The sequence below is a fragment of the Pisolithus orientalis genome, assembly GCF_024613125.1.
Source record: "Pisolithus orientalis strain OTSU chromosome Unknown F5J12scaffold_31, whole genome shotgun sequence".
Lineage (NCBI taxonomy): Eukaryota > Fungi > Basidiomycota > Agaricomycetes > Boletales > Pisolithaceae > Pisolithus > Pisolithus orientalis.
The window spans coordinates 246,353-382,249 of record NW_026260812.1 but is presented as its reverse complement, the minus strand read 5'-3'; the positions used below and the strand labels follow the sequence as shown (position 1 = coordinate 382,249).

Here is a 135,897-nt window from a genome sequence, read left to right as displayed (position 1 = left end):
TCACAATGTATACTAACCATTATTATTTATTAATATTTTGATGATCCATTGTTATTTCATTTTGCCTTGGTACACTCATGACAATGGTTAAAATTCCATTCAGAAATCACTACTTATTGATGTATAGACAAGTGGTAGTAATAATTGGAGAGTTCTACCTAATAATGCCAGTGGTGTGAGTGGACATGCAAAGCAGACAATGAGTGACTAAGAGCAGTAAGGGGAGGAAAGGACAGCAGCTCAACATAAGTATGGGGGTCATTGTGATGATGACACAAGGACAAAAGCAAATGCATACACTGTCAGCAACCATCAGATCATAGCTTACAGTGTAATTAAAATACTTATGAGATTAGTGAACCAGTGGGAGCAGTGATATGGGGCAATGGGATGAGGAAGATAGAATAAGTGTTGCATGAGAGGCATTCATAGTGTCAAGCAATAGGACAATGGAGCTGGCATCAACACACAACACTGTCACAAGTTGTCTGGAACCTTGAAAAAAGTCAACATCAGAAGTAATAATAGTGTCATGGGGGAAACATACCTTGAACCTTGAACCCACTCCCCAGGTGACAGACAATGATGAATGAGCATGACAGGGTGGATAACAGTGACAACACCATATGACAATGCAATGAACCAGGATAACAATGTGGGAGACAACAAGGTGTGAGAAGAGGGGTGAGTCATTTATAATATAGCCAGTGGAGTTTGAATGACTTAGAAGAAATCAGATCAGGTAATTCCAGAGGACAACAGCAATGATGTATGAATGCAGCAAATGAACATATTACAAGTAGATCTACATGACCTTGAAACATGAATTGCATCTAATATAATGGGATGCAGGCTAAATCAAAGACCATAGAACATATAGAAACCTGGCACATAAGTGACACCTGGTACTGCTATTAATTCAAACCTTTGTCTTCTTTGGTTTCGAGGACCTTGTAGCAGTAGCATGGTGACCACAGCAGGTGGGTTCCAGACCTGGTTCAGTAGCATGAATATCAGTTGTAAGACCCTTGGGAACCACCTCAGGAATGGCTGGAATCTCCTTTTGAGTGGCTGAGCTGTGCCAGTGACTCATGACTGGAATTGCTCATCAGGATCAAGATGTTTCAGCCTCAGCTGGGCCAGACATGTTCATCTGACCAACAGCAATGGTCACCACTGACACCTCAACACCACTGTTTGAAATTGGCTTCCCAATTGAGATAGAAGGGGACAATCAACAAGAAGCACCAGAAATAGTTTGAGCACCAAGATCAGCTTGTGGAGCAGTGACACTAGCTGGATGAGAGTGAAGGGGATTGAAATGAGTGACCAAGCTGGCAACAGGTGATGGAGCACAAGAGACCAATGACAAATTGGAGTCATGTAGATCTGAATCATGGCTGCCAGGGGCATTGAGGTCATGCAATGTGGAAATGGTGTCACACACCAAAGGTGTTTGGTGAGGTGGACATTGATGTAGCTGATGAATGGAGGTGAAGACCATAGCCCTCATGCGAAGAAGGACAGCCAGCAATGTCGGCAGTCATCCCTCGCACAAGAACAGGTTGTCAGTGCCAAAGAAAAAGGAGGAGGTGAGTTAAGCGCCCGTGTACGGCATTCCGGTTTTCAACGTATCTCCACCAATTCTGCAGACACTGAAACCATTCCCACACTCACTTGTAGTGCTCAGCCACATGATCCTACCTTCCAAGATTGGAAAGGATTTGTGCACTCCACACGTTTCTACAGCACTCCCTCCAAAAGATGCTCATTTTGCTAATTCTTCTGATATGGCTGCCTCCACATCAGTCATTTCGCTTGTCCCCTTTGCTAGGGACCATGGCTACATATATCTACCAGGAGTTCCTACCAGCTTCTGTCCTGAAGCGTCCTGGTACATCCCACCCTCATCTGCCCCCTCTCAGCCCATCCAGCTTGGACAGCATGTTCTTTTTGTCAGTATGACCTCCAGGAGGACATTCTTTGGTCGCCTCAGGTCTGTCATTCGCTTGGAAAGGTCTTATGTGGTCGTTTCAGTCTCTCCAGTCCAAGAAGCATATGGATCCTTCCTCCCTGCCCCCTGCAACATCTTCATACCGGTCTTGTCCGTCATTCTTCCAAAATTGCGACAGCTACAGTATAATCTACTGTTCTCCACTCTCCCTGATCGCATCCATGATGAGTATGATGCACATCTTGCCTCCTTGTTGCAAGATACAGCAGAAGACGCTCCCCCTTCATCCTCTCTTCCAACAGAGCCTCATTCATGAAGTTTTTATTTGCTTCACTGAGAGGATGGTTTGGGGGGGAAAGTTGCAATCCCCTATGCTCCTGTCACCCCACAGACCCCCAAAGCTTGACCCCTGTTGACATCTGACTCACCCTGTCCACTTTTGGGATGTACTATATTGGCATCAGATCAGTGCTGCCTCTCTGTCATCCCACTTTGGCCTAGAAGCGATCCCTTCAAGATGTGACATGCACAGCCTCCCCCTAATGCGATTCCAGTGCACTTTCCCAGTTCCTGACATTGCTTGACTCATACTTTGACATTCTGACTGTCTTTGACTCACCTATTGCAAATACTTACCAATCTTTTGACTTTGCTTACTGATTCTTCGCTTTTTGGCTTACTTATCCTTACCAATGCTTACCAATGCTTTCCAAGACGATTACCCATCGCTTACATTCCTTACTCATCAGTTACCAATCGCTTACCAAGTGTTTACACCTTGTTTTCCATAGGCAATGCCCCTGTACTGTATATAAGTCACTGTACTTAGGTAGCAAAAAAAAAAAGACATCAGAGAGCCCCTCTTGCTCGCAATTTATCATCTCTCAGTAAATCATTCATCAGCTTTGATAGTTGAGACTTTATTAAGGGTCTAGCTATCATCTACTTCGCTTGTCATCATCTATCATCCATATACTTTGCTCCAAGCCCTCCCTGAGCTCAGTACAGCTTAGGACATCAAATTAAGTCACCATCCATCCTTCTGTAGGCTGACAGCAGTCTACCCTATCACTTTCCATTCTTGCTCCCTCTTTGTCAGGAGCACCCCCAACCCTCAGCACTCATCTTCAAGTGTTGTAGCTCACAAAAAACCTCCCAAAGAACAGGTTCTACCATCTAGGTACCACATAGGCACACCACCACTCACTTTCATTGTCTTTTGTGTTGGTTTTGGTTGGTTTTCACCACTGAACCTCACTTTGACTCACAATGGGTGGGGTGTGACTCTCAGCAGGGTCAATGTTGTTGAGTTTGTCTAAAAATTCATCTTCCCAAGTATGTGGCTGCTCCACATCAGCAAATACCTCAGATTCAACATTTTCCAATTAAGACCCCTTCCCAAAGACTTCCTGGTTGAAGAAATTCATCATGCTGACAGCCCAAGGAGATGCTTTGGAAAGCTTCTCAAGGTAGAAATCATATTCTGATCAGCAGTTGACCTGCATTTCTGCACCAGTAGCACTTAATTCAGGATCATGTGACAATAGGAATTGAACCTTGGTATGATATTGACATCAGCATGTACTAGCACAGTGACCACAGACACCCTCACCAAGATGCAGGCACCAGCAATCAGGCCCTCAGTAACACTCAGCACACCCATCTTCTGACCCCTGGCTGGGGGCCATCCACATTTGTTTTCTGTGAGGATCAATTTTCCAAACATCAGGACATGGATAACCTATGGGCTGAAATCAATTTTCAAATAAGAGTGGCATTGAACCATGCATACCTTAACTAGGATGGGACTCTTCAAGAAGCCTCCAGTAACCATCTGCTTAGGATCTGCAACAAGAATGGGTGCAAAACAGGTGTATTCTCCAACTCCATCCTTCTTCAAGAGTGCCAGGCATGCCTTGTTGTCCTTCTTACAAGCAGGCTTTCCAGTAAAGAGATCTGGTGAAATGTTATATGGAGCAAATAATGTGCCAGCACAGTCCTTGATGACTTTGAGGACATTGGATCTCTCCTGACCATGTGCTTGTATGAACTTAAAACAAATTAATATGTTAGTGGTCACCAAGGTTGGAATTACACATACCACAGAGCCAAATTGCTTGTAGGTTACCATTGACTCATGTAAATCTGCAGGAATCATCTCATAAAGCTCAGTCAGAGCACCCTTGAGCTTCCCATCCTGTGATTTCCACTGTGCTGGATCATGTCGATCAGTATTGGGATTCAGAGCTGCTGGGAAAAGGCTTTGAATGATGAAAAAATGATACAGTAGGAGGTATTTCTTTGTGTCTTGCTCAATATGAGTCATGAGGCTGTTTGACTTGCTAGATGGGTTCCTGGACCACTTGGAATGCTGGCTATTGGCTTCAAAGAGAGCCTTCCTTGTCTGGTGCAGTTCCTTGCAGCATTCAGTGTATGCTCATTGCACAACACTGAGAGCCTAGCATTGTGTCAGCACTAATGCCTGGTGACTCATCATGAACAAGTATGTATAAATACATACCACTTGCAGCTCAGCAACATCAGCTTGAGGTCTGGGAACATGAGTAAGTCACCTGTGCTGTTCAGCATTGCTGTCCAGGTCTTCCAAGTCAGTATTGTCCATCCCTTCATCAAGGTTGAAGTCTTCAGGACCTCCATCCTCAGCATCAGAGTTGAAGGTGTCATAAGCAGTGCTGGGTGCCACATCAGTGAAGGAAATCAATGTCAAGGATCAGAGGAAATGGTAAGGCCACACATGGATGGATGCAAACCTTTGCAAGCCTCCCTTTATTCTCCTTATTAAGGGCCACAGATGTCACAAATCCTGATGGAGGTCAACACCTGTGAGTTGGGTGCTCTTAGATGAATACAGAAATTTTGAATAGTACAAAAAAAGCAATACATACATAGTAGTAGCCTCAGGGAATCCACATGGCAGATCATCAGCAGGTTGGATTTCAGCAGTTGGACATAACCAGCTATTGAGCTGGTCTGAGGACATAATAAAGCAAGATTTGACAATGCCATCAGCAGTAGGTGACTATGGTACAAAAATTGCTCACCTTAGTCCCTTTTGATATGTAATCAACCATACGTTCCAGGGATTGATGTTGATGTGGTACAAATTGCAAGTGAATAACTTATATGTGATGACACAAGGTTGTGGCATTGTCATGTGAATTGACTTGATGTTAACTTGAATCTGAAACCAACCTTTTGGTAGCTTTTTCTTTCTGTCTTTCTGGTTATAATATTACAGCTGTTTTATTCTGTTCATGTAATGTTACAGATTCTAGTGTAGACAACACCAGTGATGAACCCAGCCACAGAATATGTGAGAAAAACTAGCAGAAGAGAGAGCAGAATGCTTTGGCATTGTAAGTGGTTTGAGATGAGTTAGGGATAGGAGTGATAATGGGGAACTGCAAACTCACTGGGAGAAATACAAATCCTTCATGGGCAGCAGCAGCTGCATGATGAACAGCTGCAGAACCCTGTGGCAACTCTGCTTTATACTGGAAAATAGACAGGAAAGATGTAACCATGCTCAGAATGGAACATGAAATGGCAACCAGACCTCCAATGTGTGTGATACCATCCAGTCCCAGGAACAAGATAAGTGTGACAGAGGCACTAGGATAATGCAGACTGTGCAAGCAGAAAGCAGGGAAGGAAAAGAAGTTAGGAATGAGTATGACTATCATCATAACGATTAACCCTCACCATGAGACAGGTACAAGCACTGATGACAAACAGTGGCACATGACTCTGTGTGCTTGCATTCCCCTCCACATCAAAATGGCCACTATATCTTGCTTGATCCATGAACAAGAATGGAATGCCAAGGCACAGTATACCAATCAATATCTTGACCACCATGCATAGCATCGGGGTCTGCCTTGATGTGTGTGTGGCAATGATGTCTTGTGGGAGTGGTTTGTGTGGCCTGAAATTGACCTGACACCAATGAGCTGATGAAGAATGTTAGCCTGTAAGAACATAACACCAGCAAGGGGTATGGTGCAAAAACTCACTGGTGTGTAGAAGAACATGAGGGACCATGCATGTGGACAAAAGAGTGGATTGCTGACTCAGATCTGTCAAAAAATAAATCAGACAAGTGGAACTGAATGGAAATGTCCCAGCCTCACCATTGAGTAGTCTCAATGGTTCCTGACACTCCTCCTGACTAAAAGGCAGCTGAATTGGTTGGGGATGGGTGAGCAGCCAATCTGTGTAGGACCAATGTAGTATGTCCACAGCCTCCTGCCAGGACCCTTGGGAGAGAACCACATGGGCAGGATGGGTTTCAACATAAGACCAGTACCTGTACTCATCATCTAGGCCTGCCAATGCACCAGATCAGCATGCAAAACTAGAGGAGAACAAGTACAACTCACAATCATCCTCTCCCAAAACTCCCCCATCATCAGTGGGTGCATTGTTCAGAATCCACCTACACCTATGATCCACCCAAAATATGATCAAGTCTCCCATAGCTACACCCTTCTTTCTACTTCATGCCAACACCTTGTGACTCCTCCAAATCCACATCTCACACCCATCTGGAACTTGTCAGTTGGCCATGTTCTCCATGGCACTCTCCATAACCTCTCCACCTCCTCTAACCTTGCATGACTCCTCAGATCCAAATCTGTCATAGCACAATTTTCAGGGTTGCTGAAATACTGAATCCCATGAGGCAACACATTCAAACCACCTGCTATCCACATAAGGTCATCTCACAGAATAGTGGCATTCAAAATAAATCTGAGTCAAACAAATTTGGCCCAGGAATCAGTGTGAGCATGGCAAGCAGGTCCAGTGCATGTGGTTTAATTCAAGCTCTGCTTGAAAATGCCTCCCCATTGTCCATGCACAAGACGCTCTGCACGCCTGCAAGCGAGACAGATGACTATGATGGCATCGACTCCCCCTCAGATTCCAGCCAGAAATGCAGGTTCTAATCCTCCTTTCCCTTCTCAAGTTATATCCCCGCCCCAAAATATGATCTCTACGTCCCAGAGAGGGAAGCCAAAGACCAGGGGATCCAAGTCCCAGGCTACTGGCTCTTGCAAGCAAATGATGACTACCCTGGGAGGTCCTCTGCAGGAATCAAGGGAAACCATTTTCTGGGAATGATATCCCCACCTCACTAGCACACTCCTGAGCTGGCTCTTGCAACATCCTGCTGATCGTGCCATCCTATTCAGCAGCACTAAGCAGCGAAGTGCACAAGAAGGCTCTGCTTCCCTCGGAAAGCCCCATGGGTGAATGAAGAAAGAAATTCATGCTGTCAGTTGCAAAGGTGCTTTTTGCGAATGATCCAGAATATTGCAGTGGGTATGAGATGCAGCCAGAGAAGTTCAATACAAGTGTCTATGCATGCCTTGCAACATATGTCTTTATCTAATGATGGGAGATGGCATAACTCAATGGTCAACGCAGGTTAAAGAAGAGATATTGAGAGCAACTTGATCGTTTCAAGTCCACTGGTGGTGGGATCATTCCTGGTGATGTGAGGTATCCAAACCTGCTGGGTGAGTCTGTTAGATCATGTTCCCATTTGGTCCCACTGATGATCTGGTTTCAGTTGATGCCATTGCACATTTCCCTTGGTTCAAGGAATGTGATCAAATGTGGAGGGGAATTCCATCAATCGACACCCAACCACAAAACTCTACTCCTGGCCTCAATCGTGCTGGCAATTTTCTTGCAATTATTCAACCCGATTCCCCCTCTGTACCCCCCCCCCTCCCTCTGGTACTTCCCAGTCTGTGCCAGATTTGTTTGGAGAGTGTGATGACGATGAGACCATGGTCCAGCAGATGGAACATCCAGGTTTTCCTGGTGTCATCACTGATGATGACCACATGTGTATGGAAGAGGAGGAAGAGGAGGCTGGTGGTGATGAAACAAGAGGGCATGATATCGACGAAGAAGAATGTGACGATGACTGGATGCATGATTCTTCCCTCCCAACAGCAGGCCCAAGCCAATCAAATACTGTTTCACCGGTGGTCCCATCTTTTGCTAAGGCAAGTTACCGATATCTCCTAAGTGGTTGCACTGTACAAAAACTAACATGAACAATCTAGTCTTTCAGTGGCCCAAGTGACTTTCATAATTGGCAACCTAATCCTCCTGCTATGAAGCACAAGACACCATCCTGGGAAAATCACAGTACATTCCACTCTTCCCCATACCCCAAGCACGTCCCATCATTGACTTCAACAGTCACATCAACATTGTCGCCACTGTCTATTGTCACTAAGAGTCATGGCCATGGTCCTGGTTCTGTGGCATCAGGGGGAAGCTCAGGAAATGCAAGATCTGTCTCCAAGCTTGAGGTCATGCTAGCAGAGAAGTTGCAAGGACTTTCAGGAGATACTTCTGACTGAGAATACCAGATCACTCTTCTCAAGAATGAACGTCACATCGCAAAATATAACATGCACATGCATATGAAGGAGATTGAGCATGATGAGCGCGAGTGTCAGTGTGAACGTAGTGAAGCTGACAAGATCCACCATCGCATACTGGAGATGCGGAACCATGACATCCAGCTCCGCAAGCTGGATGCAGAGGCGTTTTCTAGGGAATCTGAGGTCCTCAAGCTCAAGCTCAAACTTGCAGAGATCGAGGCTCAGAAGGCCCTTGCTGCTGGTGGCCAAGCATCATCCTCTGCTACTCCTACGTCATCGATAATTACTCCTGCAGATCTTCCTCCATCCCTTACCTGATGTTGCTTGTAGGACGAACAAGTATGTTTTATCCATTTGTCCAAGTTGTCACTGTCGCCCTTTGTTTTTTTTACAAAATGCAAAATGTATTCAGATTCGTATCCCTCTCTCCACAATCAACCTCTCCATTAAGTGCGCATGGAATTGTTGTCCTACTGATCCTGGTTCTAGGGCCAGCAGCATATTGTTGTCATTCCCTTCATCAGGCTCCCCTTCCCTCATCACCCAATCCATTGTCCCTCACCCCAACTCTTCACAGCAGCCTTTCTTCAAATTGCACAACCATATTGTGCAGGATAAAGCAACATGTTATCCAGTACACAGCCAGATCCATATTCCCCAGTTTGTTACCAATTTTGATATGGAGTTCTCTCAGTGACTGAAACCAGCCTTTCAAGGCCACAAATGCATGCTCTACCCTGACTCAAATCTTCTGAATTGTCAAGGATGTGCCATGGAACACTTGGTAAGTACATACCTTTGAAACATAACGATTATATGTGTTCTGATGCTTTGTCAAGTTCCCCCCTTGTGGCTTTTTAAATGGCACAACACACCACTTCTCCGAGGGATATGCTGTATCAGCCCAAGTCCAGTGTCTGTGTGGCATAACACCGATTGGATCCTTGAAGATCTGCATTCCCTGAAATGCATATGCATCATGGACACTCCCCGGATTCCCCAGCGCATAATCAACAATGGCCAAGTTGTGTGGCATTATTACAACCTGCATGCCTGTAAGTTGTCTGTTTCTGCATGACATCATACTCACCTACCTGACAGTTTAGTGAGAAATTTGATTTGTGGTCGTAGTAGCTGTCAGCAAATGACTTCAGTCATGCATAAAGGTTAACAGTCATTCCATCCGCAGCAAAAACTCTGTTTCTCCAAGACCAGCAAGTTTGTGACTCCACAAATTCTCATGCACACCTCAGTTCTGGGGATCGCACATCTGGCACATAAATGAAGTTGTCGTGCTTGTCCAGCAGCGCTGCCATTACCCAGTGAGTACAATTGATGACTGTTCTGACACTAACACCTGCCCACTGGGCAGCATCCTCAGGTGAAGATGCATTACCATAGTGCCCCACACAGAAAAGGAAAATTGCGAGTTGAATGGCCACAGGTAATTGTTTGTTGTTCAACTTGTTCAAAAATATGTAGTGGTCACTAATTTGGTCTAAAATGTCATCAAATATCACAGGATTGACATGCAATTTTTTCTGGAACAAGAGTGGTCAGTGGATAGCAAAATGATCAAGGAGTGGCAGTTGAGATGCATGCATCATTGGTATGCCTGGTCATTCGAAGACTTGTGCCATGTGGACCTCATCATAGAGTGCCCAAATGGTCTGCAGCGCTGCTGTATATGGAGCAGTTATCCTCTTCACAGAATGGAGTGAGCTGAGGGACAAGGATGATGAGGCAGACATGGATGAAATTGGAGATAAGATCATCAGGGACAAGGGTTTGGACAAGACATCTGTCCAGTCGCCATCTGACATGCTAGAATTGGAGTCATTGTCATCAGCCTCCATGTAAGTCCCTAGCTGCTGCAACTGCATTTTGGTGACTCTGACTGCTGCATTGCCCAGGATCTCTAGGGTCTCTTGACGAGCAGACTTATGGACCATTGTGGCAGAAGGAGGACAGTGTTATCTACTCATATCTAATACCATATCTGAGCTGCCCCCTACAAATATTGCTTGCAAGTGAATGTTCGAACTTAGATGTTGAATATAAAAAGACATGATATCATGCTGTGTAGCACAGCACTCCAAAAATGCAAAGTGAGTGGAGGTTTAAAAAATCAGAACTTGAAATTTGTCAAAGTCGTGGCTGAAGTTTCTGCTAGGGTTTAGTGCTGAACTCAGCCAACTCAGCTAGGGTTTAGTGCCAAAATCACTCCAACTCAGTTTATTTTGAGCACCACTAATCATAGTGATTTGGAGTTGAGCTGTTGACATCTAATCAAGCTGGTCATGCCCATTGAGGTGTGGGCTGTGCATCTGCTGGTGGGTGTGCAGTCCCAGAGGCATGGCATGATTGCATGACCAAGTCAGATGCTGTGTGCCCCAGGAAAGTGGTGATAATTGGGGGCATCTATGGGCATGAATTAAGAAGAGGGCGACATTCACTGTAAGGAAATGCTTTAGTCAGAAGACAAGACAGAACTGAGAGATGTATGAAGAAGTAGAAGGCAGCCTTACTCCTGATTTCTTCTAAAGTAATCCATGGAATTGCTTCTGGCTGCACTGAGATTATATCCAGAAGGTTGACAAGAAGGTCTGGTCGACATCAACACCACACATACTTCCAAGAAGCAGGTACTCACTACGAGGATATGACTTCATGCATGAGTGGAAGGCTAGGCAGGTTCCCCTCAGCAAATGAAGATTGAACAGTCTTGCACATTCAATGTGTTGGAAATGGTTTAGGTTGTACCACTTACTCTGGCATGTGGATGGTCTTAGTGGGAGATACAGCAGCAATGGCTTGTGCTACCTTCACAGACACCCACACCATGCTACTCGACATGATGGAACAGGGATGCAGTGTGAAAAAGCATGTATAGTGGGTCAAACCATGGGCAAGATGGAAAGTTGCAAAGAGGGACCAGTCGAGTACACAAAGACTTCATCTTGCTCACAACATGTATTGTGAGTTTTGTATATGTGCATGCACACATGAAAAAAAATGAGACCAGATACTGCATTCTGTACAAAGATCTGATGTCGTCAAGGAAAAAAGTCAGTGGGTAAGTGCATGATGAATTGGATACAAAGGTGAAAGGGTATGCTCAACTTCCCAATACTTGTCTGACTTGAATGCATTCCATTGCAACCTTGACTTGCCAGCAATGCATCCATTGTATCCACAGGTGTGAAGTGTCGCCAACACTCATTCTGTTTCCTGACACCTTACCATATGCCTGTAAATTCATGTCAGTAGTGTATCCACCTCGAGTATCTTCAGTGCTCTTGCATCCTCATGGTCTCCATTCACCCAGTATCTGTTTAAATTAGTAGCTTCTGTTCTCATGTCATATGAAATTCACTTTGTGCCTCATTTGTGAATTCCCCTTGCTGACAGTTGACTGTTGGTTTCTTGCAAGGCATGACTTTTGATTCCCCCTCCATGCTTGGTGACTTCAACTTCAAAATCTCCTCTTCCACACTCAGCGACTTCAAATCTGCCCCTTCCCTGCCCCACCCATGTCCCCCAATGCATTCGAAATTCCCAACAGTGCTTTGACACTCATTGATGTGCCTGAGACTGCTGAGGCAGTGACAGATGTGTTCAGCGATTTGTATAGCTTGGTGGTATGTCTTTCATTCCACTTGTGTACTAGTCCATCAATATTGACTCACCACTAGAATTTTTCTCCCAACAGTTCACCCCCCCAAATGGGCCACTCCTAGTGCCATTGCTATGCCCTCCACCATAGACCCTGCTTTACTCTCCCTCAATGCTTATCCCCCTGCTTCCTGCAACTCACCTTGTGCTGCTTGAAACCAGTTTTCTGAAATTTCCTGTTACAGTGAGGGCATTGATGGAGAACAGCATGATTCCATTCAGCATTTTGACAGGTTGAAGCCAAACAGGTGGTATGGGAGGGAGCCATGAGAGAAGAGAAGATGCTGACTGAGTTATCAGGCACACTGCATGTGCTGTGTTCAGCTGATGTCAGACAATGTCATGCCATATCAGTCATTATCAGATCATTATCACTCAGTAACTTGGGTAACTCCCATCCAATGAAATTTCTTCCCTTGGCACTGCCCCCAAGCCATTGACATGTCATTACCAGACCATTTTAATGACCCTAATAAGGAAATATGTGAGCATTGTCAGCTGGCAGCATTATTATGTGCCTTGAAAATTTGTGACATTGAAAATTGTCGAAGTCCCACCATACTGTACATGGACAGGTTGCAATGCCATCGACAATGACGGCCATGACAGGTGAGCACCCTCTGTTGTACAGACTCAGCTAACACTCTCACCCTCAGTGCTGTTGACATGATGTCCACTCCCATCCCCAGCATCCATGCCAGCAAGTTTTTTTTTGTCTGCAGTGTCCTGACAACAACAGTAAGTAAGTTTTTTCTTTCTTTCTTTCTTTCTTTCTTTACCCCCACAACATTCTGACAACGACAGCAGAAGTCACTGTCAGTGGAGAACACCATCTTGATTTCTGTGGCAAGGTCCACCCTCGAAGTCTGGTGATTGTATCTCATGCATTTCCCCACCACTTCTCTCGCTTTTTGGATGGCTTGCTCTGCCAACTAGTCCTGTCTCGATTGATGCCTCGTTCATCCAATTTGTCCAGTGGTTGTCAGGATATCTCGATTTCTGTGGTAAGGTTCACCCTCGAAGTCCTGTGATCATATCTCGTGCGTTTCCCCACCGCTTCTCTCGCTTTTTGGATGGATTGCTCTCCTGACTAGTCCAGTCTCGAGGGATGCCTCATTCATCTAATTCCGTCCAGCAGTTGTCAAGATATCTCGATTTCTGTGGAAAGGTCCATCCTCGAAGTCCTGTAATTGTATCTCATGTGTCTCATCACCGTTTCTCTCACTCTTTGGGTGGATTGCTCTCCTGACTAATCTGTCTCTAGGGATGCCTTGTTCATCCAACTCCGTCCAGTGGTTGTTGAGATATTCCCAAGTTTTGTAGCTGCTCTTTCTCAACTTGTCAATAGGGCTACTCTCATTTTAATTGATTTTGTGCTGCACTTTATCCTGAATACATTGATTTCTATTCCTTAACTTTGAGCTGAACAAATGATGTTGGTGAGAAGTTGGATAGTAAAAATAGTGGGAAAAATAGCATAGATAGTTGAAAGATAGTCAAAAGATAGTACAAAGAATAGTGTGGATAGTAAATGAACCTACTAAAATGACTATTCTGTCTTTTATTACTATTTTAGTGCAAATAGTACGAATAAGATATAAATAGTATGAGAATAGTACGAAAATAGTAATGTATGAATTTCCTGATGTAAATGGGAGAGGGTAGGACGAAATCCGTACACCAGGTTCAAATAAAGGATGCAAAACATGCTCTCAGACAACAAATGCTAGGTGCGATAATGCTCTCCCGACCATCCGTGATGCCAAAAGCATTGATCTGCATTCAACTCAACCGCACAGCAAACCTTTGTAGATTTAGGAAAAGAAATTCCACACCAGGTGGACTGCAAAGAAGTGATAGAGATCTCGAATCGTATCCACCTTGAATTGAACCAGGAAATAATAGAGCCAGAGGCTCCAGTATAAAACTTCCACACTCGTTGGGTGGTCTGCTGAACAACGGACTGTACTCAGTAAGCAAGCGATGAATTATTAACAGGTATGTCATTGGTCCTACCGATCAGCAGCAGTGAAATGTGTTCATTCAATCAACTTTCGGTATATTCCATGTACGACAGCCTTGGAATAAAGCCAGAGGATACTTGCCAAATGGGCCGTCCATCGCTGGTCTGAGACGTCTGCTTAGTGTACGGAGGGTTCGTCTATTGGCGAGACCGAAGACTCGAAGAATGTCGTAGACTTGAAGACAGTGATGCTGCATGGTACGTGAGCATGACAGGCGAAGCTGCTGGCACCCTATCCCGAAAAACGAACATGTGCCTGTCCCTGCAAAATGCTTCATTTCACAGGTGTGCTAATAAAAACCGCCCACCCGGCCGATACAAAAGTCGATACCCATTAGAATGAAAACCGGAAATGAAAGGTATAAAGAATCTCCACAGCCAAGGGGTTCTGTCGTATTCCACCGTACCGACATATTCAAAGTACTCCGGATAAAGCCAGCCCACTCACAATCACAAAGCCACACAGTGTTCTCTTCCCGGACGATGATGTTTCGCATATGGATATCCTAACGAGTAAATACCAGGGACAGGCAGGAATGGTCGAATGGAAACTTGTTAGGGTCGGGTCCAATGAATTTGAATCGTTTGGAAACGGCGGACCTGCTGTTGAACCACTCCGTCAAGTCGGAGTAAGTAAGATGTGAAAGGGCCAGCGCCCCGCTCCGTGAACTATCGCCCCTTGCAGCGAAGCGGGACTTCACCCACAGGTCCTGAAATTTCAACAAGCCTTCTGGGAATTTTCCACAGTTATCATATGTATCCGCGGGGGGCCCATGTAATGTGAAGCTTTCGCCATAAGCTCAGGGTTGCTTTCGGAAGAAGTGGGTTTAAGTGGAGGAAGGTGGGATACAATGGATATACTAGGTCAAAACAAAGGACAGGGAGACGCGCTCTCATACGGCGAATAAGAGGTATGTTGATGCTCTCCTTGCTATCTGTGATGCTACAAGTACCTGTGCATGACGCTCGGAAAACGCCTGTAAATTCAGAAATTCTAGAAGTCCCAAGTTATGTCTAGTTAGATTAAGAGGACAAGATGTAGTTTAAAATTTATGCGACAGTCAGGTCGTTTCCTGAACAACGGACCGCCGAGTGATGAATTGCTAGAGATGACGGCAGTCCTACCATCAGGGAGCAGCAAGATGCGTTGATTCAATCGACTATTGGCATATTTCGCACAAGGCAACTTCGCCTCAACGAGGGACATAACGCCAGAAAGTGCCTGCCAAATGCTGTCCGTCGTTCGTTCGTGAAGCGCGCTATACGACCTGACCAGTGTACGCACGGTTCATTGTTTGGGCAGATCGAAGACTTGGAGGGTGTCGCTGGCTCGAAGGGATGCAATTGTTCAACTACTAATTAAACTATCCCGCAATCTGTTATGACAGTTAGCAATCACGACTCTCATCAGCAAATTCACACATTACCATTGCAGACTATTATTCATACTATTTATGTCCTATTCACACCAAAATAGTTAGAAAAGACATAATAGTCTTTTTAGTAGGTTCATTTACTATCCACACTATTTTTCGTACTATTTTTCGATTATTTATGTTATTTTCCCACTATTACTACTATCTGACTTGTCATTGACTGCAACTTTCTTAGCACTTATTCTCACTATTTTCACTTTTGTTCAGCTCACATAAAATGTGATGCATTCATGACAAAGCAGTGCAGTGCTGAAACATTAAATGAGCATAGGCCTACAACAATCCAAAGCAAGGGTGACTCAAGGAAGCACAAAAAAAGACACAATTAATTCAATAGTGGTGCTCAAGGTGGCTTTGGAAGTGCTCTGGAAGTGCTCTGGAAGTGGCAAATTTGAGAGAAATGCCATGATGGAGTTTGAAAATTATGCCTCCCTATCAATGACACCCTTGACAGTCTGCTTGCCTGCAGTCACTCTTATCAAAACCCATGGCTTCATTGAGTGGACAAGCTTGTCGAGGATGGCCTTCTGTACTGCAACTACTGGTGGTGGATCATCCTCACAAGTACCTGGGAGTGGGAGTAAAGGGAAGGGCCCAGCATCCAACAAGCAGCTGGCAGCTGACTCCTTGATGGAAAGTACCCAGCCAAAAAACATCAATTTGGATACTCCTTGTACCAAAATACTTGTCCAGTGGCTTCCTAGCCATCCTGCTAACTGCAGGATTCTTTTCAGTGACAAAAACTCAGGCAACTTACCCCCATCATTATCATCTACTTCAACTGAGAGACTGGTGGGCCACAACAAGAAGGAGGTCCAAGCAATGATTGCCCAAACCATTTTTGAGGATGACAGTGTCTACAAGGACATGTACACAGTGAGTGCTGCCAAGTTTCAAGTCAGTGTGGGCAACCATCTCAATACATGAGTCTCCAACCATCTGATAAACCCAGGATTCACTAATGATCATCTAGGCTGAAAGCAAGCTATCAAAAGTGCCATGTGTGATTCAAACAGTCAGGGGAAGGCATCATACCTGGCCATCCAAAATTCACCAACCTTCATGGTATGTTACATGACCGATGTACAAGGATGCAGAGGCTTATGTGTACATACAGATGTTGTTATCAACAGTTTTCCTTGGTATGATGACTTACATTCCATTTGGCAGGGGAACCAATTGTTTGATCCTGAGCCAAACAAAAACCATGCAGAGGGCTTCTTAGCAGTTATCCAAAACAAGACACTTGGTATGAAGAATGTTTTGGGTTCTGGGGCTGAGATTGCAGGTGATTGCATGGGTGTGGGGGGGACAGCAGTGTAGGGAGCCATATACTCCCTGAGGCTGGAACAGGAATCTGTCACCAAATTCTGCAGGCCTCTATGACAAACCCATTTTGGAATTTTTCCCACTCATGTCCTCATGTTTCCTCCTGACCCCTGTTGCCTTTGGAGTTTCTACCAACCTTCAGCATGTCGCTCAGTCATCAAAATGCTGATCTGGAAATTCCACATTTGCACAGAGTCACCTGGAATTCAACAGCCATGCCACTGCTCAGCCATATCACCAGTCATCTGTGCCACTTACCTCTAAAAAAACTCCAGTTTCCCCTGTCACCTTAAATTCTGCAAGCTGGACTTTGTGCCAGTATGCTACACTCTGCCCTCCTGTACCACTCAGCTCCACCTCCCACTGGTATGCATACTCTTGTTCTGTTGGAAGATACCCCTTACTGTTGTCCCATTCTTACTCTCATCTACTACCCACTGGACTATTTCATGTGCATCTGTATTTCACTGATGTCTGATGTCCATTCCTTTATTTTCCAGTCTTTTAGTTTTTCTGCCCCACCTTACTCCAACTCATACCTGCTCCCCTTGTACTATATAATTCTGCCAGGATGTCAGAAATAGACCACCCATCTTTTGGAGTCACTATCTGAGTCATTCATGTGTCTAGGTGTTCAAAGTGTCTGCTGCATATTCTGTGTCTACTGTGTCTTCTGCATTTCTGTGCCTCACCTCCATGTCTCATGAGTCTCAGAAATACTTCTTTGTGCCAAGGTCATCACTCAGAATTTTGTAAACAAGTCTACTCATACCCAATTCACCTACATCTCTGCAGAATTAAATTCCATGCCCCACATTTGACTCCTTGATCAACTCTACCATTGTATTCTACATCTCCTTCCTACTCAGCACCCCTTGGGTGAGCCTAGGGATTACCCTGCAGCTTCCCCCCCCCTAATTGCATGCGACCCAGAGGTAGTGTCCCACAGTGGGGGAACTCAAGGAAGCTGAGGAGGACATGCCATCTCAAGTTGGTGGTGAAGTCACTAATGAGGGTGAAGAAGATGGTGGAGCTGGGTTTGAAGAGGCAATGCTGGGGTTTGGGGATGAGCAGACTGGTGGTGATGAGTACCCCAACATCAACATGGACTCATTCAGAGCAATGTTAATGAAATTTTACTGATAAGTTATTGCTAGTTACAATGGCCTTCAATGCCAAGTGACACTCATTTCCCCTCTGGGTTCTCCCTCCTGCGAAGGGGTCATATGCCCTCATCAGATAGCTGAATTGTCTTCTCTTGGTCTTTGCTGTATCTTTGCCCTCCTCCTTCATCTGCAAGTATTGCCTCTATGACAACATCTGACTCCTCCAGTAGCTCTTCCTGAAAACCTAGCCAGTCCCTCTGGGACTCATCATCAAAGACAAGTTTGATGAAGCCAAGTTCAATGCTAACTAAACATGGCAAGTCTCAGCTTCAAGACCAGGTCATTGACTTGAGTCATGAAGTTGAGTCACTAGCAGCTTCTTCTTCTTCTGGGAAGACTCAACACTATATGATCAAGATGGAGTATCTTTGTAGGAAGGAGGAATTGATGAAAGAGCAGGCAGAAATGGCAACTAAGATGGAATTGGAGTTGGAGGAAAAGAAACTCAACATCCAGCTGATGAAGGCCCAGGGGATCACCTTCAACAGCAAGGCAGAGATGCTTTGCCTCAAAATCGAGCTTGTGAAACTCATGAAGGCCAATTTGGATACAACCCCTCCTGCTGCATAGGTTTATCTTGTCATGGTTAAGTTTTTACTCACACTTCCCCATTGTATCCATCTCTGGCACATTCCCACTATGTACTTGCATCATATTCATGTTTCCACTATTCTCTTGCAAGATGTACATATGGTGAATGTATTTTTTTCATCTTGCTAATACTACCATCTCCCACAACTGCCATTAATAGGTTTGTTCCCATCTGAGATGTTGAAACAACTGATCCAATAGCTTTGCTCAAAATTGCTGACCAATAGTCTCCACAGCCTCCACCACAGCAATTCCATCCCCATCATCAAGGTCACTTCCTTCATTGACCACCCAGTCAGTTTAATGCTCAATCATATCATCCATTTCCTCCTCAAACCGGATGATCATGTTGTGTAGGATGATGCAACAAAGCACCCAGTAAATCATGACTTTCATATCTTTCTCCATCCAGATTTTCAGGTGCACTTCACAGAGGCTTTGAAAGCACCCTATCAAGGTAGCAAATGCGTGTTCAACTTGTACACAGATCTTCTAAAGCTGTCAGCCCATGTACTGCAGCAAAACTAGGTGTGTACCTTTGAAAGGTACTTGTTATACACATTCTGATCTTGAGATAATCTCCCACCTTTAGGTTTTTTGAAGGGGACAACACACCATGTCTCCAATGGTATGCACTGTCTGCCCACATCCAATGATCACATGGAATCAACTGCATAGGGTTTGAAGCGATGTGAGTCCCCTGGAAGGCCCACACATCATGGACACTTCCTGGATGTCCAAGTCTGTAGTCCATGACAAGAAGATTGTGCAGCAAAACAATAAGCTATCTCAGTAAGTTTCTTCTGCTGTTCACACTCAGCATTTGAGTACACACCTGGCAGTTCAACAAGTACTTAGATTTCTATCATAGAATGTTTCCCTGATGATATGTGGTTTCTCAAAGAGGGGAATACTCAAACCATCAGTGGCAAACATGCCATTCCTCCAGGCTGAACAGGTGCATGACTCAGTGAAAACCCACACTCTTTCCATCTCCAGTGAGTCTTCAGATGGAATATTGATGAATCTGTCATGCTCATCCAGTATAGCTACCATCACATGGTTCATACAATTGAAAACTGAGCCAATGCTAACACCAGCCCACTGTGCTACATCCTCAGGTGACACCACATTTCCATAATGCCCTGCATGGAAAAGGAAGATCACCAGCTGGACTGTGACTGCCAGCTGACAGTTTTTGGAATTTCTTTGGAATATCACTTGTCCACTAATCTGATCCAGAATGCAGTCAAAAATTGGTGGGTCTACATGCAAGTGCTTTCAAAACAGGTGGGGCCAATGATCCACAAAATGTTCAAGGAGGCACAGCTGAGATGCCCACATCATTGGCATCTCAGGTCTCTCAAGGATATGCACATGCTCTACTTCATCTCTGAGAGCTGTGATTGCATTTAGCAGCTGAGTGTAATGCCCATCATGCTCAGCTGTGGAGTCTGTGTCATTGGAGGCACTGGATTTGAAATCTGACAGGATCAGAGTGACTGGCAATGGCAGAGTGATGAAGAAGAGAGTTGTGGGGGAGCTGGAGCCTGAACTCAGTGACATTGACATAGATTCCGAGCTGCTACTGTCAACTCCACATCGTGCATTTTCAAGCCTTGCTATCGCAACATGAAGGCTAGTCTCATCCAGCTGTTTGAGCAGATCTTGGTGGACAGATTTCCAGGGCATCTGGTAGCTCTTGGATGATGGGTAGATGTTGATTGATCATGTACAATGCATTAATACAAGTTTGATATGTTATTTGCCATGTATCTTCCAGGATAAGTAACTACCATGTATTGCTAGTCAAGCAGTGCTACAGGGCCTGGCATGTTGGGGTCAAATTTTATAGCAGCAGTGGTGTGATTCCAGAGCACTTCCAAAGCACTTCCAAAGCCACCTTGAGCACCACTAATGATTGTACTTGGCAACAAGCAACTCAGGGCAGAAGGGGGGAGAGAATGAGAGCACATCCAAATCGCAGGATCCTTTCAATGACTTGTTAGTAGTGTGCATAAATGACAATGTGACTTACAAAGAGTGGCAATTAAATCATTGACATTGTCCTCCCCACATTGAAAGCTCCCTCCCTCTGACATGCAATCCATACTGTATGGAATGAGCATAGTTGCTCCCATAATGATGTTATGGAGCACAGTGTTGTCACATTTAGTGATGGCTATATCATATTGCCTGGTGCAGGGGCCACAATTCTGCTTGGAGAATGCTGAAACAGCTGACAACTCCTTCCCAGTTGCCTTGTTCACCTTGGGTGAGATCTTAATAGCTACCTTTCTGAGGGATGTGTGCTTAGCATCAATTTGCAGTTCACCAGTTTTGAACAGGGAAAGAGCATGGTGCAACTAAAGAGAATAAGTTAGCTGACTGTCTAGGGCTAAAATGCAAGACATTACTGCAGCACAGGTAAGGGCTAGCGCACCTTTGATGCCAGTATTTTTCAGTTCCCTGATCTTCAGTTTTGGGACATCAGGAGAATCATCACAGGGCTGCAGATGTGCATGGCCAAGGAGGTATAATACAAAGTATGACTGGAAAATGTTCTCCAGTTTGTGAGAATCTTGGTCTGAATATAAAAATGCGAAGCCTTCCAACAGATTAGAACAGAGTTCCTGGGCCTGAGTAAGAGACAGCACACCAATTTCTGGATCCAAGACAAGGAAGTGAGCAATAAGAGTGATTGCAGTGGATCCAAAGTTGCTGCACCACTGGCAGAGTCGTTGACATGCCTGTCCAAGGAAGCATGAGTCAAGTAGCAAGGTAAATAATACTAACAATACAATATTAAAGACCACTGTCCCAGGACAAATGTCATTCAGGTCCTCGAAGTCTGGAGCAATGGTCAGGATAATGATTCACAGTGACTGTATGAGTTCTTCATCTGAGATTTTCCAAGGGTCAGCTATGCTTCCAGCCCACACAAGGAGAGCAGGCATAATTTCTTTTGCCCACATCTTGCCTGCTGTCAGCACAGAAGGCAGATCTTGGCTTCAGTAATGAGAGCATTTGCTGGCCTTTCCTGTGGTCCTTGTTGAAGGCACTTGACCTGCTGTAGTGCTCCTCTGTCCTGATTCTTGGTCTGCATCCCTGTTGACCATTGATTTCTTTGGTTTGTCTGCTCCATTATTGGTCTGTGATTCCAAAAGAGTTAATGTACAGTTCAAATAGATAAAAAAATGTCCCATCATGACACACAATTCCTTAGCAGGCAACATACGAGAGTTCAAATTGTGATCCTCAATGTCAAAGTATTCATCATCAAAGTCCTCAACCTCAGATGAGGTAACATAGTTGGCATTGTCATGATCTGAATACTTGCACTTCAAGCCAGTCTGTGCCTCCTCAAAAATGAGCTGATTGAATTCATTGTTGCTCTCTATATCATTAGCTGTGCTCATGACCACCTAAAAAGCAATGTAACACAATGGTCGAGTTGCATCAAGAGACATACCTTGAATTTGTCATGACCTACAACCTTGACAGAGAAAGCTGGTTGGTCTTCTAATTCCTCTTTGTCCATGCAGTGGGTTGGTGCAGGCATCTTTCCATGATTGAAGATGTTGAAGATGACTGATCCTACTTGATAATGTAGCACATACCTGGTATGCTAGGCTTGTATTGGAGTTGACAGCAGTAGTAGCTCCACTTGTCAAAGAAGGGATGGAAGTTGGTAGTCTGTTGGATCATGGCATCAGCCCAGTTGGGACATCCTTGACCCAATGATGGATCTGGCAGTCCAAGTTGGTGTTTGGGTCATCTCAGGTACTGAGAGCATTTCAGGTGAGGTTCAGCCAAAACAAAGTTGACTCAGTAAGTAGCAGCATCTGGCATCAAACAGTTGAAAATAAGAATGTATGTCTGCTGGGAGGTTTTGTTGGATCCACATGTTGACACCACATTTGCCAGCAGATCAAGGTCAGTGACTGCACCTTGCCTTCTCAGCATGTGGCTAGTTGTTCTCCCACTCTGTGGCTTGTTACTTGTATAGTCCACAATAGCAGGAGCAGTTACCTGGTGAGTGTCAACTTCCATATCAGCAACTTCAACTGATATGTTATCAGTGTCTGCAATTGGATGACATAACCGAAATGTCCTCTCACCTTCACCACAAGGTTGGACAACTATATTTCCAGGTTTTCCTTGAAGGCTGACAGGCCCCCATCTTGGTCTGACTGACTTTGCTTTAGCAGCAACTTGGATTGCCTGTCTGGTCTCCATCACAACAGGAGGGCTGATTTTCTGGCCAGGATCTCTACTGGCAGGCACCTGTCTCAGTCTGACTGGCTTTGCTTTGGCAGTCTCCATCTCCCTGACTCAGGCATGAGCCTGCTGGATAGCAGCCACCTGAGCATCGATAGCTTCTTGCACATGCAAGTCATCAGCCTTCTTCTCGGCTGGGGTATGCTGTTGAGTCTGTGCTTCAAGAATGATCTTCCCTGGATGTAGGTTGGCCTTTTCTCATCATGGACAAATATTAGAAGAAGCTGACATAATACTTGTCATGTGTGGGGGGAGATGAAGACAGCACAAGGTGAGCTTGAACCTGTCATTTTTTATGCAAGAAATTTTCCTTGCAAACAAATGCACTACAGAGTCTCTTTCCTCACAAACAAATATGCAAAGTTCTGCCTAACTTAGGTTTCTGACCATTTACTGATCACACAGGGGTCCCCAAACATGTTTGTTTAGCATTGAAATGTTGCCATGCAGAGGCAGTGCCTGAAGCTCTCAATGGTCAAAATTCAGTGCTCTCTATCTTCCTTGTGATGTGCCAGGCTGCAACCATTGGTTCAAAAACCAGTCAGGGCTTACTCAGCACAAGTGCAGCCATCTGCACCTTGGCTGCTTTTGAGGGTCTCAGGGTTACTTTGAACAGGAGCATGGTTTAAATGCCATACCCCCAGTAGCTGAACATGTTCTAGATTATGATGATGGTCCACATGACTTCAACTGTGGCACAACATTGGATCAGAAACTGGATGGAATGATTGCAAAACTCATTGGTCCTGGCAACAAGGTTTACCACAATTATCATGCAGGTCTTAACAGTAAGCCTACACACACATTATCCTACCTCTACTCATACAATTTATTACAGCACGAAGGTGTGACTCCCAGGGCCATTTTCTCCCAGATGATGCTCTGCCACTGCTTTGTATACAGGGATTGCTGGATGATTGGGCTCCATACCACAATCAATTAGAATTTGAACTTGCTGAGTTTCTTTTCAAATGTGCAGAAATGCTGGCAAACAAAATTGACATGTTGCTTGGAATCTGGGCTGCCTCATTGCTCGAGTTAGGTGGCAATCCACTATTTGCCAACCACATGGATCTCTATCATGTGATAAACAGCATGACTGTTGGCACAGTCAAGTGGGAAAACTTCAAAATCACTTACAAGCACAAGTGGGACATACAGGACAAACCAGATGAACAGGATGAAGTGATCAAACTGGGTGGTCAGGATGGTCAGGATGGCCAAGATGGCCAAGATGAAGCCAAGACCCCTTGGATGTTCAACATCTATGATACATGGTATTGAGACCCCCATCAAGTTATCCACAACCTCCTCAGTTGCACTGACTTTAAGGATCAAATGGACTTCATGCCATACCAGGAGTTTGATGCCACAAGTGATCAGAGGCATTGGGAGGATTTTATGTTGGGTGACTGGGCCTGGGATGAAGTGGTATGTACTGGGTTTGTCTCAATGTAGGTCCTACAAATCTCATACTTCTAGGACAAGATTATCAGTGATAACCCATTGGCAGCTGGAGCAATGGATATGAGGTACTGGCAGGGGTCAATGGCATTGGGCAGCATATGTGGGAATGGGGTAGCAGTATGTATATGAGGTACTGGCAGGGGGCAGAAGTTGACAGCACCAAGCGGCATAGATGGTGTTGAGCAGCAGCTTAGTCAGGAAAGGGCCAGTGGCATGGATGTGAGGTGCCAGCAGGGTCAGGTGTTGATGGCGTCAGGGGGCATACATGGGAATGGTAGCAGCAGGGGTCAGGTGTCACCAGCATTGAGTGGCATAGACAGGAATGGGCAAAGTCAAGCACTATTCACTCACAGCATCAGCATTCAGTGGCATAGGCCACAATTGCATGGCCACAACCTGGGTCAGCAGGTTAAACCCTTGCAATTGTGCAGAACATATGTGGCAAGCACCATGCATGATTTGAGGGTGCTGCTAGTGTGCACTAGCTTAGTGGTACCAGTGGATTTATAAATTGCAAGGCCAGTCACCTGGCCAGACTCAAATGGGATGGCACACACCAGAGAGACCATATCTGCACCATGTAAAGCAAAAGCAGGTGGGGATGATCATTCTCAGGAATAGCAACAATGAAATGGTAATAGTACATTCTATGGACATGTTAATCTACATCCATCCAATTAGCAGCATCCTCATCATCAGCATCATCCCCACCAGCACAGTCGGCAACTGCCCCCAAAGAGACATAGATAGGGGGCCAGGCTTCTCCTACACCAGGGGTGGATGAGTATGCAAAATGGTGGGGGGGTGGCAGGAGAGTAGAAGGGGTGAAAAGCATATCACCCAGGAGGTTCTGGTGGATGCTGGTATCAATCGCAACCTCCTGGACCATCATAGTGGGTGCAAGGTCAAGTATCCTTGCACCATCAGTGGGAATGACTGCTTGATGACTTGTAATTGCAAAGCCAATGGGGGAGGGGCAGGAGGGTCCAGGTGCATCAGGTGAGGAGTGTGGCAACGGGTACAGATGCTGGTGTAAGGCCTTGACAACATCGCAAAGCATCTGCAACTTGGTCTGGGTATCTGCAAGGGCCTGCTGGGTATCAGCAAGCTCATGGTGGGTTTCCAGCAGATTGTGTGCCATCTCCATATTCTGCTGCTGGAATGCTGTGATCTCCTCTTCCATACACTCCATTGGGGTGGCATTGGGGGTCACTGGGCAGGATGGGGTAGTGAGATGGCTTTGGGATGTTGCCACCCCCCAGGATGCCAGGCTTGATGTCTGCCAACCTGACTGCTGCCAGGATGGAGTGATGATGACCACTGCATTGAAAACTATGTTAGGCTCAAATAAGAATAGTGGAATGAAAGAAATGGAGGACTTACTTTGCCTGCAGGAGCTTGGAGCAGCCAAGGTGGCTGTCTTGCCAGCAGCAGGTGTCATACTTCTAGTGGATGCCCACCACTTCTGGGTCTGCCATGTGGGAGTGGTGGGTTCTGAGGATATTGTGGCTGATGGCCCTGGTGAAGGGCTTTGAGGACAGCATTGGCTGGGGTTACTGGTGGCTGCAATGGTTTGGGGACAGTCCACTGTTCCATCAGGCACCTCAGTTACAGCACGACTGCAGGGTCGCCTTGACTGTGACTGCATGGCCTTCACTCCAGTGAGGATACTACACCTGTACTTCTGGCAGCTACACTGCCAACACACAGAACCTGGCTTTACCATGCATGGCAGATTTTTCTCCATGCACCTATCCCTATCGCATTGGTCATCTTCAGCAACAGGCATATAGCCAGTGGCAGGGGTTGCAAGAGTGGCAACCAAGTGGCCACAACCAGTGGATGCTCCAGCAGTTGCTGTCAAAACATCAGCATCACTTGCTGCCACTGACCTTGTATGCTTCTGTGGCCTTCGACTTCTAGGATGAGTGCCAGTAGGAGCAGCCTGACTAGTTGATTGGCTGCAGGGTTCTTCCAAAGTCTTGGTGGTGGCAGCAGCATTGTCACTTGTTTGAAGTGGGTCTAATGGAACTGCACACCCTTTACCCTTATCAACAGGCCTTCCAATCTGGTACCACAGATGGTCTGTGACATTGGCATCCATTGTGTCTCTGATCTTGTCAAAGTTCAGCCACTCCTTCAATGCCATAAGCACCACCAGATCTCTCATAATCATTTTGGCAGCAATGATGTGGGTAGGGATGGTGAATTTTGAGGGCAGTTCCTCAACCAAAGGGTGCACATGGGTCTGGAATGTTGTAAATATTGCAGGATAAATAGATTGGCATGCCACAAACCAACTGTTCCCAAATGACATGCATAGCTCTTTTCCAGTATTGCTTGTTCCTGTAGTCATGGAGTGTCAGAAGCTCTGCCATGACTATGTCTGCAGCATTAGTGACTATTTCACATGGGAGAGCAATGGAGGGGGTGGTGGTTTGAGATGCTTCAGCATGTTGGGACATGTTTGTGGAAGTGGGGTACTGGTGCAGGAGCAGTGCAGTCAAGTGATAGTTGACAATTGCATCAGCAGCACAGCCACATTTTATATTTTCATGAACCATTGTGCTGGCATCAACACTGGCCAGTAGACAAGCCCAAATAGCCAAATCCAACATTGCAATCAACTTATCAACATTTTACAGATTGCTGAATATTATGGAGCAAAAGTCAGTAAGGTGGAGGCCATGCAGTCCGGACACTCAATGTAAGTAGTTGTTATAAGATACAACTATCAATAACCTTCACCAGTCATCTCCCCATGTAATAAACCATGGGTATTGCGAGGTGCTGACAATACAGATATGGTCATAGATGAACCAGAATTTCTACCATTCAGCACAGCCTTGAATTCCACAGCTTTGGGCCATCAGTTAGGATCACCATCATCCTCCATGCTGCCAAATGCCAGCCCTTCCCTGCCATCACTCAGCATGCACCATCTTGGGACTCACCACCACTTTCACTGGAGTCATGGCCATCTGCTGCTGATCAACAATGGGAGGTGCAGCAAGCAAGTCATTCCATGCCATCCTTGGCCACCATTGCACCTAGCTTGGATTTTCCAACATCTTCCCTGGCAGTCTCACCCCCACCTAGATCATTGCTGGCATCTGCACAAATTCCACAAACTGTGCCATCTCCCATGGTTCATGCATATATGGATGAGCAGTTAGATGGTGTGGCAGCCTCCAAGCCACAGCCCATCCTGGCTATATCATGGCAACCATCCTCCCAGCCTATGGCCACCAATGCCGCTGCTGGTGAGTGCCATGTCATCTCTTGTTGCTGCCAGTATTAAGTGTATTAGCTCACTTTTCAGCACTGCAATGTTTCTCCAGCAACTTGGGTATACAAGGACTTCATGACAAAGGGCCAATTACAACATGTAAGTTGTTTTATGATATCCCTCACATATATATCAATCATCCAGCAGTGGGAAAAGCATGGTGGCTTGCAGTTCTTCTTGTGGGACTGACTGATGAGCACCCACCCTGTCTTAACACCACTACTGATGGGCCAATCATTGTGGCCTACAACCACTACAGCAATATATTGGTGGAATCAAGCATCCAGTTTCGCCTGTTGCTTGCAAGGAGAGCACAGCTGGAAAGGACTCAGCAATATATACAAGATTTGATGACCAGTGATTGGGATGGTGAGGATGAATTGGAACTGGATGAGGATTTGTTGTAATGTAGCCATTGGTTGTCAAAATGTAGTATCACATTCCATGGCCATGTAAAATACAAATGCTAACATCACCTACATTTCTTGGAAGGACTAGGAGTAGGAACATCATCATCAGGCCACTTTGGTGCCTTCCACACCTGTTTTGATTGCCACATACCCCTCGCATTGTCTATGCTGGTCTGGTGTGTGGGTACTAGGATTGAGAGATAAATTGAATCCACAATTCAGTGACTGTGGCACAAGTACTGACTCATTGATGGAATGGGCAACTTGCACTTTGAATCTTCCTGTTTATGGTCTCTCCTGATAGTTGTTGGCACTGCCAAAGGATCTGCCAGGTGGACTGAATCAGGTGAATCAATGTGGTGGGCATCAGGCACAGGTTGCACAGGGCTTGTGATACTGCCCTCAACCTGCTGCAAGGCATTTGATGGTTCCTTGCCAATGGCTGAAATATGTCAGCCATTGATGTTAACAATATTCAGCTGTTGTGGCTTACCAATTGGCTGGCAGGTGTTACCCTCAGCCACTTGGCATCCAGCAATCCACTGCTGGGAATCCAGCAATGGTACTGCCTCTGTGGCATCTTCATCCACCATGCATGTGCCTGTACCATCATTTCTGTTTGATGGCAATGCTGGTGGAATTTGACAGAGATTGGATTCATTGTCAGAATCAGACCCTACAACTGTGTTCCCCATTAGATAATATTGCTGCACATTTAAGTTCCAGTTGCATTCCTTCATACCTGTTTGCCATCACAGCTTCCTCCTACCCCACATCATTTTATCCATCATCCTTTTGCCTGCCAAGTGTTCTGGTCTCCCATCCAAATCCTGCTTCACACACATCCTTGCTCCACTGCTGTTGGCATCTGCCACCAGCATTCAGAGGGACCCTCCAGCATCTCTCTACTTCTTGAAGCTGAATATATTGTTGGGATTCCACTCTTTTCTTGCTTGCCACCATTCTAAGATCACTGTCAACTTGTCCTGGGTAAGTCAACTTGGCTCTTTGAAGGGAACCTCAGGTGGCAGAAACTGTGGTGCAATATAAAATGCAGTGTTGGTCATTATCACACTCCATGGAACAGTTTCCTGTGAATTCCCACAGGCCTTCCCTGTAATGCATTTCAATGAACAGTATTTCCCCTATTGTTATACATATGATAGTGAAATGTCACAAACATCTGCATGATATCCTTCAACTGTGGTGCCCACATGTCCAATATGTTTGGGATGTATGGTGTGCCATTTTCACTGACCAGCAGGATGGTTTTAGGTTTCCCATTGCTCTTCCTCTGCCTTGACTGTGGAGCAGCATCTTTGTCTGGTGACTCAGCATCGGTGCCACCATTCCCAAATGCCATTTGTGCATACTTTACAAATTTATCCTGGCACTTGTCCAACTCCTCAAATAATTTTCCATTACCCAATTCATCATTGAAATCATATCTGGACAAGTTGGTCAATATCTGGCAGTACTCATCTGCACAAAGAACAAATTCCTCATGCTCCAACTATCACCTCTCCATTGGCATCTTCCCATGCTGCCATCACTACCACCCTGGCACCACACTGCTTCCACATTTCCTTAGCAAATTCCTCAGCATATTTACAGCCTTTCTTCTCTGTGGTTCTGTTTCTTGTGAGTGATGGGCAGCATTGCCAAATGGTACATACTCTGACTGAACATCCCAAGGTGGCTGCCGCTCATTCCATTCTTTTGCCAATGCCTTGGCCTCCTGTATCTCCTTGGCAGTAAGGGACTTCATGATGGTGTTGACAGCCTTCTGATAAGACTTGATCATTTCTGTGGATCCCTGCTTGATATTGGCTTCTTCCAACACTTTGTTGATTGATTTCTTGTGATGGTGCATGACCACCTTCCTCAGTGTCCAACTGCCACCATATTTGATCAGAGCCCATCGACTACAGCTCTGGCTGTGGTTGTACAACCAAGTCTGAATTGCCTGGAAATGGTAAGGACATGCCAGGTAATCAATGGCAGGTGTTGCACACCTTCTTCTTCCGAACCCATTCATGCATTTTCAGTGTCACATTTGCATCAAGGTTCTTTATCTTGTTTCTGAGGGTTAACATGATGGAGCTCCTCTTGTTTCAGTCAGCATTTTTCCATGACTCTAGCTCAGCCTCAAGAATCTCAATTTTGGCTAGCTGAATACTGGTTCCCTTTTGTAGCAGAGGTTTAGAATGATGGCTACATGCCAATGCCTATATATCCATGCTGGATGGCATGTGGATCTGCCCTGGCATTGGGTTGTGGCATGTTCATGGCCACCACACAGAATGCTTTGCACAACATGCTCCCAATTTCATTGTGGGTGCTGGCTGGGTGGATGGGGAGATCATGGTCACCTTGTGGTCCTCCCTGAATATCATTCCCCCATCTGCTAGAGGCATGGCTACTCCCCATCAGCATATCAGGAAGCAAAAAAATGGTTTAAACCTGTTTAAACCCATCACTGACTGGTCATGACTGCAATTCTGTCATTCCCCATTTCTCGGATGCAGGAGGTACTTGATTTCCAAATGAATGATAGCAATTTCCTGAAAATGGTCAGAATGCATCAGTCTAGTGCTTGTATCAGACATGGTTGCATGGCTAACAGGCTACAGCAATGAGACTCAAGCAGAAACCCAAGGTTGCTGAGGAATCTTATTTAGTGGTTGAAGGCAGGTTTTCTGATTTGAATGGTAATGTCCCACCAGCAATCAGCCAATCATGGGGGGAAGAAGCAGAAGTGGCATTGGAAAACCAGCTGTCAAGGCCACAGGCCATGGATATATATGAGGTCAGGCTGCAGAAAGGTAGGTAATGAAGGTTAACCTGGACAGGATTTGCACTGAGTGGTATTGAAGCTCCCTCTGCAAAGGCAATCAAGATAGATTTACTGGCCATCCCCCAGCCAGGGCATTCACAGGGTATGGTGACCTGGATTGCGAAGGCATTGAAGATAGAGGAAGCACAAATCCAGCTTACAGTGGCATGCTGGCACATCACCTCAAGAGCAACAGAAGCTCAAAATCTCACCATTGCACATCACCATGATTGTCTCCAGTCCCATATACACAGCATTTTCAACACTGCCAAAAAACTATTTGGGGACAGATTTGAGGATGCCAAGCTGTTCTGGTCATCTAACCCACATGATCCAGAAACCATTGCATTGCTGCTGCCATCCAATGTTGGCAAATATCATTTTGAAAGATCTGGCCTGGGGTATGTGACAATAATGGAGCTGCAACTGTGGCAAGGACAGGCCAATGATTGTCTTCATGAACTGTGGCTTGTGCTTGCAGAGAAGGCAGTCATCTTTCGAACTGACATTCACCATGGAAGTAATTACCACATGGCCACATACACCTGGGGAAGGGTGGCCAATGCTGAAGCAGCAGTGCAATGTCATGCCACTGTGTACTGCTGGTGCCACATTCAAATGGGCAGGTTAGGGGCCAGGCTGGATATCGTGGAGTGATACAAAGAGTTGAATGACTCTGACCTAACTATCAGCATGGCAGTATCTGACCCAAATGCCAGAGGTCACAGAGACAATACCCTACCTTGGATCTGGACAATGGATGTACCAAGGGATATGGCTGCTAATGATTGGATGTCAGAATGTGAGAGGAGCAATCACATGGCAGCAGCATCTGAGATTTACTTATCATTGTCTCTAGTCTACAGGGCCAATTGGCTCTGGATGAGGGCACTGTGGGACAGATGGAAGGAGGAGGTTCAGCTGTTGAAATGCAAGCAGGATTGGACTAAAAACTTCTTTGAAAACAAGGTAAGATTTTGGATTGGCAGACAGGCTGCCACATTGGCAAAGGGACAGGCTGGGCTGGCATGCTATGCTGCATGGCAATGCCAGATGTATGGCAGATTAGCATGTCTTCTGTGAACCATTTCCATCTAGAGACCACAAGCTATCTGCAATGACATCATTTTTGAGATCTCCCAAATGATGCCAGGGTTATGGATTGCATATTGGTTGGTGTAGTTGAATGTGAGCTGAGCATTTGCTGATGAGTGCTGCCTTAATGGCAGACACATGCCACCACACAAAGCTATGGGAAAGTTGGCCAATGCTTATATAGTATGACATCTCATCTTTCATGCTGGTAAGTCATGTCATCAAGGTTCACTGTGGCTGAACTCTCCATGGCCATACAGTACTTGGGAATAAGGTTTCATCACCTTGTCACTGCCATGAAGAAGCCAGATTGGTCTGAATACCAGCACACTAGTTGGTATCAACATTTCCTGGCAGAAGTGGTAAGCCACTGTTCCTGTGGTGGTGCAATGGTTGATAGTGGTACAGGGTACAATGGAGTGTCTGATGGGCATGGCATCTCGCCATCCCATTACCCTGATCATGCCACTCCCAGCTGACAGGCTGTTAATGTACCTGAACAATGGCAATTGGAGCCCCCATGACATTTTAGCTTTTATCAGAAGCTTGAATCCCCACCTGACTAGGATTAAGGAGTGCTGTGTCAAACTGGCCACTACCATGTCCCATGCATTGTGGCAGAATGACAGCAGCAAAGGGGAATTGGGATATGAGAGGAGACCTCTGCAGAACATAATTACAGAAGCCACGGAATTTTTTGCAGGAGTATTGGTAAGTGGCAGCACACCTTTGCTCACTTCCAACTCACCCATTGTATCAGAATTGCAGCATCTCACTACCACTGCTTATTAATTCACATCCATCACCCACTGCTGAATGTGCTGCACTACACACAATGTGCACAGAAGGCTTGAAGGATATTGATCAAGAGTTATTGTATCTTTCCAAGTTAATCTTACATTCACAGGAGTGGATGTCATCACTGGAAGCTGTTACCTGATCTAAACTTGCTTTACAGGTTGCATGGGTGGAGTTGGTGTCAAATGTGTGGGAATGAATATACAGCCTCTGTACATATTATCAACCATCTATAATGAGTTTACTTTGGGGATGGTAGCTTTACCTTATCAGAATCTATGCTGGTAAATGAATAGGGGCATTCCCTTGATCAATGGGTCTTTTGTGTACTCTTCTTCCTGCAGCCCCAATCATGTCAATGTCATTCTTGGGCTGGCAGTCTATAAAGCTATCCACCAGGTTCACAGTCAGAGATCCATGATGTGCCAGCACCATTGAATGATCTCTGGTATGGTGCTTGAAAACTGCCCATTCAAAGATGCCACTAGTGAAACCAGCTGGTCATCTGGACCTTGATTCATGTTGCTGGCAGTATTGGAAATGTGCAACCCCCATTTGGAATGTGTGGAAGGGGCTAATATCTTCTGTAATGTATACTGCAGCAGCATTCATGGTTGTTGAAGGTTGTGTTCTGGCTGGGCTGCATTCCAAAATGCCGATGAGGCTGTGTTCTCATTGCTGCAGAGAGCTTCTATGCTGCATTTAGTTCAATGTTACCACATTAGTCACTACCATTGCTGGCAACATTGGCCACACAATTGCCATGGCCAGAGGGATCTGTGCTGTCTGTATTCCTCCCATCTCTAGATGATATCCTCCTTGTTGCTGGTGGATTCCCTTAACTTCCCCAACCTGATCACATTAGAAATGTCTGGTACCAGCACATTCCCATGCAACTATCTACTTTCTGACCAGCTTGTAGAGTACATGTGCCACCAAGTTCTCCATGAGATGCATCCTTGCACTGCTGCTGTCCCACCACAACCTCTTGAACTCAAGATTCAGACATGTATTGTGCTCAATCAAATGGTGGCAACACTGGCCCAGGCCTATTGTAATCCCTGTATTCCATTTTAAGAGAGCTGCCACATGTCCTGCTAACATTTATTGCAGTTCCCTCTGGCATTGAATTAATCAGGCTGTTGGAAAGCTTATCACCTCAAGAAACAGGTTTCAATTTGAACCAGGAGGCCCACATCCTTTCCACTCACCTGCCATATCTGAGTGGGTATTTGGATGTTCCTGCAATCATTCTGGGTGAAGGGGATGCAATTGCTGTGTGGTATCTACCCAGTGCAATGTCACAATCAATGCAGGTAGGCATTGTGATGTATCCTGCTGTCCTCAGTTCACAACCCTATCAAGGACCAGATGATGGGAGCTATTCCCCCACTTGCCAATATGTTGACTCGAAGCATATCTGATGGTTCCTGGTGAACATCACCTGATTACTTTCCAGTGGATCACTGTTTGCTGGCAGGCTGCTTAGAGCTTTTGCTGGCCTGGCATCAACTTGGTCATGCCAGAGGGTTATCCTTGTGCTTCATCTCAAAATACTCATTGCTAATGTTGTAGACACTGGCATGCCAGCCTTCTGTATCTGCCAACCTTGCAGTTCTGGCCACTCAGCAATGGATCCATGCTGTCTAAATGCCATTGGCAATTCTCTCTGCTACACTTTCAATTATGCACCCTCCTTTGTACAATGCTGGTTGCCAAGCCAAGTGGCAGCTGACTGAGTTGTCTGCCATGAATGATCCTGAAATGTCAGCAGTCCTCTGACACTGGCCAATGGTTTACACCAACATCTCCATGATTGCTAACCAGTCAGCTCCCCTCCATCATGACCTGCAATCCCATGCTGACTGGTATGACATGCTCATTAGTGTCAGCAATTATTCTGAATGTGTTCTTGACATTCCCTCTCTTGGTCTTCAATTTGATTACTGGCCTGGCACTGTTGTAGCCTTTTCTGGCTGGCTTTTGCAGCATGGTGTGAATGATGTGAGTGGCAACCATTGCTCACTAGCATTTTACATGCAGGACAATATTCAAAAATGGCTTGGAGTCCCTCAAAGTGATTGGATGCATGTTCCATTGGTGTGGCAGGCTCTCACAGGCATGTAATGCACCCATGGCACCCTGTATTGTATTGTATTGGTCCTTATTTAATGCCCCAGGCATCCAGTATTTGATCAGCACAATCCCAGTTTGAATGAAATCTATGAAATCAATGCAATATTACTAGCCACTGTTCTGTGATCATGTCTTATACTGGTGGTAAGATATGCAGTATACTGACAATTCATGCTATGCTTCATGTCCATATCTATAGCACCCTAGCTGTGTGCTGCCATATACAGAACTATCTGTGCTGGATGCCATGTGCTGACACGAATCCTACTCAATCTGGATGTGTGCTGTGGTATGTTGGGTCAATGCCATCAGCTGTTGAGCACTGCTGGTTTATTCTTCTGCATCTAACCGTGTGCTGCTGTATGCAGAACCATCCATGCCACACATCAAACCTTGATGTGGATCCTAAGGCAGTCAGGTGTTTACCACTGTTTTCGATGCCCATGCTGCCAGCTGCTGCCTCTGAAGATTCCTATGCTAGCCCACAAGCTTTGGGTAGAGTATAATATCCCCATTTCCCCAGCTCCTTTCCATGAAACTGTTAACATCATTAAATAAAAGATTTCTGCAGGGATTTATGAACTATCTACTTTGTCCTATCACTGTCAAGAAGCACAGAACATCTCTGTGCCTTATCCATGACCTTCAACCTCTAAATACTGTGTGTTATGCTTAAAGCGAAGCAGAGGAGTGCAGGAGACTCCCCAGGGTGGATAGAAAAGGGTCTAGTTTGACCCAGAGGGGCTCTGAGCTTGGATCAGTGAAAAGAGGTGAAGGAGTGGATTTAAGTTGGGCAGAATGAATGGAGCAGTGAAGGGAGTGAGTAATGACATCTGGAGGTCATCTGGGAGTGCCTCAATGAGGGCTTGTCACAGTCTTTCATTTTCAGTCTTCAATTATCACTGTCTCACCATCTCACAGTCTGGGTACCTCCTCATGCAAGAGGGGGAAGATGGAAAATGCTACCTGCTAGGTTCAGATCAATAACCCTCAATGATCACAAACACCACTACAGCCAAGCAAAGCTCAAGCTAATTGGACTTTTCCATGCTTTGCACAATCTCAGACTTCATATCTTCAGCATGTGGAATTTAGTTGCTGAAGTGGATGTATGGTACATCAAAGGGATGATTAATGATCCCAACTTACAGCCTAACATGAGCATAAACTGTTGGATCACTGGAATTCTTCTGTTTGATTTCAAGCTTGTACACATTCCAGCACCACTTTTAGAGTCACTATCTGTGTGTGTTTTGTGAGTTCAAGAGTTCCCAGTGTCTAAGAGTGTCTATTGAGTCTACAGCATCTACAGTGTCCCCAGTGATCTTCATGTCTCCTGCATCCCCCAGTCCATTGCACCTTATCCCATGTCTCCTTCACCTCAGATACTCTCTTCTCATTGCATAATTGCTTCTTGAAATTTCATGCACCCACCTTGCTGTCTCTTGTGTGTCCATAACCCTTCAGAATTAGATTCCGCAACCCTTGCATGTATACCTCTCCCTTTCTAGTTTTATCCTCAACTTCTCCTTCCACTCAGCACCCCTTGGGGCAATCCTTGGGAATTCTCCCTACAGTCTTCCTCTAGCCACATGCTTCCCAGAAGTCATGTCCCACACCACAGTGGAAATTTTGGCAGTGGCTGTAGGCAAAAGGGTGGCAGACCTCAAAGGTATAAGGGTGGGTCATAAACATAAAGAGAGCACAGAGAGACAGTAGTCCTGGTCTCCTTGCAAATCACATAAGTCCTCAACCAATACTAAAAACCCTGTTCAGGTTGAGTCATGTGGCAATTCATTTTTTTTTGCATGAAAAAGTCTTCCTCATCTTTGGAATTTATGAATCATGGAAGGGGTTGTAGTCTATTGTGAGGATATGTCAGAATTAACACTTGTTTCCCGGAATTAGGGTTACAGATTTCTAGAGACTGTTCCCCATCTGGGAATCACAGAGGATGCTGATGAGTATGCAGAAGAGTTGACCAAGCAGTAAGTCAAAGGGTGCACAATCAATGACTTAGATTTGGAGATGAGCCTCAACATTCACTATGTGCAGGGAGGCATTCTGTAGGGCCCCAAGGGTGCTTTCTTTGGATTGGTTAGTGGCTTCAAGTGTCATGGTCATATCAGTTTGAAGAGGGCTCTCTAAGGCTTCCCACAATTCCCATCATAAGGCCACTACTTAGCATCTGCTATCCAGGATATATTTGATGTGAGGTTTGTCCATCAGGATACCATTGACAGCACACAATGGAGTTGTAGTGAGGCCCACACACTTCCCATCAGTGTCCCTGACCCAGTACTGATCATAGGATGCCCAGGCAGCTGAGGAAGTCACATCTGATGCCATTTCTAAACTCCCAATATTATCTTCTTTGTTGTGGCCAGCTCTCTGACTTACTTGCAAATCTCCAGGCTGACAGCTAGAAGATCTTTAGTGGTGGTTTCCACCTTCATGTCTAAGACCTGGTTTATGATCTGCTTGGTTGCTGCCACTTTGTCAAAGCTGCTTTGGCAATGGAATTGAGGTGTGGAATTTGGAGTGGGCTTATATTTTCAGAGATCTGTCAGGTTAGGGGAAACTGGAGTTTTTCTGACTGTTGGAGCTTCCAAAGAAGAAGCAGGATTGGCTGGAACAGAATTACCCACTGGGTTAGAGGCAGCTGGCACATTGGACAATGCAGGGACTGCTACTGGAGATCTTTGGCAATGATCCAGGATTTCTATGCCATTGAGACAAGCTGTCTTCTTCTTCTTGATGGTGTTCTTCAACTCTTCTACCTGCACATAGGCTCTTGCTAAGATGCATCAGTCCTCTTCATCAAGATTCTCCTCTGGATCTTTGTCAACTAGGTAGGAGGAATGGTGTAAGTCTACTTGAAATTCCAAGGCCTCTTTGTTACTGAAAAAATTGTGATGATGAGATGAGGAGGGGTATTGTGTCCACAAGATGAGGTTGATGGCTGGCTGGGATGCTGGACAGAGACAATGTTTGCTGAAGCAATGATTGAGTTGTGCATGGTGAGGAACTTGTCAATCTTGTCTTTAAAATTCCAACCTGCAGCTGTCCTAGGAATGTCAGAGCCATCTAGCATACAAACTTTTCCCCCAATCAGGGAGCATTTCCTGGCTTGGACATATCTGTGACACAGTGCACACTCTGCAGTAGGGTGGCCATCTGTTCTCCCACAGAAGCAACACTGCAGTTCAAAAGAATGGTGGAATTGACCTTCTTGACCTTGTTGAGGGAGTGAGGCAGAGACCAGCTGTTGAGCAACCTGGACATACTCCTGTTTCAAGATAGTCAGGACAGTCAACAAGGAAGGTGGTGCAGAATTCTGGAGAAACAGTGCTGAAGAGTCTGGCTGAGGGAGGTTCTGTTTGGCTCCACTGAGGAGATAGTTAGCATATTTGTAGACTGTATTGAATTCCCATGGTTCATTGATGTCATCTGGAACTGTGGGGGAAACCCCTCCAGGAATGTCTTGTTGATATAGTCCTCAGGGAGTTTCTTCTTCTGAATGAGGCCAAGGATGTGTCAGAATTCCTGGACATATGTCCCCAGATCTTCCAGTGACTCCATAGGCTTCTGAACCTGATGGCAGAGTAGGGTCTTGAGCTTGGCTTTGGTATAGCAACAATCTTTCACTGAGGCACCTGGGTAGTAGTTCAGGAGCTCTTTAGTGAACATGTCCCAGTTGTTGAAACCATCAGTCACAGCATCTAAGGTGGACCAAAATTCCACCTCATTGTGATCTGTGTAGCAAATGATCCAGTGGGTTTTTTCTTTTCCAGTAGTGAGGCCAGCCTTGAGGCAGAGTTGTTCTACATATGTCTTTGAGGTAACAAGTGATATCTTCAGTATGTCCAGAAAACCTCAGGGCTTTGTTGGAACCCCTGAGTGGCATATCTTTTGCTCCAGACATTACACAGAGTGGTATGGGGATCTGGTTCAGAATTTGGGGGATGGAAGGCACAGAATTTGAGAGAGATGAGGCAGGGGTATTCTCTATGGGTATTTGAGTGGGCAGGGTGATAACAGAATTTATGATTAAGAAGTGAGAAGGAAGGAGTAGCTGTTCAGTGGCCAGTTCTGAATCACTGGATGGTGAGGATGACAAAGAAGTTAGTTCTGAGAGAGGCAAAAGTTCTTGACACTCAGCAGGAGGATTGAAGGGTTCATCAAAATTGAAACCTCCTGGAAATGCTGGGTAAAATGCTGGGGACTCTGGGCTCTGAAAGATCTTGTCTAAACCAAGATCTGAGTCTGATGAGTGTGGCTCTGAAATGTCTCTGGGATCAGCTACCAGGATTAAGATCTCTGATGAAGAAATGGATAGTCTGCAGAAGGGTTCTAGGAGCTCTTTGAGTTTGGTTCTTTGACAAGTGGGTCATAAGGATCTCCTTCCCAGGTCTATAGACCCCTCATGGTAGGCCCCAAAATGATGTGAGACACAACTTCTAGAAAGTATGTGACTAGAGGAAGACTGTAGGGAGAATTCCCTAGGATTGTCCCAAGGGGTGCTGAATGGAAGGAGAAGTCAAGGATAATACTAGATGGGGTGGGGTATATGTGCAAGGATTGCAGAATTTAATTCCTGAGGGTTTCTGACACACAAGGAACAGTGAGAGGGGTATACAGAATTCTGGGAGGCAGTTATGCAATGCACAGAGTGTATCTGAGGTAGGGAGACACAAGTTAAGGTGTGATGGATTGGAGGATGCAGGTGACACTGTAGACACTGTAGACTCAATAGATGCTTTTAGACTCTTGGAATCCTTGAACTCACAAAACACACACAGATAGTGACTCCAAAAGTGGGTGGTATTTTTCCAACACTATGATGGAATTATATAGTACATGGGGTGTAGGTATGTATGAGTTGGAGTAAAATGGAGTGGAAAACCAAAAGACCAGAAAATAAAGGAAAGGATGTCAGACATTAGCAAAGTACAGATGCATGTGAAATAGTCTGGCAAGTGGTAAATGAGAGTAAAAGGAACAAAGGCAACAGGGGGTATCTTCCAACAGAACAAGGGTACATGTCAGATGAGAGGTGGAGCTGGTGGGAAGGCAGAACCACAGAAGGGAGGAACCTACAGGCATGAAGGATGACTTGCAGAATTTGGGGCAACAGGGGGAACTGGAGTTTTTCTAGAGATGACTGGCATGGATGACTGGTGATGTGGCTGGGCAATGGCTCAGTTGCAGAATACTGGATCAGCCTATTGATGACTTTGGGGCAAATGGAGAATTTTTCAGATCAGCTTATTGATGACTGGGCAACATGTTGGAGGTCTGGAGAAATCCCAGAGCTGAAAGGGGGTAGGACAAAACATGAAGCAATGAGCAGGGAGAATTCTGAAGGCATAGAGCAGTAGGGTCTTGTTGCAGAGGCAGCAGAATTTACTGACAGATTGCAGGTTCAGCCTCAGGGAGTATATGGTGCCCTACAGCAGTGCAGGCTCAGGTTGCATTCACTGCTAGCTCAAACATCATCACCAAGTAGGAGAACTCAGTGCTGGAGAAGAATTGTGCTGCTATGTTGAAACAGAGATCATGAAAAAACTTCCAAGAGATGAGGACCATCAACATGAGATTTCCCTTTCATCACCATTCCTTCACTACTGTCTAACCATGGTCCTCCCTCAAACTAGGCCTGCATGCTATGCCTGGGGCAGAAGAAATCATCATAGTGGGGTCTTTGGACCTGGCAGCAGTAGAAGGGGAGATAGTCATGTAACCTGACATGGTGGGATGATGGGGGAAGCAATGTTAACTTCCCTACACCACCTATGCTTGCCATTTGCATATTCTCATGGATACAATTATGTTACATTGCTCAATATCCATGCCAGTTTCATATTTGAATTTATTGGTCCAATCTGTTTCTTCCACCATAGGGATAACCTGATGTATTCCCCCCTGCATATTGTGGCATGAGCTGTTGTCATCTTGTGGAGCCTCATTTACTGAATGGTAGCATGAATGAATCTTGAGATTGGCAAGCCAACTACAAGTCAAAGTATCAATCACAGATGTTATCAATGTAATCTGCTAGCATTTACATATACAAGGTGTCCTCCTCACACTTGATGGCCTCATCATTGCTGTTTGAATCTTCAACCAGCTGAGATAATCTTGCACCACTGGCTTGATTCTCCAGAGCATGACTGCTCAAATTCTCAACCACCTGGGGTGAACTTTTCCCAGGCCTAGTGCTGAATCTTGCACTGCCTTGCATTGTACTCCAACCCCTTGAATACCTGAAAAGTCAGGGTGCTTTTTGATGCAGTCAAGGCAGCTGATATGAACAGCATTGACTGCTGTGCACAAGTGATATTGACATTGAAGCTCTTGTGTGAGCTGTCACAACCATGCATTTATCCTAGGTCCTCACTCACTCTGCATCCTCCTCTGCCAGTCATTCACTCATTCCACACCAATTCTGCTTGTCCTCTGTCAGTTACAAACCTTCTCCACTCCAACTGCTGTCAGACTTGCATTGGTCTACCACTGGACTGAGCAGACCATTCTCTAAGCAGTCATGTGACCTCCCTTTGGACTTCTCCTTGACAGTGTGCACACCACATGGTCCAGTGCCTGGACTGTTTCCTTTTTGAGTTGTTCAATGTTACCCATCATATGTTCTCTATCATCCCTTCATTTGTTGTCTTGAAAGTTTTTACTTGAAAATTTACAAGTCTCTGTATGTCAGTTCTGATTCTAGTTAGTGTACTGCTGTAGCAGTATAAAAGCATGTATTGTACCCCACTGTTCTTCAGTATGAATATCAATTTAGTTCCTACTCCCTCTGCCTCTGTCTTCTGCCTGTCAGCATTACCTCTGACTATCCATCTGTTTTCTCCCTCTGAAATATGAGGGCTGAGATCATGCAAGGGAGTAGCACATGAGCTAAACCCAACACCCTCACTCCACTCTGCCTCTGTCTTGGCAGACTTTGTCCCTGCTGACCCTCTGCCAGTCAGAGTTCTGTTCCTCTGTGTCAGACTAACTTCTGAATGCTCCCCAGACTCTGTCTAGTGTCAGAGTCAGTCAGAGTAGGCCCAAACCTGACATGAGCATTGGGTTTGACTGTTGAAGTTCATCAATGACCTTGGCCATGGAGATTGCTTTGTCATGCATTACAGTATGGAGTCAACAAACTTTGATGTTAAGATGGATGATCTCTTCTTCAGTGCAACACAGTTTGAGGTACTTGTGTGTTGCTTCCAAGTGAGTCAGTTTGGCCCAGTCACACTCAGAAATATTAAGGTGAGAGTTGTGGAGAAGATCAAGCTCATCAAGAAATGAGTACTCCACAATTTCCTTCCAGGTGATTGTAGGGTGATTAATCAGTGTGGCCTGTGCATTATATTGGGTGATTGCACTTCTGATGGCCTCGGAACATCTGTAAACCATTGCTAATCTGTTGGCAAAGTTTATATCCTATTTTCAACAGTAAGATTAAATCAATGATCACAGAAATTACACATACCTGTCCCAGACATGGAAAGTTTTGAAAGTTCAAATAAACAGTGTACAACAAGACACTCCAGGTCATCAAGGGCAGTGTGGTACTTTATGATCATAGCCTCCTCCTTGTATTGGTTGTAGCCCTCACCACCAACTTCACAACAGGGACATATTCCAATCTGCCCCTCAAAGTGAGAGGCAAGTGCTTCTGTGTTCTGCAGCTGTTTGTGTGCTGAGTCGAGTCTGACCTGCATTTTGGTGACAATGGTGTTAAGTTGGCCTAAGTTCCCCATGGGGACATCATTCAGCACACCATTTGCAGCCTCTCAAGCAGAAAGCCATGCCACTCTGATATCAAGTCAGCTTAATGTCATGGAAAAATGTTTGGACTTACTTTCAAGCCTCCAGCTCATCTAACACATCAACATACTTGATGCACAATTGATCCCAGATAGGCAGTTGTTTGGACAGTTCCAAGTAAGCATGTTCCTCAGTGTGAAATCATTGAAAGTCATCATTGGCAAGATTAAGGTGAGATTACAAAATTGTGAATTCCTCCTTTAGAATCTTTACAGCAACTGCTGCTTCTTGGTAGTGGTTGTAGATATATTGGCCTAGCATCCCAAGTCAATCAAGCAATGGTCAAAAGTGATGAAAGCTTACTCAATGTGGCATACTTGTCTTCATCCCAAAAGGTAAAATACTGTTTGATTGCTTGATGACAGTGGAACTCTGTGCTGTGGCAAGTACCTCAAGCAAGCTCATTGCTCATGGAAAATACATTTTCATAGCCCTCACCTTCAGTCAGTCCTTCTCCCTTGACATAAGTTGGATGCCAACCCAACTGACATTTACAGTTGTATTCATGCCCATGAAATGAACCAACCATGAAACAAAGATTCAGTGCTCTCACACAGACATTTAGGCTACTGTTCTCCAATGTCTTGGAAAATGCACAGCCAATGTCATACACACACACCTGACATTTGTGCCATACACAAGGTGCAAATTCCAATAATGTTTACCATATTTCATGACATTATAGTAAACATTAGTTTGAGTAACTTGAAAATAATGTGTATGACATAATAACAGAAATATCTTAAATCAAATCTGTGTAATGTTCACATCTTGTGTTGTGCAATATGCTTATGGAATCAAAATTTTCAGTCAAAGTATCTCCTGCATATGTGTCATTATTGGTTTAATATAATCACATAATTATGGGAGCAACATTATTTGAAAACTAGCCTTGCAATATTTGAACAGCAATTAGTCATATTGTTCAAATAATGTTTCCTGTATGTGATCACCACATACAGGAATTGGCATCTTGGATATTTCTGTTATTATGTCATACACATTATTTTCAAGTTATTCAAACTAATGTAGGGATCATCTAGGCTCTATCTCATACCAAGATGGGCTGCTGACCACAAAGAGAAAAAATATATACTAACCAATATTGTATTCCCCTCATGCTGAAACTTGTTGGCAGTGTCAATGTCAATCCAATAATCTGATCATGGACATCAGGTATCCAACCATGGGGTTGTGCCATAAACCATCAGATTCCATCGCTTCAAGCTGTTGTTGCCATCAATGGATACCAGCTACTCAAAGTCAAGTGGAGGCTCATCTTTCAGTTGGTAGCAACACACAGGGCATGCATTCAACAACCACCAATTGGCAGTGTCTTGGCCCATCACCTTCTTGAGCTGGCTGTCAATGGAGTGAAGAATCTCCAGGTAGACATCATACACAACACTCAGTTGCTTGGTAAGATAGGCATGTAAGATACCTAAAATACAGTGAGCCATAGTAAAAATGCACTATATACTGTAGGTACCTGATGTATATGACACAACATCTTGCAGAATGATTGAATACAGTACTGAGGGCAGGCATGATGTGCTTGATGGAAGAAAGCAAGGGCACAAATTGAGATGGCAACAGTAGGGTATAGAGGTGCATTACCCAGGTAGCCATGAAATATGAGAACTTCATTTGGGTATCAATGATGTGGCTTTGGATATGCTGTGCATTGCTGTTGAGCTATCTCTTATAAATATTGAGTGTACAGTCCATTGGGTTGACTCACTAAACATGCCTATGAGCTCAATATTGCATAACAAGAGGCCTGGCATGGGCATGGGCACAGGTGCAGGCATTATGTTAGGAGGCTCCTCAGAAGGTAAACCATCACCCAGGTCTTGTGAGCAGTATTGAAGATATGTGGCAACAAGTGCAGACATCTGAGCAGCCCATCTTGTGGTCTCAAGCTCAATATGATCATGGCGGTCCCAACTACAATCTATATAACTGGACATAGACCATCATTATGAACCTTCACAGCTTTGGAAAGGCCACAGATTTTGACAGCATGATTGCAGGACATGTGGCAGAACATGAGGGAAACACTGTGGCAAAGAATTTGCAACCAGGTTAGACAAACAGCAACAAGAGAATGAAAAACCTGCATTTCATGCTGTGAATGAGGGCAGACAGTTTGAGTGAGGAGCCAGTAGGTAAATGGACAGGCTATATGTCAACATCCATAGATAGATGGGTTTAGAACATGGCAGCAGAGGCAGACAAATGGAAAAAAACTTATGCTCAGTGCCATGCAAGTGAGCTAGAGGCTGGCCATGCTGCAGCTCATAAACAGAGAAACACAAGGGAAATGCACAGCAGCAGAGCTTGAACTTGGAATATCACAATGAACAAAGGAAATGGATAGATGGAAACCTACATTCAGAGTCATGGAACAGGATGGGCAGTCCATGAGAGGAGCTGGCAGATAAGCAGAGGAGCTAGTGGTCATCCACAGGGAGTAGGTCCTGAAGGCTATTTGTGTGGCTGAAAGGGATGGAAGGACTTGGCTTTGATGTCTGTAAAAGAAATAGTATATTGTGTTGGACTGGGAGGGAAGAAATTGGGTAGAATGCTAGCACTGGGCTTAAATCACCTGACCTAATTAGGCTCTTCTATCAGGAACTATAGGTAGGCACCACCATGGTCATGTGACCTCAGCACCACAATCCATAGTCATATGACAACCTATTGCATTGTCTCTGGAAGCTCAGTCATGTGACTAATGTCACAATTTTCTCTTTCCCTTTGCCCTCATACCATTTGGGAACTCTTGTTGATGATAGCCTGATGGAAACCCATCTGAATGCAATGTGACAGAAGGCACTCATACTGAGCTCACTTGGACAGACTCTTGATGAGTTGATGCTACAGGAGTCGAGATGCTCGTAGATAGACTGGCCGATCCCGAGCCAGCGGTCTTGCATTGGATGGTCGCAGACGGGGCGGACCTCTCGCGGAATGCGCCACGCTTGAGGACCCGTGCGCACAGGCCAGAGAGCGCCGGTTTTGAAGATGCAGCGAGGGTTGCTGGGCAGGCCGTAGAAGTCGGTGAATGCCCCAGGGTAGGGGTCGGAGAGAAGGGGCCGAGGGACGGCACCGTCCTGGGTGGGAATGTGAATATCGGGCGGCTGGCCGCATGCTCTCTGAGCAGCGATATCTATGCAAGAGGCGAAGAAGTTGTTGGCATCGGTGTTGGACCCTGCCACTGGAACAAGAGAGCAAAAACGAGTGGTAAGTACGTGTACGAGGAGATAGGGAAATCCCAAGGGACGCACTTGGGGGCAGAGCAGAGTTGACCGTGGGTCTTTTCATATGGAAAGCCAGAAACTCGCGCCACATAATTTTTGAACTTAGCATCGTACGCCCAAGCACTTGCTCTTAGTCCGGATACGTATCCAGCCTGTCTGACGGCTTGATTAGCAACTTGAGTGGCAAGCTGTCGATAGACAGTCGAGTAAATCGGCGTTTAGGCTGCGCGCCGGGCGGCGTCAAGTCACATAATGGCTCATATTGAGACATAAACGTATGTGCTCCCGGTCCCGGTCAATGTTGCCCTGCGCGCTGTCCGAGTCGGTGCCGTTGCGTGAGTCCCAGTCAATTCCGTTTGTCTGTGGAAGTGTAATCGAGGATGATCCCGCAGCTTGAATTCTCTCCCCATAATTTGAGGCCCATTTCCTTGCATATCCTCCGTCTGCCCCTCCACCATCCTCGTGTTACATACCCGTGCTTTGCATGGCCGCCGAGGAGCACCTCGCGGTGGCAATGACCGGTCTACTCTACCAGCGACGTGTATGGCACATCGATGACTCGTTGATTGGAATAGAATTCTCAACATATGCACGACCATTCGTCTGTACCTTGGATGACTAGAGGACGCCACTGCAGACTGTATCCTCGTGAGCACCTAGCGTTTGCCTGACTCCCCCAAAACTGACCTCGTGTTAAGCTACGCGTGATTCTCGGCAGCATCGAAACGTCTGCCACCCTAGATTTATTATCGCCGCTCGTATCTCTTGCGATCTCGCGGCTGCTCATGATTCTAGAAGCACCCATATATAGCGCCCATGATACGAGTAGGAATGTTGTGGGTACCATTGCCACGGTGACCGAAACCCACATGGCCCGTTCTTGGCGGATCGATTCGAACGTTCGGGAAGAAAATGCTGGTTTCCCTTCGAAGGTGAAGAACATGCGAGATAGGATTATGCAGTGGCAGGAGAGCCCGGAATATCCAGAATTTGTCCTCATTTTCATTCTCCCCCCTCTCCAACAGACTATTAGGGAAGTGCCACCACGAAGCCGCAAGCCTACCGCAATTCCACTCGTGCTAGAACGTCCATCCGTCCCGTGAGTGTCGTCTCATAGTGGTGTCCTTTTGTAATCATTGGCCACCCGGAAAAATCATTACACCCAATGAAGGCGGGGACATGGCAGGCCCACCCGTCAGTGAAATGTCTGACACCGTTCCAACTTTCCTTTCGCCACTGTCATGTTTCCGCTATGTATTTTCACGGGCCACCTTTCACCCTTGATGAGCATTTTATTGGGTAGGTTTGCGGACACCTTGGAGGCCACTGACAACAGGATATTTGGTTGGCTATTGGATCGACGAGTAGCGCCAACGTCTCCTGGATCTGATTTAGAGATCTCTCGTGAATACATGGCAATGACGAGCTTCATTTGACCGGAGACGTGAAACCACAGAGTGCGTCGTTGTATGTTGTGTATATCCATTTGTTCATCGTTACCTACAGGATGATCTACCACCCATTGATACTGCACTTGAGACATGCATCCAAGAATTAGTCACTAGTGTTTCTGCTCTCAGGTCCGAAAATGCAGTGAAATGTTTGCGTCTGGATGATCTTACGAGTGGCGGTATCCGCAGCGAAGTGGTCGAAGATTGCCCTAGTCAGATAACCAAATTGATTGTTACCTCAGCAGGTATTATTTTTCTTGGGTTTTGCCGTTTGATTTTTTCCGAAAGCTAGGGGTCATGGGTAACGAAGTAATGGGTCAGAGTCGTCTGCGTGGAGGACACAGGAGTTGACATATCCAGGTGGGATGACATCCTGTTTAATATTGAATGAGCCATCACGAATGGCTCCAGCAGTTGCACGGAAGCACTCAAGGTCGAGTGGGGTGAATTGCATTAAGGGCCTGGAGGTTTTGGCATGATAGTGATAACTGACTTGTGTTTTATACCCCCTTCCATCGGTCCTTAGGGGTGTGGAGATGTGTTGTGGGAGGTGCCATGTGATGGGCTTTTGTGGCTGCCCTTCTGTTGCAATTAGTTATTTTGTTGATAATGTCTAGTGCCTCATGACAGGCCAAGTGATTGCATGTGGATACTGCAAAGAGAGGCAGATCTTGGGATATGCTACTAGGATGATTTTGTGGTGTGAGGTCATTCACTGATGGGGCATTTAAGGCCTCTAGATACTGGGAGAAGGCCTCAAGGTGAGATACTTCATGAAGCAGGAGCCAAATGGGTGCAATGCCATTTTCCCATATGCAGGTCTACCAGTCAGTAAATTGATGATATACTGTGAAGAGTACTTACCTCAGCATCATGACAACTGCTACTCACTAGGAACTGAATGTGATGGCAGGAGGCAAGATAAAATCATGAGACCTAATAAACCTCACTGGCAAGGAGGTAAACTCAATTGTAATGATTACATAACTATTGACCTTATCTGATTGGTGATCCAGTGATGATTGCTGGTTGTGATGGTATGTCTTCTTGGTTGGGTCGAAACCTGCATTGGTGGGCAGAAACAATACCAATGGCAGAAGTGGATTGTATTGGCTAATGAGAGTAATATCAGGGAAGATACATTATTGGCTCTCTAATTCTGGATGTTGTTCCTGTTCTCATTTAGAAAAATGTATGTATATGAGTGACAACAAACAGAAATGTACATAGTTAGGGGGCACTACAAGTGGCTTCATGCATTGAAGGCCCTTTGTGCCTCTGGAGTTTGTTGAAAAGCAAGATGCTCAGCTGTGTGCATTTTCTCCCTACTTTTTTGTCCCATGTAGCTCACCACCACTGTCACTCCTTCATTACTATTGGCTCAATGCTTTCTGGTAAAGCAATGTCAGAGCCTTGCTGCCCCATTACACTCCTTGCAGACCTTCCTTCCCTTCCTGGCATCTATCTCAAATGTGATGTAGGGTAGCATCATGGCACCTGCCACTCAAAGACTCATGCATGTTCACCTCCCCACAGGACACACCCTTCTTGCACAAAGCTTTTCCTATCTGCCACCACTGCTCCAAGGCACATTTGGTGCAGCCAGGCATATCCAAGTAGGTTCCATGCTAGCACAGACATCTCACACTGACCACCATCATAAAGCTACATCACTTCTGCTGCACATCATCATCATCCTGTGCCATCCAGGTGCTTAATTGATGAGCCCAGTACCCTGCCACATGGCCAGTAGGCCTTTCAGCTGTCTGAGGTTGAGCAATTTCCTATGAAATATGTATAGGGAAAACTGTCCCAGATCTGTGGATGATGCTAGCATGGGACCAGCATTATCTTCAGATAGCTCCTGACTCAGAACAAATGTACATACAATGCCCATGAAATGCCACTTCAATGTGACTCAATCACACTTGTCTAATCTAACCTCTAACAACCATGTTCCCTTGTTACAGACTCCTCAAATCATAGGGCATCTGCTCCCCCTGTTATTCTACCCACTACCACTCTGCAGGATTCTGAATTCAATTGGGTGACTTCATCACTGGTATTGCCCTCATGTTGACATTTCCTCAAATCATAGGATGTCCACCCCCCTTGACAGTGTACCCACTACTGCTCTGTGGGATTCTGATGCCAATCAAGCAGCTGTGTCACCAGCATCTCCATCCAAGCCATCGTCATGGCCTCTCAAATGCACAAGGCTATCCAAAGTTGAAAGGAATGTGTTACCTTTTACAAGTTGAGCACATCTGGGTCATTGGACTTTCCCCCTAGTGCTCCTGAGGCATTTGAATATTGCCCTAAACCTGCAGATATATATGTCCATTGTGATGAGGCATGCAGTATAACACAAGTCTGGATTTGGTCTGGAGACCAGTGGACCAAAGCAGGGATAGGATACTTGCCATCCAACTCTACCTGGCAATCACTTGAAGCTGTTAGACAGTGGGGAGCCCTCCTGGGTTACCAGGAAGATGATGGTTACTGACCAGGGAAGGGCAAAGAGAAAGCATCAGGTTTGACTCATTTGATGCTGAAGATATCTTTTTAAAAAAAATAGCACTGTTACTACAACTACACAATATATTTTCTCACACAATGTTGATTGGCTTGTTGTGATTGAAATGGTGATCTCTTAGTTGATATGTAGGTCAGAACTTGGCAATTCTCAGTAGTGAATGCATGTAGCATACAGAAAACATAGTCTACATGTGGGAATGCAGTTAGCTTGTCACTTCTCTTCTGCACACTCCCACTTGCACCTCAAGGCTCAGCTGAGCCACACACTAGTCTCTCATTTTCTTTGCTCCCACCCACTGCTCCCTCTCACAGTCCATCCAAAGCAGCTGAGACAACAGCTCTGTGTCTGATGCCTTGAACTTGACATCCTGCTCAAAGCTGACCTGTTCAGCACCCAGCCCCCCCTCAGAGCTCAGCTTGACGACTCAGGTCTTGGTTTTGGGCCAGAAAACCTACCAGTTTTCACCCAGTCCCTTCAAGCAGTACCCTAGCAATATCATACTTCACCAAATACAATTAGATTCTCTCCCTTGAGCACCATACACTCTTTCCCCTAGCTAACTGGTTGAATGCATAGATTCTACTGTGTACATGAATTACACAAACAATTCTGCTTGCTGTCATATCCATGACTCTTGGACTCAATCCTGGTCCAGTCTGGACCCCTAGTCCCTATCTCTGGTCAAGCCTGGTCCTAGTCTGGCCTAGAAAACCCAACTCTGGCCCTAGATAACCCAACTCCAGCCTGAATAACTCAAGTCCAGTCTTTTACCCCTATGTCTAGTCCATTCCAGCCTCCTGGCCTTGTGCTGCTCCACCCTGGTCCTCCCAGGTCTATGTCCAGGTGACCCGGACATAACTCTGGTCTATTTTCCTTTGTTGTACTATATTTAGTCTGGTCCTTTTTGTCTGACTCTGCTTACTGTACAAATCCTGTGTTTGACTCTGGTTATGCCAGTCACCCAGACTTTGGCTATTAGCCTTGGCACAGCCACTGTGGCTGTCCTCACCTTGCTAATCATCTCACTAATAGCTTATTAACAAGTCTGGCTCTATGTTCATTACCCCAGACTGGCCTTGTGTATTTAACCCATGCACATACTTCATAGCACCTCAGTCAGAATATCAGTTTAGTATTACCCTCAACTGTGTATTACCCTGTGAGCCTACTCTGTAGCTAAGGCCAAACCTTAAGCTATCCCTGGCCCCTGTCCCAGACCTCTCCCCAGCTTGCATAAGGGTACAGCACATAAGCTGAGACCAAGGGGGGTGGATCTGACCCTGGACTGGCTTCCCCCTGTGCACACCCCAAGACCAGTCAGTTTCCCATGCTACTGGTCTTGTTCCTACACTCCCAGCCTTGAGTTTGGTCAGCCAGACTTAGCCCCTGTCACCTGGTCTTGAAGCCCAGTCACCTGAGGGTAAACCCATACTTAACACTTGCTGAAAGTTCCCACAGTGTGATATGACAACATAGATCTTGTCCAACATGTGTGCTCACTGTTGTGCACCTCCCATTTCACTGTGGTAGGCCTGTGTGTCCTGCCAAGCACTATTGGTCTCCTCCCTACTGTGTGTGCACTTGTTATACACATGTCATTCCATCTGGTGTATTTTCTGTGCTAATTATCCATTACTCACAGTTTATCAAGCACAGGCCCAAGGTATGCATGCCCCACAGGAGTAGAGTGGTAATGTGAAGCTCCCCTGGATTTGGTGGAAACCTGTGCTATAGAGTCCTGTCTGACACCAGAGACTGAATTCACAAGTGAAATTCCTCCAAAAATGGCAATCAATGGTGTCTACTTGTGCCTTGAAAGATTTGCTGCAGGTCAACAAAAACCATATGTTGCATCAATGAAGATACAGTGGGAAGTCAAAGTCGAAGGCCTTGTCTTCAAGGAGCCTTTCTGGCAGAGGGTGATTGATCAAAGACCCCATCTATGAGTCAGCAGGTCCTGCACTGGGGTGCAGGAGTTTTCTTGCCATCAGATGTGGAGACATCAACTGGTTCATCCATATTTACATCTTCACCTAATTTCTGTCTAACATCTGTCCTATTTGTCAAAGCCCCTGCCCACAAGCCAGTGAGTCCTTTCTTCCAACAAAACATAGGAGGACTGAAACTAGGTGAAGCAGCAGCCTTCGATTTTTGGACTTGTCTGCAGGTCACACTGGACATCGACATGGCACCAGGTCAAGTAGCAATGACACTGTATGACACAAACTCCCCCACATGATGAGATTGTAACTTCAAGGGCAAGTGGGTGGCCTTCTGACCCCTTGCCAACAATGGTGGAGAAGGTCCTGCCAATTTTTTCTTCCTCAGATACAGGCAGAGTCCTTTGGGTGCAGGTCATATCACCTGCCAGCCCTGGGTGTAGCCCAAGTTCTCCCAATGCATACATTGTCTTATGTCCCTCAATCTCCACACAGTGGGAGCAACCTCACCATTTGGCATGTCAGCATATATGACCTCCTCATTCTACAACAGAAGCTAAGGGGACACATCACCAACATACTCCCTGTCATCACCTGCTCTCAATCTCATATCTCCTGGCTATCCAATGTCTAGTCCATGGTACAGTCCACAATTGCCTTCCTTCAGCCCCACATCTTTACAGTACTCACCAATTAGCCCATCCTTCATCTCCAAGATGTAAGCCATATTTGTCTGTCAGTGAATGGGTCACTGACTTCATGCCAGATTCACCTAGTATGACCTTTTATTTTTCCCATTCACTCTACTGATCATTCCTTTTCTCATGCCCTCCTTCCTCCAGCTTGTACATAATTTAATTCAGTTATATAGTTACATCACTCACAGCTCTGCAGCCCCTGTGCAAATGTCACCCTTGTCTTCAAAATACTCACCCACATCACTGGTGTTGCCTTCCTCACCCAAATTTTCCAAATTTTCCAACCTATTCTCCAGGCAGTGAGTTCTTGATGATGTTGACCTCAGTTCTGCCAGTATTGACTGCCAATTATTTTACAGCTATGCAATCTTATACCAAAACTGATGAGGCTGTGGGCCATGCAGTGAGTCTGCCATTCAATACTATGGATACTCCAGATTGGTTGATGTCTCATATAAAAACTAGTAAATACTCAGCATCTCAAGGCATTCAGGCTTTTGGACTCTCATTTTTCAGCATTTCCTCAGCTTCTGAATACCTTCCTTGCATCCCTTGAATGATGGCCTCATTGACACCCCAGCCTTTGCTGTTACCTCCAGGTCCACTTTCCATGTGCTTGCAACACCCTACAGAGACTAGCCAATCCCTCTCATACTGACTTGTCAAAGCTGGTTGAGGCTTCCCTGGAATGTACAGTGGCTCAAAAAACTAGTCCACATGTTTGTATGTTTTACATTAGTTATGACTAAATGCAATAACCCCTAACCCTAGCCCTAAACCATGAGTGTATGAAATAAGGTACTTACTCTTGGCTTTCTATTGGTCCATGAATCAAGTGATTTGGATAGGAATTGATAGAATAGCAGCCATTTGAAAATGACATGTCATGCAGACAGTTTTTTGACTTAAAGTTTTGATTACATAGTTTTGAGTTTAACAAAGTTTAAAATGCTGTGAGGTGCTTACTAATGCTTACATGGTATATCACATGGTCTATTTGATGATTTGTCATCATACAAACAATGCCAAACAATGAATTGGGACCATCAAGGCTTCCCTCTTCTACCCCAACTCATGAAACCATCTTCCTGGTCCATCTGGGCCATTTTCTCAGAGTAATCCTCATAAATATTGGTGCCCACTACAGTAATGTCATCAGACACAATCAAACCCCTAAAAAATCTGCTTTCAGTCATCCCTGTGCTGTTTCCCCCACCCATACCTGACATGTTCTGCAACTAATCAGTACTGAAAATGCTGAAAAAGCCATGATGGTTAATCTGGCACTGTAAAACATGACCAACAATCCCAATCACCTCTTATCTGGTGGGTTTCCACCTCAGGGGTGCTGGGTTGAGGGCTAGGGTGGACTAAAACTCTTCATCACAGTCCAGGTGCCCTGGGGGGGTTAGTTCACTGAACTATTAGGAGGGAGATTCCATCACTCCATCTAGCCCTGAGTATTACCTGTGGTCTTATATAACCAAATCACCAATTCTCAGTCATCCACAGTCAGCTGAGAGCACAGTCTAGCCATGCTTCCCATGCCACCTGAAGTGCACAGGAATGTTTTGTCTCACCCCAGCATTGAAACTAGTTGCACTGTGGTGAAAATGCACTGGTTAAAAGGTGTTTTGTTTGTTCATCATTTCCTGATGTGCTGGATTGACCTCCATGGCATTTCCAGCATTCTCAGTACTGATTAGTTGCAGAACATGTCAGGTATGGGTGGGGGAAACAGCACAGGGATGACTGAAAGCAGATTTTTTAGGGGTTTGATTGTGTCTGATGACATTACTGTAGTGGGCACCAATATTTATGAGGATTACTCTGAGAAAATGGCCCAGATGGATCAGGAAGATGGTTTCATGAGTTGGGGTAGAAGAGGGAGCCTTGATGGTCCCAATTCATTGTTTGGCATTGTTTGTATGATGACAAATCATCAAATAGACCATGTGATATACCATGTAAGCATTAGTAAGCACCTCACAGCATTTTGAACTTTGTTAAACTCAAAACTATGTAATCAAAACTTTAAGTCAAAAAACTGTCTGCATGACATGTCATTTTCAAATGGCTGCTATTCTATCAATTCCTATCCAAATCACTTGATTCATGGACCAATAGAAAGCAAAAAGGTAAATAACTTATTTCATACACTCATGGCTTAGGGCTATGGTTAGGGGTTATTGTGTTTAGTCATAACTAATGTAAAACATACAAACATATGGACAGTTTTTTGAGCCACTGTATTGATTGAGAGGAAATAATGCAATGAATCTGGGGTGAGAGCCTTGTCAACAAGGACCACTTCATCCTCTGAGCTATCTGTGAGGATAAGTCCACAGGAATATGCATATTTGGCTGCAGTTGAATATAACTTAAGGGCTATTTCTGCAATGCAGGTGTAAAGCTTTGAACCAATAAGTTGTCCAGCTAGATAACATGAACTGTAATACTGCATGGCAAGGTATCACAAGGTACACACCCCTATCCAGAAAGGCATTCTCATCATGAGTGCCTTGTTCTGCTTTCATCAATGAGGTTACCAATGGTTGGTGTAGCTGCTGGGACTTGACCATTCCCTGTGGAAGAGGCATTCTGTGCATAGTTCCAGTTCTCTTGTACTCTACCCATGCAGGTCCTGGCAGTCTCAAAAAAGTCAAAAACAGTCAAATCCAAGAATCATGGAACCTCACCAGTGAGGTACCCTTGAACTATAAACTCAATGGGTATGACTTTAGCCTTCTTCACATGCATGGAGCAACCATCCAGTTGATCCTTGTGTTTTCACTTCCTTGGGCATCTTGTCTGTATTGGCCATCGTGTGATGATCTGGAACAACACCCTTTAGTTTCTCAAACCAGAATAGTGATATTCTTGTTAATATCTTCCCTTTGTCAGGATCACCCTATATGAGCATTGTAAGGATAACAACAACCAGTAATTTAAACCACACACATCCTTCAAGATACCATTGAATACCAATATCCTACCAGTTGTGATGAAGAGCAAGAGATCTTCTGAGGAAGTGTGGTAAACATCATGCTCTTTTTCCCTCAGTATAAGAGTGAGGTCTTGTAGATTAGTCATCAGCAGTGTGGAAGCCATTGGTTGAACAGGGGACAATCAGGGGAAAACTTAAGAAGCCTTGAGGGTGGTATCAGAACAAAGTCATATCATGGTGAACTACATTGTGGGAACCAATGCAATGGCCCATCAGCCATTATATTATGGGTGTCCATAATATATGTGTTGCAAAATTCTACAACATATCTATCTTTTGGCCCAATCCTCATTGATCATCAGTAACGTTCATGCACTGAGAGTGAGCCTATTCACATCTTTGATCAGAGGAAAATTGGGGACACACATCATGTCACCTCCTTTTGTAACATGTTCAAATGAATACTCCTGATGAAGAAATTTGTAGGTGACTGAGTGTGAACTGCCATCATCACTGACATCAACAGCGTGTGCTGCTGTCCATTTCAACCTGATGTCATTGCAAGTCACTCATCATCATTCAAGTAGGAGTGTGAAATGATCCCCAATAAGTCAGCCCCACCCCATAAGAGCAATGTTTCCCAATCTAGTTGGCCCAGCTATTCCAGTCCAGCAACAACTCAGGAGACAAAACAACTTTCAGACCTGGACCAGGATGCATCCAGGAATACCAAAGCCCTCCAGGCACTTCTGGTGAAAAATATGTGATTATGAAATACAAACAGAACATTCTTAATGGATGGTCAAAAGTCTATTGGGTGCTTGTACTTCTGGAAGAGTGTTAGTTGAAAAGGGTCTGTTTAAGTAATGCTCAAGGTGAATCAGGAGAAAAGGGTGCCAACAGGAAAAAATTAGCACTTTCAGGAACATGCAAATGTTCCAAATCACTTAAAGCTGAAATACTGGAGGAAGGGCAAGCCAGCTGACTTTCAGAATCACTCTTGTTGAGGTATTGAGCATTTTTCCTGAGCCAAGATGGGGACAGGAGGATGGATGAGGATCTGGTCAAATGTGTGAGGAGACTTTCCACAGATGGTGGAGATGCAGTAAGCTGAGATGGATTGACAAATTCATACTTGGGGTAGTTGAGTATACCACACAGGAGCAGATGATGCCCTGCACAGTGGGGGGGATACTGATGTTAGTGGTGTGCTTCCTCTACTATAGCAGTGCTAGGAAGTGCCTCAGTCGAGTGAGATATAATGATTTGTGAAGAATCTGCGAGAATGTTTTGAACTACCAGAAAGATTCCACAAATCTGTGGCAAGGCTTTATGGGATTTCCTGAAAATTGAGAGGAAATGACTGGCAGATGGGCAGTTGCAGTAGAATCAGGTGTGGATTCTGGAAGTGGAGGTGCAAAGAAGGAATCCTGATGGCAAGCAGAGTTCCTCATTAAGGGGTTTGACCCTGGAAGTGAACAAGATGAAGGTAGTGTGATGGAGAACCTGTCTGTGTTGATGCACTTGGTGGCACAGCAACATATATTGATGCTACAGGAATGCAGGCAGGTGCTTGTGGAAATGCAAGGTATGAATCTGACTCTTGGGTCGCAGTCCTAGTCAGGAAAGAGGAAGGACAGTGGCAACAGAAAGATGGATAGAGGTCCTAGAAAAATTCTTCAACCAGAATAGAGACTTGGTGCAGGAAATGATCAGCACTGACTGGGTGGTATATTTGAGAGGATCCTTGCTGCAAGCGGTGTCAGGGAGTTTACTTCTACAGTCCAAGGTCATATAAACTCATAATTGATGGCACCACCCTCACTGACTCCAGTGACATCAACATATGAGTGGCACATGCCACTGTCCATGATATTATGCACACACCCAACCATGTGCTTTTAAGTAGTCTGCACAATGTTCATAGTGTGATAAGTGGAAAACCCCAACCCAATATGCCAACCCCAAAGGCACCCCATGGTATGATCAGAGGTTACAAAGAGTTTATGGACCTGGCCTGATGGCATCCAAGGAATATATGTAGTGAGTGGTAGAGGTATATTTGTTTTAGCAGCCTCCACAATCCAGTGATCAATGTATCTCAAATTGTTAACTTGGGAATTGGAATTGCCAGGAATTGGTGGCTGGCACTGCTAAATGAGAAAGCACCCAGTATATTACAAAGAGCTGGAACAGGATAGTAACAAAAATCATTAACAAAGGCATCTCTAACAATGGTAACTCTACTTGATCTTGTTCAATCCCTTCACCATGTCCAATACATCATTGAGGGCCTTGTGAATGGCTGTACTCCCTGTAGCAGAGGAAGCTCAGACATTGGCATCAATGAAAGAAAGGAGACATGCACTGGTGTGGCAGTGTCTACAATGAATCTGCAAGTGCCAGGATTGAGTGACAGACTCTGTCAGCCAGTGGTTGGTAGCATGCATTTTATCAGAGCAAAAATGGGTTGAAACTTCCAATAACAATAGAAGTGTTCCCTGGCTCAGAGACTGGAGGTCTTCCAGCTTCTGTAGCATGGCAAGTCTCGCTTGAAGTGGTCCTGAGCCTCCTCTGACCTGCTATCCATGGAGCGCTAGTGGAAGATGCAAGGGACTGTTCTAGTTGCTTTGGGGACATCAAGGATGGTACATTATCTGGTGCCTAGCAAATGGTCAGTGGTCATCCCCAGAGGGGATCAAACCCAATATAACATACAGGGGACAAAGGACCAGAAGAATGTGCCAGGTGCTGTGGTGGCAGAATTGGGCACAAAAAGCCTTCTAGCTGCTGGCAGGAACTCATTAGTGACAGGCAGCCTTGCTGACTTCTCAGGAAAAATTCACTTATGACAGGACCTTGAGTGGTATGGGAGTGACCTCCTGGATGCTGCAGTGGCAGAGAAAAGCACAAAGGGGATTCTAGTTTCTGTCATGGACTTGTCAATTACAGGCAGCCACCTTCAAGGTTCCTGAGACTTACAGAAGGCTTGTGAACAGGACCAGGAGAATTCCTCACAGTAGAGAGCATTAGGTGCTGGAAACCTTCTAGCTTCTGCTAAGGATTCATCAATGATCAGCAGTCCTCTCTGAGTTTGGCTTACAGCATAAGAATGGGTGGCGCCATCAGAGCACTGCAATGGTACAAAAGAGTGGATCATTGGAAGTCAAATAGTCACTGTGAAACAGTATCTTGACCTACAACATGGAGTGTTCTCAAAGGAGGAGATCTGGAACCCCTGAGCCCCTGCTGTGATGACATGTAAGACCAATATGCTCCCTGCCTGCAGTGGGGCCCTGGACAGAAATTGTAAGGTGAGCAATGAACAACTCCAGACCTATGCAGTGGGGAGGTAGAATCCATTGGGAGATAGAAGATGCAGCTGAGGCATGGTGCACATCTACACACTTTTATACTGTTGAGCCAGGAGAAACAAAGCAGGTTACCTTAGTCATTTCACACAAAGAGACTGCCAGTGACAACACATGCATGATGATACTGCCATACTGCATGGCATTCATCACTCAACTCCACTCAAGCATCCATTGGACAAGCCTTTGGTCTACATAAAGAGTGGGTAGTAAGGCTGGCAACAGTAGACATAAGCAGGCACTGGGAGTGGGATAATGAACACACACAAAGAATATGGCTGTGAGCACCCACCATACATCATGACACTGCACCAAACAGAAAGCAACATGACTGCATTGCTTTCTTATCAGGAGTGTACCCGCAATCCTCATTTGAGCATCAACAGGCCAGGCCCCTCAACTTTATCAGATTCCAAGTGTGTCTGGTTTCAACACAAACCTGTGATTTATTCCCATATTGGGAGTCCTTTGCTGAGGGCAGTGGTAATGGTCTTTTGAGTCCTTTGATCAGGGCAGTGGGAAGCTGGCTGGTGGGTGTTGATGAGATATCTGGTGTAGTGGCCACCACCAAGTATTTTCTCCCCATTCATTCTTTCAGATACTCGTCAAATGCCACCTCTACTACGTGAGCTGTGTTCAGATGAGTTTTCCATGAAAAAATTGCTGCCACATCCTTGCCCAACAGTACTGACCTTAGAATTGAAATATCTCATGAACCAGACTAGCTAGAATCTTTATTTCTTCAGATTTGGACTCCCTGGAATTGATTGCAGGGCACCACAGTAAAAAACTCCAACTTCTACCATTCTGTTCCTGTGCTCAAAAATCACCCCTCCTGGACCTCAGAATCAAAGTATCTCATGAACCAGAGGAGGTAGTGTCTTAATTCCTTCAGATTTGGACTCCCCAGACTCGGCCGCAGGGCACCATTTCAAAGATTTCTAGTCTTCTCCATTCCATTCCTGTGTTCAAGAATCATGCCCTTCTCGACCTCAGAATTGAAATACCTTGTGAACCAGAGCAGTTATTGTCTTAGTTCCTTCAGATTTGGACTCCCTGGAGTCGACTGCAGGGTACCCTAGCAAAATTTCCAACATTTGCTGTCCCATTCCTGTGCTCAAAAATCACCCCCTTCTGGATGGTGCAATCGCATTTGCTCATGACAGAACGTGTTTCTTGAGTTGAAGTTCAGATGAGCGAGGATGATGTATGGTGCTGGAGGGCAGAGAAGTGGTCCAGTAAAGATAATTATGGTATTCTTCACTGTAACTTGTATTTGCATGTTCTGACACAGGCAAGTCACTTCCTAATGGCTTCCCCACAAGTTGTGTCACCTGCCTTGCAGTGCACACACACACTCATGTTACTTGGCTATGATATGACAAGACTGTGACTATGAGGGTGGATTTACTTGCTGCATGGCTTTGACCATTGCAAGAATGTTCATTTCATTCAGGGTGTGGACCAACTGGTATGAGGGCATCATGTATGCTCGTTCAACCTGTGGATTTATCTGCATACTAGTATCTTGAGTCAAATGCCTTCATCATCTACCACAAACTACAATCCTAGTCTTGGTTACACAAAATCCCACACTCATTTTATTTCCCTGCTTAACACACTCTATGGCGAGCAAGGGGGGGAAGAAAGCAAAGGAAGCTCAAAAATGGCCAGCTGCTAATCCAGATATCCCTCAATGAACCAGTCAATGACAAAGATGCATGGTTCTAAATAACAAAACAAACCTGTATTTCTAAGCATGGCTCAAGATGCTCTCTCGAGCCTTCTGTTCGGAACATTTAATGTGACCCACATAGCTCATGTGCACAATAGTCCACCCAAGGTAATCAAATGCATATGCAATTGCACTGTCTGGAAGGGGGGGATTTTGAGCATGGGAATGGCATGGCAAATGTTGGAAATTTTGCTAGGGTGCCCTGCAGTCGACTCCAGGGAGTCCAAATCTGAAGGAACTAAGGCAATAACTGCTCTGGTTTACATGGTATTTCAGTTCTGAGGTCAAGGAGGGCATGGTTTTTGAGCACAGGAACAGAATGGAGAAAACTAGAAATCTTTGATATGGTGCCCTGCGGTCGAGTCTGGGGAGTCCAAATTTGAAGGAATTAAGACACCACCTGCTCTGGTTCACAAGATATTTTGAGTCTGAGGTCCAGGAGGGGTGATTTTTGAGCACAGGAACAGAATGGTAGAAGTTGGAATTTTTTACTATGGTGCCCTGCAGTCAATTCCAGGGAGTGCAAATCTGAAGAAATTAAGATGCTAGCTGGTCTGGTTCACAAGATATTTCAATTCTAAGGTCAATACTGTTGGGCACTTCATATTGTGCAATATCAGTGACATAACTTTTGCAGCCAATGCCATCTCAGCCCCAGCACTGGCATCAGCAATTGTCATTGCCTTATACACACATGTTGGTGAGTTTGTCTCCCTCTGTTCCCTTCTTGAAGCTTTCATTGTTCTTGCCTGATGGTTGTACTACAATATCACAAAATGGGCTGGTTGTATTGCTTAGTTCTGTTTCATCAGAGCAATCAATGGTTGACCAGCCATCACCATCTACTCCCACCAACATGCCCTCTTCCTCACACTTGCAAGCACAGTTGCACTGGGATGGCACAATACTGCCTACTGTGCAAACTGATGGCTACTCCCCATTAATCAGTGTTCCTCCAGCACTGAAACACACCATGTCCAGTTTGTGTCCTACAAAATTACAGTTGTTGACAAACAGAAACAATGTGAGTATTAACACACTGTGGGATGTCAAAGACAAGGTGGATATACAGGGGATGTGGATGGGCACATGCTGACAGATATGCTTGAGGAGCCAATGCAGAGTCTTATATTGGGGAAGAAGACACATTGAGAGGTCAAAAGCTGTGTGGACTTTTAGAAGACAAATGAAGAGATGAAAGAAGAATGGTACTGTTCCCTGCTCCTTTGTGTTTTACTAGTGACCTGTCTTTTATATGTAGCCTCTCCTTCCTACCAACATAACTACCACATACTACATGGATGAAATGTTCATCAGCAATGACATAGCCATCTATCATATCACATGCACCTCTCCCATCTTGCTGGAGTGGTGCACACTTTGATGACACTGCTGATGGCTACTGAAGAGGTGTGACCAGCATGGTGTTTATTATTCTGTGAGGTCACAATTTTGAAACCCAAAACCAATTATGCACATGTACAACTGATGGCTTACAACTTCAAAGATCTACAGTGAGGGACAAAAGTGATGCAATGTTTGTGAGGTGTGATTTGCTGCCAATGTAGCTCAGGCTATTCTGCATGGATAATCATGATACCTATACCATTGGAAAGGGGTGCCTCTAAGCTTTCCAGAGCACTAGTGTTCAGTCCAAAAAAAGCAATACATGCTGAGATACACCTTATTCTTTCTGAAAAGTGCATTGCAACACTTTTGTCCCTGACTGGTGGAATAGTGAAAAGTGACCTTTTGATGGGATTGAGGGCATGAAGGATCAGAAAATATGATTACATAATAAACCATGTGATCTTCCAGATGATTTGTCAGCATGTAAATAATGACAATGACAAACATTGGACTTGTACCATTAACCCTCCCTCTCTTACCACAACTCATGAAATCATCTCTCTAGCTCACATGGTCATTTTGTCAAGGAATTCTTATCAAATACTGGTGGCCACCACAGTGCCATCAGTATAACATGCTCTCAGAACCATCAGTCCCTTAAAAAACCTGCTTTCAGTCATTCCCTGGACTGTTTCCTCCCCATGCCTGATGTGTTCTGGGACTAATCAGTACTTGGAAGGCTGAGAATGTTTTGGAGGTCAATCTGGCACTTCAGAACATGATGGACACACTAGCACCCTCTCAACCAATGCATTTCTGGCACCAGAACATTGGTATGGAAGTTGGGGTGAGACAAAACCTCCTTGTGCTCTGAGCACCATAAGAGGGTTCGCTATATCTTGCTCTGATCTGAACTGTAGATGATTGGGGAAGGATTATTTGGTCATATGTGGCCAAAGGCAATATTCAGGGCCAGATGGAAGCACAGGATTCTGCTCCATGGCAGTTCAGTAGCATATCCTTCTGATGACACCCAGGGGTAAAGAGGATTTTGTCTTGCCCTAACTTCCATACCCCTGTCCCTGTGCTAGAAATGCATTGGTTGAGAGGGTGCTAGTGTGTCCATCATGTTCTGAAGTGCCAGATTGACCTCCAAAACATTCTCAGCCTTCCAAGTACTGATTAGTCCCAGAACACATCAGGCATGGGGAGGAAACAGTCCAGGGAATGACTGAAAGCAGGTTTTTTAAGGGACTGATGGTTCTGAGAGCATGTTATACTGATGGCACTGTGGTGGCCACCAGTATTTGATAAGAATTCCTTGACAAAATGACCATGTGAGCTAGAGAGATGATTTCATGAGTTGTGGTAAGAGAGGGAGGGTTAATGGTACAAGTCCAATGTTTGTCATTGTCATTATTTACATGCTGACAAATCATCTGGAAGATCACATGGTTTATTATGTAATCATATTTTCTGATCCTTCATGCCCTCAATCCCATCAAAAGGTCACTTTTCACTATTCCACCAGTCAGGGACAAAAGTGTTGCAATGCACTTTTCAGAAAGAATAAGGTGTATCTCAGCATGTATTGCTTTTTTTGGACTGAACACTAGTGCTCTGGAAAGCTTAGAGGCACCCCTTTCCAATGGTATAGGTATCATGATTATCCATGCAGAATAGCCTGAGCTACATTGGCAGCAAATCACACCTCACAAACATTGCATCACTTTTGTCCATCACTGTACCATGAATCTGTCAACACTTGGCACCCTGTTTGGTATGTGTTGGCTCCCAACTAGCAAAGCTTCAGAGTTCCTTTATCTGAAGTTCATAGTTTGAATCAACAATTGATAATCATCCCATCAGGCCAAGGAACAGCCACATGCAGATATCACCAACCTAGAGACAAAGGCCTCAAGGTACCACCATGCTAAACATGTGGTTGGGTGAAATAGCCCTATCAAGGACATCATGGTGGTAGGAGTGTACCCACAATCCTCTTTTGAGCATCAACAGGCCAGGCCCCTTGACTTTATCAGATTCCAGGTGTGTCTGGTTTTGACACAAACCTGTGATATATTCCCACATTTTGAGTCCTTTGCTGAGGACAGTGGTAACAGCCTTTCTAGTTCTTTGTTCTGGACAGTGGGAAGCTGGCCAGCCAGTGTTGATGAGATATCCAGCATGATTTTAGTCACCAGGTGTGTTCATCTACCATTTTCTTTCAGAAGCTGTACTTGTTGATGTGGATGCAGTTGGATGCAATGATCATATTCTTCATCTCACTAGCAGCACTGAGGGTTTATGTTCATATTGCATTCACACCCAGCTCTGATCTGCATTTATGTTCAAGCCCTCAGGACTATTTGTAATTGGCAGAATTGGAGGCTAGTCACTGTCACAAATGAGGTGCTGGAAAGTGCCTTCATGAGAAGACATGGTTAGGGAAGTTACACTGGGAGACTGAGAGGCTTCCAGATCTGCATAATAAATACAATTTGATAGGCACACCATGGCCATTGAGAGCTATATTTCGCAACTATCAGTATATATGTAACTGGTGGGCAAGAGGTGAGATACAGATGACTACTATAGTACATGGCATGCAGGAGGAAGTTCCAAATGCCCATTGGCATCTCTAGCCATGCAGAGCTACTCCACTTCAGTGGTTCGACAAGTGTGACACTGATAAGAAATGTGTCTGAAAATTTGACAATCACAAAGCTAGGCACATTGGACAATTCATCAAGGATCCTTCCCTGTCCATGTTGGGGATCTCCTTCAGCCTTTTACCAAGAGCATACCCTTCTTGCCCACTCTGATGGAGCAGCACCATTTCTTATTACTTATGTCAGATGGATATCATGGAGGGCTTCTGACCCAATGACCTTGTGGACTTGTATCACCAGCTGTGCTCTGAGTCATCTCAGGTTCATGGAATTATTGGTTGTGGTACACTAGGTAATCTTCCATCCAATCATGAGCAGCTGTGCAGGCCTGTTACAGGTCAGTCCTTCCTTTGTCTCTTAGAGAGCATGTTGCCAGACCCAGAGTACATCTGGATTGGATGATGTGGACAGGACAGGGTCAAGCCATCCAGGTCATGAGCAGTCATGAGTCTCATGTTTGAGGGATGTGTCTCTTAAATACTGTGTGATAAAAATTGCAGGTGTTCCCAACAAGTGCATTGACAATGTGATTTCATTTCCGCAGCACAATTTGTAACTGGTTTTCCCTCACAAATTCTTCGAGACAATGGTCATTTCACAGAACAGATGTACATATTTCTCATGCCAGAGTATGTAAACATGTTGGAGACATGACTCAAGCTTGATCAGGCCGACAGTCAAGTGTTGGATGTGAAATGTGAAGAGTGAAGAGTGGAAGTGGGCATACAGATGATTGTGATGTGAGTAGGAGCATGAATAAATGCCTTTGTGCTGGAATGTGTATAAGAATTTTGGCCCATCTCTTGTGGTGACCCAACATACCTGCACCAAACCATGCCCACCACATGCTTGCACTCAATTCTGCACCACCTGCACTCCTTGTCTAGGCCTTCCTCCAGCCTTCCATGGAAGTCCAAGGTGGATAACTTAATCCTTAAAGAAGTATTGGATATCACAACATTCTTCAAGAAAGAAGTGAAACAATCATGCTTAGTGAGTCATTGGTTTCCTACTGTCACAGTCGATGGTAGATATTGGGCCAGGAACTCACCAAGTTGAGAAACAAAAAACAAAAGGCAGAAAAGGCCCTCTCTAAGGCACAAGCAATACAAGAAGATCTTGAGGCAACAGTTCAACAGGTCTGTTCCCCTTGTTCATGCATGCCTTCATATTTATTAGTCTACTGATAGATAACTGCAGCTCATGATGCTGCTGCCAGGTGTGAGGTTTGTACAGGTTGTGTCAACAGACTATTTGTGTAAGTGGTGTTATCAATATCATGGCTATCACTTACCAACCATGTTAGTCTTGTTGAATGTGGCCACACATCCTGCTACGGTTGCTTGAGGGACTGGTTCCATACCCACCTCAGAGAGCAACTTGATGCTGAGTGGAGAAACATACCTAAGCACCTGAAATGGCATCCCATTACTGCCAAGACATTAACAGAGCTGTATGATGGAAGATATCTCCAAGTTATGTTGTATGATTGCCCTCTGTGCAAGGGGCCTGTGCAGACGAAACCTATTGAAGTCAACAATTTCAGTGACTTCCTTGCATTAGCAAACAATGTACTCAGGCAACCAAAGGACCATGCCATAGACAATCCCCACCTACTGGATCAGGATATCTGAGGAGATGTACTTCACAATAAGATGTACTACTAGATGGTCAGGTGAGTTACATATAAGGAAGTATATTGGCATTGCAGAGTGAACATACCTTTGCAGGTTCCTACAGTACCTCAGCATGGGTGGCATAGCCTTAAGCCCATGATGCCTCAAATTTATTTGGTATATCAATGCTACTGTATAACATACCTTATGGTTAGCACTTGAATAAATGCTTGATAATGGGGCCTGTTGTGGTGTCAAATGGGATTGTTAGAGACTCAGAGAAGACAGAAACAAGGGGTCAGCAGGGAGAAATGTCAGCTTCGAGCAGATAGTTGTACTTATCAGGAATGAGACCTACAAGCACACACAGTTTTGAACTACATCTATTTTTGATATCCAAGCCTTCCACTGATTTGAACATTGGGAACAAGGTTACTGATACTGATCAATAGCAGGATGGAATCTATACTCATGACATGCATCAGATGTATCCTGGTTTTGATACAATGCAATTGTGACCACTGCAGCCAGGTCTGAGTTTGGAGTGGTGCAAGGAAATTCAGACCAAATCAACAGGAGAGAAGTGCTACTAGAACATGGCCAGCACCACTGGCAGGCACCTGCTACAGTGCCAATCTACTCCATGGTGAGAACCTACTGTAGTCCAACTATGCACTGATAGACCTGGCAATTGTGGTGGCAATGGTGCTTGACTCTGATTACCAGTGGCATCATCCCATAGAAGTGGGAGAGGTGCAAATGTATGTTGTTTAGTATGGAGATGGAGTCCACACTTTGTCCTTGGACAACATTTGTCCACCCAGATGATTGTTCTGCAAGCACGCTTTTTCCAACCCATGAGGGCCTTTCCACTCCACTTCCAGACTCTTGCCAGGTAACCATCTGCTTTCAGTATTCAATGGAATGCTAACCCATCCATGACAAAAAATGTGAACTAGTGTCTTGCTGGAAGCTGCCTTTACTGCTGTCTTCACATCTCTGAACTCACAACCTCATGCCAGACCCATGCACTCCAGATCCTGCAAAGGTCATCTCTGATATGCTTTCTTACCATATGAGACCTTTGTCTCCCAAAGTACATTTTCATATGTGCACCCAATACCTCTTGAGTTTCCATATGAAATTGCACCACCTAACCTGCATGAGGTCATCCAAGACAAGGTTAAATACATCAAGAATAACCATGAACCAAAAAATCCTAGCAGAAGCCTTGTCCATGCCTTTTGACAACCACTTGCATAAATATGTACATCTCCCCAAGTCACAAAACAACCAGAGGGAACTCATGGCATTGTATGACACATGCATCAATGATTGGTGACCATTCATTGACTGTGGCAACACATTTGACACCCTGAAGCCGACTTTCTTGCCCTTCAAGCTGGGCATAGAAGATCACATCTACTGTAACTCAGAGTGACTGCTAAGAGCTCATAGATATCCCTGGTAGTCATATTTCTCTTACATTCCCCAACAGATCAGACCAAGCAGGTGAGAATGGACTTGGTCCTTGGTCTCTGAGGTATAGCAGCCACCAGTTTGGTGTCTGGGCAGGCCAACTCTGATGGATGAGCAATCTCAATCTGTAAGTCTACAAACCACATGTTTCAGTCAGTCCTTATGCCTCTCAGTCACCATGCCTCACCCATCTGACCCCAACACAGCATACAAGGCTCTCAAGGGGGCTGGCTGCATGCCATTCTCCTGAAGTGATGATGGCCTTGCCATCATTCTCTTGCCTATTTCATCTTCAGAAGGTATGCATGTTTTCATTGTTGCATTCTGTGCCAGTGACATTGCAGTCTGGCAACCATGGTATTTTTAGCACCTGGTCTCTTGCTATGGTGTATCTACATGAAATGCTTGCCATCCACAAACCACTTGGGGAAGCATATGTGATGATGAGAGTTGTAGAAATGTTCATGCAGATAGGTAACTTTGAGGCACTTTCATCTCCTTTAGGTGAGATGCTTTTCTTTGGTGGTGGGCAGCAGCATGCCAACTTTGAAGCTCTACACACCCCTCAACCCCAGTCCAGAAACCCTGGAAGTCAATGTCAGTAGGCTTTGGCCACATATATGCTACTGTCTCCCTCCTGTAAGGCTTCTGTCAACACTCTCATCAATGCTGAGCATGCTTGCTCATCTGCCATCCTGACCAGCATATATGGGCCAGCTACAGCTCCCATGACCATGGAGCTTCCTACCATAGGTCCATTGTATATTCTGTCTTTCATATTATACTTTCATCTGCATCTCACTTAGTATTATGGTGCGCATTTGGCCATATTACATAATCATGTTCATTTTTGTACTCAAGTAGCATACTCACACCTCAGTTGGCTACTTAACCCAACTGAGGTGAGCACTTTCTACATCCTGTCTTTACACTCAGCTAATAGTCCTGTAGTATATATTCTACAAGGTCCACTTAAGCATTCCATGCCTTTTCTGAGGTCAAGTGACATTTCCCTCATCATGCACCAGTTATGACTCAGACCCTCTTGCATTCAGATTGATGCTCCACATGCTTGACTTATTACAGCAAGTCATTATCCCATCCTCCCATCCAAATTGTCTTATGGTTTTTGTATCAGCAACACACAGCCATCTGTTAGTCACATTGTACATCCCTTCTAATCACCAAAGTGTTGCCAAGAAAATTGTTGTTGTCCATGATTACAATTGATAGTGGGTTACATTTGAGTCACATGTCTGGCCCTTACTTTTAAGAACTGTTTTCCAAAAGCCATCCCTTCTGCACCTCTCTGTCATGCTTGTACAGGCTGGGCATGCATGCCAATCTGGTATTGGCCCCCACTTGGTCCCTCATTTTCATGCTTTGTCTCCTGTACCTTTTTCTCACACTTTTCTTGATACTGGAACAGGATTTTCCTTTTGCAAGTATGTATGTTCTTCCACCTACCTTCTTCCCCTTCATCCCTTCATCCACAGGAGTACAAGCAAACATGTGTCAGATGAATTGAATGCCACATGATATGGCCTCTGAACCATTGTACACCATCATATGAGATTGAAGGTGGAAGCTGTGCTGTAAGGAGCAATACAAGAAACATATATACCAATGTTGAGGAATTGTGACACAGAAAACAATCTTCTGGCCATCCCTTGATATGGTTGTGTAGCCCCTGACTGACCTAGTCATGCCCTTCTCTGCATATGCCACACAAGAGCCAGTTCCTGAGTCCTAAGTCACTAGGATGTGCTTGGTAGACAACACTAAGGATTTACTTTGTCCACACTGAAAGTGAGATGTATATAATGGTCATACTGTAGAAAGCTTCTCTGAAAGGAACAAATGCAAGTTCACACATGGTAGATCCAGTGGGTGCAACCTGGGAGATGTGGCACATCTCCCTCACTTCATATGCATGAACTGTTTTTGCTGGACTGGACTGGTTGTATGAGTTTGGCAAGCAGATTGTATGGTTGTGAGCTGCATTTTGCCATCTCTGCAAGTGACCCCCAGTCAAAACCCACAAAAACCTCCTTGACATCAATTGAACACCATGTTTGGTGAGAACATGGGAAATTATAAATGTGTGGCATTTGAGCTGATGATGGCATTTGCCATGCAGAGTGGATTTTGATAGACTGCACAGATGTCAAAAAAAAGCATCCATTTTTGGAGTGGAGTGGCCTTGTAAACTTGTAAACAAGGTGATTAAGTAAGCATAACCTCTGATCATGCTAATGTTTCACATGTCTCCTCAAACTTGATTACTACTTATGAGTGACTCAAAATTCTCAACTTACATCCCAAATCAGCAAGTACATGCATCTTGAAGCCAAACTTCCCAGCAGTGCTCAAGGGGTGAGGCTGGGCCTGTGTTCACAAAGAGCTGTGATTTGGTTGTGCCAAATGTTGGTGAGGTTGTCAGTAGGTGTTTTTTGATATAACTTGGATGCTGAGCAATAAATGAGGATTGCAGATGGCTTTCCAGGAGCTACTGGTAGGCTACAGGTAGCCTATAGGTGCAATGGCATCAGCTGTAAACACAGGTATGTCAAAATATGGTACATGCCCACACAGTGGATACTTAGAGGTAGGCTCATACTTAATTCTCAGTCCAGTCATTTGCACATACAGATTCTGATAATCACTGATAATGCTGCTAGGTATGACAATAGTGATCTCATGCACTCAAGTCTGAGGGCTGCACACCATGAAGCTTTGGCAATTATTCACAAATTTTGAGCTGGCATGGTGATCAGTGAGGTCTAGCACTCTGGCCATTCTCTGATGTTGCTTGACTTGCTGCCAATATTGTCCTCACACAACCTGGTCTCTCCACTATTGTCCATACCATCTGAGGTTCCCTTATCATCTTCCAACATATGTGTGGCACTTGTGCTGTGACTATTTGTATTGTCATCTGCTTCACTATTCTTGCAATTGCATTCCACTACAGCTGGTGCTGATCATTGCCCTGCTCAATGATGGTACCATTGCAACCCTCTCTGTTGACTGCATCTTGCCTTGCCCTTGATGATGCCAGATTTCAGAGACTTGAAAGAGGTCTTCTCATATGTGATTACAGATGGTCTTTACTGGACTGCCTCTACATGCATGTTTTCTCTTGATCCTGTGACACTGTGTGTTCACTGTGTCCTCACTCACTCTGCACCAACTCTGCCCATCCTCTGTTAGTTACAAGCCTTCTCTGCTCTGATAGCTGTCAGACTTGTACTGGTCTACTGTCAGACCTGCAGACCATTCTCTATGGGGTCATGTGACCTCCCTTTGGACTTCTCCTCAACAGTGCATAGTCAGGTACTCCACAGCATGCACACCACATGGTCCAGTGCCTGGACTGTTTCCTTTTTGGTTGTTTGTTCTGTGTTACCCATCATATTTTTTCCATCTTCCCTTCATTCATTGTCTAGGAAGTTACCTGTCTGGTAGTTGGTTGGAAGACATTTCAGCACCACAATTGCATGGATCCAAAGAGTAGGAGGTAATCATATATGTGAAACAATGTATGGTGATTAGGTTGTGCATCAAATGTAGGATAGAGTGCCTTTGGCTTTCCAACATAGCTGGAAATATTGGCATGGTATGCAGAAGCTTGCAAAGTACTCATGATCTGAGTGCAGGCAAGATTGATGGCAGAAACAAGATCCATTGTGTGATCAAGAATGGCCTTAAGGTCTGCACCATCATTGGAACAGTCATTACTGGTACCCCAAAGATTGATCAACACTGGGGAAAGATAAACCATAATCAGTGAGGGCCACTCATCTGCCTTAATAGTGCCAACAGACACATCACCAAAATTGCTGGGAACAGAGCCTAACCACAACAGTGTCATGATGTCATGAATAACTTTGTGAACTTGATTCAACACATCTGACTTGGCAAACTTGCTGGGTTGGTGCTGTAACACAGACTAGGGCATCTGCAGCTGCTGAGTACACATTGCATCAGCTGCAGGACACATAGTAAGATCAGGAACAACTTACCCAACCAACAAGCACCTTGGCATAATCAGCTTTGAGAACTTTACCACTCTTCCAGGGAACACACCCTAAGCACTGGCAAACAAATTTCAGAGGGTGAGTATTTTTGTGGATTAGCAACTCCCACAAATTGATCATGAAGGACTTGACAGCTGTGTTGTTGTCATATGATGGGACTGGTGAAACAAGAAGCTCATGAAGTGCTGAGACTTGTGTGATCTCCTTCATTGTCATAGACAGTGCCTCAGGGGTACCAGGGACAACCCACTTAAACTCATAGTGAACTGCAGGAATTATGGAGTGTGCAGTGGACTATCCCCCCCAGAGCACCTGGACTGTGATGAAGAGTTTTAGTCCACCATAGCCCTCAACCCAGCACTCCTGAGGTGGAAACCCACCAGATAAGAGGTGATTGGATTGTTGGTCATGTTTTACAGTGCCAGATTAACCATCATGGCTTTTTCAGCATTCTCAGTACTGATTAGTTGCAGAACATGTCAGGTATGGGTGGGGGAAACAGCACAGGGATGACTGAAACACATAGTGTAGTCACATTTAGTCACAACACATGGGCAGCCTGTGTGCCAAAACACCAATGCTCATATAGACCCTGAGACAGGCCAACCTAAATAGATTCACCAGTACACATGGACAGGCCTGAGGGACTAAAGTGAGAGCAACATATGCACAGGCCTGTAAGTGCATCACCACAGCATATGGGAGGGCCTGCAGTGGGTAAGGATGTTGAAACATTTAGATGGGCCCATGACCAATTAAGTATACTGAGTTGCTGTAAGACATGGATGGGCCCATCCTGGTAGGTTACCCCCCTGTTGCAACATCAAGGCAGGCCCACCTATCATAACATGGAGAGGGCCACAACATAAGGATGGGCCCATCTATGATTAGAATACAAAGTTGGCAACATGTGAATGGGCCTGGGAGTAATATCATTTATGGTGTCACAACATCTAGACAGGCCCATTGTGAGTCAAAGTGAGGTTCAGTGGTGAAAACCAACCAAAACCAACACAAAAGACAATGAAAGCGAGTGGTGGTGTGCCTATGCAGTACCTAGATGGTAGAACCTGTTCTTTGGGAGGGTTTTTGTGAGCTACAACACTCAAAGATGAGTGCTGAGGGTTGGGGGTGCTCCTGACGAAGAGGGAGCAAGAATGTGATAGAAAGCGATAGGGTAGACTGCTGTCAGCCTACAGAAGGATGGATGGTGACTTAATTCGATGTCCTAAGCTGTACCAAGCTCAGGGAGGGCTTGGAGTGAAGTATATGGATGATAGATGATGATAAGTGAAGTAGATGATAGCTAGACCCTTAATAAAGTCTCAACTATTGAAGCTGATGAATGATTTACTGAGAGATGATAAATTGCGAGCAAGAGAGGCTCTCTGATGTCTCTTTTCTTTTTTGCTACCTAAGTACAGTGACTTATATACAGTACAGGGGTGTTGCCTATGGAAAACAAGGTGCAAACACTTGGTAAGTGATTGGTAACTGATGAGTAAGGAATGTAAGCAATGGGTAATCATCTTGGAAAGCATTGGTAAGCATTGGTAAGGATAAGTAAGCCAAAAAGTGAAGAATCAGTAAGCAAAGTCAAAAGATTGGTAAGTATTGGCAATAGGTGAGTCAAAGACGGTCAGAATGTCACAGTATGAGTCAAGCAATGTCAGGAACTGGGAAAGTGCACTGGAATCACATCAGGGGGAGGCCATGCATGTCACATCTCGAAGAGATCACTTCTAGGCCAAAGTGGGATGACAGAGAGGCAGCGCTGATCTGATGCTGATATAGTACATCCAAAAGTGGACAGGGTGAGTCAGATGTCAACAGGGGTCAAGCTTTGGGGGTCTGTGGGGTGACAGGAACATAGGGGATCGCAACTTTCCCCCCCAAACCATCCTCTCAGTGAAGCAAATAAAAACTTCATGAATGAGGCTCTGTTGGAAGAGAGGATGAAGGGGGAGCGTCTTCTGCTGTATCTTGCAACAAGGAGGCAAGATGTGCATCATACTCATCATGGATGCGATCAGGGAGAGTGGAGAACAGTAGATTATACTGTAGCTGTTGCAATTTTGGAAGAATGATGGATGAGACTGGTATGAAGATGTTGCAGGGGACAGGGAGGAAGGATCCATATGCTTCTTGGACTGGAGAGACTGAAACGACCACATAAGACCTTTCCAAGCGAATGACAGACCTGAGGTGACCAAAGAATGTCCTCCTGGAGGTCATACTGACAAAAAGAACATGCTGTCCAAGCTGGATGGGCTGAGAGGGGGCAGATGAGGGTGGGATGTACCAGGATGCTTCAGGACAGAAGCTGGTAGGAACTCCTGGTAGATATATGTAGCCATGGTCCCTAGCAAAGGGGACAAGCAAAATGACTGATGTGGAGGCAGCCATATCAGAAGAATTAGTGAAATGAGCGTCTTTTGGAGGGAGTGCTGTAGAAACGTGTGGAGTGCGCAAATCCTTTCCAATCTTGGAAGGTAGGATCGCGTGGCTGAGCACTACAAGTGAGTGTGGGAATGGTTTCGGTGTCTGCAGAATTGGTGGAGATATGTTGAAAACCGGAATGCTGTACATGGGCGCTTAAGAATTTTATTGGCACTTAACTTGCCTCCTCCTTTTTCTTTGGCATTGACAACTTGTTCTTGTGCAAGGGATGACTGCCGACATTGCCGGCTGTCCTTCTTCGCATGAGGGCTATGGTCTTCACCTCCATTCATCAGCTACATCCATGTCCACCTCACCAAACACCTTTGGTGTGTGACACCGTTCATAATAAGCCATACCCCTGTCACAACATAAAGATGGGCCTGTCAGTAATGTCATTTCATAATGTCACAACACATAAATGGGCCTGTTGACAGTAAGATGTACTGCTGTTGAAACATAAAGACAGGCCTGTCACTAGTATCATTTAATAGAGTCACAACATAAGGTCAGGCCTGTCAGTAGTATTATGCAACATATGGACAGGCCCATCCACAGTAAGATGTACCTCTGATGAGACATAAAGATGGGCCTGTCAGTAATCTCATGTATAGCATCACAACATATGGGTGGGTCCTTCAGTAGTATTATTTATATTGTCACAACATATGGGCAGGCCCAGCCACAGTAAGATGTACCCTGTCAAAACATAAAGACAGGCCTGTCACTAATATCATTTAATAGAGTCGCAACATATGGATGGGCCCTTCAGTAGTATTATTTATATTGTCACAACATATGGGCAGGCCCAGCCCCAGTAAGATGTACCCTGTCAAAACATAAAGACAGGCCTGTCACTAATATCATCTAATAGAGTTGCAACATATGGATGGGCCCTTCAGTAATATTATTTATATTGTCACAACATAGAGACAGGCCTGTCAGTAATCTCATGCATAGCATCACAACATATGGGTGGGCCTGGCCCCAGCAAGATGTACCCTGTCAAAACATAAAGACGGGCCCATCACTAATATCATTTAATAGAGTCACAACATATGGACAGGCCCTTCAGTAATATTATTGATATTGTCACAACATAAAGATGGGCCCATCAGTAATCTCATGCATAGCATCACAACATATGGATGGGCCCTTCAGTAGTATTATTTATATTGTCACAACATATGGGTGGGCCCAGCCCCAGTAGGATGTACCCTGTTGAAACATAAAGATGGGCCCATCACTAATATCATTTAATAGAGTTGCAACATATGGACAGGCCCTTCAGCAATATTATTTAGATTGTCATAACATAAAGATGGGCCTGTCAGTAATCTCATGTATAGCATCACAACATATGGATGGGCTCTTCAGTAGTATTATTTATATTGTCACAACATATGGGCAGGCCCAGCCCCAGTAAGATGTACCCTGTTGAAACATAAAGATGGGCCCATCAGTAATGCTGTTTAATAGTGTCACAACATAAGGACAGGCCCTTCAGTAGTATTGTTTCTATTGTTGCAACATATGGATGGGCCTGTCAGTAATATCATCTAATAGTGTCACAACATAAGGACAGGCCCTTCAGTAGTATCGTGTATATCATCACAACAAATGGATGGGCCCATCTAGCAAGATGCACCCCTGTCACAACATAAGGACAAGTTTGTGTATGGTATTCTTAGGCAGCAGAAAGGGAGATCCAAGCTATCTACATAAGGATGGTCCATGTAAGGCATTCTCAGGCAGCAGACAGGGAGATCAAAGGGATCTACATAAGGATGGGCCCATCCATGGTATTCTCAGGCAGCAGATAAGGGAAAACAAAAACCAGTGTTACAACATAAGACAGGCCGATCCATCCATCTCAGGATTACAAACCCTTGGCACTGCATAAGACAGGCCAATCCATCATATCATAGATAGCTCACCACAAATGGACAGGCCTATCCATAATTGGGTTATCCCCCTGTCACAATATAAGATGGGCCCAGGAAGACAAGAAATGAAGAAAGTGGAACCTCTCACACTATAGAGTATCTGAATTTCCCACTATAAATTGTGTTTCATGTTGGATGATTTGCCTATTTAGTTGGAATCTCAGGTGCTGGTCTATGTAGCTGCAAGCCAGGCTCTGCCATTGGAGCAGATGGGAAATACACAAAACAAACAGCAATGCTATTCCAGAACAACACATCATATTTTTATCTGAGCTTCTGCTTCATATATGCATTCAGGATTATTGACTTGTACTGGTATTGCTGTCATGCCATGGGAATCATTCATAGGCAGGATAAAAAATGTGACATCTGCATATCTCATTGTCCATCTTTAACCTCTGACTCTTCCACTCTCCAATCACTATCACCACTCTCACTGTCAGACTACTCCATTGTCTTGTCATCAGAAACATGTCATTGTTGTCATCTCACAAGCTCTTCAAGAAATCACCTGAGCTTGATGCTGCAGCCAACTGCATCCTTCAAATTTACTTCAAGGATATTGCAGAAAGCAGCAAGTTGGGAAAGGCAGACAAGATTGCAAAGTGGAGAGGTGCCATCAAGGCAATAAATGATGAACTAGTGTGTCATAGCATCATCACATTTTTTTCACTAACTGATGCATTCAGGATGCTGTACATGACCTCATCACTAGGACAGATGAGATTCCGATGACCCTCATTGGCATTGACACATTCTTAAAGTGGCATGAAGACCTCAGCTCGATTGAGCACCCATGGCCTGAGTGGAAGACCACCCTATCCCCTTCCAAAACTGATGTCACCAACCACAAGTGGCTCGACATTGTTGAGTGTCAATACAACTACCACCAGTTGGGCCTCCCTATGCCCCACATTGTGCAAACACCAACACCACCTGCTCAAGAGACCAAAATGCCCATGAGCAACAAAGGAAAACAGAAAGTGACCGAGGCAGAGGTGGAGCAAATGATAGTGGATAGCTCACACAGGATGGAGGTGGATGATGAGGGTGAAGATGAGGTGCCAGAGAAGGAGGACAACAAGGAAGAACCAGCACAAGGCAGGCAGAAGCACAAAGCTGCTGTGAAAACAATGTCCCATCGATCCAGATGCTGATCCTGTTCTAGGAAGGCAACAGCAGAAACTGATGATGACAATGATGTTCCCACTCAAGGCCAATCAAAATGCAAGCCTCATCCACCATCAGACAGACTATATGGTCACACTGCCATAGCTGCCAGAAGGATGCCTTCCCCTGACCCCCATTCCTGCCACTCATGCAACAGATGCAAGGTCTGATGCTACAAGAACCCCAGGAAGTCCTGCTTCCCATGTGATGGTCGCAAAATTCGATGTAGCCATGCCAAAGGTGGGATTGCCACTCCAACTTGATGGAATCCATCATGAGCCAGGGGAAAAAAGCAAGCTCAAAGTCTGTCCCCAACGATGGAGGCCCAAGAATCCCAAAGTCCAAAGGAATGTCCCCCAAAGTGACACATTTCAATGGCTTCCAAAGCCATCAATGCCAGGGTTGGGCCCTCCAACCAGGGAGAGATGATCCCTGAGGGATCTTCACTCAGTATGTTCACAATTTCATGTATTTACACTGACTCAAATTTTATTTAGAGATTCATATTCCTGCATTCAAATGCAGGGATTCCCACCCAATCCCAGCCACTGTATGAGCAGATTCAATTGTCAAGGCTGGCCCATCTGTTGCACAGGAGGTAGAGGGATCTATGGCAGCAGGTATGTTTAATCAATCTACATTTATGCTAATTATTGCAGTTAACCCTTGTATTCAAAGCACCTGCCCATTGACAACAGCAGCACCCATCCAACTTGCAACCACTGCAACTCCCAGCACACCATCACCTGTCTGTGCCCCAATTGCTGAGGTGTCACAAATGTCCAACACAATCAAAGAGCAAATCAAAGATTTGGAATGTCAACCCTGCAATGCTGAGGCCCACTGCCAATACTACAAGGATTAAATGTATGATATCCAAATACAACAGGATGAAACCATGCAGATGCTGGACAGGATGGCTTGTGAGCTAGAGGCTCTGTGTATTCAGGTATATGGATGAGCATTGGGTGACAATCTCATTGATCTCTTAGGGCCTCTGGCAGATGAGACAAGGGCAGATAGGACAGCAGGATGAATGAGGCCATCTATCATTTTACTCCTCCACAGTACATACAATGTCATTTTGTATTTCCATTTTAATTGACCACTTGTGCTGCATCACATATTCAACCTTTATTTAAGAGTGAGAAAAAGACAATAATGGCTAGACAGCCAACAGAATTGCAAAGGATAATCTCATTCTACTAAAACAACTGCTAAATGTATCCCAATAGGTGGAAGCTTAGCAAGTGCATGGCTTTTTGACATAGAATAGTTAACTTGAAACTTAAAAAATGAGATAGTGGGATGGTCTCAGTCTGCTAATATGGCCACTGATGAATCTGAATAGACAGACACCTTGCAAATGAGCAGGCTATGCTATTTACAGTGTTCACTTGAGAGTTACAAAACAAGATAACAGCTAAGAATAGGATTGCACAGGATGGAGGTGGATGATGAGGGTGAAGATGAGGTGCCAGAGAAGGAGGATGACAAGGAAGAACCAGCATGAGGCAGGCAGAAGTGCAAAGCTGCCATGAAAATGATGCCCCATTGATCCAGACATCAATCCCACTCTAGGAAGGCAACAGCAGAAACTGATGATGATGAAGATGTTCCTGCTCAAGGCCAATTGAAACACAAGCCTCATCCACTGTTGGATGGACTATATGGTCACACTGCCATAGCTGCCAGAAGGACACCTTCCCCCAACCCCCATTCCTGTGAGGCATGCTGCAGACACAAGGTCTGATGCTACAAGAACCCTGGGAAGTCCTGCTTCCCATGCAACAGTCACAAAATTTGATGTAGCCATGCCAAAGGCAGGATTGCTGCTCCAACTCAACAGAATCCATCATGAGCCAGGGGAAAAAAGTGAGCTCGAAGTCTGTCCCCAATGATGGAGGCCCAAGAATCCCAAAGCCCAAAGGAACATCCCCCAAAGTGACACATTTTGATGGCTTCCAAAGCCATCAACACTGGGGTTGGGCCCTCCAACCAGGGAGAGACAATCCCCAAGGAATCATCACTCAGTATGTTCACAATTTCATGTATTTACACTGACTCAGATGTTATTTAGATATTCATATTCCTGCATTCAAATGCAGGGCTGAAGCAGCAGTTGTTGGATAAAATCCATCAGTCCACAGATGCAGAGTGGTAGGTGCTAGAAAGTGTCCCACAAGCCACACCTATGCTGTGTATACCAGAGAAGAATGGCAAACTATGAACAGTCATTGACTGTTGTAAAAGACATGAAAATACAATAAGGGATGTAACTCCCTTCCCTGATCAGGACCAGATCAGGATGGACATTGTGAGAGCAAAGTATCACTCAAAGATTGACTTGTTAAATGTGTACAAACAAGTACATGTCAAGCCTGAAGACATCTGGAAGACAGCCTTCTCAACAATTTATGGCACTTTTATAAGCCAAGTCATGCAGCAGGGGTATTGTAATTTCCCTGTGACATTTCAATACCTTATGACTGTGATCTTTAGAGATCACATAGGATGTTTCATATACATCTATCTTGACAATATATTCATCTACAGCAATACACTGGAGGAGCACAAGCAGCACCTCCAGATAGTGTTTGAAACTCTATGTCAGGCTGACTTCTTTCTCAAAAGGGAGAAGTGCAACTTATACACTGAGAAACTTGACTGCCTTGGGCACATAATCAATGCCAAGGGCATGCATGCAGATAGAGACAAGATGTCTTGAATTAGGAACTGGAGAGTACCTAAGTTGCTCAACAAGGTTCAATGGTTTGTTGGTCTTGTAGAATACCTGGCACAATGTATGCCAGATATATTGGCATACATGACACCATTAACTGGGATACAAAGGAATGGACATCCATTCCTGTGGAGGGAAATCCATGACCAATGCTTCCAGATGATTAAGGACCTGGCTTGCAAGTACCCATCACTGTGGCCAATAGATCCAGGGAGGGAAGAGCCAATATGGCTCATCTGCAATGCATCACTCTATGGAGTAGGTGCACTGTATGGGCAAGGACCTGAATGGAAGACCTGCTGACTAGCAGCTTTCATGTCAAAAAAGCTGAGTGATGCTCAACAAAACTATAGGACCCTTGAGCAAGAGACCTCACAATAATCAAAGCTTTACTGAAATGGGAGGATAAACTCCTCAGGTTTAAGTTCATGATAGTGACAGACCATGAGACCCTGGGATACCTCAAAACCCAATGAAAACTGTCAAGCTGACAGGTCTGGTGGATAGATTATATGTTGTGCTTTGATGCGAACATAGTATATGCCAAAGGCTCAGAGAACTGAGTGGTGGATTGCCTATCCTGTTACTATGAGGAGGAAGGAGGAGACAACATCTCCAACAAGAACAATGAGTGGGTGAATGCCAACATATGCCTGGACCCAGAGGGAGATGATCTCCCTCAGGACAGATGGCAAGAGCTGAGACTATTAGCAATGGAAGAGCAGGAAGGAACTCTTCATAAGAGTAACTGGCTGAAGGAAAAACAGGAGAACCACATCCTGGAGGCTCAGGAGATGGCCTTGGCTGCAGAAAGGAATGATGAGGAAACCCCTCTAGCAATTGTGGAGGAAGATCCATTGATATTCAAATCCACTGAGGCCTCACGAACCTTGCTAATAGCCTATGGAGATGTGCCAGAATTCCTGGACACAATCCATAAGGGATACAAGAACGAGCCTACACTTGTGAAGATACTAGCACAACTGTCACATCACCCTCAATTTGAGGAGAGAGACAGTCTGCTTTACATGGTGGAGAGGAAGTGTTGTGCCTTCCTCATGCAAAGTACAAGAACAACAACATTATTGCATGGGTTGTAGACCAGGTGCACAGGATGCTGGGACATTTCAGATCCCAGAGAACAGTGGACTATATCCACAGGTGGTACTGGTGGCCAAAGCTCAGTCAAGAAGTGGACAGGTTCTGCAGGACCTGCCCCATATGTCAGGCAATGAAGGCTGACAATCAGCAGCCTCCAGGACTACTGCACAGTCTACCTGTGCCAAGATGACCATGGGGGTCAATAGCAATGGACTTTGTGGGACCATTCCCACCAAGTGAAGGGTATGACTACCTGTGGGTAGTCCTATGCTGTCTGATGTCCATGATACACCTGATACTGGTGAAGATGACAGTGCAAGCTTTGGAACTTGCATGGATATTCATAAAAGAAGTAGCCCACTTGCATGGGCTACCAGAGACAATCATCTCAAACAGAGACACAAAATTTATGACAACGTTCTGGCATGAGATGCACAGAATGCTAGGAGCAAAGCTCCTAATGTCACCTGCATTTCACCCACAGATGGACAGCACATCTGAATGAGCCATATGCAATGTAGCACAGATGCTACAGTCAATGGTCTGTCCAGACCAGAGGGACAGGGTGTTGAAGCTGCCAATGGTCAAGTTTGCAATAAACTCAAGCATCAACAGCTCTATGGGGTTTGCCCCATTTGAATTGAACTACAGACATATGCCCATAATGATGCAATGCATCAAGAAAGGGATGACTATGTCATCGCCAGGAGTAAGGACATTCATCTGACAAGCACTAGAAAATTTAGAGATGGCACATGATGCCATAATTGAGAGTAGGGTAGTGCAGATGTATGTCAGAGTCATACAACACCCCTGGCTTCCTTTTAGGGTAGAGTAGGAGTGGGTTGGGCTGTGGAGTACAGCAGTCAAAGTCTGAAGTGAATCTGACCACAGGGTGGCAAGATATTCAATGAACAGTGAGCAGAGGGGTATGGAGGAAAGTTTCAGAGGCAGAGTTTGGAGTCTGAGGTCAGAGGTTGGATGAGAGGGTGTCAGGTTCAGCTAGTGTGCTGCCCCCTTGCATGAGCTCAGCCCTTGTATTTCAGAGGTGGAGTGGACACAGAGGGAGTGGAGACAGAACTCTGGAGGGAACTGAGAGGGAGTCAAAGGTGGGGACTTTATTCAATATTTGTACTGATTACATTGGAGTACTATGTGGCCTTATATACAACATATGTCAAGGGCAGTGCAGTGTAAAATGCAAACCAATAAGCATATAACAGGTTAGCAGTCCCTCTGACACAAGGAATAGAGGGTAGGGATGACAGGGACCTTAACTGAGACAAGGAAACTACTACAACAAGGGAGAGAGGGTAAATACCAAAGGAGTGGAAGAATGGAGAAAAAACTGACACAAGGGTGGAACCCTATCTGGGATGCAGGGCTGCAAGTCCAACATCCCAACAAGCTGACCAAGGTCTTGGAGGAGGCACAGGTGGAGGTCTGGCCTTCATGTGACTGGCCTGAGAGTGGAGGTGGGCGGAATTGGTCAGAGTATGGACTGGGGACCTTAGAGAGGTGTTGGGAGGGTCAGAGGAGCATGGGAATGTGTCAGAAGAGGGCAGAGAAGCACAGGAACATGTTGGAAGAGGGTGGAGTAGGTGTTAGGGGCTTATGTTGGTGTCATGGTCATGACAACATACCATGCCAATAAGAAACAAGCAGAAGGAACTCACCTTTGAGTTGGAGACTTGGTGTATCTCTCCACAAAGAACCTGACCATGCCCAAAGGACAAGCTTGTAAGCTCATACCAAGATTCATTGGGCTGATGAAGGTTCTGTGCTGTGATGGTGTGAATGACACATATATGCTCAAGCTACCAGAGAAACTAAACACAAGATGCATACACCCAATGTTTCACATTGGGCTTCTGTGCAAGTACAAGCCAAATGACAACTTACTGTTTCCAAGATGTGATGCACATGCCTTCTACAATGTCAGTATGACTGATGATGATGAATGGATAGTGGATGAGGTACTCACCCACTGGTGGTCTGATAACAAGGTAGAAGTCCTTGTCAAGTGGAATCTGGGAGACTGCACATGGGAACCAACATCCCACTGCAAGAAGCTTGAGGCCCTAGACAGGTACCTCAAACTTCAAGGCATATGGAATGTACACCAGCTGCCTTGCAAGGCACCAGATACACACAAATGCATAGTAGCCACTTAGTGGCTACAAGTAGTTGTGTACTACTAATGGAACCAAACAGACTCAGAGAAAAAACAAAGTCAAATAAAAATAATACTCAAATAAAATAACATAAAAAAGATAAAGATCAAAGAAGCCTAAAAATAACTGAACACCACATTCTGTCCAAGGTAGATAGTACAGTGAGGGACAAAAGTGTTGCAATGTCTGTGAGGTGTGATTTGCTGCCAATGTAGCTCAGGCTATTCTGCACAGATAATTATGATACCTATGCCATTGGAAAGGGGTGACTCTAAGCTTTCCAGAGCACTAAGGTTCAGTCCAAACAAAGCATTACATGCTGAGATACACCCTATTCTTTCCGAAAAGTGCATTGCAATGCTTTTGTCCCTGACTGGTGAAATAGTGAAAAGTGACCTTTTGATGGGATTGAGGGCATGAAGGATGGGAAAATATGATTACATAATAGACCACATGATCTTAGAGATGATTTGTCAGCATGTAAATAATGACAATGACAAACATTGGACTTGTACCATTGACCCTCCTTCTTTTACTGCAACTCATGAAATCATCTCTCTAGCTCAAATGGTCATTTTGTCAAGGAATTCTTATCAAATACTGGTGGACACCACAGTGCCATCAGTATAACATGCTCTCAGAACCATCAGTCCCTTAAAAACCTGCTGTCAGTCATTCCCTGGACTGTTTCCCCCCACATGCCTGATGTGTTCTGGGACTAATCAGTACTTGGAAGGCTGAGAATGTTTTGGAGGTCAATCTGGCACTTCAGAACATGATGGATAAACCAGTCCCCTCTCAACCAATACATTTCTGGCACAGGGACAGTGGTATGGAAGTTGGGGCAAGACAAAATCCTCTTTACCCCTGGGTGTCATCAGAAGGATATGCTACTGAACTGCCATGGAGCTGACTCCTGTGCTTCCATCTGGCCCTGCATATTGCCTTTGGTGACATATGACCAAATAATCCTTCCCTAGTCATCTACAGTTCAAATCAGAGCAAGGTCTAGTGAACCCTCTTATGGTGCCCAGAGCACAAGGAGGGTTTGTCTCACCCCAACTTCCATACCACTGTCCCTGTGCCAGAAATGCATTGGTTGAGAGGGGACGGGTTTATCCATCATGTTCTGAAGTGCCAGATTGACCTCCAAAACATTCTCAGCCTTCCAAGCACTGATTAGTCCCAGAACACATCAGGCATGTGGGGGGAAACAGTCCAGGGAATGACTGACAGCAGGTTTTTTAAGGGACTGATGGTTCTGAGAGCATGTTCTACTGATGGCACTGTGGTGTCCACCAGTATTTGATAAGAATTCCTTGACAAAATGACCATTTGAGCTAGAGAGATGATTTCATGAGTTGCAGTAAAAGAAGGAGGGTCAATGGTACAAGTCCAAGGTTATGGCAAAAATCAAGCCCCTGAGGGAGGCTCTCACCAAACCTTGCCCCCCAAGCGATGTCAGATCAAGGGAGTGGTATGAGCATCAGGCTCAAGCCATTGGTTGCACCATCAACCAGGTCCCTCCAGGTCACATGCCCTTATGGGCTGATGATCAGCAGATCATCTCCACATTTGCCTCTGCAGCATTTATCTAAAACCTTCCCCACTGTCCTTGTGGGGGAGCATCCACTGTCAGGGGAAACCCCCCTGCTAAAGACTCTGAGCCTGAGGAGGGTGAAATGACTGACAACCTGTTCAAGGATGAGGATAGGTCACAAATGTGAGGGAGTGTTCCCTCTGGAGACTCAACTCCCTGATTAAAGGATTGGGTTCAACACCCCCTCTCTGCATTTGGACTTTGAGGCCTAACCCTCAAAGTATTAGTTTGTGAAGCCTAACCTTTGTGCAATTGTCTTTTTTCTTTTCTCCTCATCTCTTTCTTTTCCCATTATTTCTTTGCTTTCTGAGCCTGGGTCAGCTCTGCATGGGAGGGTGTTAGGGGTTATGCCCCAAAAATAGGAGCTACTTAGTATGTGTATGCAATACCTCAGTATTGCATACCTCCTCATATATAAATGTTGTCTCAAAAATTTTAGATAGATATCTTTTTTTGTCTCCACATCTTACTGTGCAAATACTATATGGTACATTTTGTGTGCATGAGCTTGAGACATCCCAACTACAACTTTACATATTCTGACTGGAGTGCTATGAAGTATGTACATGGGATAAATATGTGAGGCTGGTCCAGGGTAATGAACATAGAGCTGGACTTGTTGGTAAGCTATTAGCAAGAGGATTAGCAAGGTAGGACAGCCACAGAGGCTGTGCTGAGACTAATAGTCTAAGTCCAGGTAACTGGCATAACCAGGGTTGGACACAGGATTTGTACAGTAAGCAAAAGTCAGATGAAAGGACTAGACTAAATATAGCACAAGCAATGGAAAACAGACTGGAGCTATGTCTGGGTGACCTAGACATGGACCTGGGAGGACCAGGGTGGAGCAGCACAAGGCTGGGAGGCCAGAGTGACTGGAGATAGGGGTAAAAGACTGGACTTGAGTTATCTAGGCTGGAGTTGGGTCATCTAGGGCTGGAGTTGGGTTTTCTAGGCCAGACTAGGACCAGACTTGACCAGAGATAGGGGCTAGGGGTCTGGACTGAACCAGGATTGAGTCTGAGAGTCATGGATATGACAAGGCCCAGGTCTGTAAACTCTTTGTGACTGCCGATCATACCAGACTGGAGCCCCAGTCACATGCATAGGTCTCCTTTGGCTCTTGGTAGGTCTTGCAGTAAGGTGGGGTTTTCTGCTCCTTACACTATGCATCATCATGCAGACCACCTGGAAGCACATAGTGTTGGAGATATGTTCTCCCCTGTCTTCTCACTTCTTTTGGTGCGATGTTTGGCTGCTTACATAAGCCATTAGAGTGCACTTAGCATGAAAAATTTGCAGGTGGCAATGCCATGGGAACTGCCTTAAAAGGAAATACTGCCCTGAGGTGGGGGGGCAGGGAAGGTGGTCAAGCATTTTGGTGGGTCCTGCTGGGCATCACACCATTGTGGCTCAGGTGGGATGGCTCAAGAGGGTGCTGAGGAACTCTGTTCATGTCCTACACATGTTTATCTATGCTCTTAGCTAACAAAAAGTGGGAAATTTGCTTTGGGAACAGGTTGTAAAGTGCAAAATTCATTGTAAAGTGTGCTAAGTCACTGATCACCAAGAAATTTGCAGCCAGATAAGCAAATTTTCCCAGGTGGGAGGGTGGCCCATGCCAATTTTTTTGCAACTGCACATTTGCATGCATGCAGCCAAGCCCCAAGCACAAATGCCATGCAAAGGTCACAGTCACGTGACTGCTTCCCACACCCAAACACCACTCATCTAGCAAATTTGGGTGGGTCTCTTTGCAGAATACCCATTTATTTCATGCATGGTTACACAGCCTATGTACAGTGTCTTTCAGTAGCATTGAATTGAGTGCTGACAAACAGGCAAGGGTTGTGCACAGCCCATCAGAGAGTTGGGGAATGATGGAATTGCAGTCACAACCAGTCAGTGACAGGTTTAAACAGGTTTAAACCATTTTTTCACTTCCTGATGCCTGCAAGTCACCTGACCCTCACTTTCTTACATGTGCACCCTTCACTTAGTCAGCAGGCTACCCATGCATTTGCAGTGGCTGTGGGCACAGCCACCTGCAAATTTTCCAGAATAAACATACTTACTGCACAGTCATTACACTGTTCCCTCAGTAGATTGTTCACTACTGAGGGTAAGATTACCATTCTTTAGCAGTATTCTACTTACTGATTTCCTGTAGTTGCCTACAGGTATATCTAATATATATCAGTAGATCGTTCACTACTGAGGTTGCCTACAGTACCCTTTTTTCTATATGTAGTTGGGCATGTGCTTGAAAATCATGCACAGTGGCATGCACCACTTGTATGTCAATGATGTTGGTGCCAGTGACAATGGCATGATTGCTATGAGTTTTTATGCTGAGTATGCATTCAGGACATCATAATGTGGTACTGAATAATGATCTGTGGCATGCAATGTGCATTGATGCTCTTCAGGTTCATGAGTGTTCTGTTACTTGTCCCTCACTATTATATGTATTTCGACAGCCAAGAATGGCATTGTTTCCACCTGACATTCCATACTGAAAGGAGATGTATAATTTCTCTCTTTCTGCCTGACTTTCCACACTGAAAGGACATTTTCATTTCATCACTCTTTCTGCCTGGCTTTCAGTACTGAAAGGACATGTATATTTTCTGTATATTTTGCAACCAGCTGCATCACGAGTCTCTGCCCCATGTGTCCAGGAGTGCCTGGAGGGCTAATATATAATTAATGCAAGCCTGGTGGAAATAGAATCTCCCCTAAAAAGTGGTGCCTAAGATGGCAGAGCCACCGAGGCCCACAGAAGAGTTTAACAAGGACCTGGACCCCACTATTCACTGTCTGCCTGTCAAGTTCCTTGTGCTGACACTCCATGATGGTTCATCCATGTTATGCAGAGACAAATGAACTTGTCGCAACTGGTCATCAGAGAAGAAACCTAGGTGATGTCTCGCAACATTGGAGGGACATCCTGAATACACCCGGCACTCTCACACCGAATGGCATGCTATCGGCTCGGTCACTTTTCTTGATAGGTGGAGCGAGCGAGCGTACGAGTTGAAAGCACATCAAGCAATGAAACTACATTGACCATTGACACCCGCACGACACGAGTACGCACAGCTTAATGTACAGCTCAACTCACATAACAGTGACGAGGAGTTCAGCTAGCACGAATGCTACACTTGCCCTTCATTAGAGAGCTGTTCAGCACGTCGTCGCACTGACCATTCCCTAGCTCTTTCTCTCCTAGCCTTCTGCCGATCTGCCTCGTCGGAGTCTGTACTACCAAATTCGTGAACCCCCGATTTCGAAACGTTCACCCGTGCTTCGTCTTCCGCTACCTCACCTTCGCTGGGGTCATCTCCGCTCTCTCCGCTCTCTCCGTATCCGGCTACTAGTCCTTGCAGCGACGAACTTCCGGAGGGCCTGTCTGCTATCTTAGATTCATCCGTGTCTCGTCGTTCTTGTCTTGCAAGTTCCTTTGCGACCTTCCATGCTCTCGACCAACGCCCTCGCAGGAATGCGAACCTTCTGTCTGCACCATGGTTCGCCAGAATGCGCATCTCTAGTTGCGCAGGGTTGGGTGACGACACGACGTGCCCCGCCGTTCGACGGAGGAGTTCTTTCTGAGCTTCGTCCGGCTGTAATATAACCATATGTTCATTAATCGAAGTGGTTTTTAAATACCAAAGGGCAGAGTAGGGAAATTATCGTCGCAGGACACACACCCACCTCTTCGTCACTTCCGCCCCAAACGTCCAAGTCTTCACCCATTGTTTCTCCTCTCGCGCGATCGCGGGCCAAAATGGCTCGAATACGCTCCTCCCTAGCATGGTCGATAAGTTTCCTGCGTTTATCACGACGATAATCCTCTGCCTCTTCCGGAGAAAAGAAGAACGTGTCTTCTGTGTCTGAAGGCAGGTCCGACCACCCACTTGGCGAGAGGGGCCGGCGGGCAGTAGCAGCAGCATGTGATGGTCCAGGGTGGTTATGCGTGGGTAGCACATCGAGTAGTAGTCGAACGTCGTACCTGTTGAGAAGAAGTTTAGGATGGGAACACACGACGGGCGAACATCACAAATTGCGACGAACACGCAGTAAGCGCCGTTCGCGCAAACGTGTTCGCAAAGTATCAAGAAAAGAACTCAAGCCTATCACATTCATATCACAAAGCAAGCTATCACCGCCGGGACATTGGCCCTCCGACTGGCAGTATGCCCGTCGATCGGACAACTGGACACGCGGGAAGATCTTGAGGATGAGAAAGACGTACCTGTCTACCAGCAGATGTGAAGGTCTTGGCTTTCGAGGTGCTTTGGCATTACTACCTTCTCCGTCATCGTCATCATCTTCGAAGACAAGGGTATGCTGCGGCTCTAAGGGGATAAGCCCACTACCAGCACCGGTTTTATCAACGCCGTCAGGAAGTGCTTCGGGACACTCGAGTGCAAGGGCGGCTGCGACTGCCCGAGGGCCGCTAACGATGTCTGCTTCATGGGCGACTATGTACAAAGACGGATCGAAGTCAGACGCGAAGGCGGTGTCGTTGATGGATGTCGAGTGGGTATGAAGTTTATCTGTTCCTTGGTCATCAGTTCTCCGGTGCTTGCGCTTGTGCATCGTCGTTGCAACCCGACTTATGATTGTAGCTAGCAACTCAAGGACATCGACGTTGCTGTCTGAGCGAATCGGAGGATGCCCGGTTCTCACGCATCAACAGGCGACTTTCACCGGGAACGTCAACAAAAGCCTCGCGGCACCGCGCATAACTCGACACAGCATCCCTGACGGTGCAACTTGGCTTCCCGTCTCGAATCCAACGGATTCGATCCCGATCCAGGCGTATTGTGTTTAACATTCTATGCGTCCCTAGCCCAACTATGACAAGTGAACACGTTCTGTACGACGACGACACGATCGTTATCCCCGTAGCGGTACGCACAGCTATCAAATCCACCAGACAGTTAAATTTTTATACCAGCTGAAATCCATGGCGAGGTGTGTTGTGGGTCTACTTGTATTGATGATCGCTGAAAGACGTGCCACGTCCAGCTTCGTATGGAGGGCGAGACCACATTGTCGTCCGTGGTTATGCATAGCCGTTCACTTGCTGCAAGAGCGAGGTTGACGGAAAATCGCAACAAGGTCCATCGTTTTGAGTTGATGGCTTCTACCAATTGAAAACCGACTACATCCCCCCTTTTGCGCTTCACATGTGCTCATCGCAGTCGCGCGTGAGGTACGTGGTCAATGGTTGGCACCCTTGACGGCGGGCCATACGGTATACAGTTAACTTCGCCTGATGCTGTATCCTGTTCCCAGATTTGCTTCAGGTTTGGTTGTTATGAGCAACTGGTCGTTTCAGGAGGTCCTACGCTAACAGAGTGCAAGACTTAGTCGCTGTGAGATCTATTCATAGGATTGACGGCTGGATTACCTGTTCCTGTACACCGATTACCTCGAGGCGACCGGACTTTGCCAACGATGAGGCTGCGTTCAAGTACACTTAAAACTGACCACGGGCTGGCCGCAGCAGAAGCAACACAACTTCTCTGCGCTGTGCCCTTGTTTTCATCGCTCTTCTCCTAATCTACTGATTCTTCCTATATCATATGCACAACCCACCCCCTGCGCCGATCACCTCGTTCACCCCAGAGCTCACGGAACGACTTCGCGAATAGATGTCGGACGTACTGTCGTACCTCGTGAAAACTAACTTTGCTACTACCTACTCCAAGGAATCGGCCGTTCTACCGCAGTTTTGGGCCGCGCTGCCTCTTGCCGATGGCAACCAGATAGACAATTTGGATTTCTCTACGACAGAGTTATTCGAGGTCTATCACAATTACGTAGGACCGAGCATCTACGAGGACTATCTTCCAGTTATCTCGCGTTTCTTCGAGCACCCATGCAATAGAATAGTGGTGGAGAACCTTATGGCGTCTGGCCTACCGTCTTTATTGCCCACTCCCCGGGTACCTCGGAAGGCGCAGGAGAGTACTTCCCGGAATACCGCTACCCAAAACACATGTCGAAGGCGATGGCTGAGAGAGTTTGACTTGTGAGCCGGCAGGGCAAGAATGGTGCGGTCAAGAACTGTATCATACTTTCCCTTGCGTGCCGTCAATCGTGCGAGGAAAGCATCTCCAGCTACAAATAGTTCCTCTTCATGCATTCTCTCTTTGCATTGGTGTAACCTTAGCTCGAGACCATCAATACCGTGTTCGCCACTGCATGTCGGGATTTATGTCAAACGATTGGGCGACCATCGGGAGGATCACATTTACTGCGTCGAAACGACTGAGTTCGACAGACCAAGTTTAACTTTGCGAATTGGGACGAGTATGTGTCAAGTATATTTCACCTCGTTCACCTCAATCACCCCATTGCTGGCGGACTCACTACCTGCAGGTTGCTAATCTGATTTGTTCCCATTCTAGCATTTGTGGCCGTTCCGGACGGTTCCCCTCGGAGAACATAGACGCAGTACAGGTCCAAGGGCGACAGGACGCGAGGCAAGGAGTCTGTCTTATTTTGTCTCCATGTGCCTCTGCTGGGACCTCCGCTATGACAGTGGAACGCTTTGTACTTGTCATCCTCTGCGAATATGTGTGCACCCCAGGATATAAGCAAGGTACGCTTCGTAGGTTCAGTTGCCAACCTCTCCCCACTTGCATTACCTGTAGCTCTGCGTACTTCAATTTCCCGCCATGAAGCTTATTATCAGGAGAATCTTCGGTCGTTTCTTTAGATCCTCAGGAGCAGCGCCTTCGCAAGGCCTTTTTGATTAAATGACGAGAAGCGTTCATCCAGCTCAATAAGCCGATCGCCGGATGCAGTCGCAAGTGCATCTACTTCAACACGACGAATCATCCAGTAAAGACCCCGAACCAGTGGCGGCGTGCGCATTGAGTATGCCCCGTAATAGGAGCAATTCTCTGCCACAGCGTTCGGATCCTACGCATGAAGATGTGAGACCTTCTCCCCTTGACATCCCCCAGCTATATCCATCCACGCGTCCGGTACAGAACCTATCTCCTGCAGGGGACACCGTTGTGCGTTCCAGCGTCCTAGCCAAACGTATGCAGCTCAGGTGTCTATTGATATCATCCGCCCACCAGTGCGACAGGATGATATCGCAGGTTCTTTGTCATCTCCCCGTCCAGCCCCACACCCTCCCACGTCATTCTCCACGAGATCTCTTCTTCTATAACACGGTAACTACACATTCACGATCGATAAGGAGATCAGATCCGGTTCCTTTGGTTTCGTGTGGCATGCGCAGGACCAGATTCATCGAAAAGTCGCCATCAAAGTCATTGACAAGCGAGAGTTTCTTGACGCGTTCACAGAGGAAGACCCAATAATCATGGCAGGTTGCGTTGCGATCCAGCGTAAAGGTCACCAAAGGAGGTTATTATGCCGGAGTTTGAGGCGCTGAAGAATATGTCGAAGAGGATTGGGTTTTCAGCAACCCCATTACTGGACGCCTTTGAGGTGCACCCGTCGGGTTCGGACGCACGAGTCAGATTTAACAGCCGACTAGGAAAAATCGACGTACCCTGCGTTCGGGTGGTTCGACCAGGGACCCTTTGGGACTACAGGGAATGGAAGGTCAAGACGAAGGGTGCTGCGTCTGGGCATGTGAAGGTGTCCGTTGTGATCTGAGGCGAGGTTGACCGTGCATGGTTAGAAGAGCGTGTTATGTATGATATCTGATGGAAGGTAAATAGATATTCGGTATTTGAACGAATGAACATTATTCCACAATCTCTAGTTGCTGAACTAAGTTAGCACGAAGCCTCCTCAGATCTGTATTGACCTCATGGATTAGTCTGGATACGGTACAGCCTGTCTATTGAACTTGAGTGGATAGAGTCTCTGGCAAATGCGGTGAACCCGCCCTCGTCAACATGATGTCTTGTGGGATGTGTTCCTACCAAGTAATGTGGTACCCTTCATGTATCCGTACTTAGGGAGGCGGGATGCAGCTCGGATGCCCCAGTCATCATTTTCTGTATCGTTCCTGGCGCGGTCGTACATAGGTAGTACATCAAGTGCGTAGTGGTCGAACATCGTACCTGTTCAGAAGCAGTTTAAGATAAGAATACGCAACAAGCGAACAACACGAAGTGCGACGAACATACAGTTATAAGCTCCGTTCGCGCAAACATGTTCATAAGATATCAGGGGAGAAGCTTCGTATTCTCGCCAGAAAGCAAGGATATGCCAAAGATTGGGCCTCGACTGGCAGTGCCCCTGTCGACCATACACTGGGCACACTGGTTCTGACAAAACATTGAACACGAGAAAAGCATACCGGTCTACCACCAAATGAGGACTAGGTTTTCGAGGTGGCAACTTGGGGTAAATACCCTCTCGTCGTCAGCGAAGACAAACCTGATGTGCTGCGACTCCGAAGAGGTAAGCCCACTTCCGGTGCTGGTAGTGCGAGTGCAAGTGCAGCCGCGACCACCCGGGGACCGCTTGTGACGTTTGGTTCATGGACGACTATGTACAAAGACAGATTGAAGCCAAGCCCCGGGAGGAAGTGTCGCCGATGGACGTCGAGTGGGTATGTTCCCTCAGGTCGTGTGTAGTACTTCAAGCTTCAAGAACGGTTGGAGGACGGCCCGTCTCACGCATCTCAGTAGGCCTCTTCTCAGAGTTTTGGACCAGACACTACTGTAACGATTGTCATTCCACTGATTTTCAGGCATCCTCAAAACTTGGATCCAAGACCGCGCCATATCGAGCGTGCAACTTTGAATTCAGTCTCGAATTTCACTGTGGCCCAACCCGGGGGTATCGCTTTCAACCTTCTAGCATTGTTCAGGGCCGTGTTAGTGATGCTATGATGGCATCGCTAACACAGCCGTGAACCCATGGCAAAGGAACGATCATTATCCTCGTAGCATGTAGGCACAGTGCACTGGAAAGGACTTATCGAAACTATCTGCTAGTCAAATTGCTATGACGACTGAAAGAGGTAAATTGTGGGTCTACTTGGGTTAATGATCACGAAAAGACGTGCCACATCAAGCTTCACGTGGACGGAAGCGATTTCGTTCGGACTCTCGGAGGATGCAACCACCAGTCACCCTCATTTACACCGCTTGGAGTGTCGACTACACTAAAGGAGTCCTAGCATATGTACTTCCAACACTTGCCGCCAAGGGTGAGGTTGAAGGGAAATGGGGATAAGCCATTAGTAAATTGTTGCTATCTATTTGAACTCATCGCTTTTACCAATTATTTAGTAATACCCGACCACATCACCCATCTTGCGCCTCACGCCTCACATACGCCGGAGATCAGCTAGACCATGATAAGAGCCATAGAAGGTTCCGCAGTCTCTCGTGAGGTACGTGATGGATTGATCCACGGTTGGCATTCTTGACGAGGGGCCGTATGGTATACAGTTAACTTCGTATGATGTATCCTGCTTCTCAGATTTGCCTCACGCTCGGTTGTTCTGAGAAACTTGCCGTTTCACAAAGCCTTACACTAGCAGAGTGCAAGACTTGGTCGGTGTGAGATCTACACATAGGATTGTCCCGTTTTGACGACCGGATCACCTGTTTCTGTACACTGGCCAGCCACGAAATCGTCGCTCGACATCTACGGGTTCAAAACCACGCAGAGGCATGCGGTTGCATAATTACCAGGCTTGCAGCGACAACCCATCCTGGTACTTTAGAGGGGAACTATAACTCGATCCGCTCCATCCGTGCTCTATGTCAAACGTCTGTGCCATGTGCAGTGTTTTAGGATTTAATCAGGTCCTCAGTGCGACATGTCTATATCATTCAATTTAGCCCTTCGACCGGGCACAGCAGAATTGTCAATACTCGCTTTTTATGGATATCTAGTCTATCCAATCCAAGTTGCACAGCAAAGGTCTCACCACCTTCTCTACCGATCACCTCGAGCCGACCGGACTTCGCAAACGATGGGGCTGCGTAGACGTACACTATAAAATGACCACTGGCGGGCCATAGCAGAAGCAACTCAACCCCTCTGCGCCCGTTCTTGTTTTCATCGCCGGTTACCTACTTTACGGATTCTACCTACCATATGGACGGCCTACCTCCCGCACCGATTACCTCACTTACCCCAGAGCTCGCAGAGAGGCTTCGCGAACAAACGCTGGACGTACTGTCATACCTCGTGAAGACCAACTCTACAACTACCTACTTTAAGGAATCCGCAGTTCTACCGCGGTTCCGGGCTGCACTGCATCTCACCGATGGCAGCCAAGTAGACGCCCTGGATTTATCTGCGACAGAGTTGTTCGAGGTCTATCATAATAACGTAGGACTGAGCGTTTACGAGGATTACCTCCCCGTTATTTCGCGCTTCTTCGAGCACCCATGCAACAAGTCGTCGGTAGAGAACCTTATGGCGCCTGGTCTTCCCGTCTTTATTGCCCACTCCTCGGGTACCTCTGGGGGTGCAGCAAAATACTTCCCGAAATACCACCACCCAGAGCACATGTCGAAGGCGATGGCTGAGACAATCAGACGTGCTAGCCCGCCTAGCAGGAACGGGGAAGGCAAGAACTGTATCACGTTCTCCCTTGCATACCGTCAGATCATAACACCTGTGGATGAGGTTGGAAACATAGCCAAACAGATTGCTGTATGCTTGCTCTCGAGTGGACTGGGCCGTAAGGAAAGCAACATGGTAGGTTGCACTAGGAAAAAGCATCCCTTCCAACTGAACTCACAATACTGTATACCTGTTAACAGCCCGTGGAGAGAGACGCGTTCTCTTCCACTCTAAGGGGTCAGCATAATTTCTTCTCCTGCACAACGACCCAGTAACCATCTCTGTAGTTCCTAATTGCTCGTCGCCAATTGCTGTTTCCTTTATCTCCGACTATAAATCATTCCTCTTCATGCATGCTCTCTTTGCATTGGTGGAACCCAACCTCGAGACCATCAACCCCATATTCACCACCGGATTCCGGGACTTATGTCGCACGATTGAGGATCATTGGGAGGATCTCATTCACTGCATCGAAACGGGCGTGATACCGGATATAAATGGGATCGAAGCTGTGAAGGATAATCTTCAGGTGTGTCCCTCTTGACGATGGCATCGTCATACAGACGCCGATTCTGTGCTCCACAGCATTTCCTTCAGCCGAGCCCGGATCGCGCTGAGGAGTTGCGCAGGATTGGCAAAGCAACTGAGACTCCAGGGTGGTTCAGGCGGATTTGGCCACAGTTACGTGCCATCCTGGCAAATGCCAGTGGTCCGTTCGCCACCCTCATCCCAGAGGTATAACTGTCCGTCCCAAGTCGTGACCCGTCCTGAACACATTCGACTTAGATCCGGCATTACACTGGTCCTGATGTGTCTATTCAATCTGTGGCCATTGTTAGTAGCGAAGCGTTTTTGGCCGTTGCGTACGATCCAAGGGATCTCAACCTGTACAAAGTTATCGGTTCCGATGACGTCATCGAGTTCCTACCTGTAGACGAACCAGAGGAATCCAAATATCTCGCTCAATCGGCTAGTTCCAATTTATCTTGCCTGTCCGTCAAGAAACATTGACTCCCTTTTGTATTAGTGGAACGTCGAATCCGGAAGGAAATACGAAGTCATTCTAACAACGAGAGATGGATTCTGGCGGTATCGCCTTGGAGATGTCATTGAGATCGTGGGATTCGATCCCCGCGATGGACAACCCCTTATCAGGTACATTGAGGTACGCTTCATTTTTTCAAGTCAATTTATTGTATCTGACTGCTCGTTGCAGCGGAGAAAGTAAGTGTTCGGGCATCTATGAATATGCACATTAAGGACGGATATGTTATCTTAGCATGCACATCCGCCTTGCAAACGAAGTGACAACAGAAACGCAATTGCGGAATGTGGTTGATGCCACGTCCGACTTGTTTGGAAGAGTTTCTGAGTTCTGCGTTTCCCCTGACTATCGTCAGGCTGCTGCTCGGTACGCATTCTTTGTGGAATTACAGGGCGATCCTGGTAAGTTTCTCCATATTCCGTCGGGTAACACGCCCAGGTTCGAGTGCAGCGCCCTGATACATCAAAATCTCACTCAGGCGCAGACATTTCTGCGACGCCCGCTGCCTTGCATGATCAACTGAAGAAACACAACGAGAATTACCTGAAAGATAGTCGAATGGGAAAAATCGGCGTACCTTGCGTTCGGGTGGTCCAACCGGGGACTTTTGGTGACTACAGAGCATGGGTGATCAGAACGAAGGGAGGTGCCTCGGGGCAGGTTAAGGTACCGGTGGTGATCTGGAGCGAGGCTGACCGTACATGGCTGGAGGAGCACGTTATGTATGATATTTGACGGAAGGTGGATAGGTATTTCGCGTTGTGATATTGTAGCTTGATCCAGCTTCGTCTCCCGCATTTCGGACACTGTAGATCCTTTTGGTGGTCGGGCTGCGCCGACCGTTCAGCTCCGCGGAGGTGAGGCAGGCATGGCCGCTCGGGACGGTGGGACACCTGCTCACCCTGACATGACCAGCTTCTGATGAGAGGGTTCGTGCACCGCGTGCTTTGATAAGTGTTACAAAACGTCAGTGTGGGTGCGGTGCAGAGCACGTGTATCACATACCGCTGAGGATGTGTTTGCGTTGTGGGGTAGCCGGAGGGGCGATTGATCATCATTTGCATCGCTTCGCGGACTACCTCGGTCGACATCTGAGAGCTCAACTTCGGGCTTGATGCTAGCATCAGAAACCAAATTGTACGATTGCTAAGGAACGCTACGCGACCCACCCGACCTAGGTTGTGTGGGGCCTAAATTCGACTCTCTACCTTCGCCGCATGGTATGGTGGCCTTCCGAAAGCAAGCATCAAGAATGGGCAAGTTCGAAGCAAGAGTGTTATCTGCGCCGTTCCTTAGTATACGTCTCCGTTTCTGCTTCTGGATGAACGGATTCTAAAATGACAGGTGTCGCAGTAAATGGAGAGTTCTCGTGGAGCATCGTTTAATGATGGCGATGAATAACTTTGGTATGCGTCGCGAACAAGGATTTGCTAAAGTGCCTCGGGGACCAGCATGATTGAACAACAAAGAATTCCCTGAAGGACCCCATGCTGTCCACGTTGCCACACGAACTGAACTCCGTTGGAGGTGGTCGGAAGCGACCTACAAATTACGAACGTATTAAGGTGGTGACTTCGACCGCAGACTTCAAGTAACAACTGAGTTGGACCTTCTGAATTGGGACGAGTATGATGGACGCCGCTGCCGAACCCACTGACACTCACATGTTGCCAATCTGAACTGTTACCATTCTACATAGCACTTGTGACCGTTCCATGCATTTTGTCGAATTGGGAAGGAAATACGAAGTAATTCTGGCGACGTCGTTGAAATCGCGGGATTGGGTCTCGCGACAAACAACCCTAATTGTTCGGGCATCCGGATGTATAAGTGTAGGTGTTAAGGACTGATATATCATCTTTGTAGCATGCACATCCATCTTGCCAACGAGGTGATAATAGAAACGTAACTGTGTAATCTCGTTGATGCCATGTTCGACTTTGTTTGGAGGAGTTTCCGAATCCTGCGACAGTGTCTCCCGATTACCGTCAAACTGCTGCTCGGTGCGCATTCTTTGTGGGATTACAGGGCGGTTCCGGGGAGTTGTCGGCACTCTGCGGGGATGCACACTATCCGGGTTCGAGCGTAGCCTAATATAATAGATTTCTTTTAGGCGCAAACACTTCTGCAGTACCCACAGCATTGCATGATCAACTGCAGAGATCCAACGAGAACTACCTGAAAGACAGCCGAGTAAAAAGAATCGGTGTACCTCGCACAGTCCGATCGAGGACTTTTGGTGACTAGAGAATAGAAGGTCAACACGAAGGGGGGTGCCTCTGGCCAGATTGAGATGCCCGTTGTGAGCTAGGACAAAGCCGATCGTGTATTTTTTTTTTTTTTTTTTTTTTAATTCGAATTTTAAGTGCTTGAGGGTAATTGTAACCCTATGTCGCACTATACGAACGTAGTTTATCTACCTAGCCAGAGGCCCCCTGTGGCCTGCCTTCCCTTACAAGCGAGTGAATGCCCTGGTGGCAGGGCCTTTGGCCCTCCACCAGTCCGCCGTTCCCGCTGGCCGTTTTAGACACTCCGCCTTGGAGTAAGGGTGGTTTAATACTTCTGTCAGGCGATAATTCTATCTACACATAACTGGCTGCTTTTTAAGGCTAGCTGGAGCATGGGCATCATGCTCTTCTGCCTCCTTTTGGTGACTCTGCTGTGACATGCTGAGATTGTGTCTGCAATGGTAGGGTGGGTTTTTTTTTTTTTTTTTTTTTTTTGTGGTCTTCGAGGCACTTTTAGGAGGTTATAGCTTATAGCCAGGGTGATTGGTTTATGGAATGCATCTAATCTCATGTGTGTTGGTCAGGTGGGGGGAGGGGGGATGTGAGTGTCAATGCAGGTGGTGTTTATGCTGAGTACATGTTTGGTCTGCTGACAAGCATTCTGGTCCTGTGCTGGGCTTTATCATTTACTGTGGTGTTATTTGAATACCTCAGCTGGTGTTTGTTATGGTAGTCTTTTTAGTAGCTGAAATGTACTTGAACAGGTGTGACTGTGCTGCTGCATTGGAGAGGATGTAGCATAGTGATGTGGCGTCTCTTCCCAGTGCATTGCAGAGTATGTGCTGCTCTCTGTCATATCTGGGGCACTGGAAAAGGAAGTGATGTACATCCTCAGGAGTGGTCTCCCCGCACTGCAGGCACATGGGAGTGTCACTTCATTTAAAATGGTGCAGATGTTTGTTAAGTGGTATGTGTCCTGTTCGTAGTTGTATGTATAGTCCAGCCTGTCTTTTGGGTAGTGAGGCAACTAGTTTTGTGTACGAAGCTCCCAGGAGTAGGGGGTCTATCGTGGATACATGGTTGTGGCGAGGGGATTTTTGCCATTCTTTCTTCCATAGCACTTTTAGTCTCGTGGTGTGGTATTGTTTAAGGGTGGAGGTGCCTGATGGGGAGTCGCTTGTTTAGGAACAGTGGTAGGTCTCCTGATGGGCTTGTGGTTTCTGCTCTTTTTGCTGTGAGTTTCGCTTCTCTATCTGCTTGTTCATTTCCCTCCACTTCCATGTGTCCAGCTATCCATCAGAGTGTGATGCTCTCTCTTGGTAGACATTCTTCATTGTGGGTTTTGTGGATCATCGATCTGAACTGTAACAGTAGGTGATGTCCTGGTTTAGCTGAGGGGCGCTCACTGGATCTGATGACTGCCTGGTTGTCTACAAGCACTGAGGCCAGGTATGTGACCTTGTCTCTGGTGGCTAGTATGTGTGCTGCTAGAAGGAGTGCTACTGCTTCTGCCTCGAACACTGTGTGTTCTGATGGCAGGCCTAAGTGGTGATGCAGTGTGATGACATGCTTGAAGTTGACATATAGGATGGCTGCTGCTCCCATTCCTCCTTCCATGCTTGATCCATCTGTGAATATCAGCATGTTGGTCATTTGTCTGTGCAAAGTCTCTTATTGCATCTTTTTTGCTGGGAGCGATGACAGTCAAGTGTGATGGGTGTGCGCTTGGTGGTATTGGGCATGGGTGGATCATCTCAATTGAGCCTGGAGAGATTTCTAGATCATGGATTAGTCAGTGGAGCACAGTTCTGTGGCATTTAACATTTCTTTTTGCTGTTCTTTTGATGTGTGGGTGTAGAGGGTGTGTGTCTGGTAAAGTTGATATGTGGAGGGCAGCTTTATACAATGTGTGTTGAATGAGTAGGGTTCGCTGGCGGTATGTTGGCAGTGTGCTAGTAGGGCGTCAGTAGGCATAGTTCTTATGGCTCCCATTACCGCCAGTGCTGCTGTTCTTTGGATTGTTGTGATACATTTTGCTATGCCTTTCGATCCTCTCAAACAGGAGGAGTGGTCTCCAGGAGTAGGCTGGATGGAGCCATACTGGAGTGGCATACATTACTTTCAGGACTACTACTGCTTGGTAGAGTTGGCACATGAGTTTTGTGGGGATTCCCCAGGAGGTTGACAACAGTCTTCTCAGGAGCAGGGCTTGTTTTGTTCTCTTGGCTATCACTTGGGCTGCCTGTGCCTTCCACCTTAGTTCCTGGTCCAGTATTACACCTAAGAACTTGTGAGTACATGTCGGATTTATGGTAGAACCTTTAGCATTAGTGGTGGTCTGGGTTTGTTTCTGCTGAGTGTGAAGTCCATGAGGGTGAACTTGCTAGTTTCAGAGTGGGAGTTGTGACTTTTGGACCACGTGTAGGCTCCATCTTCGCATTCCATCATGCTTGTTAGTGTTGTGTGAGTCTCTTCGAACGTTTTTCCTATGGCAATGAGAGCGGTGTCATCTACGAAAGCAAGTGTTAGTTCATTTTTACCATTGGCCATTTCTGCTAGGTCCAAGCTGTAGATGACATATAGTATCATAGAAAGTGGATCTCCTTGTCCTATACCATTCTTCACATCAAACCACTCGGATTCGTAGTTGTCGAAACATATCTTGGTTCTTCTGTTTGTCAGCAATCTTTCTGTGTACTTTACTATCTCTGGTGGTAAGCCTCTCTTTCTCATGTTGTGCAACAGGCAGTCAGTGACCACATTTGGGAAGGCTCCTTCTATGTCCAAGAATAGCACAGAGGCTACTTTTCCTTGTCGCCAGGCATGCCATACTGTGGTTTCGAGCAGGAGCAGTGAGTCTTTGGTTGATCATCCCAGTCTTCTGCCAAAGTGTGTCAGTGGGAGCAGTTGGTATTTTTCGAGTATGAATGATGTGTTGCTGGCTACTATGGCTGACAGTAGTTTTGTGGTGGTGTTGAGCAATGCTATTGGTCAATAGGCTTTAGGTGTCATATAGTCTGCTTTGCCCAGCTTGCATAGGATTACCGTTATGGATTCCCTCCACAGGTCGTAATATGTTCGTAGTGTTACTGCTGTGTTGAAGAGATGTATTAGGTATTCGGAAAGGATGGTGGACTTCTGGAACACGATGTTGGCTACCCCATCTGGTCCTGGGGCCTTGTAGGGGCTGAGATTCTCGATCGTGCATTGTAGTTGGTCCCATGTGATGGTAGACCAGTGGGCTGCTGGCTGGGGGTAGTCATAGTTCTGTGGGACTGACAAGTGGGGAGGGGGGGGAGGGAAGAGTGCTTGCGCAAACATTTCACTTTTGTCTTCATTTGAGCTGACTGTGGTGGCTACGCCCTCGTCGTCGATCTTTCTGAGTGTCGGTATATGGGCCTTACTGCCATCTCCATATGGTTTGGATATGTACCCATTAGCTATCCACAGGTCTTCGTTGTTTGCTTCTTCCAGCCAGTCCCTCCAGTGAGATTTGTTGGCTGATTGGATGGCTTTTTTGTAATCTTTTGCTTTCTCCTTGTGTAGTCTGTGACTGGGGTGGTCACAGATTGCCCAGAAAACATAGGAGGCTTTACTTAGCATTTTCAGGTCATTGCGTAGCATTGTCAGTTCCCTCATCCACCAGCATTTTTTGTGCAGGTGAGGGCTGTGTCCTTGGGACCTCCTTTTCCAATGTTCTGCATGTAGCGCTGTTTCGATGCCCCCCGCTGTCCTTTGGAACTCTCTTTCATTAGGTATTACCACTGGTGGTCCTATCCTTGCTAACTCAGCTTGGAGCGTCTTGTTGAATTTCTTCCAGTCGACCTCCTGGAAGTTGTAGGAGGGGGTCAATTCCATTGGTGTGAGTCCTACGTCTAGCTGTGTTAGCACTGGAAGGTGGTCAGTGTTGGGGCTGTGGTTTTCCAGACTAGTGTTGCAGCTGGTCAGGCTTTCCAGCATCGACTCTGTGCAAAAGACATTGTCCAGGGCATGTCCAGTTTCCCATTGAGGAGGACTGGAGGGTCGGTGTCCCCCTGGGGAGGGCTTGTACCATACTGTAGTCTGCTACCAGGTCGAGCAACTTCTGCACTGATGTGAGCACTGTCGCTGTGAACAGGTGATGGTTTCACTCCTCGTCCCACATTGGGTGGTGCCTGTTGAAGTCTCCTAACCACATCATCCTGTCGTTCGCCATTAGCCATGTGATTCTTATGTTGGTCGCTAGGTATGTCCCCAGTTTGTCGATCTGTTCAGGTCATGTTTGCAGTCATTGTATATGTTGAACAGCTGTGTACAGTCCCTTTTGTGGTTCTCAGCTTTGTTACTACTACATCGGCCGATGGGAATGCGATCTGTTCCCATATGTTAGTGCTTATCTTTGCATTAACTAGAGTTACCACTCTGTGTTTTTCGCCTTGGTTTAGCTTTGATGATGGGTATACTACTCTCCATCATGTATTTGCTCTTGTGTTTCCAATTTTGTCGATGGGGGGTTCCTGCAGGGCTATTATGTCCCAATCATCTGCAGCTTGGCTGTTAATAAGTGAGTGTAGGGCTATATGGGAGTTATTAAGGTTTTGTTGCCAGATGCATAGGTTGTTTAGGGCGTTATCTTGTTGTCAGTTGTCAGTTCATCATTCAAGAGGGTCAGGGGGGGGGTTGTCTGCTGGCATTGGGTTTGCCATGGGCATGGGATGGGGAGTGGGTCAGGGGGGGTAGTGGGTGGTACTGGTCCTAAGTTACAGGGGAGTGGGACCTCCCCTGCCTCTGCATATTCTGTTGATGTTCTGGCCTCAGTCTTGGGGTGACGGTGCAGAAGTGCATCGCTTCACCCAGCAGTCATTTGTCTCATTTGGCCTTGAGGGGCTGGTTGCATTAGCGGAGGTCTGGTTTGCCTGATGGGATCTGTGGGACTGTGGGGGGAGCTCGACTTGGGTCCAATCATCCACGGTGGGGAAGTAGGGCATGCAGTTTTCTGGGGTGCAGGTCGTTCATGGTGTTGCATTTTCTGATAAAAGCAGGGGCAGTTTCTGTCTGAGCTGGGGTGGGTGTCAGCTCTGGCAGTTTGCACAGTATACGGTGGGCGAAGTTACATGTCTGTGTACAGTGGAGTTGAGCACATATGCCACAGATGTCTGCTTCATTGTTTGCAGTCTTTTGCCAGATGACCTATTTGCTGACATTTGAGGCAACAGGATTGGTTCCTGTTTGTCCTTATGCGGACTGTAGCCTGTCCAGGCCCCAATAGAGTCCATCCCTGATGATCTGGTTAGCTGTCTCGGGAGAGGCGAAGGCTGCTAGTGCATGTGCTACACATTGGTTGGGGGATCATTTGGTCAGGGTCTTTGATCCATTTGATCTGGCTTATGGAACCCTGTCGGGATGTTGTTCTCAGTTTCCATTTCACATGTAGCAGTGTCAGGGCTGATCTAGGTCAGTCGCAGTTGAGAGGAATGGGAATTACTGACGCCTGTACATTCCTGTCTTTGATCATGGTCGTGCCTCCTAGTTTCTCCAGGAAGGTAGCTCTGTTGGGGACTTTTTTGATCCATGCTGCGGCTTCTTGACTGTTGAGTTCGAGGAGGACGCCGTTGTTTCGTAGGCGGGCAATTGATTTCAGTTGGATTTCGGGGCCATCTAGCCCTGTTTACTGCTTCTACTTGCTTGCTTGATGAGGTCGATGGCTGTCTCTCTCTTGGTGGAATCGTTGGATATTGGGTGATCTCTGTCAGGGTCGATCAGTATCTGTCTGTCTCTGATAGCAGCGTGGGCCTTAGCGTGTTCCTGTGTTGGGTGTTTGCCCAGTGGGATCTGGTTCGGATTAGCGGTGTACGTGGCTAGGGCATCTCTGTATGGTGTTGGGAACGGTGCTGGGGGTGTTTGGGTTTTGAGGTGGTCTTTGACTTCTTCTATCGCAGTTTTGATCGACCCTACGTCGTCAGTGAGCTTTTGTACCTTACCTTCGAGGAGTTCGAGGCTCGTGTCGCCTGCAGTGGTGTCATGGGTTCCAGCGTTCTTGGCAATCTCAGCGCTTAGCGTTGTGATTTGTTCGTTGGCGGTTTCGAGTTTCTCTGCAGTTGACATGATTTTGCCGATGTGCGGTGATATGGCGATTAGGACTGAGGCATCTAGTTTGCTCGATACTGCCTTGGTTATAGATTCAGCTATTGCCAGCGCTGCTAGGTCTCTGACTAGATATGCTGTAGTTCGAATGGCCGATCGTGTCGTGCTGTTCACCGTTTTGCTTTGCGAAATGTAGAACAGGGCTTGGGACAGGTGTTCTGGCGTTATCGGGTCTCCGTGTACAGTGTACAGCTGGTCTAGGAATTTTCTTGCTGAGTCCGTGTCTTTTATTTCTGCATCTGGGTCGTTGATGATGTCTTCGATGGGTAGTCCACTGCTTCTGGTGGTCTTGCCATGCAGAGTCGATCCTGACACGCGAGGTGCTGCCTGGGGTCCTGGCATGGCGTGGGAGTTAGTCCTCAGGGTTGTTCGCCCTGTTGAGGTCGTGGGCGGCGGGTGTGAGAGCGTCTTCCGGCTCCTGCGTGACTGGGAGAGTGTGTGCAGGGGTGGGCTTTGGCGTTCTAGAATGACGTTTCTGTGCGTCGCTGTTGGCAGCGACGGGCTCTGCTTCTGTGGCTAGCACGACGGGGTCGAGGAATTTTTCGAGGTCCTAGTCGGGGTGCCACGCGGAGCTGAGTCAAGAAGCATTTTCATCGTGTATGGTTGGAAGAACAAGCTATGTGTGATATCGAATGAAAGGTGGAACGCGGGAAGGTGAACAGTTTCTTGTTGTGATAGGTCCCATATCTACCGGATATGCCATATCTGACGCAGCACACGCACGAAGTTCACGACGTAGGATCTTCCTTGGCGCAGGCATGCTAGATGTTCATTACGTACCGCTTAGGCATATACTCTACCAGGACGATTCCCCTACGTGACTCCTTGTGTGGGGCAGCCTTTCGAGAGGCTCTGTCTTGAATGCCAAGTGCGATTGTCGTTGCCATCTCCTCCATAACGGTTCGTGCAGGGACGACATAAGCCCTAGGAAGGGGAATCGGAAAGCTGCACAAAATGTAGGTAACGAACGTAGCTCTCTCTTTGCAGATTACGGCCCTGGAGAATACGCACCTGGGTATTTCCATTTCCTCCCTACCCAGGACACTAGTCACGGCCGCATCAGCCACATCAGGACATTGCAATGGCGGTGGCTCGAGCTCCACAGGTGGCACTGTGGAGAACGTGGGTAATGTCAGGAAAGAAAAGATATCATCGCTACCTTGGAATCCATGACCATGGGTGAATATTTGAATGATGTGTACCGCGATGAGATAGCCCCAAGAGCGGATCCATAAACGTACCTTTTACATTTGACCAGCTCCTTCCGTCAGTCGAAAATCAAGGAGAATCCGTCTTTATTGCAGACAGCGATATGTGCACTCGTTCCAGATCAACCACCGTCGGAGATACTAGCTGCAGCTAGCAGTGGCGGACGAAAGCCTCAGTGGCAATGAATTTTTGGGTGTACCTGTGTGGGAAAACGCAGCGCCGGTCCGATGTTCCGGGTCAGAAGAGCACTGCATAGGCCTTCGAGGCTTCAAGGCTTCAACGTTTCAGCCTTCATATATCATGCACTTGACAAGTCATCTTCGATATCCTTTGAAGACCTATATTGTACTCCCGACATAAGCCATCTTTCTCTGGAATCTTGACGCACTTCACAGCTTCGTCGAGTAGATATTTCGCCGCAGAACCTGCAACAAAAGCCGTGAGTTGGCCGAGTCGATGACTCGATTGTCACGTTCAATGTAGGCCTCCGAAATCAGTAAAATTTCCGTTGGGGCGTTGCCATTCTCACCTCATTTGCTCACACAGTAACTGATGCACTCAGTGCACCCAGAATCTCGGGTGAACCTCTGCAGCACTCCATCGCATTCCTCCAACCTCGGGATTTCCCCCTGTAGTGCGGCTCGCGCTAGTATGCGTTCTCGGGCTGGACGTGCCATGTGTTGCGTACACTGGGACCCCGGGATTCTCCGCAGGGGGAGATGCATGATACGCGGCTGTGCCGATTTACCGCCCCGTGAATCAATCGGGTTATCTGTAGAAGAGGCGAATAGTAATCGGTCGATTTCCCGATAGTTTCATCACTCGTCACTCGATCTACAAAGTCTGCCTATTACATGGAGAGCGCACCCCTTGAGCCGTTTACCTCACTCACCCCAGAGCTCGCGGAGCGGCTTCGCGAACAGACGTTGAACGTACTGTCGTACCTCGTGAAGACCAACTCTGCTACTACCTACTTCAAAGAATCTGCCGTTCTACCGCAGTTCAGGGCTGCACTCCATCTCACAGATGGCCAAATAGACCCTTTGGATTTCTCCGCAACAGAGCTGTTTGAGATCTATCGCAACAACGTGGGGCTGAGCATCTACGAGGATTATTTCCCTGTTATCTCGCGTTTGTTCGAACGCCCATGTAACAAGTCGTCAGTGGAGAACCTTATGGCCCTCGGCCTTCCTGTCTTCATTGCGCACTCATCGGGCACCTCGGGGGGCGCAGCAAAGTACTTCCCTAAGTATCGCCACCCAGAACACATGTCAAGGGCGATGGCTGAGACTGCCCGACTTGCAAACCCGCAGAGCAATAACGCAGGAAAGAACTGTAGCTTGGTTTCCCTGGTTTCTCTTACATACCGTCAGGTCGTAACTCCCCTGGACGGGGATGGAGATATAGTCAAACACATTCCGGTTTGCTTAGTGTCAAGTGGCTGCTACCGCATAGAAAACAATATGGTAAGTTGCGCGGGGAAAGCAATCCCTCCGGCTAAACTCGAGACTATCTCAGCCCGTAGAGAATGATGCATTCTCTGTCACACTAAAGAGTCAGTAAAATATGTCCCTCTACATGGCGCTTCACTAACCACTTCCGTAGTTCCTCGTTACTCATCGCCCATCGCTGTCTCCTTAATCTCCAACTACAAGTCGGTTCTCTTCATGCATGCTCTCTTTGCGTTGGCAGAGCCCAAGCTCGAGACCATCAGCACCATGTTCACCACCGCATGTCGGGATTTATGTCGGACGATTGACAATCGCTGGGAGGATCTCATTCACTGCATCGAAACAGGCGTGATACCCGATTTAAACGGAATCGAAACTGTGAAGGATAATCTTCAGGTGCGTCTCTCTTAACTGCGGCGCCAAGGTTATCATCATACAGGTGCTGATCTTGAGTGCCACAGCGTTTCCTCCAGCCGAATCCGGATCGTGCCGAGGAGTTGCGCAGGATCGGCAAAGCAACAGATACCCCTGGATGGTTCAGACAGATTTGGCCCCAGTTGTGTGTGATCCTGGCGAATGGCAGTGGTCCATTTGCCACCCTTATCCCAGAGGTATAGCTTTTCGCCCCACCTCGTGGCGTGTCCTGAACACGCTCAATTTAGATCCGGCATTATGCTGGTCCCGATGTGTCCGTCCAGTCTGTTGTGATTGCTAGCAGCGAAGCGTTTTTGGCCGTTGTGTACGACCCAAGGGACCTTAACCTGTACAGCGTTGTTGGTTCCGACGACGTCATCGAGTTCCTACCTGTAGAAAAACCAGAGGAATCCAAATATCTTGCTCAATCGGTTAGTTCCTGTTTGCCTTGTGTGTTGTACTGCAGATGCTGATCCCTTTTGGATCAGTGGAACGTCGAATTGGGCAGGAAATACGAAGTGGTTCTGACAACGAGAGATGGATTCTGGCGGTATCGCCTTGGCGATGTTGTTGAGATCGCAGGATTCAATCCTCGCGACGGACAACCTCTTATCAGGTACATCGGGGTGGGTGTGCTTCATTTTTCAAGTCAATTTGTTGTATCTGACTGCTCGTTGCAGCGGCGACAGTAAGTGTTCGGGCATCCCTGGTAAATGAATATACAGGTTAAAGATGGATATATTATTTTAGCATGTACATCCGTCTTGCAAACGAGGTGACAACGGAAACGCAGCTTCGCAATGTCGTAGACGCCACGTCCGACCTGTTTGGAGGGGTTTCTGAGTTCTGCGTTTCCCCTGATTACCGCCAGGTGGTTTCTCGGTACGCATTCTTTGTTGAATTGCAGGGCGATCCTGGTAAGTTCCTCCGTGGCCTATGGAGTGACACACCTGGGTTTGGGCACAGCAACCTGATCTACCAAATTTCCTTCAGGCGCAAACATTTCTACGGTACCTACTGCATTGCATAATCAACTGCAGCAACACAATGAAAACTACCTGAAAGATAGTCAAATGGGGAGAATCGGCGTTCCCTGTGTTCGGGTGGTCCGCCCGGGGACATTTGGTGACTACAGAGGTTGGAAGGTTGCTATGAAGGGTGCTGCCGCCGGTCAGGTGAAGGTGGCCGTGGTGATCTGGGTCGAGGCGGACCGTGCGTGGCTGGAAGAACGAGTTATGTATGATATCTGACGGAAAGCGAGACGCCGGATGGTGAATATGTATTTTGCGTTGTGATAGTCTTCACACAATCGTGCTATGTCGCATGTATTCTACGTATGTGCTTTTCGTGTTCAGGTGGGCCGACCGGGGACTTCTGGCGACTACATGAGTGGAAGATCAAGACGAATGGGGTGCATCGTGGCAGGTTAACTAGGTGCCCTTTGTGATCTGGCGCACGGTTGGAAAAACGAGTTATCTATGATGCCTGATGGAAGGTGGAACGCAGGAAAGGTAAATAGGTATTTCGCGTAGTGATCGACTTCAGCTAATCACTTGAACCAACTGAATACCATGCCTCCTCAGCTCCGTTCTAGCCCAATTAAACAAGTAAAGCACAGAATGTATCCCTTGTGGCTCTGTGAGAAGCGCATACACAATGAGCATGCAGAGGACATAAAGAATGCCAGCAAAGGCGAAATATAATTGAACCGTGGCTGCTTGATCCCTGAGATGTACCAGGAGTGCAGTAAGGAAGAAATAGACACTACGAGATCTGGTTGTCAAAACTATGGTCCAACGGCTTTGCCAACCAATCATACCTGTATAACAAGGATCCAAACGGAGAAAATAAACACAACTGCATCGCAGAGAAGCACAGTCTATTGTGAGCCGTCTGACATTTCATGTAAGAGGATTGGCCAGCTGTTCAACCAAGCTGATTCACTTACAAAGAATCTCGGTGTCCTGACGGCTAATCCCATTGTAACGCTACCCAGTGCAGTAAACAGAGACATGTAACATAATCTCTGAGACCAGTAAGACAATCCTTCCTGGTCAATAGATTGGATAGCGAGAAATCCGACGTTGGCGGCTAGAAGTACGGTAGCCTATCCGAAAGGTTCAGTGATGAGGACATACATGTACCAGACTTGTGACCCTACTCACGAGTAGGTTAGATGCATCGATTTCACTTTGAAACGTTTTTGAGAATGCTTCCCATTTGTCTAGATCTGTTTGATCATCAACTTGAGTAGTTGCGAGGGCACTGCTGACATATCGCAGTCGATCAAGGAAAATCATCATGCTAACTATGTCTAATATCACTAAGAACACAGTTGAATACGTCGATGGAGGTGGTGTGGACGATCCTAAATTTCCGACAAGAGGGTTGGAGCGTCGCACACTTTGATATCATAAACGTCAGTGTGGGCACCTGCCGAAAGCCCTTGTTACATACCGCTGAGGAAGTGTATGCGTTGGCGGGTAGCCATGAGCGGTGAGATTTGTATCACTTTGCGGTCTGCCGGGGTCTGAGAGGCCAACTTCGGGCTTGATGCTAACATCAGAGATCGAATTGCACAAGTGGTCAGGAAAAGCTACGCACCTTAATTGCGTCAGATTGTGTGGGTCGGTGGCTCAAAACCGACTCTCCATCGTCGGGGTATGGTACGGTTGCGTTCCGAAAGCTGGCACCAAGAATGGGCAAATTCGAAGCAAAGACGGTACATGCATCATTGTCTGGCAGGTGCTTCCGTTTCTGCTTCCGGATGAACGAGTTCCAAAAAGACAGGAGGTACCGGAATAAATACGAAGTTGTCGAGAAGCATCGTTTGGCGATGGCGATGAATAGCTTGGGTAGGCGAACAAGAACTCGCAAAAGCGACTGGGGAACCAACATGATGGTATGAGAACAACAGGAGCTTTCCGACAGACGCCATATGCGCTTCCCCTGGAACCAAACACTGGCGAACATTAAGCGCTTGAAAACCCAGGTTTTTGAACGCTTAGCTTTACTGATGAGCACAGTTTCGAAACAGGTGCCTTCGCCTTACATAATCACTCCGTTGGCCATTCCCATTCTAGCAATTATTTACGACCATTCCGTACATTTCATTCTGTCCCTCTTTCCTGGCAGCATTTAGCACATGGCTCAAATTCACTTCGCTGGTTGCAAAGTATCGCTCCGGAGCACCTTATGACGGATGTCGAGGGATTCGCTCGGGAATGGAGGTTGATATCCGCACCCTGGGGTTTCCTGATAATCAAAATAACATGGGACGAAACAGAAAATTTATCTTGTACCGTACAACAGCCGCACAACCCAAGTGCCACCTCCAAATCAGAAGTCTGGTGAGCGCTCTGGTCAACTTAATTGGCATTATTGGGCGCGTCTATAGGACAGGCTGGAATCCGAAAAGCGGTAGAATATTGAGAACAACAACTAATCTTCCTGCTCAAACCATCCTTCTGCAGACGCCAGTGAGTGTCCTTTGTCATTATGTACGATCCAGCACAAGAAAGGACCCTCGCATGGTGCGCTATCACAATTTGACATGGATTCCAACTTGACCACGTACCATATCTGAGATCTGATGCAGCATGACTTGTATATGATACATGATTGTGTAAGCGTGCACATTTAAGCATCCGTTTATATGCTCAGCACTCAAAATACAGATTTAACATCGAAAAGCACATACAGGGGAAACGAATGGGACAGCGCTCAGTGTCGCGGGACACCAATGCGAGCTGAACTATACAATTTCCAGGCTCAAGATTTCGCTGTCCACAATACTAGCCATATCCTGAATGTGAGCGGTGATCGTACAATTACTTGCGATTCTCTTGCACTCGTTGTGAGGTAGTCTTATCAACAGAAGTGCGTTGAATGGTTGTTCGAGTTTTTCGAGCAGCTCCCACGTAGCGTCGACCTCGCTCTCCGTTTGCATTTCGACCCATTTTGGATGCCAAGGACGAATGAGAAAATATGTTGTGGGGTCCTCCCCAAGACAGACCGACAGTGTGACCACTAGGGGCATCAGGTGCAAGACATGAATCTCATATGTGTAACCTGGAGGGCTGGTGGTGATTCCTAGGGACTTAACTGCTATGACGCAGTAGGTAATGGAGGGCAATTGAGCCTACGATGAGTGAATCGCGGGCGTGGTAACTTCGCAAGGGTGTTGTACAATTTCCGTGCACCTTCGAAGTTGAAGCTATTGCATCTGGTAGAATCGCATGGATTCGACCGCGCGCAGGGCACCGTCTGATATGGTATGAGATTTGCAGGGAAAGAGTTGTGGAATGATGACGCTCCCCAACCCAATCCAGAACCGAAATGTCTCTAGGTTGTGAAACGGTCTCTGTCAGAAGACGTCCAAGCGCGTTGTCCGCAGATTCGCCGTGGATGGCTGGTAAATGGACCTTAAAAAAATTCCGAAAAGAGGATAGGCAGCGTCTTCAGGTCGGGTGGTAGAACGGCCAGATGCCCAGCGGACTTTCGATCGTGCATCATCCATACCTGGAGAGAAGTCTTCAAGATACCACGCCACTACTCCCGTTGCCTTTTCGAGTACTTCGAGCATACTGGGGTCTGTTTTATGGTTTCTGGCATCAGAGTTCATGCTGGGTGACCAGTCCTGCATATAGAACAAGGCGCGTGAAGCCAGTAATTCCTGAAGTGTCCACCTGCGCTTGAACCGGATACTGCCAGCTAGTGAGCCGGTGTCGGAGACATCAGACAGGTAAACAATTGTCAGGGATGATCGATGATACCAAGAAAACATGGATCCTATAGCTTCTTGAAGCTCTGCGCTGCTGTCTTTATCGATGCAACAAGTATCGCTCCATGCCCATGAGAACTTGTGTCTGAGTGAGACAAGACAAAATTGTTAGAGTTTCGCCAGACACTGCGTCCGCTCCAAGTCATAGATCACTTCGCCTTCAATGTCGCGTAGTAATGGCTGGCGAATTCCCCATCTGTGGGATAGCGTGGTAAACCAAAAGAACAATGAAATCTTCGCATGGACCTGCGCTGGAGATGTCAATATAGTCCCAAGTATGCAGGGCTATTCACGAAATGGGATATCAGCACATCCTGATCGCATAAGGCGCCAGTTGGTGTATGCAACAGTCGCGGTGGCATTTTTGCGACAGTTTCAGAAATAATGTTCGTGATCACCTTCTGGATATCAGAGGGGTTGCATTCGGAAGCATCTGTCACTGCCCTCGCTGCATAAGCAGCTCCTTTTCCGACCTTTGTTTGGGGGCAATCCACGAGACATTCCTGAGCCAGCGCATGATCTGGGTCGTTGGAGGGATATTGTGCCAATGCGTCACGTGCAAGCTTAATAGCTTCCTCTAGATCACTCCTTAAACAAAGTATCCGATATCTTTTGTGAAGGGCATTCGTGAGGTGGACGGGAGATCTGCAGAGATCTGGCAGGGAAGTAAGTTGTGACACAGTTCGACGAAGAGATATGATTTCCTCCAAATCTGCGACACCTCCCCTCCCGAAGCGTGCATATAAGCCATCGTCCAGCGTGGCGAGCGTTCCTTTCCACCTTGAGTCGTGCGGAGGCGTAGATTGCCAAGCGGTGCGTCTGAGAGTGACGAATTCGTGCAAGTCCGCTTTCCTCTCTTGCTTCGCGAATCGTTCGGAAAGAAGATCAGCATAAGCGATGAGAGCTGAAACGTGACCAGGGTCGCTCGCGGGAGTGAGGTCCCGAACAACTCGCCCGAGCACGATTTTCGCATCCAAACTATTGTTCATCGATTCCTCTTTGTACCTTCCGAAAAGGTGCTCCGCAAGATTTTTGAGTCCTGCACAGTTATCTGGGAGCTTCGGGGGGATTTCCTTTGACGTGGGTCTTCGAGAGCTGAACATCTCATTTGTCTACGCAGAGATGGAGATATGGTCATCCAGGTAAGTCTATCGAATATAATGAAGAGATGTACCTGATTCTCAACCATGTTCTTGAGAAGAACTGCCGCGCTCCATGCTATTACCGGTCCGCCATCAAACACTCCAGGGAACATTGACACATGCCATTTGCGGCTACCATTGACGTTCGACGACTTCATCACACTTTCTAGTTCAGACAACCGTTGACCTAGCTTCGCATCCGCTGGGTTCCCCGTCGGTACCACGTAAATGTGGGAAGGAACAATGGACTTGTTAGGAAATCTCATTGCAAACATATCGAGGTGCCGCTGCATCAGTATGTCATGATCCTTCGGATCCTTGGCAAGCGAGTGAAGAAAAAGAATGCCAGATGGACACTTTTTAGTGAACCTGCAGCAGTATTTGAAAACATTCCAGGAGGGAGTTTTTGCGCTTACCTGGACTTCAACCAAGAAGTCATAATTCTTTCGGTGTAGAAGTCATAATTGGTATGAAGCGATGTGGTGTCGACAACTATGATATGGTTTGTGCTGTCCTTGAGGTTGTATCTCGATGCGCTCACGTGCCATCTTGTACAAGGATGTGGGTCCTCTTCGGCTTGGATCACGGCATTCTGTGACAGTTTTTTTGGTGAACTAGCCACAATTAAGATACTCCAGCTACAATGAAATGTCTGCATTGCGCACCCAACTCTTGCCTGCTCCCGTTGGGCCAACCACACTGTGCGTGAGGGCGATCAGAGGAAGGTAAAGTACACAAGTGTCCCGCCACTCACAAGATTACAAGGTCATCTCCCGTAACTTCCAGGATTGTAATGTTGGGACTAGAAAAGAAAGATGACAATTGACGCTAGTAGGAATGTCGGCGTATCTCTAGTCTTTGCCTCTCTTTCCGTGCCTTCCGCAGTTGCATTTCAATACGCTCGCACTCTACCTCGAGCCGCTTCTTCGGTCTCCGAACTTTCCGCGTTTTGAAAACTCCCAAAAATGGCTCGCATGTTTCCGGTTCTTCCAGGAGAAGCTTCTGCAATTGCAGGTAGAGCGCATGGCCAGCAAACATCTTGTATAGGTTCCTTGTTGCGTCCACCAGTTCTTGCTGGAATAAAAGGGGTTGTCCTTCCACCCCCAAATCCTCGACTATGTCCCACACCAATTGCTTGGAATTTTCAAATCGCATATGACGAGTACCTGCATTGAGTAAGGGCTTCCAGAAGTTCTCTTCCAGTTGTGACACCATGGTCTCTGCGGCTGTGGGATCTTTCACTCGGTCCCACATGGTAGTTACCAGCTGCACGCGCCCGGCGGCTTTGGTCACACATATACAACCAAATATGTCCAGGCTTTCACGCAATAAACCGTCCATCCAGGGGTTGGTAATTCGATGGGTATAGACAACCCTCGTGAGTAAGGCGCCCCCTCGATATCTGCGCATTGGTTAGCCAGTAACCTGTCACGATCATACACATCCACTCACTTCCTCTCTAACCAGTCAGCGATGGTGTTGAGTGTATCCCTGGCCGGTCGATCAGGGTTATTGAACCCAAGAGTATCTACAAACACATATTCTCGATTATTGGGCAGCCTCACCGGGACTTCTCCGATATCCTGCATGCTCGACCCCAGCCCACGCATTGCCTCTGCTGCTTCAATTCCCGTAAGTGTGTTGATGAATTGTGCCACGACGTTTAACCAATGAACTGGATGCACGGATCCCTGGACTTACATTGCTCCGCCTGGACCCCACAGGTCCCATGACTCTAAGGCAGAGTGAAGGTGTTGAATGATGAATGACATTCATAAAAAAAAGGAGGACATACACAACAATTTTGGGCTTGGAAACCGTTCTGCGCATGTAGAAGGGATTTCAACAAGGCGATTGTATATTAAGTATCCTCATTAACTGGGCACGTGCGCGTCCACTGCTTCACATGTTTCCAATGACTATCCGAACTCGCACTTCCCAACCGAGGATTAGGGCTGTTGACAACCCCAAAATAGCCAAATACTTGTTTGCGCAACAAGGACGGTCACTGCCCTCCAATACGTTTCATACCCCGAGTCGGACATGCCCAACACCTCGTGATGTGGCACTTTACTTCGTTTTCTTGATATGGATACGACTCTCCACGTGACGAGCTGGCTCCGAGTCGCATGCCGCTTTCCAATCTGGGTGATCCTTGCGGTGTGCCAAATGCAGTGCAGTGCATGTTCAAGCCCAAGCCCCGGCCTTGCCTTCTTGCAGTATCCTCCTGCGTTTCCTCATGTCTCCGTCGCAGGTAAACCACTTCTTCGCACACCCCTCAGCTAATAGCGGAAATAGGCTCGCTCTCTGTCTCGCTCTCCAATAAGGAGTGGGGTCGACGAAGTCGAAGGGGTGTCTTCCCGGTTTGCGGCAGCTTCGAGTCTTTCGGACAATACAGTTGATTCCTACCCTCACAGCAAGATCGAAGAAGGCCTATAATCTCAAACAGGGACCTGCTTTGGGACCCATTGTCGTCTTCATTTATAGGGTTGCATTTCTTGATCGAACAAATCAAAATCCGACTTCGGCAAATGTATTGAAGGTCGTCACCCCCAGTGAACCTGTGCATCTGCAGTCACTAGTCACCGACCAGGTTCTACGCTATGCTTGCTGAACAAGCCCGTGTTACTGTGGCTTATAGTAACAATCATCTCTTCGATAAGACAATATATCGAACTTTCGACAACCCAAGTAAATGCGCCAACCTGGAAACAATCAAATCAGGCCTAACACAGCCACAATTCTCCCCTCCGCAAGGTAACCTGCCTGATACATTTTCAATCAATCACTATCCCCAACCGGGAATCAGTGCTGTTGTGTATGCACTCGATTCCAAAAAACCGGATCCTGCTCTGTTTGCGGAACAAGGGTGGTCACGTATGTCAAGTACTTCGTTGTAATCAGTGGCGTTTTCCTTCGTTGACTTGATGAGTCTCGGTTGAATGTAAATCTCATCGTCCGTTACACACAGAGAAGAGAGGTGGCTTGTTCTCTACCGCTTTCCTCCCCCCAAAGGACATGGGACACCGCCGAGAAGTGGCAAGGACGAGGATGACCATGCTCGAAGAGTTTTTGTTTTCCGCGCGGAATGCTGGCTGCCTGTTAGCGCATTCAAGTTCTCATCTGGGTAATCCTCGTGCCATGAGTGTCCTGCCTTGTGGTGCTATGCCAAATGCAGTGCAGTGCCCCAGCCTCGCCTTCTGGCAGCATTCTCCTACGTTTCCTCATGTCTCCGTCACAGGTAAACCCACCTGTTCTTCACGCGCTCCTTCAGCTGATAGCGGATTAGGGTCGCTCTCGATCTCACTCTCCAATAAGGCGTGGGGTTGACGGAGTGGAAGGGTCCTCCACGTTTGCGCCCGCCACCATCGTTTCAGCTCCTTTGGGCAATGCATCTGAATGCGACCCGTACGAGGATGATCGTCGCACACTGCTGAGAAGAAATTGGAATGTCAACACCTGGCTGGACAGGCTTCACTTGCTTCCCACCACCTGTCGAGATGGCACTGCCGTCGACCTTGAAAGTAGGTGCGATGAAGCAAATGAGCAAATTCCGCTTCCAACATCGCCGATTGAAGAAGTTGTGATTAACCCGGACGATGTCATTATTGCGTGCGTCCGTGTAGTTCACTTATGGATTCCAGGCCCTAACAATCAATGGCAGTGTCATGGGTCCTACTGATTCAGGAAGACCACAGTAAGCACCCCACACGTTTCTATGCGTTCTCCTTCATGAATGTACCTAGTTTATCAACTGTGCAGTTGGAAGACCCGATGCTCTTTGTGGGTCGACTTCCCGTACAAAGGAAGTGCGCCCTGTCCGAATTCCCCACTTCGACGGCATTCGTGACATTGTCTTGGTTGACGCACCAGGATGCAACAATTCATTCATGACAGATTTCCAGGTTCTCTGGGAAATTGCAGAGTGGTTGAATGCGGTGTAAGCAGCTCGCTTGGCTGCAAGCGATTCCAATTCTGATAATGTTTTAGGGACCACTGAATCTGCTCGGGATATAATTAATTCGGTTTCAATTTCACGGCCGGCTGAGCGTCGCCCGCTTCAAATCCAACGGGAAATAGTAGATAAACACCTACCACTTGATAGAACATCTGCAGGAAAAACAGTTTCCAGGCTTCTCAGCCTCAGGATCGGCTCCAATGGGATTTTGGCACGGATTAGAAAGGCTATGGGGAGGCCGAGTTATCGGACGACGAGGATCACTGTCACCTTCACCTATGATCCCACCGATGCGGAGTCCGTTGAGACGGGAATATACACTTCCGGAACTTGCACCGCGGAAGGTTATCGAAGTGCTTTGCCGCAGGTAACAACTACTTTGCGGACCGCCTTTGACGCACCAGAAGTTGCCCATATCGATTATCTGAAGGACGCAATTGCACCATGTCTTAGCATTGCTCTGTCTATTGAGGCAAGTGAGTCAGCGCGTGATGTTGAAGAGATTTGATGACCCCTTTATTAAAGACCATGGCGGGAACGCACCATGCGCATTTCCAAGTTTTGGAAACCGCTATGCTGCTGATAAATGCTGCCGTTGACCGTGCGAAAGAGGCGACGTTCTCGCCAAATATACAGGCAGCGGTCAGCAAGTTTGCGAAGTATGATGATAATGAATGTCACACGTGTAAACTTAATACCTTGCCAGGGAAATAAACTGCGTGTGGGAAATAATCCAGGATCTCGTCCAAAGGACACCTGAAACACGACGTGTCCTTCAATCGACAGATGTCCGTATCATTTCTTCCTGCGCAAATTCGATACGCCTGGTGAGCGAGGTCCTCACAGTACGTGCAAAGGCCTACCTGTGTCGCTTGCGGCTGATAACTTCTGCAGTCAGCATCCTCCATAAAATATGACCTCCGTGGTATCGACAAAGGTTTGGTGGCCCTGAAACGGGCCTTGGAGATTGTTGGTACTTTCTCCTTTTCGTGCCTCGGAGTAATCATCTTATGTCCATCGATTAGGACAACTGCAGTTGCGGCATTCCCGTAGAGCCAGAGCAAGCCCTTTCACCCTAAATACCGTATTCTAAACAGCCGCGTCAGCCTCTCACTCTCCGGGCAAGGTTTGGGCCATTGCCATGGATCATATTACTCTGCTGCCTTTTGTCGTTTGCATGTACGATGCTCATGCGCATGTTCATTTTTGTGTCCCTAGTTGTGCTGTACAACATGATTCTCCCCCTTCCCATTCCATGCTACACGTTATACGGTTCAAGTGATCATCTTTTGCAGATCTGCGTTGCGGTCCACCTTTTCTGCCTCACACTTCAGAAGTATGCCTCCTCGTGGAAACTGTAGCCACTGCAAAAATCTGTCTGTTTCGAAATGTAAAATAAAAACATACCTAACATGTATCGTATGCTACATACATATGTAGTTTGTACAAGATATCAAGGACTGTCAAAGTGCACGCCTAGAATTCAGAGTCACTAGTCAGTGGTTCGTCTAAGTTCGTCAACCCACCCACTGCACGACTTCACGTTTCGAGAAGACAACCAGGCGTCTACCGCTAGCTGTCGTTGGTGTCTGGTGGGATCGAAGGGAAGCACACAGACTCACAGCACGTGGATCTGCCATGAAATTCCTATTGTTTTCATACCATCATGTTGATCCCTGAGGCGCTTTTGCGGATCCTTCTTCGCCTACCAAAGTTGTTTATCGCCAATCAATGCTCCTTGACAAGTCTACATTTATTGTGGTACCTCATGTCATTTTGGAACTCGATCATCCAGAAGCAGAAATGGAAGCATCCACCAGGGAACGACACAGATAGCGGTCCTGCTTTGACAAAACGTGTGGACAGCGGGAAAGAAGATGGGAAAATGTCACGAGACAGCATAGAGTGACTACGGTCCAGCTTCGTCTCGCGCACGTGCACTAACGCCTGACGGTGGTTGGGCTGGGCCAAGCGATAGCTCGGCGGAGGCGAGGCAGGCGGAGCCGCTCGGGAGGGCAGGTCACCTGCTTGCTCTGACTGGCAGGCCGTGCACAATAGTGGATAGACGCTGAGGTGCCAAATATGCGTAATTTGAATTTTAACCACGGACAGGTGTTTATGGTATACATAGAAGAGGGTGCAGAGGGTGGGCGAAACGAGTGGGCGAGGAGGTCGAGAGGGGGAGGCGACGAGCCTACTGGCAGGTAGCAGTCCAAAGAAAGAGATGGTGGGAGAGTGCTCAGGCTGCCACTCGGCTGGACGTTTGCTGCCGGAGGGAGCCAGCACCTGCACTGCGAGCTGACCTATACAATTTCCAGGCCTAGGGTTTCACTGTCTGCAATACTACGCAGGTCCTGGACGCAAGCAGTGATCGCACAATTACTTGCGATTCTCTTGTACTCGTTGTGCGGTAGTCTCATGAGGAGGAGTGCGTTGAATGGTTGTTCGAGTTGCTCAAGCAGCTCCCACGTGACGTCGACCTCGCTCTCCATTTGCATTTGGACTCATTTGGATGCCAAGGATGAATGAGAATATATCTTCCCCAAGATAAACCGACAGTCTGACCACCAGGGGCACCAGGTGCGAGACATCAATCTCGCATGTGTAACCTGGAGGGCTGGTGGAATTTTCCAGCAGTTTTAGCCGCCACGACACGATAGGCAATGGAGGGTAGTATGAGCCTACGGTGAACAAATCATGAGCGTGTCAACGGGGCGATTGTATATTAAGTATCCTCGTTAACTGGGTACGTGTGCGCCCACTGCTCCGCATGTTTCCAAGGACTATTCGAACTCGCACTTCCCAACCGAGGATTAGGGCTGTTGACGACTCCAAAATAGCCAAATACCTGCTTGCGCAACAAGGACGGTCACTGCCCTCCAATATGTTTCATTCCCCGAGTCGGACATGCCAAAAACCTCGTGATGTGGCACTTTCCTTCGATTTCCTGATCTGAATACAACTCCGTTGGGCGTTAATTGTCTTGCGTGTTCTCGGTCGCTTAAGTCCCCGGGTCGCAAAGGAGTTGCGGCAGGGCCAAAAAGCGGATAGACAGATGTGCGCCCAAACTACTCTCCACGTGACGAGCTGGCTCCGAGTCGCACGCTCTTTTCCAATCCTTCAATGCGGTGTGCCAAATGCAGTGCATGCAGCCTTGCGTTTTCCATCGCAGGTAAACCCACCTGTTCTTGACGCATTCCATAGCTAATAGCTGAAATAGGGTCGCTCTCTGTCTCGCTCTCCGGTAAGGCGTGGGGTCGACGAAGCCGAAGGGGAGTCTTTCCCGTTCACAGCCGTCGGCAGTGCTTTGAGTCCTTTGGACAATACCATCGATTGCGAGGAGTACGAGGATGATCATCGTACCAAGAAGTACTTGGAATGTCAACACCTTCACTTGCATCACAACACCTGTCCAGATGATGCTGCTGTCGACCTCGAAAGCCAGTTTGGTGAAGCGGTTGTGCAACTTCCACCTACAACATCGCCGATTGAAGAAGTTGTGATTACGCTGGACGATATCATCATTGCGTGCGTCCGTGTAGCTTACGAATCCTAGACCTCAGTAATCGGTGGTAGTCTTATGGGCCTTGTTGGCTCGGGGAGGACCACAGTATGCGTCCGACGCGTCTCTAAATGTCCTCCTAAATGGATATATCTATTTTATCGACTGTGCATTTGGCAGACCTGATATGGACCGTCGGTCGACTCCCTCATTAAAGGAAGTGTGCCCAGTGCGATATCAACACCCCGATGGAGTTCGCAACACCGTTTGGTGGATACATCAGGATTCGATGATACGTTTCTGTCAGATGTCCAGATTTCTAGGAGAATAGTACACTGGTTGAATCTGATGTAAGTGGCTCGCTTGGCTTCAAACGATTCCGATTCTGATGATCTTTCGGCTACAAAAAAAAACATTAAATTGAATGGCATCCTGTATTTCCATCGGATTTCGGTCACCAGAGTGCTGGATGCATCTGCAAGGACCTTCAAAGTTGGAGGTAAGGCTTTTTCGGCAGTTTGATTTTCAACAGATTTGATGACCATTTTACTGAAGACTGTGCCGGGAACACACCACGCACTTTTTCAAGTTTTGGAGACCGCCACGCTACTGATCAATGTGTTATTGACCATGAAAAAGAGGCGACGTTGCTGCCCGATATACATGCACTAGTCAGCGAGTTCGCAAGGTAAGGAGATGGTAAATGTCACACATAAATCCTTGATAGCCATACTAGGGAAATGAACCACATGCTGAAAATCGTTCAGGATCTCGCCCAAAGGACACCTGAAGAACGACGTGTCCTTCAATCGACAGACGTCCGTATTATTTCTTCCTGCGCAAACCCGATACGGCTGTTGCATGAGGTTCTTGCAATGCGTGCAAAGTCCTATCCACGTTGCTTACAGCTGATGACTTCGGCAGTCAGCATCCTCCATAAAATACGACCTTCGTGGTGTGGATGACGGTTTAGGGGCCTTAAAGCGAGGCTTGGAGATTGTTAGTATTCTTTTGTTTTCGTGCATTGGAGTGGCTATCTTATGAGTGTCATTTAGGACAATTGCACCTGAGGAATTCCCATAGAACCGAAGCCAAGCCTTTCACTCTAAATTCTGTGCTGTGCGCGACATGCGTTAACCTCCAAGAAACATTCTCTTGGCAAGCAAGGTTTGTGCAAGCGCCCTAAATCGTATTCGTAAGTAGCTTTCTCTACACACGTCGTGGGTCCCGCCCTCACAGCAAGATCGAAGAAGGCCCAACTATAATCTCAAACAGGGACCTGCATTGGGCCCCATTGTTGTCTTTGTTTATGGGATTCCATTTCTTGACCGAACAAATCAAAATCTGACTCCGGCATATGTATCGAAGGTCGTCATCCTCAGTGAATTTGTCATCAGGAGTCACCGACCAGGTTCTACGCTATTGTTACTGAACAAACCCGTGTTACCGTGGCTTAACTATGGAGAGACAAGTCACGCCGCTGCCAATGGAGCTCACCACACTTGAAACCCTAACCGAACCGAAACAGACGTCGTTGGCGGGCTACGTTCAGGAGGCCTCGCTCTCAGTAGGACGACTGTCCTTAGTGCCCTAGGTGAAATCCCTCAAGTATCGCTTGAGTATTTCTAGTATGCGACCCTGCCACCCTTGTCTGGGCAGATTGGCATCGCCAAAATCCAGGCTTCGCTCCAAGGGGACCCGAAGGTTTGGGCTCAATTCTCAGGGCGGTGGGCCGGATTCGAGAAGGACCCGAAGAGACCGGGTTTATCTGAGGATGGGGTGTTTAAAGCCCTTTGGAAGGTTTTTGACGCAGTCGTACGCGAGGCTGGCAAAGTCACCAACATCCCACCAACGCTTAGATTTGCATCACGACCTATGTAATCGCCGCTCTCCGATCGGTCAAGTACCACTCGCCTGGACGGGTACCTGCTACTAGTGGATACAAAGAATGTTGACGCACAGGGGGACAACAAGAACAATGCCAAAAACTCTGACCCTGATACTTGGTACGATATTGCCGTCTCGTTTGAGTTCAAAAGGTGCCACGGGGATGACGAGCATAAAGACGTAGGTGACAGCTACACTTCTGTTTGGGCCCCGTGACCTAGTATGATAGGATGACAAGAAGGTAGTATGGAGTCGGCACCGTATCATGCGCAGTGACCCCTGTTGCCGCGCCGTATTTGGTGTTACCAGGTTCACTTGCCGGGGCGGTCACGCTCCTGTGCGGGTCGCTTAATTTCATCACTGTTAGTGGTCACGTCGTGGACTCCGTTGCCGTTCGTTGCTGACCCTCTCAACAGGAGCCAGAGCACGTCATCTACTTCTTCTGTGCCCTCGTGTTTGCAAATGACCACGAGCTCGGATGGGACCGATCCATACAGAGGGCTACTTCTTCGGGATGCTGGGGTGTTTGTATTTTCCACTTGCTTCTTGCTATACAGGTACGATTGGCAACACCGTCGGATCGTGGTTGTGACAAACAAAACTCGTAGTGTTTATTTCTTCGTCGTGTCATTCCTGGTACATCTCAGCAACCATCCGGCAGCCCAGCTGTATTGGGCTATTACCGTCATTGGCCTTGTCGCCTGCTACCTGACTTTGTACACGCTTCTCACAGAGCCTCAAGGAATACACTCTTTACTTCACTGGTTGGGTGTGGCCAGTAAAAATGAGGAGGCTTCACTTCAACCAAGTGAGCGCCTCGCAGGGATTGTAAATGAAGATGATCTTACAACGAGGTGCCTGGCTATGTCATAAGGTATCGCCAATTATTTATGTGTAGGATACTGAAATCGATGCCTTGAAACGTAGGCTGCTTTGAGCTTGTATTCACTGACTTCATCTTGAATAGGATGGCCCGAGTTCGTAACATGGGGCTCCTTCGAATCTACTCAATATGAAACGGGCTGCTTCGTGGTTCCGGAGTTAATATCGAGAAGTTTTTGGAGGAACGACTTTTTGACAGAGACCTCAGGATCTACGACTGGGAAGAGCTGGCCGTGTCACATGCGCCACCATACCCTCTTCCGGGGATCATCACAAGATATCATACCAATTCCCACTGCATTCTGTTGTCCCTGCATACCATTTCCTCAGTTTCGGTCGCCTGCTTAGCATGCGATTGATTGAGCACTTTCTGGGACGGGGATTGTCTCAGCTTATTGCCAAACATCCAATTCACGGTCTTGGTTGACTAGTAATGCCGTACAAGTATCGGAAGAGAGTTACCTCCTGTTCCAGTGGATCGATTTACACGCTGTTAGCCATCCCTACACGGGGGCCAGCAAAAGAGACCCATGCAAGTTTCGGTCATTGCATGTTCGGTAGGATGGGGAAGTTGATTTCCATGGCGTGCAAAGTTAAACATAAATAGGGAAGACTTGTACGTGATACATGATTGCGTAAGTGTGCACATTTAAGCATCCGTTTATATGCTTAGCACTCAAAATACAGATTTGACATCGAAAAACGCGTACAGGGGAAACCAATGAGATAGCGCTCAGTGTCGCACAACACCGACAAGTGACTACCGCGAGCTGACCTATACAATTTCCAGGTTTAGGATTTCGCTGTCCGCAATACTAGCTATATCCTGAATGCGAGCGGTGATCGCACAATTACTGGCAATTCTCTTGTATTCGTTGTGGGGTAGTCTCGTCAATAGAAGTCCGTTGAATGGTTGTTCGAGTTGTTCGAGCAACTCCCACGTAGCGTCGACCTCGCTCTCCGTTTGCGTTTTGACCCATTTTGGATACCAAGGGCGAATGAGAATATATGTTGTGGGATCTTCCCCAAGATGAACCGACAGTGTGACCACTAGGGGCATCAGGTGCGAGACATGAATCTCGTATGTGTAACCTGGAGAGCTGGTGGAATTTTCATTTTCTAGTAGTTTAGCCGCCACGACACGATAGGCAATGGAAGACAGTATGAGCCTACGGTGGACAAATCGCGGGCGTGGTAACTTTGCAAGCGTGTTGTACAATTTCCGTGCACCCTCAAAATTCAGGCTATTGCGTCTGGTAGAGTCGCATCGAATCGACTGTGCGCAGGGCACCATCTGGTACGGTATAAGGTTGGCAGGGAAACAGCTGTGGAATGATGACGCGTCCCCAACCCAATCAAGAACCGAAATGTCTCCTGATTGTGATACGATCTCTGCTAAAAGACGTCCAAGCGCATCTTGCACAGACTCGCCGTAGAAGACTGGTAAGTGGACCTTGAAAATTCCGAAAAGAGAGTAGGCGATATCTTCGGGTCGGGTGGTACGACGGCCAGATGCCCAGCGGAGTCTTGATCGCGCGTCTTCCATACCTGGAGAAAAGTCTCTAAGATGTCGCGCCGCTACTCCCGTTGCCTTTTGGAGCTCTTCAAGTATAGTGGGATCCATTTTGTGGTTTCCAGCTTCAGAGGGCATGATAAGTGACCAGTCCTGCATATAGAACAGCAAGGTGCGTGAAGCCAGTAGTTCCTGAAGAGTCCATCCGCGCTTGAACCAGACACTATTAGCTAGTGAACCGGCGTCGGAGACGTCAGATAGGTACGCAATTGTTAAGGACGACCGATGATACCAAGAAAACATGGATCCTATAGCCTCTTGAAGCTCTGCACTGCTATCTTTAGCGATGCAGCAAGTATCACTCCATGCCCATGAGAAATTGTGTCTGAGTGAGAAAAGACAAAATTGTTGGAGTTTCGCCAGACCCTCCGTCCCCTCCAAGTCATAGATCACTTCGCCTTCAATGTCGCGTAGTAATGGCTCGCGGATCCCCCATCTGTGGGATAGCGTGGTATACTGGAAGAACAATAAAATCCTCTTACGGATCTCCGCTGGAGACGTCAATGAATATAGCTCCAGGTATTCAGAGCTATTCACGAAAATGGATAGTTGCGCATCCCGATCGCATAAGATGCCAGTTTCCGCATGTAGCAGCCGTGGTGGGTTGTTTGCAATGGTCTCGGAGATGGCACTTGTGATCAGTTTCTGGACATCAGAGATATTGCAGTTGGAAGCGTCAGTCACCGCCCTCGCCGCGTGAACTCGGGTGATCCCCTTCCTGACCTTTGATTGGAAGCAGTCCGCGAGACAACCCCGACACAGCGCACGAATTGGGTGACCTGGTGGATTGAGTGCCAGCGCGTCACGTGCGAGCTTAATAGCCTCCTCCAGGTCACTCTTTAAGCGTAGTATCCGGTATCTTTCGTTAAGGGCATTCGCGAGGTGGACAAGAGATCTACAATGATCTGGCAGGGAAGCACGTTCCGCAGTTCGGCGAAGAGCTATGATTTCCTCCAAATCCACAACACCTCTCTCCCTCCTGAAGCGCTTGTAGAGGGAATCGTCCAGCGTGGCGAGGGTCCGTTGTCGCCTTGGATCATCCAGGGGCATAGATTCCCAAGCAGATCGTCTGAGAGTGACAACCTCGTCCAAGTCTGCCTTCCTCTCTTCCTTCTCGAATCGCTCGGAGAGAAGATCAGCGCAAGCGATGACAGCTGAAAGGCGAGCAGGGTCGCTCGCGGGAGTGACGTCCCATGCAAGTCGCCCGAGTACGATTTTGGCGTCCAAACTACTGTTCGTCCTTTCCTCCTTGAAAGTTTCGAAAAGGTGATCCACGAGAATTTTGAGTGCCGCACGGCCATCTGGAAGTTTCGGAAGTATTTCCTTTGATGTGGGTCTTCGAGAGCTGGACATCTCGGTTGTCTATGCAGAAATGGAGATATGGTCATCGGATGAGTTTATCGAGCACTCTGGAGAGGTGTACCTGAGCTTCAACTATATCCTTTAGGAGAAGCAGTGCCGCACTCCATGCTATTTCCGGTTGGCCTTCGAACACTCCAGGGAACACCGATATATGCCATTTGCGGTCAGCATTGCTGTTTGACGACTCCGCCAGTCTTTCCAGCTCCGGCAACCGTTGACCTAGCTTCGCATCCACTGAATTCGCAGTCGGCACTACATAGACGCGGGAAGGAATCATGGATTTGTTAGGAAATCTCGTTGCAAACGTATCGAGATGCCGTTGCATCAGTACGTCATGATCCCTAGGATCCTTGGCGAGTGGGTGGAGAAATAGGATGCCGGAACGACATTTTTTAGTGAACCTGCGGCGGTATTTGAAAACATTCCAATAGAAAGCTCTTGCACTTGCCTCGACTTCAACCAAGAAGTCATAGAGCCTTCAGCATAGAAGTCATTATCTGTATGAAATGATGGCGTGTCGACAACTAGAATACCATTCGTACTGTTCTTGAAGTTGTACCTTGATGCTTTGACCTGCCACCTTACACAGGGATGTCGATTCTCGCCGGCTTGAACAACTCCGTTTTGGGAGAGCGTTTTGGTGAACTACCAATGAATTAGGATATCCGGCTCAATTACGAAATGTCCGCGCTGCATACCCAGCTCTTGCCCGCTCCCGTTGGGCCAACCACACTGAGCACGAGAGCGTTCAAAGGAAGATAAAGAAGATTAGAATCCCACCACTCACAAGATTACAAGGTCATTTTCCGTAACTTCCGGGATTGCAACGGTAGGATTGAAAAAGAGTGATGACAATCGGCGCCAGTAGGATTGATGGCGCATCTCTTGTCGTCGCCTTGCTCTCCGTGCGCTCTGCAGCTGTGTTTCGATGCTCTTGCACTCTACTTTGAGCTGCTGCATTATCGGACTCCGAACTGTCCGCATCCCGGAAACTCCCAAAAGTTGCTTGCGTATTTCTAGTTCTTCCTGGAGGAGCTGCTGGAGTTGCAGGTAGAGAGTGCGACCAGCAAACGTCTCGTATAGGGTCCTTTCTGCATCTACTAGCTCCTGTTGGAGCAAAAGGGCCTCACCTCCCGCTCCTAAGTCCTTGACTATGTCCCACGCGGACTGCTTTGAATTTTCAAATCGCATATGGCGGGCACCTGCGTCAAGTAAGGGCTTCCAGAAGTTCCCTTCTAGTCGTGACACCATGGCCTCTGCAGCACTAGGATCTTTCACCTGGTCCCACATGGTAGACACCAGTCGGACGCGTCCAGCAGCTTTGTCCCCACATATACAGCAAAATATGTCCAGACTTTTACACATTAAACGGTCCATCTGGTGGTTGGCAATTCGATGGGTGTAGATGACTCCCGTGAGAAGAGCACCCCCTCGATATCTGCTCATTGGTTAGCCAGTAACAGGTCATGACCATACATGTCGACTCACTTCCTCTCTAACCAATCAGCAATCATTTGAAGTACATCTCTGGCCGATCTATCAGGGTCGTTGAACCCAGGGGTATCCACAAAGACATATTCTCGGTTATTAGACAGTCTTGCCGCGATTTCCCTGATGCCCTGTGTACGCGACCCGAGCCCATGTGTTCCTTCTGCTCCTTCGCCTCTCATAAGTCTGTTGATAAACTGCGCATATTTAACCGACGACGGAAATGTAGAGATTCCTGGACTTACATTGCTTCGCCCGGATCCCTCATGTCCCATGACTCTAAGGCAGATTGAAGTTGTGAATGTTGAATAACGTTCATAAAAACAAAGAACATACACAACAATTGCAGGCTTGGATATCATTCTGCGTGTGTGGGAGGGATTTCAACAGGAACAACCCTATATCATCCTCAAGAACCGGACACGTGTGCGTCCACCGGTCCGCATGTTTCCAAGGACTATTCGAACGTGCGCCCACTAATGACGTTACCTTCTGATATCGGGAATCAGTGCAGTTGTGTATGTACTCGATTCCGAAAAACCGGGTCCTGCCCTGTTTGCGGAACAAGGGTGATCACTGCCCTCCAATACGTTGCATACCTCGTGTTGTGCGTCGCGAGGCATGTCAAGTACCTCGTTGTAATCAGTGGCGTCTGTCTTTGTATTCTTGATGAGTCTCGGTTGAATGTAAATCTCATCGTCCGTTACGCACAGAGAAGAAAGACGGCTTGTTCTCTCTTGCTTTCCTCCCCCCCAAAGGACATGGGACGCCGCCGAGAAGTAGCAAGGACGAGGATGACCATGCTCAAAGAGTTTTTGCTTTCCACACGGAGTGCTGGCTGTTACTAACCACGTTCAAGTTCCCATCCGGGTAATCATCGTGTGAGTGTCCTGCCTTGTGGTGCTATGCCAAATGCAGTGCAGTGTTGAGCCCCAGCCCCGCCTTCTTCCAGCATTCTCCTGCGTTTCCTCATGTCTCCGTCGCAGGTAAACCCACCTGTTCTTCACGCACTCCTTCAGCTAATAGTGGATTAGGGTCGCTCTCTATCTCACTCTCCAATAAGGCGTGGGGTTGAAGTGGAGGGGGAGGCCTCCACATTTGCGGCTGCCAGCATCGTTTCAGCTCCTTTGGGCAATCCACCTGAATGCGAGCCGTACGAGGATGATCGTCGCACACCGCTGAGAAGAAATTGGAATGTCAACACCTGGCTGGACAGGCTCCACTTGTTTCCCAGCGCCCGTCGAGATGGCACTACTGTTGACCACGAAAGCAGACTTGACAAAGCGAGCGAGGCAATACCGCCCCCTACATCGCCCACTGAAGAAGTTACGATTACCCCAGACGATATCGTCATTGCGTGCGTCCGTGTAGCTCACTTATGGATCCTGGACCTTAGTAATCAAAAACAGTGTCATGGGCCCTACTGACTCGGGGAAGACCACAGTAAGCATCCCGCACATCTGTAAACATTCTTCTAAATGAATGTACCTAGTTTATCGACCGCGCAGTCGGGAGACCCGATGTGGGCCACGGATCGACTTCCTGCACAAAGGAAGTGCGCCCTGTCCGATATCCTCACCCCGATGGCGTTCGCAACGTCGTTTTGATTGATACACCAGGGTGCAATAATTCATTCATGACAGATTTCGAGGTTCTTTGGAAAATTGCAGAGTGGTTGAATGCGACGTGAGTAGCTTACCTGGTTTTAAGCGATTCCGACACTGATACCGATTCAGCTACAGCAGAAAGATCAAACTGAATGGCATCCTATATTTCCATCGGATTTTAGACAACAGAATTGAAGAAGCACCGTCAAGGAACTACAAAATCTTCAAAGAACTTTGTGGCAAAGATAACTACAAGAATGTCATATTCGTTACCACGATGTGGGATCAAGTATGGGAAGAGATTGGCTCCGAGCGCGAACAGGATCTACAGTCTGACTTCTGGCGGGAGATGATCAGCTTAGGATCAACCACTCGCCGCTTCGAAGGGACCACCGAATCTGCTCGAGATATAATTGATGCAGTTTCATTCTCACGGCTGGCTGAGCGTCGCCCGCTTCAAATCCAACGGGAAATGGTAGATAAACACCTACCACTTGATAAAACATCTGCCGGAAAAATGGTTTCCAGGCTTCTCAGCCTCAGGCTCGGCTCCGATGGGATTTTGGCACGGATTAGAAAGGCTACGGGGAGGCCGAATTATCGGACGACGAGAATCACGGTCACCCTAAGCGATGATGATCTCACCGACACTCAGCCCGTTGGGACGGGAATGAGCAGTTCTGGAATTTGCAGCGTGGAAGGCTACCAGGGTGCTTTGGGTCGGGTAATACCTGCTTTGCAGGCATCGGAACTTGTCCATACCCACTACCTCAAGGATGCGATCGCTCCGTGTCTTAACATCGCTCTGTCCATTGAGGTCAGTGTGTCGGTGGCGTGGTGTTGAAGAGATTCGATGACCATTTTACTAAAGACCATGGCGGGAACGCACCACGCATTTTTCCAAGTTCTAGAAACCGCCACGCTACTGATCAATGCCACATCCGAGCGTGCAAAAGAGGCGAAGTTCTCGTCAGATATACAGGCGGCAGTCAGCGACTTCGCAAAGTAAGAAGAGGATAGATCTCACATTATGATAACTGAAATGCCATGCTAGGGAAATGAACCACGTGCAGGGAATCATCCAGGATCTTGCCGAAAGGACACCCGAAGTTCGACGAGTCCTTCAGTCGACAGATGCCCATATTATTTCTTCCTGCGCGAATTCGATGCGGCTGTTGCGCGAAATCCTTCCAGTACGTGCAACAGCCTACCCATGTTGCTTGCAGCTGATGACTCCCGCAGTCGGCATCTTCCATAAAATACGATCTCCGTAGTGTAGACAATGGTTTGGAGGCCCTGAAACGGGCCTTGATGACTGTTGGTATTCTCTCCTTTTTGTGCCTCGGAGTGGTCATCTGATGACCATTGATTAGGACAATTGCAGTTGTGGCATTCCTGTAGAGCCGGAGCAAACCCATTCACCCTAAATACTGTATTGTAAGCGACTGCGTCAGCCTCTCACTCTCCAGGCAAGGTTTAGGCTATTGCTATGGATCGTATTACTCGTTTGCTGGTTGTGGGTTCTTTTTGTCATTTGCATGTACGGTGTTCATGCACAAGTTCATTTTTGTGTCCCTAGTTGTGCTGTACAACGTGACTCTCCCCCTTCCCATTCCATGCTACATGTTATGCGGTTCAAATGATCGTCTTTTGTAGATTCGTACTCTGGTCCACCTTTTTTGCCTCACACCTCACAAGTATACCTCCTCGTAGACACTAGCCGCTGTAAAAGTCTGTCTGTTTCGAAATGTAAAACAAAAACATTCCTAACATGTATATGTATGCTACAGATGTAATGTGTACAAGATATCAAAGACTGTCGAACTGAAAGCCTTGAATCCAGAGTCACTAGCGCGACTTCACGTTTCGAGAAGACAATCGGGTATCTATCACAAACTGTTGTTGGTATTTGGTAGGATGGAAGAGAAGCCCAAAGGCTCACAGCACGTGGATCTACCATGAAATTCCTGATGCATCAGGAGGATCGCAAGTAATTGGGCGATCACCACTCGCATTCAGGACATGGCTAGTATTGCGGACAGCGAAATCCTAAACCTGGAAATTGTATAGGTCAGCTCGCGGTAGTCACCTGTTGGTGTCTCGCGACATTATTCCACCTTCCTTCTGGCTGTCCACGCGTTCTGTCGAAGCAGGGCTGCTATCTGTGTCGTCCCCGTTTCTGCTGCTGGACGATCGAGTTCCAAAATGACAAGTGGTACCGCAATAAATGTAGACTTGTCGAGGAGCATCGATTGGTGATGATAAATAACTTTGGTAGGCGAAGAAGGATCCGCAAAAGCACCTCAGGGACCAACATGATGATATGAAAACCGCGGCGTAGGCGCCAACTTTGCGCGACCCTCTTCGAACCCGCGCCCACGGATAACGATATGCCTCCACCAATCACTATCCCAAACCGAGGCTTGGGGCTGTTGTACATGTACTCGATCCTGCAAAGCCCGATAGTTTGCTTGCGGAGCAAGGACGGCCACTGCCTTTCAATACGTTCCATACCTGGTGTCGTGTGTTCGATACATGTCACAAACCTCGTGATGCGGCGCTTTCCTTCGTATTCTCGGTCTGGGTACATATCTGTTGGAGGTAAATAGTCTTTCACGCACCTTCAGTTAAAAGATGACTCGTTCTCTGTCACTTGAGCCCGTAAAGGACTTGTGGTATCGCCAAGAAGTGGAAAGGACAAGGATGTCCAATCGAAAAGTGATCCACGTGTCCGATCTGGGTGGTCGATTAGTCTTTGCGAGTGACCTACTAACGACGCTATGCCAAATGCAGTGCAGTGCATGTTCAAGCCCAAACCCTGGCCTTGCCTTCTTGTAGCATCCCCCTGCGTTTCCTCATGTCTCCGTCACAGGTAAACCACTTCTTCACGCACCCCCTCAGTTAATAGCGGAAATAGGCTTGCTCTCTATCTCGCTCTCCAATGAGGAGTGGGGTCGACGAAGTCGAAGGGGAGTCTTTCCGGTTTGCGGCGGTTTCGAGTCCTTTGGACAATACAGTTAATTGCGAGGCGTACGAGAATGACCGTCGAACATCACTGCCAAAGAGTAATTGGAATGTCAACACCTGGCTGGACAGGCTTCACCTGCATCCCAACACCCGACCAGATGACACCACTGCCAACCTCGAAAGCAGGTTGGGCAAAGCGAGTGAGCAAATAACGCCCACAACATCGCAGACTGAAGAGGCTGTGATTAGCGCGGACGATATCATTATTGCCCTACGTCAGTATAGCTCACTTGTGGATCCTAGACCTTAGTGATCATCGGCAGTGTCATGGGTCCCACCGCCTCGGGGAAGACCACAGTGAATACCACACATGTTCCTACGGATTCTCCTCGATTAATGTGCCTAGTTTATTGATCGAGCGGTTGGAAGACCTGATGTGGGTTGTGGATCAACTTCTTGTGCGAAGGAAGTGCGTCCTATCCGATATCTCCACTCCGATGGCGCTCGCATCATTGTTTCGGTTGATACACCGGGGTACGATGATACATTGATGACAGATTTCCAGGTTCTTGGGACAATCGCACAGTGGTTGAATGCGGTGTAAGTAGCTTGCTTGGCCTCAAGCGATTCCAATTCTGATAACGTTTTAGCTACAACAAAAACATTAAGTTAAGCGTTATCCTGTATTTCCATCGGATTTCCGACCACAGAATCAGTGCATGTATTATCACTTCCTCTCCTCATAGACCCGGTAGCCACTTCTTGTCATGATCCAGAGATGTAAAATAAAAGCATCCATGTGTTGCGTATACTACATGTTACATAGCTTGTACTTTTGTCTCCCTACAGACGAAATACCGAGGAGTGTCAAGCCACAAGTTTTCTACCGTCTGGCCAGGCCCGAGCACTGCACACATAGTAATCCGGAGTCACCAGCCAATGTAAGTGCACGCACACTGATCAAACAAACGGCCATAGGAAACCCTTCGCTATTGCTAGTTGGTCATTCACTGCGGAAATGGGTTTTTAATCAGGTCCGGAGATAGTCGGGTCAATGACAATAACCGTTGTATATCCCGAGGGTAGCTACTCCTAATAATATGTCTGAATATAGTGCCGAAGTGTTCTCGTCTCGGAGCATAATCTGGTCGGATTTGCATGCCTATCACCATGACGATTTTTACCTTCGCAACAATAATCAGATCAGATTCAAATGTGACTATGAGCTATGTACACTGAGTTAAATCGTATAAATGCAATTGATCCTCCCGCCTTCAGTCATGTTTTTCAGGATAACCAGATCAGATTATATTCAATGAGTGCCTAGTACAACATGTGCTTCCAAAATGCCTACCCAGCACCCCCAGCCGTGCAAAAAAATCGCCCATGTTTGCTTGCTCTCCTTGGTGAATGGCAGGATATGATGCATTCACAGAGGCTCACAGGTGGTGCCCCACCGCTGACGCCTGGGTCCCAGTTGATGAGCCAGGAGGGAACTCATCACAATTGTCACATACCACAGACCCAGACACACATGACGCCCTCCAGCTCCTTGCACCTTCAACACCAAAGACTTCCGAGTGGTGGAGCGATACCTGGATCCCAGTCATTGAGCCAGAATATTAATAGCATCACATGTGGACATCACGTACCACAGATGAACATGGCGCCCTCAAACACCCTGCAGGGCACTCACCTCCCTTCTGTGCCAGGCCTAGATGATCCATTTGGCCCTGGCCCTGCTCAGTGAAGAGACCATGGTGGACCATCAGTCAGTCACTACTAATCGTTGTTGTCAGTCAATCAACTCACCCTATCTGCCAAGCTCTTGTCACCCGAGTTCTCCTTTGATATGATGGAGCTGACCGGTGCTGTCGATTCGCAGGGATCGCAGGACAAGGTATCCTATCCACACCGAGGAAACCAACCAAGCCAACATCTTGGCTTCACTCCTTACCATGGGGGTGTCAACAGTCGTGACGAAACGTCCTTCTTGTATGCTGGAAGACCTTCCCATAGTCAGTCGAATGGCAGAGGACATAGTGAGACGCCAATGGAAGACTATCAGACTTTATATTCAGCATCCTGCTCTCGAACTGGATCTTACCAAGGAGACCAGCTTAGCTTGCATGCTATGGTTGCACAGCTCATGGCTCATGTCAAACACCTCAGCGAGGCCAACACCAGCATGGAAGAACAGCTTACCAGCATCAGGGAGGCAACTGAATCTCTCGTTTTGTGCCTTGAAACTGTCGAGCAAATGCTTAGAGAACTGCAGGAGAAATGTGTGGATCAACAGAAGCATACTTCATCAAGAACAAATTCAAATGACCATTCTGTTCTCAAGGTACATTACGCTATCATTCAGTATTGGAGTGCACACTCACCAGGCACCAGTCTATTATCCAGCCGCTCTTCTCTCACATGTGTGGAATCGAGTGTGAAGGGACAAAAAGAAACCGTGTCGCAGCCCTTGCTGCTATCAAACCACTTGAGAACGACGAACCTTTCATATTGACAAGTGACAGCACATGTCTTTGGCGCCCCAACTGGCTCGGCAACGTAGATGACAAACTGAATGACATGTTCATTAAAGAAGTCACCGAGCATGTCTTTAATAATGAAAAGGTATCATCTGGTAGCATGTGAATAATATGAGAATTGCAAGCGCTCACCCAACATGCAATAGAGCCAGAGGGAACAGCTCCAATTAAAAACCATA

General features: G+C 46.7%; 35 protein-coding genes across 35 annotated transcripts; 15 read left to right on the top strand and 20 right to left on the bottom strand.

The window, feature by feature from the left end:
• Positions 1-3,487: 3,487 nt before the first annotated feature.
• F5J12DRAFT_784984 (uncharacterized protein) lies at positions 3,488-6,615 on the bottom strand (the record flags this gene model as incomplete). Its single annotated transcript, XM_051743148.1, has 14 exons — positions 3,488-3,538; positions 3,567-3,695; positions 3,747-4,004; positions 4,056-4,370; positions 4,476-4,506; positions 4,528-4,647; positions 4,861-4,945; positions 5,168-5,195; positions 5,389-5,469; positions 5,678-5,925; positions 5,989-6,051; positions 6,106-6,300; positions 6,355-6,416; positions 6,485-6,615. 14 exons carry the CDS (start codon positions 6,613-6,615, stop codon positions 3,488-3,490), a joined length of 1,797 nt encoding a protein of 598 aa, XP_051597262.1.
• Positions 6,616-14,151: 7,536 nt separating this feature from the next.
• F5J12DRAFT_772125 (uncharacterized protein) lies at positions 14,152-14,922 on the bottom strand. The gene is made up of 3 exons (XM_051742259.1): positions 14,678-14,922; positions 14,328-14,583; positions 14,152-14,268 (listed from the first exon to the last, which is right to left on the bottom strand). Exon 2 carries the CDS (start codon positions 14,572-14,574, stop codon positions 14,368-14,370), a length of 207 nt encoding a protein of 68 aa, XP_051597261.1. The 5' UTR covers positions 14,575-14,583; positions 14,678-14,922; the 3' UTR covers positions 14,152-14,268; positions 14,328-14,367.
• Positions 14,923-20,965: 6,043 nt separating this feature from the next.
• On the bottom strand, positions 20,966-22,161 carry F5J12DRAFT_895601 (uncharacterized protein; the record flags this gene model as incomplete). Its single annotated transcript, XM_051747846.1, has 4 exons — positions 20,966-21,349; positions 21,401-21,450; positions 21,838-22,024; positions 22,072-22,161. The coding sequence occupies 4 exons, from the start codon at positions 22,159-22,161 to the stop codon at positions 20,966-20,968; spliced, it is 711 nt and encodes a 236-aa protein (XP_051597260.1).
• Positions 22,162-23,653: 1,492 nt separating this feature from the next.
• On the top strand, positions 23,654-24,625 carry F5J12DRAFT_784982 (uncharacterized protein; the record flags this gene model as incomplete). Its single annotated transcript, XM_051743147.1, has 5 exons — positions 23,654-23,668; positions 23,784-24,157; positions 24,197-24,311; positions 24,363-24,464; positions 24,542-24,625. 5 exons carry the CDS (start codon positions 23,654-23,656, stop codon positions 24,623-24,625), a joined length of 690 nt encoding a protein of 229 aa, XP_051597259.1.
• Positions 24,626-25,005: 380 nt separating this feature from the next.
• Positions 25,006-26,812, bottom strand: F5J12DRAFT_895599 (uncharacterized protein; the record flags this gene model as incomplete). The annotated part of the gene is made up of 6 exons (XM_051747845.1): positions 25,006-25,667; positions 25,731-26,038; positions 26,099-26,204; positions 26,240-26,328; positions 26,387-26,595; positions 26,645-26,812. 6 exons carry the CDS (start codon positions 26,810-26,812, stop codon positions 25,006-25,008), a joined length of 1,542 nt encoding a protein of 513 aa, XP_051597258.1.
• A 308-nt stretch (positions 26,813-27,120) lies between these two features.
• Positions 27,121-27,825, top strand: F5J12DRAFT_784980 (uncharacterized protein; the record flags this gene model as incomplete). Its single annotated transcript, XM_051743146.1, has 4 exons — positions 27,121-27,134; positions 27,192-27,610; positions 27,689-27,735; positions 27,781-27,825. The coding sequence occupies 4 exons, from the start codon at positions 27,121-27,123 to the stop codon at positions 27,823-27,825; spliced, it is 525 nt and encodes a 174-aa protein (XP_051597257.1).
• A 326-nt stretch (positions 27,826-28,151) lies between these two features.
• Positions 28,152-30,142, bottom strand: F5J12DRAFT_784979 (uncharacterized protein; the record flags this gene model as incomplete). Its single annotated transcript, XM_051743145.1, has 9 exons — positions 28,152-28,177; positions 28,198-28,233; positions 28,291-28,488; positions 28,540-28,788; positions 28,890-29,010; positions 29,305-29,514; positions 29,567-29,678; positions 29,723-30,012; positions 30,062-30,142. The coding sequence occupies 9 exons, from the start codon at positions 30,140-30,142 to the stop codon at positions 28,152-28,154; spliced, it is 1,323 nt and encodes a 440-aa protein (XP_051597256.1).
• A 154-nt stretch (positions 30,143-30,296) lies between these two features.
• On the top strand, positions 30,297-31,965 carry F5J12DRAFT_724985 (uncharacterized protein; the record flags this gene model as incomplete). Its single annotated transcript, XM_051741579.1, is given in 6 exon segments — positions 30,297-30,511; positions 30,604-30,638; positions 30,680-30,871; positions 30,923-31,530; positions 31,549-31,684; positions 31,742-31,965. 6 exon segments carry the CDS (start codon positions 30,297-30,299, stop codon positions 31,963-31,965), a joined length of 1,410 nt encoding a protein of 469 aa, XP_051597255.1.
• Positions 31,966-34,560: 2,595 nt separating this feature from the next.
• F5J12DRAFT_680600 (uncharacterized protein) lies at positions 34,561-34,860 on the top strand (the record flags this gene model as incomplete). The annotated part of the gene is made up of 1 exon (XM_051740241.1): positions 34,561-34,860. A coding segment is annotated over one exon (300 nt), but the record flags the coding sequence as incomplete, so codon positions are not given.
• Positions 34,861-42,069: 7,209 nt separating this feature from the next.
• F5J12DRAFT_724964 (uncharacterized protein) lies at positions 42,070-42,333 on the bottom strand (the record flags this gene model as incomplete). Its single annotated transcript, XM_051741578.1, has 1 exon — positions 42,070-42,333. The coding sequence occupies one exon, from the start codon at positions 42,331-42,333 to the stop codon at positions 42,070-42,072; it is 264 nt and encodes an 87-aa protein (XP_051597253.1).
• A 50-nt stretch (positions 42,334-42,383) lies between these two features.
• Positions 42,384-43,276, bottom strand: F5J12DRAFT_906882 (uncharacterized protein; the record flags this gene model as incomplete). The annotated part of the gene is made up of 4 exons (XM_051748836.1): positions 42,384-42,710; positions 42,961-43,001; positions 43,051-43,137; positions 43,186-43,276. 4 exons carry the CDS (start codon positions 43,274-43,276, stop codon positions 42,384-42,386), a joined length of 546 nt encoding a protein of 181 aa, XP_051597252.1.
• Positions 43,277-43,919: 643 nt separating this feature from the next.
• Positions 43,920-44,642, bottom strand: F5J12DRAFT_784977 (uncharacterized protein; the record flags this gene model as incomplete). The annotated part of the gene is made up of 3 exons (XM_051743144.1): positions 43,920-44,000; positions 44,049-44,188; positions 44,489-44,642. 3 exons carry the CDS (start codon positions 44,640-44,642, stop codon positions 43,920-43,922), a joined length of 375 nt encoding a protein of 124 aa, XP_051597251.1.
• Positions 44,643-45,602: 960 nt separating this feature from the next.
• Positions 45,603-45,839, bottom strand: F5J12DRAFT_700219 (uncharacterized protein; the record flags this gene model as incomplete). Its single annotated transcript, XM_051740492.1, has 1 exon — positions 45,603-45,839. A coding segment is annotated over one exon (237 nt), but the record flags the coding sequence as incomplete, so codon positions are not given.
• Positions 45,840-46,879: 1,040 nt separating this feature from the next.
• On the top strand, positions 46,880-47,446 carry F5J12DRAFT_784975 (uncharacterized protein; the record flags this gene model as incomplete). Its single annotated transcript, XM_051743143.1, has 2 exons — positions 46,880-47,109; positions 47,314-47,446. 2 exons carry the CDS (start codon positions 46,880-46,882, stop codon positions 47,444-47,446), a joined length of 363 nt encoding a protein of 120 aa, XP_051597249.1.
• A 5,681-nt stretch (positions 47,447-53,127) lies between these two features.
• On the bottom strand, positions 53,128-55,749 carry F5J12DRAFT_906881 (uncharacterized protein; the record flags this gene model as incomplete). The annotated part of the gene is made up of 6 exons (XM_051748835.1): positions 53,128-53,346; positions 54,887-55,074; positions 55,127-55,282; positions 55,338-55,386; positions 55,433-55,549; positions 55,600-55,749. The coding sequence occupies 6 exons, from the start codon at positions 55,747-55,749 to the stop codon at positions 53,128-53,130; spliced, it is 879 nt and encodes a 292-aa protein (XP_051597248.1).
• Positions 55,750-65,547: 9,798 nt separating this feature from the next.
• F5J12DRAFT_784971 (uncharacterized protein) lies at positions 65,548-66,347 on the top strand (the record flags this gene model as incomplete). The annotated part of the gene is made up of 4 exons (XM_051743142.1): positions 65,548-65,706; positions 65,745-65,852; positions 65,914-65,939; positions 66,062-66,347. The coding sequence occupies 4 exons, from the start codon at positions 65,548-65,550 to the stop codon at positions 66,345-66,347; spliced, it is 579 nt and encodes a 192-aa protein (XP_051597247.1).
• A 4,945-nt stretch (positions 66,348-71,292) lies between these two features.
• On the bottom strand, positions 71,293-71,682 carry F5J12DRAFT_724865 (uncharacterized protein; the record flags this gene model as incomplete). The annotated part of the gene is made up of 1 exon (XM_051741571.1): positions 71,293-71,682. One exon carries the CDS (start codon positions 71,680-71,682, stop codon positions 71,293-71,295), a length of 390 nt encoding a protein of 129 aa, XP_051597246.1.
• Positions 71,683-88,061: 16,379 nt separating this feature from the next.
• Positions 88,062-89,690, bottom strand: F5J12DRAFT_850164 (uncharacterized protein). The gene is made up of 3 exons (XM_051746496.1): positions 89,277-89,690; positions 88,736-89,033; positions 88,062-88,644 (listed from the first exon to the last, which is right to left on the bottom strand). The coding sequence occupies exons 1-3, from the start codon at positions 89,621-89,623 to the stop codon at positions 88,180-88,182; spliced, it is 1,110 nt and encodes a 369-aa protein (XP_051597245.1). The 5' UTR covers positions 89,624-89,690; the 3' UTR covers positions 88,062-88,179.
• A 651-nt stretch (positions 89,691-90,341) lies between these two features.
• On the top strand, positions 90,342-91,501 carry F5J12DRAFT_325138 (uncharacterized protein). The gene is made up of 2 exons (XM_051738910.1): positions 90,342-91,345; positions 91,444-91,501. Exon 1 carries the CDS (start codon positions 90,685-90,687, stop codon positions 91,066-91,068), a length of 384 nt encoding a protein of 127 aa, XP_051597244.1. The 5' UTR covers positions 90,342-90,684; the 3' UTR covers positions 91,069-91,345; positions 91,444-91,501.
• Positions 91,502-94,732: 3,231 nt separating this feature from the next.
• F5J12DRAFT_325095 (GH3 auxin-responsive promoter) lies at positions 94,733-97,532 on the top strand. Its single transcript, XM_051738909.1, has 9 exons — positions 94,733-95,689; positions 95,755-95,791; positions 95,842-96,083; positions 96,140-96,289; positions 96,341-96,523; positions 96,582-96,719; positions 96,771-96,778; positions 96,834-97,000; positions 97,078-97,532. Exons 1-9 carry the CDS (start codon positions 95,081-95,083, stop codon positions 97,332-97,334), a joined length of 1,791 nt encoding a protein of 596 aa, XP_051597243.1. The 5' UTR covers positions 94,733-95,080; the 3' UTR covers positions 97,335-97,532.
• A 6,932-nt stretch (positions 97,533-104,464) lies between these two features.
• On the bottom strand, positions 104,465-105,292 carry F5J12DRAFT_914688 (uncharacterized protein; the record flags this gene model as incomplete). Its single annotated transcript, XM_051749127.1, has 1 exon — positions 104,465-105,292. One exon carries the CDS (start codon positions 105,290-105,292, stop codon positions 104,465-104,467), a length of 828 nt encoding a protein of 275 aa, XP_051597242.1.
• F5J12DRAFT_928906 (uncharacterized protein) lies at positions 105,285-106,413 on the bottom strand (the record flags this gene model as incomplete). Its single annotated transcript, XM_051749468.1, is given in 5 exon segments — positions 105,285-105,500; positions 105,642-105,711; positions 105,731-105,874; positions 105,962-106,061; positions 106,359-106,413. 5 exon segments carry the CDS (start codon positions 106,411-106,413, stop codon positions 105,303-105,305), a joined length of 567 nt encoding a protein of 188 aa, XP_051597241.1. The 3' UTR covers positions 105,285-105,302.
• Positions 106,414-107,013: 600 nt separating this feature from the next.
• On the top strand, positions 107,014-109,274 carry F5J12DRAFT_914687 (GH3 auxin-responsive promoter; the record flags this gene model as incomplete). Its single annotated transcript, XM_051749126.1, has 9 exons — positions 107,014-107,625; positions 107,678-107,714; positions 107,765-108,006; positions 108,072-108,221; positions 108,273-108,455; positions 108,513-108,650; positions 108,705-108,712; positions 108,775-108,941; positions 109,018-109,274. The coding sequence occupies 9 exons, from the start codon at positions 107,014-107,016 to the stop codon at positions 109,272-109,274; spliced, it is 1,794 nt and encodes a 597-aa protein (XP_051597240.1).
• Positions 109,275-109,309: 35 nt separating this feature from the next.
• Positions 109,310-110,466, bottom strand: F5J12DRAFT_325005 (uncharacterized protein). The gene is made up of 4 exons (XM_051738908.1): positions 110,190-110,466; positions 109,973-110,131; positions 109,844-109,917; positions 109,310-109,788 (listed from the first exon to the last, which is right to left on the bottom strand). Exons 1-4 carry the CDS (start codon positions 110,325-110,327, stop codon positions 109,566-109,568), a joined length of 594 nt encoding a protein of 197 aa, XP_051597239.1. The 5' UTR covers positions 110,328-110,466; the 3' UTR covers positions 109,310-109,565.
• Positions 110,467-112,456: 1,990 nt separating this feature from the next.
• F5J12DRAFT_694905 (uncharacterized protein) lies at positions 112,457-112,915 on the bottom strand (the record flags this gene model as incomplete). The annotated part of the gene is made up of 1 exon (XM_051740422.1): positions 112,457-112,915. A coding segment is annotated over one exon (459 nt), but the record flags the coding sequence as incomplete, so codon positions are not given.
• F5J12DRAFT_955853 (uncharacterized protein) lies at positions 112,672-114,529 on the bottom strand (the record flags this gene model as incomplete). Its single annotated transcript, XM_051749868.1, has 3 exons — positions 112,672-113,919; positions 113,982-114,318; positions 114,366-114,529. Coding segments are annotated over 3 exons (1,353 nt in total), but the record flags the coding sequence as incomplete, so codon positions are not given.
• F5J12DRAFT_324951 (uncharacterized protein) lies at positions 114,530-115,675 on the bottom strand. Its single transcript, XM_051738907.1, has 4 exons — positions 115,402-115,675; positions 114,704-115,351; positions 114,615-114,648; positions 114,530-114,563 (listed from the first exon to the last, which is right to left on the bottom strand). Exons 1-2 carry the CDS (start codon positions 115,557-115,559, stop codon positions 114,778-114,780), a joined length of 732 nt encoding a protein of 243 aa, XP_051597236.1. The 5' UTR covers positions 115,560-115,675; the 3' UTR covers positions 114,530-114,563; positions 114,615-114,648; positions 114,704-114,777.
• A 1,145-nt stretch (positions 115,676-116,820) lies between these two features.
• On the top strand, positions 116,821-117,781 carry F5J12DRAFT_324606 (uncharacterized protein). The gene is made up of 3 exons (XM_051738904.1): positions 116,821-117,190; positions 117,239-117,646; positions 117,696-117,781. Exons 1-2 carry the CDS (start codon positions 117,122-117,124, stop codon positions 117,629-117,631), a joined length of 462 nt encoding a protein of 153 aa, XP_051597235.1. The 5' UTR covers positions 116,821-117,121; the 3' UTR covers positions 117,632-117,646; positions 117,696-117,781.
• Positions 117,782-118,652, top strand: F5J12DRAFT_324607 (uncharacterized protein). The gene is made up of 3 exons (XM_051738905.1): positions 117,782-117,889; positions 117,940-118,379; positions 118,433-118,652. The coding sequence occupies exons 1-3, from the start codon at positions 117,883-117,885 to the stop codon at positions 118,619-118,621; spliced, it is 636 nt and encodes a 211-aa protein (XP_051597234.1). The 5' UTR covers positions 117,782-117,882; the 3' UTR covers positions 118,622-118,652.
• A 2,392-nt stretch (positions 118,653-121,044) lies between these two features.
• Positions 121,045-122,321, top strand: F5J12DRAFT_784961 (uncharacterized protein; the record flags this gene model as incomplete). The annotated part of the gene is made up of 7 exons (XM_051743141.1): positions 121,045-121,079; positions 121,157-121,435; positions 121,590-121,629; positions 121,725-121,759; positions 121,871-121,908; positions 121,965-122,097; positions 122,177-122,321. 7 exons carry the CDS (start codon positions 121,045-121,047, stop codon positions 122,319-122,321), a joined length of 705 nt encoding a protein of 234 aa, XP_051597233.1.
• Positions 122,322-122,868: 547 nt separating this feature from the next.
• On the top strand, positions 122,869-123,888 carry F5J12DRAFT_784960 (uncharacterized protein; the record flags this gene model as incomplete). Its single annotated transcript, XM_051743140.1, has 6 exons — positions 122,869-122,976; positions 123,039-123,286; positions 123,314-123,480; positions 123,606-123,658; positions 123,713-123,824; positions 123,854-123,888. 6 exons carry the CDS (start codon positions 122,869-122,871, stop codon positions 123,886-123,888), a joined length of 723 nt encoding a protein of 240 aa, XP_051597232.1.
• A 981-nt stretch (positions 123,889-124,869) lies between these two features.
• On the bottom strand, positions 124,870-127,740 carry F5J12DRAFT_324940 (uncharacterized protein). The gene is made up of 3 exons (XM_051738906.1): positions 127,562-127,740; positions 127,175-127,514; positions 124,870-127,113 (listed from the first exon to the last, which is right to left on the bottom strand). Exons 1-3 carry the CDS (start codon positions 127,582-127,584, stop codon positions 124,954-124,956), a joined length of 2,523 nt encoding a protein of 840 aa, XP_051597231.1. The 5' UTR covers positions 127,585-127,740; the 3' UTR covers positions 124,870-124,953.
• Positions 127,741-127,896: 156 nt separating this feature from the next.
• F5J12DRAFT_724987 (uncharacterized protein) lies at positions 127,897-128,783 on the bottom strand (the record flags this gene model as incomplete). Its single annotated transcript, XM_051741580.1, has 2 exons — positions 127,897-128,551; positions 128,602-128,783. 2 exons carry the CDS (start codon positions 128,781-128,783, stop codon positions 127,897-127,899), a joined length of 837 nt encoding a protein of 278 aa, XP_051597230.1.
• An 871-nt stretch (positions 128,784-129,654) lies between these two features.
• On the top strand, positions 129,655-131,995 carry F5J12DRAFT_850045 (uncharacterized protein). The gene is made up of 8 exons (XM_051746495.1): positions 129,655-129,958; positions 130,011-130,044; positions 130,094-130,287; positions 130,338-131,025; positions 131,080-131,213; positions 131,263-131,401; positions 131,451-131,525; positions 131,582-131,995. Exons 2-8 carry the CDS (start codon positions 130,015-130,017, stop codon positions 131,633-131,635), a joined length of 1,314 nt encoding a protein of 437 aa, XP_051597229.1. The 5' UTR covers positions 129,655-129,958; positions 130,011-130,014; the 3' UTR covers positions 131,636-131,995.
• Positions 131,996-133,605: 1,610 nt separating this feature from the next.
• On the top strand, positions 133,606-133,987 carry F5J12DRAFT_324504 (uncharacterized protein). Its single transcript, XM_051738903.1, has 2 exons — positions 133,606-133,775; positions 133,826-133,987. Exons 1-2 carry the CDS (start codon positions 133,726-133,728, stop codon positions 133,944-133,946), a joined length of 171 nt encoding a protein of 56 aa, XP_051597228.1. The 5' UTR covers positions 133,606-133,725; the 3' UTR covers positions 133,947-133,987.
• Positions 133,988-135,897: the final 1,910 nt, after the last annotated feature.

Coding starts and splice junctions, on each gene's coding strand:
- F5J12DRAFT_772125 (XM_051742259.1), bottom strand. CDS start 14,574: ATGCGAAACATCATCGTCCGGGAAGAGAACACTGTGTGGCTTTGTGAT.
- F5J12DRAFT_850164 (XM_051746496.1), bottom strand. CDS start 89,623: ATGCACAAGCGCAAGCACCGGAGAACTGATGACCAAGGAACAGATAAA. Junction 89,034..89,276: donor TCACATCTGCTGGTAGACAG/GTACGTCTTTCT, acceptor TCTTCTCAACAG/GTACGACGTTCGACTACTAC. Junction 88,645..88,735: donor GGGGCGGAAGTGACGAAGAG/GTGGGTGTGTGT, acceptor GTTATATTACAG/CCGGACGAAGCTCAGAAAGA.
- F5J12DRAFT_325138 (XM_051738910.1), top strand. CDS start 90,685: ATGTCGGACGTACTGTCGTACCTCGTGAAAACTAACTTTGCTACTACC.
- F5J12DRAFT_325095 (XM_051738909.1), top strand. CDS start 95,081: ATGGACGGCCTACCTCCCGCACCGATTACCTCACTTACCCCAGAGCTC. Junction 95,690..95,754: donor GCCGTAAGGAAAGCAACATG/GTAGGTTGCACT, acceptor ACCTGTTAACAG/CCCGTGGAGAGAGACGCGTT. Junction 95,792..95,841: donor GTTCTCTTCCACTCTAAGGG/GTCAGCATAATT, acceptor CCATCTCTGTAG/TTCCTAATTGCTCGTCGCCA.
- F5J12DRAFT_325005 (XM_051738908.1), bottom strand. CDS start 110,327: ATGATGATTTTCCTTGATCGACTGCGATATGTCAGCAGTGCCCTCGCA. Junction 109,918..109,972: donor TCAGGACACCGAGATTCTTT/GTAAGTGAATCA, acceptor ATGAAATGTCAG/ACGGCTCACAATAGACTGTG. Junction 109,789..109,843: donor TTTGGATCCTTGTTATACAG/GTATGATTGGTT, acceptor CAGATCTCGTAG/TGTCTATTTCTTCCTTACTG.
- F5J12DRAFT_324951 (XM_051738907.1), bottom strand. CDS start 115,559: ATGCGTGGGCTGGGGTCGAGCATGCAGGATATCGGAGAAGTCCCGGTG. Junction 115,352..115,401: donor GCTGACTGGTTAGAGAGGAA/GTGAGTGGATGT, acceptor ACCAATGCGCAG/ATATCGAGGGGGCGCCTTAC.
- F5J12DRAFT_324606 (XM_051738904.1), top strand. CDS start 117,122: ATGCAGTGCAGTGCCCCAGCCTCGCCTTCTGGCAGCATTCTCCTACGT. Junction 117,191..117,238: donor TCCTCATGTCTCCGTCACAG/GTAAACCCACCT, acceptor ATAGCGGATTAG/GGTCGCTCTCGATCTCACTC.
- F5J12DRAFT_324607 (XM_051738905.1), top strand. Junction 118,380..118,432: donor GCATTGCTCTGTCTATTGAG/GCAAGTGAGTCA, acceptor CCTTTATTAAAG/ACCATGGCGGGAACGCACCA.
- F5J12DRAFT_324940 (XM_051738906.1), bottom strand. CDS start 127,584: ATGACTTCTTGGTTGAAGTCGAG. Junction 127,515..127,561: donor ACTTCTTGGTTGAAGTCGAG/GCAAGTGCAAGA, acceptor ATACCGCCGCAG/GTTCACTAAAAAATGTCGTT. Junction 127,114..127,174: donor AGGATATAGTTGAAGCTCAG/GTACACCTCTCC, acceptor ATTTCTGCATAG/ACAACCGAGATGTCCAGCTC.
- F5J12DRAFT_850045 (XM_051746495.1), top strand. CDS start 130,015: ATGGGCCCTACTGACTCGGGGAAGACCACA. Junction 131,402..131,450: donor TGTTGCGCGAAATCCTTCCA/GTACGTGCAACA, acceptor TGACTCCCGCAG/TCGGCATCTTCCATAAAATA. Junction 131,526..131,581: donor TGAAACGGGCCTTGATGACT/GTTGGTATTCTC, acceptor ACCATTGATTAG/GACAATTGCAGTTGTGGCAT.
- F5J12DRAFT_324504 (XM_051738903.1), top strand. CDS start 133,726: ATGACAGATTTCCAGGTTCTTGGGACAATCGCACAGTGGTTGAATGCG. Junction 133,776..133,825: donor GCACAGTGGTTGAATGCGGT/GTAAGTAGCTTG, acceptor ATAACGTTTTAG/CTACAACAAAAACATTAAGT.